The sequence below is a fragment of the Spermophilus citellus genome, assembly GCF_964194105.1.
Source record: "Spermophilus citellus genome assembly, chromosome: 1".
Classification (NCBI taxonomy): Eukaryota; Metazoa; Chordata; class Mammalia; order Rodentia; family Sciuridae; genus Spermophilus; species Spermophilus citellus.
The window spans coordinates 215289352-215433530 of NC_138182.1; the positions used below are offsets into that span (position 1 = coordinate 215289352).

General features: G+C 34.7%; 1 protein-coding gene across 6 annotated transcripts; it reads left to right on the forward strand.

Annotated features, from left to right (window-relative positions):
• Positions 1–4775: 4775 nt before the first annotated feature.
• TMEM161B (transmembrane protein 161B) lies at positions 4776–111076 on the forward strand. 6 transcript variants are annotated; one of them, XM_081310620.1, is made up of 14 exons: positions 4777–4914; positions 24502–24605; positions 37230–37313; positions 39691–39788; positions 44634–44790; positions 66460–66611; positions 67387–67447; positions 67935–68075; positions 70490–70603; positions 73975–74149; positions 75006–75102; positions 76327–76439; positions 108577–108628; positions 111042–111076. In XM_081310620.1, exons 1-14 carry the CDS (start codon positions 4912–4914, stop codon positions 111059–111061), a joined length of 1371 nt encoding a protein of 456 aa, XP_081166746.1. In that variant the 5' UTR covers positions 4777–4911; the 3' UTR covers positions 111062–111076. The 6 variants fall into 6 exon arrangements, with proteins under 6 accessions (XP_081166744.1, XP_081166746.1, XP_081166747.1 ...); XM_081310618.1 differs by lacking the exons at positions 108577–108628; positions 111042–111076 and adding an exon at positions 78149–79200 and having other exon boundaries at positions 4776–4914; XM_081310621.1 differs by lacking the exons at positions 108577–108628; positions 111042–111076 and adding an exon at positions 78092–78225.
• The last annotated feature ends 33103 nt before the right edge of the window (positions 111077–144179 follow it).

Consider the following 144179-nt stretch of genomic DNA (forward strand, 5'->3'; position numbering starts at 1 on the left):
AGTTGATGTGTGCTAAGGTCCTTATATTATCTAGGAAGAGGTATACTAAATTATCTTAGAAGTTAATCAACTAAGAGTTCATGTTGTGATCTCAGGTCAACACTAAAAAGAATACTAAAAGATAAATAATTGTTATAGGCCAGAAGAGTTAAAAATAATTAATCAATTTAAAAGAAGGTAAAAAAGAAAATGAACACAGGATGCCTGTAATCCCAGCATCTTGGGAGGCTGAGACAGGAGAACTCCAAGTTCAAAGCCAGCCTCAGCAAAAGTGAGGCGCTAAGCAACTCAGTGAGACCCTATCTCTAAATAAAAACAAAATAGGGCTGGGGATGTGGCTCAGTGGTCGAATGCTCTGAGTTCAATCTCCAGTAAACAACCACCCCCCTGGGAAAAGAAAAAGAAAATGAACACAGGAGAGGTAGTACAAATAAAGAAGTAAATATCATTGATTTAAATATAAACATATTAGTAATTCTCACATGTAAGCAGACGGAATACTCCGATTAAAAATATTACCACAGATTAAAAAATTTATTATTTTATATTATTCCTCAGTTTAAAAACCACCCCTCCACCCCACTCACCCCACCACTGCACTTGGAATAAAACCCAAACCCCTTCCTGGCTTTCAATGTTAACATGATCTAGCCTTTCCAATCCCGTCAGCATTATTCTTCCTTTAGGCGCTATGTTCCAACTATGCAGACTTTCTTTTGACTCCTGAAATATTCCAAGGTAGATCATTCCTTTGTTTTGCATTGTCACCCTTTCTGTAAACAATGGTTCCTCAATTTCTGCAAAACAGGGCTCTCTTATCATTGAAACAGAAGCATAAACGGCATCTTCTTAGAAGCTGTTCTTAATCATATAATCTAAAATAGTCATCAATTTAGTCATGAAGTACTATTGTTATAATACTCATCTAGTACTTACTATCTTACATTTTCCTTATTTATTCATGTATGGTCGGTTACTACTGAAACGTAAATTACCTGATAGGGACTATGTCTACTTTATTTACCATGGTTTTCTCAGAGTACAAAACAGTGACTGGTGATAAATATTTAATGAATGAATAAAAGTAATTTCAGTTTCCAACAGATATGGTTTTGTCTGTTTACTGCCTTTGGTGATGGTGACTGTTTTAGATTTTCCTCACAAGAAAAGGTATCAAATGGTATCAAGATCCCATTTCATATGTTAATGGTTTTTGAAAATGTGCACCTTACCACTTGTGTAAAATTTTCAGAGTTTATGCAACCAATTGATCAGCTATGTGGTACAGTCATAAAAACAACTGTGGTGTCATGGAAATAAAGGAGATTCAGGGAGGCTATTCAATCATTAAAAGGTTGCAATATGCTTCTGAAAAAAATTTTTCCCCAAACTAGAAAGATGAGAGCAATATAGATGAATGTTAAAAAGCAAAATTTTAGAAACAAAAGCCAAACTGATCTATTCTTTACCTAAATTAAAACAAAAAACAAAACAAAACAAAACCATCTGAGCTGGGGCTATAGCTCAGCAGCAGAGTGCTTGCCTCACATGCTGGGTTCGATCATCAGCACCACATAAACAAATAAAATAAAGGCATTCTGTCCATTTACAAAAAAAGAAAAAATTAAACAAACAAACAAAAACCCACCCTGAGCACTATTTTGCATAAACTGGGTAAGTCAAACAACAGAATACATTTCTAATAGTTTGGATGCTAGGAAGTTAGAGATTAGGGTGCCAGCATGGATGGGCTCTGGACAGGGCCCTCTTCTTGAACTGCAGATAGCTGTGTACTTACTTTGTCCTCACATGATGGAGAGAAGAGGGAAAACATGATCACTTGTATCTCTTCTTATAAAGTCATTATTGTATCATAAGGGCTCCACCCTCATGACAAACACCTTCCAAAGTTCCTATCTATTTATGTTGTGTCATTGTGGGTTAGGGTTTCTATATGAATTTTGGGGGAAAACACAGTCCATAAAATGCTCTTTTAACTTAGAAATTTAAACATTTTCCATTAGAAACTCTAGTCTAATGGCTTTTAAAAACAGAGAATTACCCTACTAAGCATATATAACAGAATGTGACTAATCTTATTGTTATAAGTAAGACTGCAACTACTTTTTATCATTTAAAGTATTATGACAATTAACATCTTGTCCACAAAGAATTTTAAGTGCAATTTAATTGAAATGATCTTTGTCCACAGCATTAAGATATTTCTTATAGAGGAAGATGGCAAAACAGAACAAAAACAAGATCCCAGTTCTCTAGGTGGTTATTGGAAAACAATATAAATGACAGGAGGGCTGGGGATGAGGCTCAAGCGGTAGCGCACTCTCCTGGCATGCGTGTGGCCCAGGTTCGATCCTTAGCACCACATACAAACAAAGATGTTGTGTCCGTCGAAAACTAAAAAATAAATATTAAAAAATTCTCTCTCTCTAAAAAAATATACATAAATGACAGAAAAAAAGAAAGCATGTAATAATCACACTTATTAAACGAGAGTAAGAACAGTGAAAGGTTTCTTAGAGGAGAAACTAAGCAGTACATTTTGCAAAAACTATGGACTGAATTTTGAAAAAAGTAATGTTTTAAAGGTTGTAAGAGTTCCAGGTCAATGTGAGTATTAAGAGAGGAGGCAACTTCCTGTTGGCACTTCTAAATATTTGGGAAGATTTCTCTCAGGACATTTCAACTTTTTAAATTAAGTCCTAATAGTAAGCAACCAAGACGTTTCTCGATGATTATGCTCCCAACCCCTTGTCAAAACTACTGAGTTTCTTTTTAATCTTCATCATTCACACCTTTTTCCCCCTTTCATAACTCTTCCCTTTCTTTGAATCTTTGTCAAAGACTTCTATTTTAAGAAATGGAAACAGGAAAATTCCTTTAAGACAGGTAAAGAATAGAAAATACTGTTTTTCTATAGGATAAAAAAGGGATTGCGTGACACTGCATTAAAATATATTATATGCATTTAAATCATTAAAATACTACTTGTATAAGATTTATCATGATGTAATAAAGATAACTGTGAAACATGAATATTAAAGGATATTAACCAAGGAGTATTTATCAATGTGCTTTATACTTAATAACGAATATAGAACCCCATGGCATATAAAAAATGATAAGCAGATAACAAAAAGTGATTTATTTTCTTGGTTTACCCTAGCAAGAAGAGAATCTATCCTGATAATAATTTCAACGTTACTGTCACATAGAAAGAGATGCTTTGTGAACCTCAATGAGGCTGCCAGGTTGAGGACAGATATAAGAAGAACCACACTGTCAGAAATGAAAGAAGTCTTAACTTCACAGGATGTGTTGTCACTGACAGGCTGATAGCCACTTTCCTTCTCCACCTTTTCTTCCTCAAGGATAGCACCTGCTTCCCACAGATTCACTAGCAGACAACTAACACACTTAACCATCTGTAGATGCCCTGGGGCTTGTCTATTTACAACCTAGTCCCTACACAGCAGAAGTTGAACCCTCAGGGAAGTTCTGGATTGATCCTCAGCAGAATTTGTTTCACAAACTATTCCTCAGCCCCCTCCTGCTTCCAGCTGTTTCTGTCAGTATTTAGGATTTCTGTATCTTCCCACCTTATAATGCTATGTATCCCCTCAACACACACAAAATTTAAAGTAAAAGACAACATAACTCACACAACCAGTCTCTGAACCCCCTTTCTAATAGAAAGCAACTGCTCCATGCCTGCTTCTTTTGGATGGTTCAGACCTCTAATTCCCAAGGTCTTTGGGCCATTTACGACATTCATATCATTCCCTCCAGATACTCTGGTAAGAAGGGTGAAACTGAAAATCCATAACCATTTCGAACTTCTTCTGAAGCTTCTTAGCTTCCGGTCTCAGTTCCAACTTCATGACAAAACTTGACTCTACAGCAAAAAGAAATGGATGAGATTACAGATAGCCACAACTTAAGTAAAGATCCCCATGCACTTCTGGGTTGATGGTGCTCTGCATACCCATTTCAAGCCTGCCTCCAGGACTATATCTCATTATAATAAAAAGGCATAAAGGGTTGACTGGGGGTAATTTCCTTTCTTTTTCCACTTGGTAATTTCGCTTCCTTTTTTTTTTTTTTTAATAGCCAAAAAGAAAACGTCCATATTGGAATATAATGAACAGGTAGAATTCTCTTCCTGGTTACTCCGTTCTTCGTAGATGTCCTTCTGGCTCCAGCTGGTGTCTGAATAATGAAGAAACTTCTCACTGTCAGATTCCATTGACCTGAGGGAGTAGAACTGGACACACTAAGACAGGAAATGAAAACCACAGAAGGACAACAGGTCTACCGAGAAGGCGAGATTCCCCAAAGGGACGAAATCAGAAAAACGAAAGGGTACCATGAGACAGGGCACTGGCTACAAGCCGAGGCAATTACGGCGTTGTATCAGGAAGAACAAGACCCAATATGGTCTTTATCCTCACTAAATCCGCTGGGTAAAGGGGTCGACTCTCACCCGAGCCACCTACTTGTGCTTCCGTCAACTCGCAGAGGGAGAATGCGGTCTTTCCGAAACCACCCAACCTACCTCAGAATCGTCTTAGGCGCGGCAAGGGCGCTCCGCCCGCCCACCTACCTGTGCTGCGCCTGCGCCTTCCCCGCACCTCTCAAGGTCAGCACCACCCCTAGCCCCTAACCTAGCACCACGGAAGTTGCTTTAGAGGACGTCCTACGTATTTTCACCTCTGCGTAGCGTGGGGTTGCCGGCGTTCAGGAGGAGGAGGAACTTCCTGTCCCGCGCAGGCAAACTTCCGGCAGAGCCGGAAGACCTTCTTCCTCGCGGTTTCTTGAGGTTCTCCTCTGCAACACCGGCAGGGGAGATCCGGCGGCTCCGGGGTGTCTGGTCCACTACCCGTCTTTGGCGCCATGGTGAGTTCTTCTGTGAAGGCAGGAGTAACAACTGTGGGAGAGAAATGGCCAGGAAGTCTCCTGTGAGGGGAGGCGGTTGAGTACCCTGCTTAGAATGGAACTGGCTGGAGCACCCGGTGAACCTCTGTGCAGGACCCACTACCCGCCCCAAGTGTCAGAGCTCCTGAGGAATCAGCATCCGTCCTGACCAGCCGCGAGACTAGGAGGGCGGAGGGTGGGAGTGGATCTGGCAGGAAGTACCGAGTGGGTAGCCTGCCTCTTCGTGGCCCATCAGTGTGTATGGCCCGTGGCGCCAAGTGTACCTAGAGTTGACCTTGCCCAGCTCATCACCTCCTCCCCGCCTTCTTTTTCAGCCGCAGGACAGAGACCTAGAATTAGAAATACCTTTAGTGTCTCCAAGTGAACACAAAATCAGGTTATCTTTCAAACTCAGCCATTTCAGAATTGGAAAGGATGTGAAATTTAAAAATCCCAATTAGTAAGAACAGATTTTATTCGAAAGGAAAAATCACAAAGGTATGGAGGAAAGATCTATCATAGTAGAGAGAATGCCTTGATCATGGGATCAGCAAGGGTCTCAAAGGTTAGACAAAAAAAGTTCTCTTTTATAGGGCAGGGTAATAATGCTAGAAAGAACTACATATGGAGAAGTAAGATGAAAGACTGGTGTTGTTATGGACACTAACCAGAGAATGTTTTTCTCTGAGGCAGCCTATTTTGAGGAGTTGTTAACAGTGGTTTGTATGCTGTTTCAGACTGAGTGCAAGCCAACGTCCAGGGACTTCTAGGAAGAGACTGTTAATCAAAGTCTGATTAATAAGCACTTGTTTTCCATTGATTGGTTGTGACAAGCAGTTCAGGACGTCATTTATGAAACATACAGGGAATTTGGAGGGTCTAGATCCTGGCTTTGTCATAGGTAAATTCGCAGGAGCTGGGTGGAAGACTAGACTGTGAACCTTATTTAAGTTCTATGGGGAATGGTGATTCTATTGCAGTAAGTCATTTTCTAGAACACAAAACGATGGTTTTTATTTTTATTTTTTAAGTCTTTGTTGTTTCCAAGATCACAGGGCTCTAGCTAGCATACTTCCAAACTGTCAAGTTACTTCATGGTGTGAAAGCTTTTAAATCCTCATCTGCAGGGCTTATGTCTTGGAATTTGGCTCTAGTCAGCCATGATTTTTTTCAGGGCCAAATATTGTCAAGTTTCATTTTGGTTATTGTGTGATGATTAACTTTTTAATGACTTAGAAAATGAAATGAATGTAAAACAAAGATCTTCAAAATAATATAGTTCCTGTGCACTCTACCAGATAACATATATCACTTTAAGCATTGTTTATGTATTTTATTTTTTTAATGTTTATTTTTTAGTTATAGCTGGACACAATACTTTATTTTATTTATTGATTTTTAGGTGGTGTTGAGAATCAAATTGAGAGCCTCACATGTTGGAGGCCATCACTCTACTGCTGAGCCACAATCCCAGCCCTCTGTTTATGTATTTTAAACCTCAGTGTATAGTATGGTTTGTGTGTCTTAAGAGAGGTTTTTTTTTTCTTTGCATCAATGAAATTAGACAAAGAGAGGGAACTGGTAGGAACCAAATCTTGATCAACCATTCTATCCTCTTGAATATTACAGACAAATATGGGGTTCAGAAATAGGAAATTATTTACTTGAGGTAGTAGTCTGAACTCAAACTCTGATCTCAGTTTCTTAAATTTAAGATCAACTTTTTACTTCTTGGTCTAAAAAGTTGAAGATGGTGTAATTTAAAATCCTTAAATTCATCGTAGTCACAAAGAAGCTGAATATGAACTTGTTTCTTGTGTTCTGGAATAGTAGCAATAGAACCTTTCTCCTGCCAATTCAAAAGAGGTAATTATATCTTAAACAAATGTATTCTTATGCTTATTCTCAGAATGTTTCAGACTGGGGATCAGATATTTGGCTGTGTTCATTCTGGCATTGCTTATACTTCAGAGCTAATTACTTGACTCTATCTTTCCTAGATATGAAATTGATAATGTCAGTATATGCAAGTGTAGTCAGAGCCTGGAATTCTTCAAAACAAAAGGTTTGACCACTTAATAAAGTGAACATATTGAATTTATTTAGGATTCAGCTTGGTTGAAGTGACAACAATTTTTACATTGTTTAGGCCTAACAATGAATAAAAAGGACACACTAGACATGAACTCAGGAGATCCAGATTCTGCCCATTATTATGTGAATTTGGTAAAATCACTTTGATAAGGAGTCCAAATTTCTCCTAGATAAAAGAAGTAAAAATTGATGGGGGTTAAAGCACCATCTAACATTTTTTTTTGCTGTGCTAGAGATTGAACTCAGGGCTTTGCACACAATAGTCGAGTGTTCTATCACTGAATTAAATCCAGATCTTTTTTATTTTTTCCAATTTTTTAGTTGTAGATAGATAGAATCCGTTATTTATTTATTTTTATGCAGTGCTGAGGATCAGCTCTAGTGCCTTACATGTTTTAGGCAAGCACTCTGCCACTGAGCTACAGCCACAGCCTTCTCCTAAGCTTTTTTAATTTCATATTTTGAGACAAGGTCTCCCTAAGTTTCCCAGGCTATCCTTGAACTTGTGACGCTCCTCACAGTAACTGGGATTAAAGGACCATGCCTTTGTGCCTAGCCTAATCCTTACATTCATGATTGTGGAGCTTCACTTTGAACTTTTTTTTTTTTTTTTTCAGAATAAAAGCATATTTCAAATTAAATGAAGTTTAGTCTTGGTTTCTACTGTTTTTTTTCCTTGCCCTTTTGTTTTCTTTAGTTTGATTCCCTTTGTCATTTCTCTTTTTTATTTTTTACATATCATGTAGGTAATATTTGGAAATTTTTTGTTAGGTTTGGCTGAGTACTTCAGTGTTGTCTTAAATACTACTCCAGAATGTAAAGAAACTCTTGGGACATTTTTATTTTATAATTTAATCAATTATAAATTCATTCTGCTCTCTGATACAGATGCAGAACAAAACTCTATAGATGCCTGTGCATAGAGTAAAGTCCTCATGTTCTGAGCAAATAGCAATAGGATTTTAATCTAGACTAAAAATACTGATCTCACTCTTAGTTTTTATGCTTTCAAATTGTGAAAATACTCTAGAAAATTTATTAAAGGAATAAAACCATTTGTTGTATTCTTTTAGAAGATTACAGACCACTTTTTAATAAAAATCATCATTCATCATAATCTGTGGGAGAACATTAGGTAGATTAGAGCTAGCTCCTGGAATTGTAGGTATTTCAGCTTGTTTTATCTATGTAGCATCCTGTAGTAACTGGCGGAATTAAGCAATGATCTATTGGAGGAAAAACAAGTAGTAATCTTCTGCCATAGTTAATCAGAATTAATGAGAAAGTTTTCCTTCAGAGAGAAGGTAAGGAGGAGTATTGGGAAGTGATACGGTAGTAAACGTTATAAGAGAACTACACATAATTTCAAACAGTACAGAAGAAATAAATTAATTCTAATTTGGGGAGATCATGTAGTGGTAACTTCTACTGAGTTTTGCAGAGTGGATTAAGATTCTAGCTTTTTAAAATATATATTTTTAGTTGTAAATGGACACAATACCTTTATTTTATTTATTTTGTATGTGGTGCTGAGGATTGAACCCAGTGCCTCACACATGCTAGGCAAGAGCTCTACCACTGAGCAACAACCCCAGTCCCAAGAGTCTAGCTGTTAAACACAAGTTTACATCATGAATTACTCATGATATTTGATAAAAATGCTTGCTGGAGCCTCATTATTGTGGGGTGAAGTTTCAGAATCTTTAAGTCTGAAGCTAGCAGTCCTTAGACCATCCTTACAAGAAAATATAGACATAAGAAACATTGAGAAATTAGAGGTGTTTTTTGTAGCTGAGTGATACTCAGATGTGAAGTGCTGTGCAGACTTTAGCATTTGCCATAATAGTGGCAGAGATTTGGTTTTCTTACCAGACCTCTGCCTTTGACTTCTCTCTGCTACTTTCCTAAAGAGGTTTAGGTAACAGAATATTAGAGACTGTTCCTTGGTATTTGATTGAAGGTTGGTTCTTTTTTGAAAAGTTTAAATTTGTTCTTTTTAATTGTACCTGACAGTAGAATGTATTTTGACATATGTACATGGAGTATAATTTCCCATTCTTGTGGTTGTATACAATGTGGAGTTACACTGGTCATGTATGCATATATGAACATAGGAAAATTATGTCCAATTCATTCTACCGTCTTTCCTATTCCCATTATTTCCCCCTTCCCTTCATTCCTGTTTGGCTAATCCCATTCCTTCCCCCTTCCCTTCATTCCTGTTTGGCTAATCCAATGAATTTAGCTGCTCTAAACATTGTTGTAGCTACATCACTATGGTATGCTAATTTTAAGACCTTTGGGTATAGGCCGAGGAGTGGGATAACTGGATCAAATGGTGGTTCCATTCCAAGTTTTTTAGGGAATTTCCATACTGCTTTCCAGAGTGGTTGCACTGGCAGTGTATGAGTGTACCTTTCCCCCCTACAACCTTGCCAGCATTTATTGTTACTTGTATTCTTTTTTTTTTTAAGTTTAAGTGAATATTTATCTCAAGACATGGAAGGATTTCTAAAAATCAATAGTATGAAGGAAATCACAAAGTGATGATTCATAGACTTATACACTGACCACAGATTTATATACCTTGTATTCTTAATTGCCATTCTGACTAGAGTGAGATGAAATCTCAATGTAGTTTTAATTTGCATTTCTCTAATTGCTAGTGATGTTGAATATTTTTCATGTGTTTATTGACCAATTGTGTTTCTTCTTCGGTGAAGTGTCTGTTCAGTTTCTTTGCCCATTTATTAATTGGGTTATTTGTGGTTTTGGTGTTAAGTTTTTTGGGTTCTTTATATATCCTGGAGATTGATGCTCTGAGGTGCAGGTGGCAAAGATTTTCTCATTTTGGGAAACGGTCTTTATCTGATGTTTTTTGTAAATATTTACTTCTGATCTGTGCGTTGTTTTCTCATTTTCTTGATATTATCTTTCAAAGAATAGAAATTTTACTTGTAATTAAGTCTAGCATATCAACTATTTTTTTGAGAGCATGCCTTTGGTGTTATATATAAAAAGTCAGTGCCATATCAAAGGTCATCTAAGTTTTCTCATATGTAGCCTTTTATGACATAGTTTTATCTTTTACATTTAAGTCTATGATCCATTTGATTCTGTTTTTGTGAAGAGTGTAAAATCTATGTCAGGATTCATTTTTTTTTTTTTTTTTTGCATACGAATGTCCAATTCTAGCACCATTTGTTGAAAAAATATCCTTTTTAAAAATCTTCTGAATTTTTTGTTGTTGATGGACCTTTATTTTATTTATTTATATGTTGTGCTGAGAATCAAACCCAGTGCCTCACACATGCTAGGCAAGTGCTATACCACTGAGCCACAACCCCAGCCCAAAAAGACCTTCTTTTATTAATTGAATTTCCTTTGCTCCTTTGTCAAAGACAGAGTAACTATATTTATGTGGGTCTATTTATGGACTCTGTATTCTGTTTTATTGAACTATTTTTTTTTTCTTTCACCAATACTTAGTTACTGTCAGTTGTATAATTTTGTTCTTCAATATTGTATTGTCTATTATGGGTCTTTTGCCTTTCCTTATTTTATTTTGTTTTATCTTCATTTCTTTGTGATAGGAGCTTTTTGCTTAACAGAGGGTATTGCACAGAACAAATACTAAACACATGTACGTGAAATTCTTGACATGCAGAGATAACTTATGTTGAGGGGTGGGATGGCTGGAGCTAGCAAAGGAGGCAGCTGGTGCAGGGCAGCTGAATTTTTGTGGCTTCTCCACTGCCTAGCTAGCTTCTGTTCTGTGGAATCACTTTTCAGGGAGGCACTCAAACATGCTATAATGCTGAGGACCCTCACATCTGTATGACCTGCCTAAGCTGGTCAGGGCCCTGGCCTTTCTCCCACATCAGGGTGGTCACACTGTAATGTTGAACAAATCTATGCCCATTCACATTGGGCTGTCTCTCTTGGGAGCCTGTGGACACCTGGTAGGGCCTTATTTAAGATATGCTTTCTCCCCAGGGGGTACTCCAATGGTGGGCCATGATCACATCATCAGCTCTTTGGTGATGCTACATGAGGGGAGTTTTATTTGAGCTATTATGCCCCCTATACATATACCAGAGGACCTGGCCCTCTTTCCTGAATGACATTCAGCTTTTGGCTAATTGAAAAACTCAGATCTTTCCTTTATTCTAAAACCTTCCATATGTCCCCTTTCTTGCCAAGTTAATCCAGATTTTTCACCCAGGCAGTTAAAGCAACCTATGACCCAAATTTTATCTATCCATGGAACGGACTTTTGCCTCTCCTTATAAACTTTGGAATCAGTTTTTTTTTTTTTTTAATTCACAAAATAACTTCCCACAATGTACAACCACAAGAATGAGATCCTAATTAGAATAAGTTATACTCCACATATGTATAATATGACAAAATATACTCTACTGTCATGTATACCTAAAAAGAAAAAAATAAAAAGACACTGGAAAACAAGATAATGTACTAGGATTTAGATTGAGATTGCATTGAGTATGTAGATCAAGTTGAGAAGGACTGACATCTTAACAATATTGTGTCTTCCTATTGTTTTTTTAAAATTTATTTATTTATTTATTTATTAATTAAGTCATACATGACAGTAGAATGCATTTTGATATATAATACATACATGGAATGTACATACATCAATCATATTGTCTATTCTATACTGCTGCCCTTCCTATCCTCCCTACTCCGTCTTCCTATTCTTGAACGTGGAATAGCTCTCCATTTTTTTTTCTTTAGTTCTTTAATTTTGGTCATCACTTCTTGTGTCTATTTTGTTAGATTTATATCTAAGTATTTTTTTAATATGTTGATGTAAATAGCATGATTGGTTGTTTTGGTACTAGGAATTGAACTGAAGGGCACTTGTCCACTGAACCACATCCCCAGCCCTATTTTGTATTTTATTTAAAGATAGGGTCTGAGTTGCTTAGCACCTCGCTTTTGCTGAGGCTGGCTTTGAACTTGCAATCCTTCTGCCTCAGTCTCTGGAGCCACTGGTATTACAGGTATGCACTGCCATGCTCAGAAAATAGCATGTTTTTAATTTATTCTTTTTTATTGCTGATGCATAGGAAAGTCACTGGACTTAATATTAATTTGTGTCTTACAAGCCTGCTATAATCACTTATTAGATTCAGAATTTTTAGTCTTTTATATTACAATTCTTAAAGAATACACCTCATTCACTGAAAATATCCTAATTTTATATCTATATGTTTTTATTTATATGAAACAATCGTAATTCTATTGTTATAGTAGATTAAGTACTTTGGCTCTAAATTTATGATTTAATAAAGTATGGAGCAGTTTTTTTTTTTTTTAAATATACTTTATAGTTGTAGATGGACACCATACCTCTATTTTATTTTTCTATTTCTGTGTGGTGCTGAGGATTGAACCCAGTGCCTCACACACACTAAGGGCTCTACCACTGAGCTACAACTCCAAGCCCCTGAAGCAGTTTTAAGTATTGTTAAAACTGTTAGCTATTCTTATATTGAGACTCAAAAAGTTAATCTTAATATCTGATTGTAATTTTTAAAAATCTTTAATTAAGATATGAAAATCAGTGGTTTGTATTTCTAAAAATGACCTTATGAAAAGTAAACACATTGCATCAAAAGTGCTTGAATTGGAATCAGGTGACCTTTATAGTTTGGCTCAAGATTGTATGATTCTGAGTATATAATTTGTGCATGTTGTTGGTGTGCATTTAGTTGAATGTACATTGTGGATTCAAAAGAATGGATATTTAATTTGTATAGAACTCAAGGATATCACAAAGAAGGATTGGTTGGACTAGTTATTTTAAGGGTAAGTAGAAGCACTACAGGCAAGTAAAAAATTCACTTTTCCTAAATTTTCAAGGAAAACTGAATTTTCCTTGAAATTTACTTTTCCTCAATAATAATAGCTACATTTATTTAGCAGTTACTATTTATCATATATTGTTTTAACTGATTTAAATCCTTATGAAGTCGTTAAGTCCTGTTTTTTGTTTTTAACCTAAGTAGTTAAACCTTTTTTGTTGTTTTTGGATGTAGAAATGGACGCCCAGCAAGATTAGAGTCACTTGTCCAAAATCACACAGTTAGTGGCATTGGATTTTGACTTCTTGCCTACTTCTTGGCCACTGTGTGGTCTGGCCAGCCTGATTATTGTTTAGCTTTGATAAGTTGCATACTTAAAAGGTTGCATTTCAAAGTTCAGTACCTTATAAAAATATTGTTGGTATTAATAAGTCTTTCTTGAAGGAAATTGCCACGAACCAGTAGTTGAAGTAAGAATGCTGGGTGATAAGTCCACTCTGTAATATTAATTGAAATTCTTGATTTTCCTTTATAAATATTATCTTATATAATCCTTATAAGGAAGGGATTATTATTCATTGTCACTAGTAATGAAATGTTAGATTTGTGAGTGCCAATGATTTAGTGTGTATTTAGTTAAAATATTGCATCATAGATGGTTAAGATCTGTTTGGGATTTTAGAGATATATGCCATGTCTTGTCATTTTGTAGATAAGGAATGAATCAATGAATGCTAGAACTTTCCTAATTACTGTGTAGCTAGTGACAGAACTACATTGATCCTAGTGTTTAATAATTCAGTGCATTTAAATATTCACAATGAATGCATTTACCTAACAGTTAATATTAAGAGTACACATTATATTTTCTTGGCTATTTAAATTTTAGAGTTAAGATAAAATTTTTATTTAAAATGTGTTTAATGAAGCTTTATTAGTGTACTAACCAAAGTTATAATATTTAGTTTGTTTAAAAGAAAGTATTTGTAAGTAGGTTGCATTAAGTTGATGGGATGATTATCTCAAAAAAGATAATCTTGTCCTTTGAGAGATGTAGGAAGCACAATATATTCTCTTTTGCTCTTAACACAAGTGGTTTTCTTCAGGCTGAAGTTGAATGTTTAACAGTGATACAGTCATGAATGTAATGAAAAATCGGGGGCATATTTATGCTTTATCCTTTTATTTTATCAAAAAGTAAATATTTATTCAACTTACGTTGAAAACCTGCCACATTAGGAACTGTCCTGGGAGTGGGGATGGAATGTAAGAAATGAACTGAATACAGTTTTAGTGGGAAAAGGTGCCTTAAACTTTGAGTCACAGTTGAGTATAACAATGGCTAGTCTGGAGGTTTACTTATGATTTTTTAGTAGAAAAAAATTTTAGTACAAAGTGGAAAGTCAAGGATTTTTTTTTTTTTTTTAAGGGGAAGTGAACGTTGAAGACAAATAGAAATTGGTCTCAACAAGATGATTTGTTTCATTTGGCTAATAGCTCCTTCAACTATAGACCTGTAGGGATATCTTCTACAATGTCAGAAAAATACTCTTACAAGCAAAGGAAGAGTGGCAGAATTTAGGATGCCTTCTACTGAACCTTTTGCTTGTTACTTTCCAGTAGTATAATGAAACATTTGTGTGTCCTGGCTAGAGATGAAGTGACTTGTTAAAATCTTTTAAAATATTTCATTCTTTCTTAATGTTTTAATGGCTGTGTTTTAGATGAGATACTGCATAATTTATTCACCCAAAGTAATTGTGGAAAATTATCTTTTAAAATAAGTGTATATTAATTTTAACAAATATCTTAAAATGGTTTATGAATTATATTTAATTAGAATGCTCTCTATCCTTGTAAAAAAGTATCTATCTTTGCATTGTATTTGTTAGTCTTCATTTGCCTTATCAACTTACATTGAGGAAAATGTTTCTCTTATTTCTAAATTTAATCAAGTTCTGGTAAATGACTCTACATGGTCATCTTCATCAGAAATTCTGGAGCTGCTGTTTTTGAATATAGTTATGTCAAATTCATGAATTCTGTTATATTGTAGGTGTAATTCTTAAGAAATTTAAAAGAAATTTAAAATATTTAGGCATTTTATGAAGGATTGTGTTTTTTTTTTAACTAAGTTTTAAAATAAATACATTGAACTTTTTTTTCCTGAGTTAGAAACCACAAAAAAATTATGCTTGTACTTTTTTGCTTCAAGAAAATGTAAAACCTTTTTTTCTATGAAACATTGCTGGCATATTAATTCTATAAATAATTGAAAAACCCATGTGCTTGAACTTAAATCCTAGTTGTTGAGGTTTTATGAGTAATTCTATTTTTCTGTTTCTAAAATAGGTTAAACTATATGGAATTGATACTTTATATGTCAGGAAAGTTAATATCAGCACTTTCATGTGATCCAGTCAATAACTATATTAAATATCAATAGGTGATTTTCTTCTTATTTTTTTGTTGCTTTAGCAGTAAGATATTTCTGTTTTCTGTTATTTCATAATTAGCACAGACTTTTTTTTTTCTTCCTTTTTCGGTCCAGTCTACTGTATCTGTAAGGACATGAGCTATGTTATAGAAAAGGTCAGGTTAGCCCATATAATTATATTAGAAGTGGTCTATGGGAAAAACTTCTTGTATGTTCATGATTATTTTTATACTACTTTTACCACCATTGGCATTATACGGAAGGACTTCTTTTGATTAAATCTAAATAGTTCTTAATCCTGTTAAATAATCTACTGCAGTTACTGTCTTTAAAAACTCACCTTGAGTCTGTTGATCATTCAGGTATATGCTCTTACCAGACTGTTCATCTTATTTCTATGCCTCCTTTTTAGTCACATAGATAATATTGGTAATTGTTATTTTATGACATTTTTCTCTGTCTTCAAATATGTGGTTATTCTTCAAGGTCATCTCTTGTTCTTTGTCCACTTGGGTGCTTTGTTTGACTCTTTTGATTAGTCATATAACTATCTTGGATTTTCCTATTTCCATGACCTTTACAAGGTCCTACCTAACTCCAGATTGCTCATTTCTTATGTTGTGCCTGATCTACTGAATCATGCAGGCTTGTCGTTGCTTGGCAGTTATTCATTGAATTCCTATGTCCCCCCCCCACACACAAAAAAAAATCTCATGGCTTTCAGCTGCTCTTCCCTTTCTTTATAGCTCAACTCCCCGGCCCATTATGGTTATTAGGAGATGATCTGAGAACTCTGAAATGCTTTATGAGGTGTTTTGCAAAATAACTGTCTTTACTAGGATATAAGATATCTGGAATCTTGACCTGTTTTTTTCTACCCTTGCCAAGTTTATATAACCATGAAGAGTTTAGTTTCAAATTTAATACCTCTCTGTAGATACTTGTGCTTCCATGTAGTGGGACTGACAAGGTCTCATAAATGGTTTTGGTCTGATCTCTTCATGATCCTAAGTGGTAGTATTGGTTCCTTCTGTTTTGCTTTACACACACACATATGTTCAGATCTATACATGTGTGTGTGTCTGTGTACACACATATTTTAGCAACTGTCAGATTTTCCTCTTATTGCTTACTTTCTCCAAGAAATAATTATGCCCATTATTTCTATTGTATCTTTATAAGATCACCTGAGTTTTATCCTTATCTACTGAAATTTTCCTTGCATCGATAATTACTATCTTCATTATCTTCATACCTATTTTCCTTTAAAAAATTTAATTCTTTTTGATTTTGCACTTCTGCAGCTGTTCAGCTCATGTTTTTAATAGCGTTGCTTGGACTATTTTAGTGGATTTCTAATTAAGCTACTTACTTTCTATTACTTTTACCCTTCCTTTATTTTTTGGCAGTGCTGAGGACTGAATGCAGGGCCTGTGTCTGCTAGGCATTCACTTGACCACTAAGCTACACTACCACCCAGCTCTTTTTCCCCCACCATAGTGGCAGAATTACCCTTCCAAAATTTATTTGATTTGGTTACTTCTAGAATAAGGTCCAGGAATTATTTCCCAATACTTGCGGGAAAGTCTATTGTGTATGACTTATACCAGCCATGTAGAATGTTTCCTTATTTATGGTTCATGACAGTTTTTCTCATTTTATACAATTGGGTATATCTGCCTAAACTTTTTTTCTTCCTATTCTGACAATGGGATATATTTTTGAACCAAGTCAGAATAGTTTAGATGTTATCTCTGAGTCAGTCTTTTCCACACCTTCTGTGAAGATTTGATCACTGTCTTTAACCTGGAGTGTTCCCATAACACTGGGCACTGACCTCTACCATATCACTTAGCACATGTGGCTAAGTGATATGGTAGAGGTGGCAGTAAGAGGTTGTTAACACTAAGAATCTGATAAAATCATCACGTGATGAAAGAAATCAGTTATGTCCTTTTGCTTTGAACTTAGATGTGAATTGGTTCCAAGACCAGCTATAGATTACATTGTAGCCAAATCAACTGTATTTATATATTGAAAGACAATGATTTTCCATTTAGGGAACACAGCCCAGTAAAGGGGTGGGAATCACAGGGTGAGCCTAAAGAATTGGAAACATTAAAACATTAACATTAAAATTTTAAAAATGCAGTGATTTTTATTTAGATATCTGAAGAGTCAGTCTAGAAAAAGTTGAAATAGCAGAATTGAACATATTTATCCAAAGCTTTCTGACATTTGGAATATTTTGCATTCTAGAGAGGTATTCTTTTTTTTTTTTAAACACTTTTTTTTATTGGTTGTTCACAACATTACAAAGCTCTTGACATATCATATTTCATACATTAGATTGAAGTGGGTTATGAACTCCCAATCTTACGCCAAATGCAGATTGCCAGGTCTGCTGCTCCCGGGAGCCCTGTTTTCATGAACAACTGGGCACACTCTCCCAGTTTGCCATTCCCTCAGACCCTAAGTTTGTAGAGCTTGGGGCTGAGAATCCTCAGCGAATTTTACTTGCCCTCCGGTAGCCACGCCCCCGGTAGCTGGTGCAAGAGACCTCAGTTGTCAGCACTGGTGGGAGCAGTAGCCGGGAGTTCTGCGCCGCGGATCCCGCGCCACGTCTGATTTCCTCTGGCTGGCTATCGCGCTCACGGGAGAGCTGCGGGGGGCCCTTACGGGATAGCTGGGAGGGGCCCTTAAGGTTTCCCTGATGTGTGGAGAGGGACGGCTAGGGAATTACACACCTGTAGCCGCAGGTTTCAATGAAGTTATCTCCTCCGCCGCAGTCTGGTGACGTCAGTTCTCTGCCATGGTGGTATCTCTTGCAAATGGCGACAGTTCGTTTCCCTTTGCCGGGTGACCAATGCAACGGGTGGGTCCTTACTGTCTCTCCCAAACCCCGTTTCAAACCTGTGGCCACTACCTATGAAGGCTCGGTTGGCATTTACCTCCGTAGGAACAGAAGGGCCGACCAGTTGTTTCAGCCAGATGGATTAGTGCTGAGTCACAGTTGTTTGTCTGCGGGAAGCAGGTGAACGGGAGCTTGAATTCAGCCGATTCGGGCTCAGTGTGTATTCTGAGAGGCCCAGACTGTTCGTCCCAGATCCACGTCAGTTTAGCATTGCCTAGTGATCCTGAGCAAACAGAATTTAGATTGTTTACGACTCCCTATGCCCGCACTGCTGAACAGGTCAGAGACTTGATCTCTCCGTGCCCGCCGCCATGTTGGAATCCGAGAGGTATTCTATATACAGTGTTTTTCATCATACTTCAGCACTAACTAAATGAAATATGCTTCAGTGGTATTTGATGCTTTCTGCTGTAAATCTACTCACCAGACAGCTTGGTTGGCTCCGGTATGTTATTAAGACACTAATTAAATAGAAAAATTAACTCAACTTGAATATCTGAACTACTAGTCTATATTTTACTGTAAATTAATTGATAACACTCTTAGAAATCTTGAGTATTTCTGATTGTTCTCATACTGATTGGTCATCCTTAGCATGCCAACACAAGCATGTTTTCTATATGTGGTGAAGCTGAGGATGCAAGCCAAATCCCCTTAGAAAGCCTGAGTCTTGTCAGTCCTCTTTCTTGAGTTTTGTTTAGGCTACAACTTTCCTATCAGTTGCTCTACAGTGCCGCAGTCTGGGGCTCCCACTCCTGCTGTATCAATGTACATAAGTTGCTCCTCACCCCCCCCCCCCCATTAGTTTGCTGCAGCTGGACTGCGGCACTAGAGTTCTACCAATCTTTTGAAGTAGACTTTGTCTTTGTTCATTTCTCCTAGTTTCAACCTCTTTTATCTTAGTCTTAAGTATTCTCTTGAATCAATCAATATATTGTTATGTCTAATTTCTTTATATGTTACTGGCATTATTTTATCCCCTTACCCTGCCTATTTAGAAGACTTCCAAAGTGATGAGACATGTAAGCTAAATACCTCTTTTTGGTTTTAAAGATTTTCAGTGATCTAAAATTTTGTCTTCATCTTATTTCTCACAGTTACTTGCCATTTTGTTGAGCTAGGCTTTTTGTTGTGTATGCTATTTAATGTTCACATTTATCTTTTATCTGAAATTTCCTTCATTTTACTTTTCTATGATTTCAGTTTCCATCTTAAGACTCATCAAATAAATGAAACTGTTATACCCAATTGTTAAATTTCTGTAACACTTCTTGTATGGAATTTGGTGCTTCGATATTGTCTTGATATATTTGTTGTTAACTAATGTTACTCTTGGATTTTAAATTTTATTAAGACAGTTGCATCCATTCAACACACATGTGCCCTAATTACTATGTGTTCTGAATGCAAAATGATATTCTTCCAGCTGTTTGGGATAATACAGTCAGTGAAAATCAAAAATTTTTTGTGCCAGCTCCCCGATAACAGCCAGCAAGATACTAGGTTCATATTAGGTAGATGGCATATTTCTAAATTTTAATTTTCATTGTTTTTCTATTTATACATGCAAGTTCTATGGTGGTATAGTTTGGATTTACAGTGATTATTAATATTATTTGAGATATTAAATAAGTTATCACTATGTGAAGGTAGGTATAGTTCTTACATATAGTTTTACCACCAAAGTAAGAGAGACTGTACCTCTATTTCTTTAGTTCAGGTCCTCCTCTTATACTTGGACAGTTGTCCTAGTACTGCTACTGGGCTCTCACTCATTCATTCTTGACTTGGGAATCCACAACTATTTTTCTTAACTTACCTCAGATCATATTGCTTTTCATGGGATTCCTCTTACCTTCAGGTTAAATTCTAAGCCTGATAGTTTTTGCCCTTCAGTGTCTGGTTTTTGTCCTAACATCTTTCTATGTGAAGCTGATAGTAGTAATTATTCACTAAACTGAGAATGCTGTCTTGACTCATACTTTACCTTCCAAACAAAAAAAAACTTTCACATTTTTTTGCCCGCAATAATTTTTCTCTTTTTGCTGTGTTATCATAGACTTCCTATCTTCTCATAACTTGGCTATATAATATTCTATTTACTATCCCAGTGGACTGGCTACTCATTGATGGCAAGGACCATGCACTTTCTCCATGTTGCTAGTGATCTATGGCCCATGCATGTAGTTTGTTCCTCAATGGTGATCATTAAATGCACTAGATTAGACTTTAGTGGGAAAAGCATTAAGCTGGACATTAAGTGTTTGGGTTCCAGATTACCCTAACTGGGTAGTTTTATGATCTTGGTTGTTTGAATCCCCTTTACCTCATTTGTAAATTGTTCAGGGATTATTTGTTTAAATATTTAAAGTATGCACTCTTAAGATTTATGTGAACCTAGATTGAAATGACAAAGTTTACATCTTCTTTTGTAGTAAAAATTATTTGAGCATGTCTAAGAAGTCTGTCTCAACATATCTAGCTGTCACTAAAACATGTAAAAAATCAAGAAAACAAAAAGTAGGAAGGACATTAGATAACATTCTTTTTCTTTTATCTCCCTTCCAACTTATTCAGAGAGATGATAATTGAAACCATTTGGGTTGGTCTGAGTCCCAAATTTACATGCAAATATGCTTTCTAATGGTAAACAATGCTTTATTTCAATCTGTTTGTCAACAGGAGAGCTAGTTTAATGAAACATAACAAAATGTCAACTCCACTGAGGTTGACACATTCAAAGCGTGAAATTTAAAATTGCACCATTTATATTTAAGTTTTGAGGTTTTATTTTAAGTTTTGACAAACCAGGAAAAAACTGTTATTTGGTATATTTCATTTCTTGGAGAAATGTTTAATTTTTATTGGGAAGAATTTTTTAAACTTACTCAGAAACTATTACTGACAAAAATTGAAATGATCATTCTTCTAGACACTAAGGGCAAATAACTTTCTTGCTCTTCATGGCCTCAGGTTAATAGATGTGGAAAGGTTGAAACCTAAGTTACCCCAGTGTTTCACCCTTCTTGGGTCCTTATGGGCTATTTCATAAATGACTTTTCCCAGTCCCAGTTATCAAGAGTCAGAACCTAGGGGCAATGAATCCAGACAGAAACCATCTCTTTGGTCAAGTTATTGTTTTCAAGCCTTAATAAAACCATTAAGGCTACTTGAGTCAATGACCCATATGGTTGTGTGCTTTGAGACTTCAAATTTGATGGACTTTGTAGCGTCACAGAATCTCAGTTTAGCAATTTTCTATTATTAAATTTATGTTTTAAGTTTATGGTAAAATTGACTTAAGCATTTTCCTTTATTTTAAAGTAACAAAAATACTCAGGAAATTTGATCTTTAAACATTTCAGATTCTGCTTTTTTGTAAACTCAAATGTACATGAATGGCAAAGGCAACCTTGGGCAGTTAAGACAGGTCATTAGAATTCTTTTTGAATTTTAAATGGCCTTTTAACTAATTAGAGACTGTACTTTAGTATGTTAATCCTTGATGTGTATACTGTGTGTATTTCATGTTAATGTCTTAAATGTTGATTCAGGTTCAATATTAATAATATATTGGCCACTGTGGTGATGCATGCCTATAATCCCAACTACTTATGAGGCTGAGGCAGGAGGATTGCAAGTTTGAGGCAAGCCTGAGTAACATAACGATATGTAGAAGTTTGGAATATTTCTATTATATAATAATATATTTATTTATTAGCATAGTACACAGGTGAAGTTTTGGTAAGTTACTTTCAGCTTCACTTAAAATTCAGCTTCACTTAAAAAGCTTCACTTAAAAATGGCATATAAAATAAAGCAACAGAGCAAGGTTACATTTTGGCATTGCATACTTTTTAGTTACATGTTAATTACAACACTAAAAATGTACCAGCTATACTGTGGTGCCTACCTTTCTTTGTGATAAGTCTCTTTAATTCATCCTTTGTCTCCATATTTGGTCAGTCTCTTGAATTCTTTAACCATATCTCTAGAATGTATTTCCTTTCTGGATACCAAAGATATGGATACAGTTTAAAGCATCATTGTTTCTGGTCTGGATTATTAGAAACATAATAGATATTGCTAATTTTCGTCATTTCAGTTTTCTGATTTTTGTTAGTTTTTGCCTTAATATGGTTTACATCTTTAATAGTGGGTCTATTAGTATCATCTCACTATGTTTCGTGATTTGAAGGAAGGGAAAAGAGTGGGTAAGATATTCCCCTTTAGTTTATCACTTGCCATAATATATATCTTCTAGATCAGACTTTCTGAAATGTCATTTAATAGCTGTGATATTTAGTGAATGTGACTAAGATATGCTTTCTGCTATTTAATAGCAGAAATACCTACTCTCTAATAAAATATTATATGTCTGTAAGAGATTGCACTAGATGACCTTAAAGAGTCTTTTCTGATAAGTGATTGGCCTTTTACTAGTAATTTACCAGAAATCTATAATAGCTAATATGTTATCCCCCATGATAGAGCCACCTCTATTTTTTCCCTGTTAGTCTTCTGATTTTGTGTATATTATTTCTTTATGTAGAAATTAGATTTTTTAAAAAAAAATTTTTGGTATAAAATCTTTTATAACTTGGAAGATTAGTTATGTTCTTTGAAAGACTTTTTTATTGACATTTTTCTTCTAGTATAGTAGTGGTAACAACTACAATAAACAATGACAGATAGTACTAACATGTATTTATTACTTGTATTTATTACTTAGTTTGTACAAGGCACAGTTTATATCATACTTTGATTAGGTAGTTTGATTTATTAATTCTGCCTTATAGAAGCGGAAACAGATGCAGAATATTTGAATAACATACCCCAAATCACACAACTAATAGATAATGAAGGGATTGATGGGAGAAAAGTAAAAGAATTGTTGAACATTATTAAAAGAGCTACTCACTGTAAGTAGGTAAAGACAGTATGAGTTCAGCTTTCTTTTTTAGTAATTTTCAGGCCAGGGTTGCCATCATACTTAATATAGTGGGTACTCTTAATCATCTGCTACCAATGTAGAGTTAAAAAATTTAAAAAAATATATAATACTTTTACTTTTTTTTTTTTTTTTGTACCAGAGGTTGAACCCAGTGGTGCTTAACCACTGAGCCCCATCTTTTTAAATATTTTGAGACAGTCTTGTTCAGTTGCTTAGGGCCTTACTAAGTTGCTGAGGCTGGCTTTGAATTTTTAATCCTCTTGCCTCAGCTACCAGAGCTACTGGATTACAGGTGTGCTACTATGTCAGGCACATATTTAAAGTTTGCCAAATTAATATTTTAAGTATGTTGAGTAAATTAGAGAAAAATGGAGAAATCACTATTTTCACTTCAATTTGATACCTTTAATTTTTTTTTAGTTTTATTGATTTTATTTTTTTAAATACATGAAAGTGGAATGCATTACAATTCTTATTAAACATATAGAGTACAATTTTTCATATCTTTGTGTAGAGTATTTATGCTTTTATACATGTACTTTGTTTTGGGGGGGTTTTTTTGCATTACAATTCTTATTACATATACCACAAATTTTTCATATCTCTGTTTATATATAAAGTATGTTGACACACAATTAGAGTCTTCATACATGTACTTTGGATAATGTTATCCATCACATTCTACTGCCCTTGCTAATCCCCTGCCCCCTCCCTTTTACTTCCATGCCTCTTCTCTATCTAGAATTCATCTAATCCTCCCATGCTCCCCCTCCCTACACCACTATGAGTCAGCCTCCTTATATCAGAAAACATTCGGCATTTGTTTTTTTGGGATTGGCTGACTTCACTTAGCATTATCTTCTCCAGTGCCATCCATTTACCTACAAATGCCATGATTTTATTCCCTTAATCTTTTTTCTTTTAATATGTGTTTTTTGTTGTTGTTGTTGTTGTTGTTTTAATGTGGTGCTGAGAATCAAACCCAGGGCCTCACACATGCTAGGCAGGCACTCTACCACTGAGCCATAACCCCAGTCCTGATACCCTTAATTTATATAGAACATTTCCTGGGAATAGATTTTGAATATGCTTCTTCATTTGACTTATTCACATGGATGTGACACTCTGGGAAACTCGTAGAGGACTGAGATGAGACCACATACTGTATTTTAAGTTTAAGTACTAGTCTTGAATACCTAAATGCCAGAATAATGATGTATTTCAATAGTTAACTCATTTTTCTTAAAATGTACTTTTCAAAATGTACAACAAATTTTCCAGCAGCATTCCCAAATCTAAATTCATTCATTGTTAAATGTGTTTGTTTTTTACACAGGGTGTGATAGGTATACAGCTGGTTGTTACCATGGTGATGGCCAGTGTCATGCAGAAGATTATACCTCACTATTCTCTTGCTCGATGGCTACTCTGTAATGGCAGGTAAGGCAAGGGTAGGCTGATTGTGACTGGCACTTTTGATTTCTAGTTTACAAGATTTCTAGAAGTACTAATTCCTTTTTCTAAAAGTATAACAAAGGAAGGTCATGAGAAAATTTAGCAGTTACTCTTATTTCATATATTAGTTGTTATATATCACAAAGGTAATAGGGTCATGGATAAGAGTTCAGTAATCCATCCCACTCCCCTTTTCTTTTGTCTGCTGAATGGCTGGCCACTAAGAATACCATGCATATTTTCTAGTTAACTTTTTAAAAGTTGGTAACAAGAAGATGAGAAATTAGAAATCAAAATGTTTAAATATTTTTACCATCTATTGGGAAAAAATATTCAAAAGTATGTGTCCTGTTGTTGTTTACTCAATTGAGAGTTTATTATGAGAGTTAGTTTGTTTTACTGCAAAGAATTTTAAACTAATTCATCAAGGAAAGTAAGAAGTTGCATTGTGGGAGTTTAATTTTATCTACTGAACTGAAAGCTGTCTACTGTCTCTATTCTTTCCACAAAAGAACTAAGTTGCTTTGCTAAAATATGTACAATAAAATAATAAGATTAAAAGAAAAGGAGTTAACTAAGAGTGATACAGTTTAGACAAAAGCAAAATGTCTGAAAACAGAAATGCATGCCAAAATCCCATGTAATTGTGAGAGGTAAGTGATAAATTTGATCCTGTGTCTACTTTAATTAATCATTTCTAATGAATAGTCAAATTCTGTTACTACCTTGAGTGTCCATTTTCTTTTGTTCAGACCCTTTAAAGTTAGAAAATAATGGATAACTCTCCTACTAATGATTTCATATACTGCAAGAGGAATATGCCTTTATTTAATTCAGAGCCTTTCCATTAACAAACCTTAATTTCCTTCATAGAATTTATTTTTGATTTTTAATTATTTACGTTCTTTATTTTTGTATTTGTCTCATTGATGTTCAAATATGGAAAAATACTTAAACTGCTATAAATTTTTTTGGAACATTGTAACCTGTGTATGTATGATTAATGTATGAAATAACAGGTGTTTCCTAGTGTATATTAGGAAAATAAATATTAACTAAAGTTTGGGTAAAGTTGAATGCCTCTGTTTGACCTACTTTATAAGTGAAAATCATCTAACTAGATATTTACTATGTATTTTTAATATGCCTATGTCATCATGTTTACTTTGCTTATCAAAATGATTTTCAGTAGAACTATCAGTAATATCAGCTGTGCAAATTATCATTAATTCTAAGTAAATAGAATCTGAGTTTGTAAAGGATATAAAACTACATTAAGTTAGCTTTTCTTCTGAGAATTGCACATTTCTAAACTATATTCTTGTGGTCCAGTGAGGCTTCTAGATCTCTTTTAGCTATAAAGAACTTAGCAGTTTTGTTCTTACGTGTTCTGCTTTCCATTTGTTTCTGTAAAACTTACTAGGAAAAACTAAAACTTAGAGATCAAAATCTGATTATTTTGTTAATATTGGAATAATGTATTATATTTAAAAGCTTTGCTTTTAACAATAATGTGTCATAAGATTATATACATAACTTGATGGGTAATTCAGTCTTCAAAGGTAAACATGAAGTTGATTTTCTTCATGATCTTAAGATACTTTTATAAACAGATTACCTTTTGTATTAATGCCATCTTTAATGCCAAATCAGCTTTCATGGATATCAAGATATTCTAATAATGGTGACTTTTCTGTTATTGTTAGTTTCATTTCTTCACAGTTTTGTGTTTTTAAGGTCATCTACCCTTTTTCTTCAGTGTTAGTACTGAAATTTTGAAGTAATGAAAACTAACTTGCTTAGTGTTATCAACTGACTCAGTTGAATAAAATTGTGGGTTTTACTATTTGATAAGTTTATATAAAAGAGGTTTTTACAACCTTTTATAATATGAAATTATAATGTTTTAATTGTATTGAAAAAAATCTAAAAATCTCTCAGTTTGGTTGCCCATGTAAGAAGACTGTTAACCAGAAATGAGAATTTCCATTTTAAACCTTCTGAGCAGTTGAGTTGAGAAAAGAGAAATTTAAGGATAGTCTTTAAGATCTGTAAAATGCTTAAAGGGAGAGACTTGTGAGGACTTTTTAAAAACTGAATAGTGTAGAATGGTTTGGGAGTGACTATATTGAATAGAACTACTTAAGTTCTCAACTAATAACAAATAAATTTGTTATTAGTTTCTGTATATATTGTTTTGATACTTACTTATAACACAGGTAACAAACTCAAATTGTAAATAAATAGTTCATAATTTTCTTAAAAGTTATAACTTCTCTTTGGTATCATATTAATTTCTGTCCCTTTAAAATGGAGAGTTTAAAGGTACACATGTTCAGTATATTAACTTTATGAGTAGCCTATTTCCTGAATTAGTCAATACCTTGAAGGAGTAAGCGATTACACTGAAAGAAATAAGCAGTTTTTGTATAAATTAGCAATCTAAATAATTTATTTTCTAGCTTGTGTTAAATAACATTTATATATTGCTTTTAAACTAAATTTTAACTTTTATTAAAAATACTGTGTAGTCTTTAGCCTAGTTTAATTTCATTATATCACCTTTATATTTGTATAAAATTATATTGATGAAATTTTAAAAAATCTTTTATCTCACTTAAATCTGTATACTCTTAGCTAAGTAGGGGGGGAATGCATTGGGGTATGTCATGACCTCCAAAATCTCTGTATGAAATTAACATCAGTTATTATCTGTTAATATCAATTTCTTACTTATTTTCTTTAGAAAGGGATCAGGGTCAAATGGGGATTCAAAGGGGTTGAGCATCTCTCCAGGTAGATCTTTTACAGAAGAATTATTTAAGGATTCAGTTATCCTTCCAGGGGTGACTTAGGGATTCTAGCTTTCTCTATCTTGGGGCTCTTCTGTTCCTCCTGTGACCTTGGAGTCCTCTATTAGATGCTATGCCAGTTGGCAAGTAAACAGAGAGGGCTATGGATCTTTCAGGAGATTCTGCAGTATTGAGCTTAGAAATATATTCAGCATTTCTGCCCACATTCAGTAGGCTGAGATTCTTTGACTAGTTTTAACTAAAGGGCAGGGGAACAGGGAAATGTTGTCTTTATTGTACCCAGAAGTAAAAAAAAGTTGATGAGTGTCTTCTTTTTTGCAATGGGTGATATTATCTCTGTTTTTTTACAAATGAGGAAACAATTTTAAATGATTTACTCAAGTCTCTTTACTGAGAAATGAAACAAATCCAGATCTCTTCCCCAAGAAGTTTGATTCATAGTCTAATGTAGTAGTTCCCCTTACCTGCCATTTGACTTTCTACTATTTCAGTTACCTGCAGTTAACTGTGGTCTGATAATATTAAATGGAAAATTCAGAAATAAATAATTTATAATTTAAAATTGTGCACCATTCTGACTAGTGTGATGAAATCTCATGTTCTTCCTACCTGGGATGTAAATCATCCCTTTGTCTAGCATCTCTACAAGCTCTCTGCTTGTTAGTCAGTTAGTAGCCATCTCGAAATCAGATCTACTCTCGTGGTATTGAAGTGCCATATTCAAGTCACCCTTGCATCATATGTTACAATGCCTATGACATTCACTCCATCTCATCATGTAGGCATTGTGTTATTTTACACATGTCATCACAAGAAGGTAAGTACAGTACAATAAGACATTTTGACAGACCACATTAACATAAATTTTATTACAATATTTTGTTATAACTGTTCTATTATTAGTTATTGTTGGTCTTTTATTATGCCTAATTTATAAGTTATCAATAAGTATATATGTACAGGAAAAAGTTAGCATATATAGGGTTTGGCACTATCTCTGGTTTCAAGCATCTACAAGGTATGAGGGTTTGTCTTTGAATATATCCCCTGAGGGTAAATGAGAGACTACTGTATTTATTTGATTTATGGCTGTTATCCACTCCACATCTTATCCTGGAATTGTCATACAAACTAAGTTTTAAATTTCAGGAAATAAGTCTTAACAGAGTAATTTATTTAAGATTATAATCTTCTTTTTACATTTTCTCCTATGTCTACTTTACCTTTTAGAATATATCCTTCAGGTTATAGGTGTTATGAGAATTCTCTTTACTTACTGTATTCTTATGGTCATTCTTTGGCTACTTAGCTTTTATTTTAACTAAATTCAAAAACACATCAACATTGATTTTGATTACTAAAAACCTATTAAATATGAAGTAGAGCTTAAGAAATATTACGTGTTGCTCAATCTGTACCCCTCACCTCATCATTTGGCATTAAATTTATCCCATGTTACTAAATTAAAAATATTTTGTATTTCATCCTTTCAGGTTTTTTAAAATAGGAAAACACAGATTGAGTATGCCTAACTTAAAAATCCCAAATCCCCTGCAGCAATCTAAAATTTGAAACTATTTTGACTGATGAAATGGAAAATTCAACACCTGTGATGTCATGTACAATCAAAATGCAGGTGCACTAAAAATATTATATAAAATTACTTTCAGGCTTTGTGTATATGGAAACAAATGAATTTCATGCTTAGACTTGGGTCCTGTCCCCAAGATATCTCATTGTGTGTAATGCATATACTCCCCAAATCTGAACTCTGAATACTTTCAGATAAGAGATACTCAACCTGTATTGGAAAATATTATTAGTTCTCCTTTTCTTACATGTCTTTTTATAATTGTCAGACTTTGTTGAAGGGTTTCCTACTTGAGCAAGAACTGTGTAGTTAGATCTCTTTGGCCAATAACCCACGGTATGTGTTATTACCTGGAAAAACTCACGTACCTGTAATGCCAGTGATTCAGAGGACTCAGGTAAGAGGGCCACAAGTTCAAGGCCAGCCTCAAAAACTTAGTGAGACCCTATCTCAAAAAATAAAAAGGGCTGTGGATGTAGCTCAGTGGTAAAGCGTCCTTGGTTCAATCCCCAAGTACCAAAACAAACAAACAAAAACCCACTCAGTCTGAAGAGTCTAATGCTTTTAGAGTGTTTCTCCTTTCTTCCCATAGGGAAGAAAATCTTAAGTTGCTTTCTCTGTATCTTTAATATGAACAACTTTTCCTCACATAAGTAACACATTTTGCCTAAGTGTTCTTCATGGTGGCTACTGATTTGTAGCCAAAGTATTCTTAACTTTCTATTGTAATTAAAAGTTACTTTTTGTTTTGAAGTTTGCTTGGCTCCTCATTTCATGGAGAGGTAAGTGATAGGTTACATTCTTTGTACATTTGAATAGTGGGTTTTGCATGAGGAGTAGGATTTGCTTTTTCTTCATAATAGCCTCCTTGCTGAACTTGCTTTCCATTTTCCTAATTGTTTATCTCAAAAATTCATGTATTTTTCTCCACTCCTTTATTTCCCTAATCTCTCACTTTGGTCTGCTACTTCCCTTCATATGTCCTTCATCAAAAACATATTTTAGTCAAATTTACTCTGATTTTTGGCTCATCCCATATTGGAGAAAGAGGGTGTTATAACACCTTCATATTCAATCATTCTAATTCTTTTTGCCTGTTCTGTGTTGCATGTTGCCTGATCTAACAGTCTGCAAGTTCCCTTTGGTGACAGAAACCTACTATTCAAATGCACAGTAGGTGGGACCTATGACCTAAGGGAAAGATTGAATTTTCAGCTATCACCCTATGGAATGCTTGAGTCCTTGCTCTTCTGCCTTAGTGGTCTTAACTTCCAATTTCAAAATGATCATGATACTCTATTAAAATTTCCAGTGAAAAAGAGGAATGTTTCTGTATAACAAATGTCTCAAAATAGAAAATAAAATACCTACTTATGCTGAAAGATTGTCTAGGTTTTAAGTTGTATTTGTTCTTGTTCAGTTTTTCCCCCTCATTTGTCAAATTATGGCAATTTAAAACAGAAATGGAAATTGTCTTTAGTTACTGCCTTCTTATTTCAAGCTACTGTAACAAAGTACCATAGGCTGAGTGCCTATTAAAAACAGACATTTGTTTCTCAAATTCTGGAAGCTGGATCTCTAAGATCAGGACTACCATGGTCTATTTTTGTGAGGTCTCTCTTCTGAGTTGCATACTACTGACTTTTATATCCTCACATGGTTGAAAGAGAGCAAGCCTTTTTTTTTTTTTTTAAAGGGCTAATATCATTTATGAAGATTCAACCTTTATGATCTAACATTGCCTTCCAAATATCATCACATTGGGAATTGGATTTCAAAAAGAAATTTGAGAAGACCCAAACATTCAACTCATAACAGTGAACTATACCCTGGCATACAATTTTGTATGACTGTTTGTATATTAAAATTCTTTAGCTTACACTATTAATAGTATGTTTTTATATATTTGTTCAAATGTAGGTTTTCCATTTTAAATTTCTAAAGTAGTTTACTGTAAATGACATTGTTGCTTAACTTTTACAAATAAAGTCTAGGTCTGTACATTCTATATTTCCACCACCTATTTTTTTCAGTGCTATTGAACACAGCTATAATGGTCTGGTAATATTTTATGTAAGTCGTTTATATAAGAATGATTATTGAAAAATTAATAATTTAGTAATGTGCAATACCAGATTATCATTATTATTGGAGATACTGGCTGACAGTCTGAACTAAAAACTTAAGTGAAAAAAATCACTGAATAGCCAAGGTCAATGTCATAAAATATGCTGAAATTAAAATATTTAACTTAAATGCAAGAGTCTCAGTGTTTTAATGAGATCTCTTTATTTTTTAAAAGTTTTTTTTAATATATCTACAGTGTAGGAAAAGATGGCAATTTGGTTAAAAAAAAATAAAAATAAGAGGTGATATATAGTCCCATCACCGAAAGACAATGACTGCTAATTTTGTTGAATTTCCTTCTCACTTTTCTCTCATAATTTCCCCTATGGTTATGATAAAATGTATGTACAATTTTTACATGGTGTTTTTTTTTGCTTAACATATTAAAACATTTTTCTTTAATTGTATTTTTGTGGCTGTTATTAACTGCTGCATGAACTCTAAATCTGATAAACTGTTGCATTTGTCTTCAAGCCAATATTTGAAAGGCATAGTGCAACAAACAGTTGCTGGTAGGCTGTCATTTGCTAAGGATAGGCCTATTGAGTAACAGCAAGGAAAAGACTAAAAACTGAGACAGGAATACAAAATACAGTAAATGGGAACTATATGATATAAAATCAAACTATGTACAAAGCATTGACTGTTTTAAAGTCAGGCAAACTTACTTTTAGGTTTTACCTCGAAATCATGACCTCTGGTCTTATGGCCACTGCATGCTACTTGGTAGTGTGTGTATGTTCTACTTCTCAGACAGCTTTTTCAACTAGAATTCTTTTCTCAAACCTTACGTGTGTGTAATTGCCTCAACCTGAAACCAGAGCCTATCACGTTCACACTAAAAATTCTATAACTCTAGTTACATGTACAACCCCTCATCTTTATTTGTATTTTTAAAGTTTTTATATATTTTAGTTTTTGCCTGCAGAAGAAGTGTCCTATCAGAGACCCATTCATGCATTTAAGCTCTAGGCCTCTTTCCCTATAACTTTCACTCAGATTTTGATGCTTTGGCCATTCCATCTATTCCAAGGTCATCAGTTGTTCCATTTTACATTGGATCATTCCTGTTTGCAAAGATACTGTTTTGTTTTTTAAAGATCTATCATTGAACGACAACAAAAAAAGAAGAGCTACAACCCTGCCTGCCTCCTTTCTTCAAAAACTTAAGGCCCTTTATATTTATTCTTAGTTTCTGGTCTACTTCTGTTTCTCTTCGTAATCATTTGTTACAAAAGTTATCTATACTTCCTCATTAACTGTTTAGCCTTTTACCATATTTCACTTTCTCTTTAGTTCATTTTTATTAATTTTCTTGTATTTAAATACTAAAATTAAGTAATGATCCCAGCTCTCTGAGCTCTAGATTCCTGTATACAGTTGCCTTCCTGATATTTTCACTTGATGTCTCATTGGCACTTAAACTCAAGTTCCTGGTTTCTTCCTCCTCTATTCCATATCACAGAATGTATCACCATCTTATTCAAATCAGAAATATAGAGAACATTCTGGATTCCTTTCTTTTTTTACTCACTACCTTAAGTCCTTCATCAGGACCTATTGATTTGGGTGTCTAAAATACATCTTCCTGCTATTCTTCATTGCCTCCCTCCATTTTACTGAGCAGCAAAGGGGCTTAAAATATAAATTTAATTATTTCTTTCCCCCACTTTGAGACTATTATTTTAGCAAAAAATCTAAACTTCATACAATGACTGTGACCTATAAGGCTTTGCATGATCTATTTCCTTTCCTATCTCTTTGGCTTCCCTTTTGTGTTTCTTCCTGAAGCTATTGCCTCATTGGCTTTTTAGTTATAGTAGTATTGTGTCTTATCACAACTGTGCTTTTGGACATGCGATTCCATGCCTGCAATGTGTGCTTCCCTTCATTTTTCTTATCCTTTTAAGTTACTAGTTGCCATTTATTTGGTTCTTTCACTGATATTACAGTTTGTAATTAATTTTTATTATTTAAAATTAGTTAAATTCTACCTTGATTGAAGAGAAGCATCAAAAAGGCATGGACTTTGGCATTATTAGGCATGATTATATCTCCATTGCCTAGCAGAGTGCCTGCTGCATAGTGGGTGTTCCATAAATGGCCAATGAATGAATGAATGAATAGATAAGTAAACAAATTAGAACTAAGTAGTCCTAAAAGTATCTGAAATCCATATATTTCACCTTTGAAAAATTGTTAGTAGTGAGAATGACCCTAAATTATCCCGTAAAAACTATAACAAGCATAATATGTTTTAGAAAAATGGGTTTATAAAAATAAGATGAAAGAAGCTTGAGTATGTCTTAAAAGAAAATGGTTCTTACAAAATGTAAGGGTCTTAAAAATATTTCATCATTCTAAATATAACATTGGGCTATAGATGGTTCAATCCCCAGCACTGTAAAAATAAATAAATTAATAAACCGACCGACAAACAAAACCTAAATTTTTCTATACTAAGAATTTTTCACAGATTATTAATTTATAGTTCCCAAAGCTGAACAACTATTTTTAGTCTTTGTAAATAGAGTTTTCTTCTGCTTATGTGTGCCTCTTTTTTCCCCCCTGTGGATTCCATATTTGTAATTTTGTCCACTTGCTAAAATTTATTTGTAACCCTCAAATTAATACTTGGATGTAGTTTTCCTGGTCATCCATGGATATATAGAGTGGTGCACAATTTGGCCCTAACCTATGTTCCCAGTTGGAATCTAATAAGGCAACTTTGCCTTCTTGTTTCATATCTCATATTGTAAACAGGTGTTTTTTTAGTGGTCTATTTGGGGCTTCGTTTTTCAAATATTTACTTTTTGTTGGTGATTTCATTGTTCAAAATGTTCCTCAACCTTTTATTGTCAGTTATTCCTAGGCACAAGAAAACTGTGATGTGCCTTATGGAGCAAATATGCTGTATTCACAGAACTCAGTACAATGCTATTCTTGTGATTACAGAGATTAGATAAGCTTTGTTCAGACATGAGGGATAGTGCTATTAGCCATGAATTCAATATTAATGAATCAACAATATATACTATATAAGGCATCTTTACCAGAAACACATAAAACAAGGTTATGTCTTGATCAATTGATGAATATGTTGTGACAAGAGGCTCGCAGGAACCTAACCCTGTATTTCCCCTAGGAACAATGGTTCAGTGTTCGCGGCGACTTTATAGAACATAACTACCGCGAATAACGAGAATCGACTGTAAGTTAAAATTCTGGACTTCAGTGGAAATTTCAGGAGTCTAACAAATGGCCTCCTCATCTGTTAATTGTAATTTAGGGACTTTTTTGTTGGGATATGTTTTACTTTAAAACTATTAAATTAGGAGGAGAATAGAATTATTTTGGTTCAGTGATTCTTTTTGAGCACTTACTATATGCCAGTAACTATACTAGCTTTGAAGTATCAGAAACAACCAAGTCACAGTCTTCACTTTGAGAGTCTTTCAGTTAGAATCTTCATTTTTAATTTAACTGATTTGGTGTCAGCTGGGTGTAATAATGTAGTTCAGTTTTTGACACTTAAGGGTTAGCATATACCTTACATGTTAAGTCAAAAGTCCTCCATAAGTCTGCTTGTGTCTGTGTATTACTTCAAACACCAGCTTTGAGTTCTTGTGGTTACCCAAGCCACTTCTGATTGGCTGGCTACAAATCCAAAGGTTGCCATGATCTCCTTGGTTCACTAATTTGCTAGAATGACTGGTACAACTCAGGAAACTACTGTGTACTCATGATTGCAGTTTTATTATAAAGGGTGCTTGTAGGGTGCAGTCTGGGGAGGAGCATAGAATTTCCATGTCCTCTCCGTTCAGAGTCAAAAGATGTCACTCTCTGGGCACAACTCTGTGTTAATCAATTACACAGTTCCTCTGAGCTTCAATATCCAGCGTTTTTATGGAATTTTATTTATAGATATGATTTTATATTGCTGATTTATCAGTTTTTCTAAATTATTGAACTCAATGTCCAGCCTCCTTTCTATCACTACAACCCTCTCAAAATGGGTTTAGATGTTTCTGGTGACCAGACCTCATTCTGGAGCTTTTTAGGGACCTATAGCATGCTACCTCGTCAGCATAACAAAAACACCTCTTTCACTTAGGATAATCCAGGGACTTTTGAAGCTTTGTGACAGGATCTGAGGGCAAAGAACATATATATATTCTTTTTTTTTTTTTAAGAGAGAGAGGAGAGAGAGAATTTTTTAAATATTTATTTTTCAGTTTTCGGTGGACACAACATCTTTATTTTATTTTTATGAAGTGCTGAGGATCGAATCCAGTGCCCTGTGCATGCCAGGCGAGCGCGTTATTGCTTGAGCCACATCCTCAGCTCCAAGAACATATATTCTTTATTATACTATAGGGAGGCTGACTTAGAAGACAAATTAGGAGTTTGCTAGGAAGGGGCATAGATGTTTATAAGCAGAGAGAAGAATATATGCAAAAGCAAGAGATCAAAGAATTTGTGAATAATAAAATGTCATTTAGTCAAGTTTGAATATTTTACTTTCAAGTGGGGAATGGTTGAAGATGAACCTGTGGAAGTAGGCTATGGTCAGATTATAAAAGGCTATGGAGACAGGAAGTCACAAGCTCTGTACACATTTGGTCCTTGTCATATGTGTTTTATTGGAAAGTTTTAAACATAAAATAGAATAGTGTAGTTATCAGAATTAATAGCTGGTGACGAAACTTGTTTCATTTCTACTCTCCTTCATCTCTCCTCCCCCAACATGTTATTTATAGCAAATTTCACCACATTTTATTATTTTAGTCATGAATATTTCAGTGTATATTTCTGAAATATTTAAGCTTTAAAAATTTATCACAGTCCCATTATCATAGCTCAAAATTTTTTAACCATCCAGTCAGTATTCACATTGCCTATTCTGTAGTGTTTTTAGAATGGCAGATCAGTTGATAATTATTTGTAAAAATTGTGATACTTAGTATTAAAAATCTAGATTTTTGTGATTAAAAAATTGGGGCATCTAACAATTCTATGTGTATCTTTCTTTATAACCACAGGACCTTGGTCAGAGTCCTTGCTTAGTTGCCCTACTCATTGCTTTTACCCTGTAAAGAGCCTTTGGAAAATATTTAAACAGGCATATTTCATGAGTTTTTAATTATGGAAAAGTAACAAAGTAGGCCAGTGGATCTGATGAGAAGTATATCCAAGAAAGCAGGTAGGCCAGTTAATAAGAGTTTTATGATAGAGTTGGAGAGGATAACATGCTGAGGAAAAGTTTGAACACAAGTCTTTTATAATAGAGTTGGTGGAGTTTAGAATTGTAAGGTTTGAGGAACAGAAATGATAATGTGGAATGGATACATTGAAAATAAAATCTGAATATCAAATTAGGTGAAATGTAGATAGTGGGACAACTAGGTAGAACAAATTTTTAAAAAAATATTTAATTGATTTTATTTTTTAAATACATGACAGTGGAGATAGAACAAAATTATAAGGAACTGGTTGGTGTTTGGGAGGGGATAAATATATTTGTTTGGGTATTTTGACTGTGTGGTAGAGGTGAATGTGCCCAGTTGTTGTTGGAACACATACTAAAGGAGATTACAGCCAGAAAAATAAAGGGTTTTCGAATACAACAGTTTTCTCGAATTCTTTTATACATAATATTTGAGAATTCTCAAATGAAATTAAAGGGAAGGGAAAAGGAAAAGTCTACCTGTAAATGTGAGAGATAACCACCCTCTTTTTTAGGAAACTGATGTTCTTTTATGTGAAAGATGGGTGGAGCATTAATGGATTCTTGCCCACTGGCCTAAGAGTTTACTGTGTGTTACTTTTAATAATACTTGTAGCTTATAAGAAATAGATACATATGTTACAGGGCCTGGCATCTAGTAAGTGCTTGGTAAGTGCATTTGAATCTAAGCCCTCTTAAGGCTTAAGCAGTAGTACCTATATTGGATTAGTTTTCACATGATACTTCCCTGCAGAGTCTTCACAAATAGGAAACTCAGTAAATATTTGTAGAATAAATGAATAATTTTGGTGATTTTAAGTGATTTATTTAAAAGGATTTTCCCCCTTTAGTTTAAGGTGGTATCAGCATCCTACAGAAGAAGAATTAAGAATTCTTGCAGGGAAGCAACAAAAAGGGAAAAGCAGAAAAGACAGGTAAGTTATATTGAAGAGCTTGAAAGCATTAAATATTTAATAAAATTTATGCAAATATATTCTTATGCTTTAATTAAAGGAACATTGATTACACTTATGTAATTGATAAATTTGAGATAAGAATCTACAAATCTAATACTGGAAATTAATATATAAGCAGAAAACAACTATTTTACTTAAAAAAGTGTAACTTTTTTTGTTTAAATGATAAAAACAACAGAGTTATTATATTTAAAAAATTTTAGTTGAGGGTTGATGGGGAAAGAGACCAGTGACCTATGCATTCACTCTACAACTCATTTAATGATACACATGCTAGGCAAGTGCTCTACCACTGAACAATATCTCCAGCTCCTAGCTCTTGAATGTTTTGTCCATGTTTAAAATCTATTCAGAGAACTAATAAACCACACTGCATGGACTACAGTAGCTTCATCTATAAAATAGATTGAACATAGTAATTTTGAAGAATTCTTCCATGTTTAAAACTGTGTATTTCTTTCTGTAAAGTTAAATTTTCATGCAACTACATATTAATTATTCTCTCTGAACAGGCTTTAATTTCCTTGGTCTTCTCCAAAATTATAATTCTGATATATTATAAAAGTCACTGAAATTAAATTGTCATTAAATACTTATCATAAAATTTATGTTTACCTGGCCTAATAGATTTGTAAGTACTAAAAAAAAATTTTAAATGTTAATTATTTGACAGTAATTGGAAATTTTCTCACCTTGCTACTATTCCTCTTTTTTTTTTTTTTTATCATTACAAGTACACCTTGAAGTTCATTAGAATATTAATCATCATCCTTCCTTTTTTATTCCAATAGTTAAGTTTTTTAACAGAATATTCTTTTCTAACATAGTTTCCAAAACACTTTCCATAGTTGTACTTAGTCCATAGTTCTACTTAATTTCTGATAATTACCTAATGATTTATACTTGACTAATGGGAAGCTGTTGATTAAAGATATTAAATGTGCTGCCCAAGTTCATATAATTTAAAACTTTATTCCTAGTAGCACTAGTTTGATTTGTCTCTTTGAGATAATTTTTACTGAGATTCTCCCAGTTTATATTTTTATTTATTCCCAAGAATAAATACAAAATTTCTAGTTTGAAATTAATTTTATCAAAAGTTAATTTATTATTTTGCCTGTCTTTAAACATTGGATATGGCCTCAAAAGACTAGAAATGGAACCACCATATAACACTACTATACCATTCCTTGGTATTTGTCGTAAAGAATGAAAGTCATCATATTATAGTAATACCTTTGTACCCATGTTTATAGTACGACTCATAATAGCCAAATTATGGAACCAACCTTGGTGTGTGTCAATAGATAAATGGGAGATATGTATGTATGTATATGCATATGTGTGTATAAATGTGTATATATATATATAATTTGTGTTTATATTCACATATATACACATACATACATACAATGGAGTTTTCATTCAGCCATAAAGAAGAATGAAATATGTTATTTGCAAAGAAAATGGATGGAACTTCAGAGTATTATGTTAAACAAAATAAGCCAAACTCGGGAAAACATGGGTCGTATGTTTTTTCTCATATAGGGAAACTTGAGGCAAAAGGAAAAGAAGGGCGGGGGTGAAGGGCTCATGGAAGTAAAAGGGAGACCAGTAGATTAGAGGAAAGTGACCAAAGGGAGAAAGGATAGGAAGGAAGGGGGAAATACTGGGGAATGATATTGACCGAATTATATTATTATATCGTGTGTGTACATATATGTAACAACAAATCCCACTATTAATGTATAATTATAATATACCAATAAAAATGTGAGAATTAAAATTAAAAACAATTTGGGAGTGATATGAATGCACATAACATCATTATTTTCCTCCATTTGTGATTTTTAGTAGATACAATTCCAAGGTAGCCTTCATATTTCTGATTTTCTTAAACACATTAATTTTAATATTTCTTCAGCTCTGACATATTTTTTTTGTGTGTGATTCAAAGACAAGTATACTTGTCTTCATTTGCTTTTATTCTTGTGCCTAAAGAAGGAGATATTAGGTGGTCTTTAAAACTACAAAAGAGAAAATAGAAGAAATGGGTGTGAAATACTAAACTAGAAACCACAGTTTTGTTGCTGTCTAATTTAGGTAATTCTTTTCCTGCCAATTTATATATATCCACATGGTAATTTACATTCACATTTTGTAGTCCCCTTTCAAAAACTAATTTCGAGTATCTTACCTTCTGATGAAATATTTTAAAATTTGCTCTTTTACACTGCAAAATTTTAAATCTCATTTGTATTTAGTAGTTTGATACAAGCACTTACATAATAGTGTAGGTAACTTGTTTTTTGTGTCACCTGTCTGATTTTTATAGGAAATATAATGGTCACATTGAAAATAAACCACTAACCATTCCAAAGGATATTGACCTTCATCTAGAAACAAAGTCAGTTACAGAAGTGGATACTTTAGGTAAGGGAATTTTGGTAAAATGTTATGTAAATCTCAGTTTTATATTATGGTAGTGAAAGTACTTTCATTTTATCTGTTGTGGCTAGTTGGTGTGTGTGTGTGTGTGTGTGTGTGTGTGTGTGTGTGTGTGTGTACACACGTGCTTTTCTGATCATTCAGTACATGAGGCACAATCTAAAAACTTAGAAGCTCCAGGTGACTTCAGTTGAGTTGAATTTCCTTTTCTGTTCACCAAATTTGTAGTAATGTTTTGATCATTTTTCAAAAGAGGCTAACTTACACAGGTTTGTCACACAGTCTCTGTTTATTAAGTTGAGGTCACAGTTTTTATAATCTTGAATTCTAAACTTACTTTGCTTCCTGTACTTGCCTACTTCTTATATAATGTGACTTGCAAAGCCGCATTTGTATATTTGTATTGAATTAACTATATTTTCAGTAATTCAGTTTTATTCTGACATTTAGTAGAAACAAAAGTGGTTTTAGAACAATAAATAGAATTAAGAATTAGGAAATTTTACTTATACAAGATTCATAGATACATTGAATATCTGAGTAAGTAATTTACTTTTCTGTAATTGTATATTGACTATAAAAGTTTAATATAATTTATAAGAAATTATTTGAATCTAGAAGAGAAAGGTGATATTATTTTTTAAAACTAGTTTTCTCAGGGTGCAGTGGCATACACTTGTAATCTCAGATACTTGGGAGGCCAATGTAGAAGGATCACCCAAGTTTGAGGTCATCCTGGACAATTTAAGCAAGACCTTATTTCATATTTAAAATAAATAAATAAATAAATAAATAAATAAATAAAAGGTCTGGAGATGTAGCTCAGTGGTAGAACAAGCACCCTTGGGTTCAGTCCCCAGTATCACACAAACATGTATACCTCTCCTGCAAAAAAAAAGCACTGGTTTTCAAACCTCAACTATTTATTAAAATCACTTGAGAAGCTCTTAAAAAAAAAATCCCCTACTCCCACCCTTGAATATTCAGTGAATCTAGAATAGGTTCTGGGAATTTGTGTTTTTAAAAGTATTCTAAGTTTGGGGTTTTTGGTTTTGTTTTTGTTTGACCAGGTTTGAGAGCCACTTTTGATAATGTATAAAGTATCATGCAATTCTGAGTTAAATCATACCATCTTCAAAAACCCATAACAAATTTATCTAGTTTTCATATAGAATTTTTTAATGATCTGAAGTACCTTCAGAATATTTGAAAGTTGAGTATTACACCTATAGAAATTATGTGTATGGAAAATAAACTGTTCTGGAACCCAAAAATGTCAATGAAGAACAATATAAATCAATTATCTAGTATCATTTAGACTTTTAAGACCTGTTATGTGCTATATGCTCTTTTTCTTTTTTCTTTTTTTTTTTTTTTTTTAGTTATAGGTGGACACAATGTCTTTGTTTTATTTATTTATTTTTGTATGTGGTGCTGAGGATCAAACCCAGTGCCTCACACATGCAAGGCAAGCACTCAACCACTCAGCTACAACTCCAGCCCCTCTGTTTCTTTTTCTATATAAAAATATTTAAAACATTTTAATTTTTTCTTTTTTTGATACTGATGATTGAACCCTGGGCTCTTAACCACTGAGCCACACCTCAGCCTTTTTTATTTTTTTATTTTTTATTTTGAGACAGTGTCTCACAAATTACTTAGCGCCTTGCTAAGTTGCTGAGGCTGGCTTTGAACTTGTAAAATGTATTATATAAAATTATGTAAAAATACAAGAATATAAATATATTCTCCCTGATTGCTAGTATAATTTTTATCATTTTTACTAATAGCTACTATTTATTGAATAATTATTTGCTACTGAACTTCAATAATATCTTTAAGTTTTTGAGCATCAAGCACCTTGAATACTTTTATCAACTCATCCTCACAGTTCTGTGAGGTAGGTAAATTCTGTGTGTGTGTGTGTGTGTGTGTTTATGTGTGCAGGCTCATTAGGACAAGAATTAAAAAATTTATAGGCAGGATTATATACTGCATGTAATAGAGCACACAAATCTAGGCTATTATAATGAACTTTAACAATTGAAATCGAGGTAATGTGACTACAACACATAACATGTTGAGTATTTGAGTTTTGAGAACTATTTGCAAATGATCTTGCTCAACAACTGATCATTTAATATCAAGAGTATTTGAATTAGGAGGCCAATTAGTAGCCATGGTTGCTGCCAACCTTTGGGACCTAGCTTCCATGCCAAACTCCAGAGCTACTGTTGGGCCACTTTGTGGCTTCAGGGTTGGTCACTGAAGAGATGATAAACATCCATGAAAATTGTTATTGCTTTGAGAAATTCTCCAGACTACAACAGATCACAGATATCAAGCTGAAATGTATTAGTCAAGCCTGGAAATTGAACTTCTGAAACTAAAAAAAGACAGCAGATGTTGTTCATCTTTTCCATTTGTCTCAGAAGTGTCATGCACTACAAAGCATGAATAATCCTCTGGAAGATGTGCTAAAAGAAAAGAGGTCCTATAGGCAGACTATTGAAACCCTCGTGCCAGGAAAACTTACCTATGGAAGCTGTTTATCACAGGTTAAACTGAGAAGAAACGAACAGATGTATATGTTTTCTGAGGGTAGTTCTTGTTTACCAGTTAACTTTATAGCATAATTCATGAAACAATGTATTATTGGTGTGTTTGTTAATATTATTAATATTGATACATTAAATAGAAAATTCATTACTTTAAAAGAAATATTACTATGGTGGAAAGAAAACTTCCTTTTGCACATTGTGTTTTGGGAATTACAAATTAGGACTCTAATGGGAAAAAATCAGATCTTTAACATGTAGCATGGTGGGTAAAAATTGGTTTTATTATATATAGATTATTATATTTTCTGTTTTCTGTGAAGTAAATGTATTATTCACTTAATGTTACCTATATGTAAAAATTCTGTTGAAGATATTTAACATAGAAGAAAACAATGTCAATTAAGAAAGGAAAAACTGGATTGTGGTCTCATCTCTACTACTTGTATGCCTCAAAGTCTTGGGCAGAATGATAGCAGTTTTTGCTCATGATATAGTTTTTGCTTCAGTTTCCCAGTCTGCAAAATGAAGATAATTTCTGTTGCTGTCTGTCTTGTGAAAATAGTATAAGTATCAACTTAAAGTTCTTGGTTATGATTAATAAATGATAATACAATAGAAAAAAATATTCCAGTTAACTAGAATAGAAGGGAGATCTTTTTAGATTTACATTTATGTAATCATTTGTGAATGTATGCTGCATATGTATATTTAAGTAAAAATGGGGTTTTCTGTCTGAACTTTTGATTCCAATATTAAAAGGCAAATATGTAATTGCATTATTGAGTACAAAAAGAATATAATTGTAACACTGGGTTAAATATACTTCAGTTGAATGTGTTATCAATATCTCAGTAACTATTTTGAAAGCCCATCTCAGTTTGTACTAGCTGTCTATTATAAGAACCTTAAAGAACATTAGAACTTGTGAATGTCACCTGGCTGTTTGCTATAAGTGAGTTCCATGGAAGAAGCCTGTGTGCTTGTGAGCAGGCATGGAGAATTAGAAAACTTCTTGAACAACAGACATTTGTTTATCTTTTCATTTACTTCACTGTCTTCCTTTCAGAAAGTTATTCAAAAGACTGAATGTTGGTAATTTTCTTTTTTAACTCACTAGGGGCAGGGGCGGTGGGAAGCGATTGAGGGAGGAATCCTAACAACCATTTAGGATAAATCTTGAAGTCTAATGTTCAAAACCAAGATCAGTCAAAACAGAAATCCTAAAGCAGTTAAAATAACTTGAAGCAAATTGAGAGTGTTAAAATAACAAATTTGTGATTTGTAAAAGGACTTGGGATTTTTTAAATTTACTATCATCACTTAGAAATGATATTAGTTTTGGTTAGTTTGTTTTGATACTTTTAAGAACTATCACTTTGAGTGGTATTTTATTTTTAAAATATTTTTTCTGTAAGGACATCGTATCTTTATGTATAATTAGATTACATTTTGCAACCAAGAAGTTTGTTCCAAAATAAAGTTGATTATTTTATTATGTGCCAGTAAAAACACATTAATTGATGTTTATATATGTGATTTACTTCCACATTTTAGGAGGCCTTTTAAAAAATAACGTTGGTATTTTGAAGTATACTCTGATGAAAGTAAACCAGAATAAAATAAGCAAACAAACTTCCTTATAAAAGGTTTAAATTAAGTTAGATGCAAAGCAACAGAATTATATTTACTTTTATAGAATGTTAATTTTAACAATAAGCTTTGAAGAATGAAATTGTTGAGGGATATGGTTTTTTTTATAAAATCAACAAACGTTTCAGTTTATTTTAATTTGCAGTAGCAACAATTACTAGTCATTAGTCATTAGTTCGATTAATCATCATAAAAATTTTAACTCTTACATTACAAAAGTGAACATACATGTAAATCTTTGTATACTGTGACACCCAGTATTATTCATTGAAGTTAAGATATTATCTACATCCTCAAAAAGAAAATTTTTGACTTATGATACCTGAAAAAAAAAAGTTATTTCAGCTAAGAAAATGCCAACACATTTGTAATCATATTTTAATGACAATTGAGGTAATTTTGATAATCATTTCAGGTTTATTCCAATTATTTAATTTCTAAGCTATTATATTTTAACTTTGGATGCTAACATTTTGAATTTGATTCCATTTTTATATTCTTACGTTTGCAAAACTTATATTGCAAGTCAATAAATAGACATACTTTAAATTAATTATGGATAAATTCTCATAATCTCTGTAATTTTAAATGAAAATCTTTTTTAACCTTTATTTTTCAGCATTGCATTACTTTCCAGAATACCAGTGGTTGGTGGATTTCACAGTGGCTGCTACAGTTGTATATCTAGTAACTGAAGTCTACTACAGTTTTATGAAGCCTACACAGGAAATGAATATCAGCTTAGTATGGTGCCTGCTGGTTTTATCTTTTGCAATGTATCCTTCAAAACATCATTAATATTAATTTATAAACTTCTTTTGCAATTAATATCATTAGATACTGTGTCTTATTTAAAAAAAAAAGAAATTGCAGATTAGAGGACTTTCCTTTGTTGAATTCTTCATGTAATTGAAAAAATTTCAGAGAAATAGAGGTAAATAGTTTTAGAAAGTTAAATATGAGGAAAGATGCCAGTTCACTGATTCCTTGCTTATCAAAGTCGTAATTTTACAGAAACAGCTTTTTTTAGGGATTTTCTTCCAGATGTTTTAACTATTATATGGTACTATTTTAATTTTAGATATTAGCTTACCTTTCTCCTTTCTTCCATTCTTCCCAGGCATTTATTAAATTTGTTATCAGTTTTTACTGTGTTCATTTTTATAGCTAAGCATTCTGAAATACTATTTCCTTCCTTGAATACTTCATTGGAAAAAAATTTTGAGATAGGGTTTTGCTAATTTGCTGAGGCTGCCCTCGAACTTGGAATTCTCCTGCCTCAGCCTCCCATGGAATATAAGTTCTCTACTTATAGGTCAACTGAGACTTCATTTCAAGGTCTTCCTAAGAATTCCTGTACTCTTTCTGAATCCCATGCTTGCCTCTTCCTTAGTTTGGGCAGAGGCCATTCTTATACTATCTTTAGAAAAAGTGGTAAGTTGTTTTTTAAGTGTTGTATGCCTGAAATTATTTTTCTTATACTTGACTGATAGTTGGCTCAATAGAAAATGCAAAGAAGGAAATAATTTTTTCTCAGATGTTTTTGAGGTCGTGAGAAATTGGATGTTCTCTTGCTCTTTTTGTTTACTTTTTCTTTCCCACTAATGTACTCTTCCTGAACTTTTTCTCTTTATGCTTTTGGTATTTTGAAGTTTTATCATTAATTATGTTAAGTTATGGATTTTCCCTTTAGGTCTAGAAATTCATATCTTTGACTGTTAAGAGATAATTTTGTGCCATATTGAATGTCTGTTTTCATCCTTATGCTAGGAGTTTAACTATTTGGAAACTCAGGCTCTTGAGTTCTGGAAAATTGTCTTGAATTGTTGGTGATTTCTTCTTTATTATTATTTTTTTTATCTTGGTAGAATGCTTATTGTTTAGATATTATCCCTCTAAGACTGGTATTCTAAGGCTGTCATCATATTTCCCATGGATGTATGTATGCATGTGTATGTTTGTATGTGTATATATGAATGTGTGTACACATACATATGTGTATATATACACACACGTGTGTGTAATATTTTTATATTTTTTATTTTCTGGGAGATTTTCTTAACCTGAATTCTTCTATTCATTTTGAATTTCTGACATATTTTAAATTTTAAGCTTACTTTAATTTCTCTTCCTCCTTTATGAAACCCTTCTCATTTTATGATTATGTTATCTTCTTGTGTTTGTTTATGATAGTGATAGATTCTGGTAAAGTTTCCTTCCTACCAAATATTTTTCTACTCTAATTTACTTTTGTTTATTTAATTTGGTTATTGTCTTTCTTGTTAAAGGCTGTTTTCAGAGAACTTTAATTGACTTATGCTTATAGTTCTATATTTAAATACGAGACAAAAAGTAGAATAGAAACTGAGTGTATGGTGAACTAAGTTGTTTACCTTTCCTTAGTCTTCAGACTTGTTTCAGATAATAGAGGTGGATTAAACTGGTTACTTTTTAAGGTACTTTTTCTGCCTTAGTACTGGGGATTGAACCCAGGGCCCTGTACATGTTAGTCAAGCACTTCACCACTCAGCCCAGTGGTACTTATTTTTAATACCTACTGTTACCTCCAACACACACATTCAACAACTGGCACTTTCATCCCAGTACAGAGAATTACAAACATCACATCAGTTCCTTCACCTTTCTGGGAGTTCTGCAATAAGATCAGAAACTTCCCTTAACTTTTTGACTCAGGTTCCTCATTGTGTTTAAGTCATTTACTACTACCTGTTTGCTTTCTAGTATCCACATTTTACTGTTTTTTAAGTACTTGAAAACAAATTCCTTGTCATTTTGGTGCGGTTTAAGAACAGACTAAAAGTAAATGTTATGCTTGCTCTGATATTTTTATCATGTGTTTTTTTTTATTTGTTCTAGTTGATTATACATGACAGCAGAATGCATTTCAGTTTACTGTATACAAATAGAGCACAGCTTTTCAGTTCTTTGGTAGTATAAGATGTACAGTTGCACCACACATGCAATCAGTCATACATGTATCTAGGGTAATGATGTCCATGTCATTCCACCATCTTCTACCCCCATGTCCCCTCCCTTCCCTTTGCCCAATCAAAGTTCTTCCATTCTCACCCCCATCCCCACTCCTACCCTACCCCCGCTGCCCATTATGGAACAGCATCCACTTATCAGCTAGAACATTCAGCATTTGTTTTGGGGGGATTGACTTACTACAGCATGATATTCTCCAGCTCCATTCATTTATCTGCAAAAGTCATAATTTTATTCTCTTTTAAAGCTGAGTAATATTTCATTGTGTGTATATACCAGAGTTTCTTTATCCGTTCATCTATTGAAGGGCATCTAGGTTGATTCCACAGTTTATCTATTGTGAATTGAGCTGCTATAAACATTGAAGTAGCTATGTCACTATAGTATGCTGATTTTTAAGTCCTTTGGGTATATACTGAGGTGTGGGACAGCTAGGTCAAATGGTGGTTCCATTCCAAGTTTTTTGAGGAATCTCCATACTGCTTTCCAGAGTGGTTGCACCAATTTGCATTCCCACCACAATGTATGAGTGTACCTTTTCCCCCACATCTTGTCAACACTTATTGTTGCTTGTATTCTTTTTTTTTTTTTTAAGAGAGAGAGAGAGAATTGTAATATTTATTTTTTAGTTTTCGGCGGACACGACATCTTTATTTGTATGTGGTGCTGAGGATCGAACCCAGGCTCCACGCATGTCAGGCGAGCATGCTACTGCTTGAGCTACGTCCCCAGCCCATGCTTGTATTCTTGATAATTGCCATTCTGATTGGAGTGAGATGGACTCTTAGAGTATTTTTGATTTGCACTTCTGTAATTATTAGTGAAGTTGAAAATTTTTTCATATATTTGTTGATTGTTTATATATCATCTTCTGTTCATTTCCTTAGCCCATTTATTGATTGGCTTATTTATTCTTTTGGTGTTGAATTTTCTGAGGTCTTTATATATCTTAGAAATTAGTGCTGTGATATGCATGTAGTAAAGATGTTCTCCCACTCTGAGGGCTCACTCTTCACATTATTGTTTTTTTTTTTAATATTTTGTTTTAGTTGTACTTAGACACAATACCTGTTTTTTTATTTTATTTTTTATTTTTATGTGGTACTGAGGATCCAACCCAGTGCCCCGCACGTGCTAGGAGAGCTCTGCCACTGAGTCACAACTCCAGCCCCTTGATTGTTTCCTTTACCATGTGGTTTAAAAAAAAAATTTTTTTTTAAGTTGTAGATGGACACAATACCTTTATTTATTTTTATTTGGTGCTGAGGATTGAACCTAGTGCCTCACACATGCTAGACGAGTACTCTGCCACTGAGTCACAACCCTAGCCCTGCTATATAGTTTTTATTGTTTGTAAGATCCTGCTTTCTGTCTTTCTTCAGGAATTCTTATTAGTAAGTTATTTATCTTATTTGAATGGTTCTTTAATTTTTATCTTTATTTTATATTTTCTCAATTTTTTTTTATAATTCAATCCCTCTGTTGATTTTGATTTTTTTTTTTTTTAAGGTACTGTGGATTGAACCCAGGGCCTTTCATATCCTAGGCAAGTGCTATCTCACTGAACTATATTTCCAGCCTTTTAATTAATTTATTTATTTTTTAGACAGGGTCTTGCTGAATTTAATTTCCCAGGCTTGCCTCAAACTTGGGATCCTCCTTTTTCAGCCTCCTCAGAAACTGAGATTACAGTTGTATTGTCCTTGTACCTACCTAGCTGTTGAATTGTTTACTGTGAACTTTAAAGAATAATAATTAATTAAAATTAAGTCTTTTATTTAATTAATTTATTTATTTTTGGTAGGGGCTACTGATACTAAACTCAGGCCCTTCCTACATTCCAACCCTAAGTCTTTTGGTTTTTTGTTTTGTTTTGTTTTTTGAGTGTTTTTCTTTTTATAGCATTCTCATGTTGTGAATGTATAATATCTTTTTACTTCCAATGTATTAATCTTTTTTAAGTTCTCATTTACACCTTACATTGCATTTTCCCCCCTTTTTGTTTTAATCATGGAGATTGTTCTCAGATGTCTGTGAGCTTTGAATATCTGTTGATATTCATTCAAGAAGGCACTACAAAATTGAAAGTTTTGTGCAACTGACTGGAGTTTATTGGTTAATGAAGCTTTTTGTGGATGATTAAGGGAGACCTTTGGGGGGGGATTTCTAACTGTCAGTATTTGAAGATTTGGGGCTCTCATTTTCTCCAGAGAGAATTTGTCTATTCTCCCACCTGTGAAATAAAACCAATGGCTAATATTATGGGAACTGATAGATCAACTTCTCAACGTTCACTATGTATGTAACTTATTAGCTCTTCATTGTCAGCCTAACTTTTACATAGTAATCCCAAGCCAATCTTCTCTGATTTACTATCTTCAAAAAGTAATCCTTATACATTCTACCAGAGTTGGTGAAGAGCAACCATGTAATTTATGTGATTAGGCAAGACAGAAAATCTGGAAAGTCTTAATTACTATGAATACAGGCTTTCAAACTATCTTCCTGTTTTCAAACACTCTACAACTCTACATTTGGAAGTACCTGGTGTCTCTAATTCCTGGCTTTTCTAGGGCCTCTGATGAATGAATTTGCTTTCTTTCTTAATGGGTTCCTCTCTTTGCAGACCCAGTATACCAGAAAATGCTGAAACCTAAATTAGTTGTTGCTTTTTCAACCATTTCCTGTCTTTTAAAACTTTATTGACATTTTTTTTTTTTCCTGTGTCACATATTTTTAATTCTTGAGGATTTTTACTTTCCTATGTGGTTTCTTCAGTCAGATTTTGGGAATAAGCAGAGGAATGTGTGTCTTATGTCTTTTATATTCAACCAGAGACTGTTAACACTATATAAGTAGATACTATTTTAAATATATGACATGATTTGACATTTTAATTCATTGTGTTAGTTCTTTCTTGACTCTTTTGGATTGATTTAGTTATAATGTAGAGTAGAAGGACCAGAGCACAGCCTTGAGAGGCAGTATCTTCACAGGTATATAGTATACTAAGTAGAAATATGATCATGTTTTTCAGTTGAGAAACATCCTCAGATATGTATTTTGAAAGATTATGTTCACTTAAATATTCCTGTTTAATTTTGTAGCATTAAAAATGTGATAATACCACTCAGAGTACTCATTTTTCATATCAAGTCATATAAAACCCACTAAAACATTTCAGTTTGATAATTAGCATACTGACTAATCTTACTTTTTTCATACTTTGAGCTCTCATGTTCTTTGAAATGTTATTTATTATGGAATATCCTTTTCTTGATTGCCTTCATTGTTTATACATATCAAGAAATATATATTTTTATATGTGATTTAATTTTAGTGTGATATAGTCCTAATACTTACCTAACCGAAATTTAAAAAATATACTTGTAAATAGCTATTCATGTTGTTTCTGTTTATAAATTTCAGCTTTCTGTTTCATTCAATAATGCCCAATAGTGTGAGAGCAAATGTCATTAAACAGTCTTCAGCACTGAACTGACTCTGCTTAGTTTTAAGTATTGCACTCACAAAAAGTGCCAAACGGTCTCATCCTTGCTGGAGTCTCTTAGCTTGGTGACTCCTCATCCCAGAAGGGAAAGAAAGTGCTGAAGAGCTTATAGTTCAAGCTATTTTCTGCCAACTTTAAATCTCCATAGAATGGGTAGGGAAGAAGAAGGAAGTAGAATTCTGTATATGTATAGGTATGTGATTTTCCATTCAAACCTGTAGCATGTGAGAAAACAACCTGCTCCCTTTTACACCATAGAAAAGACCAAAATTAAGTGCCAGTTATCCATATTAACACCAAAGAGGGGTCTGTTTATAATCTCTTTTATCTTAGTCATCTTGTTTTCACCCTATGCACTAAGTCCAGGAGAAATGACCTCTGAGTGGCTTCTCTTCGTTTTTTTATTTTATGTGTCTACTTATTAGTCTAACACATGTTGCCATTGATGACATAGAACAGTAGCTCTACTGAATTCCAAAGTCACACATTCTTCAATTGATTCAGAAATTCTCTGCAGTTGTTACTAATTAATTATCTTTTGTTAAGGTGGTACCCAGGTCAGTCACATAAAATTTATCAATTCATTCAAAAGTTGGGAAGAAAATTGCTTTATTTCCATGGTCATTTTGTTTTTTCCCGTCGGTTATATTATACATACTTATGTAGGACAGCAGTGATAATTTCTATAGAATCTTGAAGGTTCTAAAAAGTGAGAATTGACTTTTTTAATGTGTGACTCTAATCCCTGAATCCTGGAACCTAAAACTGCATCATCTCTTATGATCAGCTCTACTTTGTGCTTCAACTGGAGTTGTACCTTCATCTCAGCTATCACATTTTCACTCTCACTCCTAAATCCAAACTAAGTCTAGTTCTCTTCATTCTCATTTGTAATTCTAAGAACCTTTTTTGAAGAAGCCTGTGCGTTTCCATTCTATTTATTCCCAGTTGCTAGGTAGGAGGAAGATACAGGATGAAGAAAGCCTTGCAGTAAGGATGGGACAGTTCTAGTAATTGTCTTTCCTGTCTGATGGCCCATGAGGTGTCAAGAGTCACTGGAAAAAAATATCTTCCAGTTTTATGAGTATGAAGCATGTTTCATTTATGAATAAATGAAAAGTAAAAGGGGTCTAGGGTTGTGGCTCAGTGCTAGAATGTTCGCCTAGTATATATGAGATACAGGGTTCAATTCTCAGCACCACATAAAATACACTACTAAAATAAAGTCATTGTGTCCTTCTACAACTAAAACAATATTAAAAAAATAAATAAAAAGGTAAAAATGATGATGGCAAAAAGCCAAAGATCCCGTGGTAGGCATAAAACTTTTAAAAATAAAAATGCTCTAAAATGTATGAATCTTTTTTTTTTTTTTTTAAGAAACTTTCTTAGGAATGAACTGTAGCACAGAAAGTAATGAGTCAATTACTTGAATTTGAGAAGAAAGCTATAAAGAATGATAAAGCTTCTCAGTAGTCCTATTATATTTGGCTAAAGAACTGGATCATTAGTCACATTTCCACAGCACTTGTATTTTACAATGTGGTTGATTTTAAGGTACAAAACCCTATTATGTATGTTTTTATGGCTGTGTTTTAAATTTTTAATTTGCTTTGGATGTCAGACATACAAATTTTACATAAAGATAAAAACTGTGAATTATTTAAAATAAATTGTAGGGTTTTCTGATAATATTCAGTTCTATATATGTAAATTTGCAAATTAATCATCTGTAAGTTAAATGCTACCTTTTTTGCTATTGAAAATAGACAACTGCAGCAAGCTATCACAACTTAGTCACCATTTTCAAATTCCATAAAGGTTCTAAATTACTATATTCTTACTCTCTAAAAATGTGCTGCTTTAAATTAATGAGGAAAATGAAACTCTAAACCCGAAGTAAACTGGATAAGATGTCAAGAAGGACAGGGTCAAAGTTATTGAATCTGAGCTAAGGTACTTATTTTTCTTGAGAAGTTGTACATAGCATGTTATCTAAAAGATTGTTTCTTTTATAAACTTTTAGAGATCTTATGTGATTTCTAGATTATACAGACTTATGATTAGAAACTTAGAGTTAAATAGAAATGATAGGACTTTATTTCTATTTTTTAATTTATAATTCTTTTTTTCTCTTAAAGTGATAATTTTTCTTCTGAAATAAATGTTAAAGATATCTTTATTTTGTTTCAGTTTAATGCAAAAGCTTAATTAATAGGGCTTTATTTTTATATATTTGGTTTTGTTTTCAAAATAAAGCTTTATGCTTTCAAATATCTGTATTTTCCTGCCATAATCTAGTTACGTTGAGGTTAGTGATTATGGGATGAAATTTTAGACAAGCATGACATTTTTTTTTCTTCTTTCTAATTGGTAATTGAACCTACCTAAGAAAATATGAAAAAATAATTTTAGTTAAAGAGTATCAATGCTTTATTTATTTTTAACATTGGAATATAGGATCAGAATTTTTTTTTAAGAGAGAGTGAGAGAGGAGAGAGAGAGAGAGAGAATTTTTAATATTTATTTCTTAGTTCTCGGCGGTCACAACATCTTTGTTGGTATGTGGTGCTGAGGATCGAACCCGGGCCGCACGCATGCCAGACGAGCGTGCTACCGCTTGAGCCACATTCCCAGCCCCAGGATCAGAATTTTTTTTTTTTAAGGATTTTACTTACTCAGTCATAAGGGCCTATCAAGTACTTATTGTTTAGTTTTATTGTGTATCAGTAAGTATACATCTATAATAGATTTTTGGTACAGTTTCTAGGTTGTTTTGCCGTGTAGAATGCAAAGTGTTACTGGTATTGAGTATTTTGGTTGCCTTTTCTGCAGGAACAGTAAATGTGAAAGGCTTAACCATTTGATAGGGAAAAAAATCATACTTTATTTTTATTGGTAATGCTCATAAAAGTAAGAATATAATCTTTCTTCTTAGAGTTGAAAAACTTACATGAAATTTCTTGGCTAAGTGGAAACATTACCAATTATAAAAACATACTCAAAAATTTGTAAAAAATATTAGAGAATACCCATCATATTTGTGTATTGACAACAATACATTTCTTGTTGAATTTTCCTTGTCAGAAAAGCATTGATAAATATCTTGGAATGATTTGGGCATTTTTTGGTATAGAGGCATATTTTCTTAATGAGAATTGAGGCTTTAAAGCAATGTGAGTATAAACTAAGTTGAATCATAATAGTACCTTGATAAATGTTATTAACTGTTATTCTAGATCTGAGAAAAAAATTGCCATTTTAGAACTAAACATTAAGCCTGCTCACCATTTTAAAGCTCTTCAGCTCAAACTTAATCATATTTAAAATATTTCCTCCTAAGTAAGTTTTTCTACCTGCCCTTGATTTTTTTTTCCATTTGAATTATTGCATTGGCATCTATAAAATGTGAACTATTTCCAACTGCAAAAAGAATGTTAATACTAAATTAGAACTTTAAAAACGTCAGCCTTGTGGCAAGAAAAAAAAAATATCTTTCCTCTAATGTTCTTGGTTTCAAGGGTTGAGATTTTGCAACAGAAAGTAAACTAATTTAGCATGTAAAGTTGGTGGTCTTTCAGCTAAGAATAAGGGGTAAAACTGGTGAAAAAAAAAACAAACCGAGTTTCTTAAAAGAAAATGACTATTTGCATCCATAGTCTTCCATATATAGCCTTGAATATTCTTTAAACAATAATCTGTAAATAGTGAGAGGATAGAAGTAAGAAGTTCATTCAAAGGGAAGATACTTGACCACTATTATTTTCATTGCTTAACCATAAATAAATAAATAAAATGCCATGTTTTTAACTAGTGTTTTTTGGTTGTACATGTCTGTAAGTATAAAAGCTTAATTTTGGCATCATCATATTATTATTTACATCAAATATTTGTACATAAAAAGGCAAAAATGTGTACCTAATTTACTTTGCTACCTAATTTACTTTGCTAAACAGCCCAGTAAGAAACTTTGTTACAGCCTTATGTAATATAGATATTTCCTATTAAATGATCTTAAAGTTATTACCACAGTTACCAGTGAAAAACTCAAATGGAGCACCATACTCTAGTTATTTCTCCTGACTCATAAAAACAAAAAGCCAAATTTATATTCTAAGTCTAACAATAGTTTTTTTAGGAAGTTTTTGTTTGGCCTTCTATTATATACTTAAAGAGATTTAAATGCAACTGAGACTTGTATCATTATTTGATCTGTCTGTCCTTATTTTTACTCCAATATTCTCTGGTATTAGAATTTCAGTATTTAATTCATTTATCTTGTTGCTGAGAACTACAAAGAACTCTTTAATTTTTAACTAGCCCTCTCAGGTGGTGGATATAGTGGCTGCATTTTACTAATAAAGAAATGAAAACATGGAGAGGTTAATAAATTTTCATGTGAAAGATCACATAGTAAGAGTAGAACCAGGATTCAGCCAGGCACTCTAGATCTAGAAAATGCTTTATTTATAGATTGGTCACACTACAGTTTAAGGTACTATATGATTATATGGCAAGTGAATTTTAGTAGTAAATGCTATAATAAATTCTGAAGAGTAAGAGACTGGTCTTGACTGGTGAGATAATGCTAAGCTTTGAAAGGTGTGGAGTTCAGTTGAGTCTATGATTAGGTAGATGGGAGAGAAGAGGACCATTCAGATGAGAGAGAAATTATTATCCAAGACAGTGTAGCAGTTACATTCTGGAGATGGTAAATACACTATCCTGACAAGTGGAGGTTTGGGGAATATTGAATGAAAAGTTGAAAGCATGGATGTGGCCAGATCATAGCATTTCATTTCAGAATACCGTATGTGTATTTTACACTGAGTTTTGGGGAGGTTTTGTTCTAATATGGAACTCAATAAATACTTAGTTTAAGATTTAACTAGCCAATATGAATTGAGGATGCAGGGATTGTGAAATTTTAGACATTTATGGTGTGGGGTGATGTTGAAGGATTAGTGATCAGGGCAAGATCATGTTTCATGCCTGGGTCAGGTTGCTTCTTATTTTGTTTTCTTTTCCTTTACTGTTGACATATTTTGTGATTTATTTAATTACTCTAGGGTTTAACAGTAAATATAATCTTTGGTCATTCTGGTCATTTGATGTCACTTTTGGCCAAAGGTGTAATTTTATTTTTCAGTGTAAGTGGAAGAGTTGGAAATTGTCTTTTTAGAGATTCTAGTTTCCATTTTCAATAAAAATGAAGCACTGTTTTTTCAAACCTGGGCTTAGGCCCTCAGGCAGTACACATAATCGTAGTGATATCTCAAAAGCTGTTCAGTAGTGGTTTTGGACTTCTTTATTCTGTGTTTTAACCTTATTTCCCTTTTCTTGTCTTCCAATACATAAGTTCTTTATAATGCCAACAAAGAGATGGACTATAGTGTTTGATGCTGTGAGTTAAACTGGTTTTGTTTATTTTGGAAAAGAGGTAAATAAGTAAGGAATATGGAATTCAGAGTAACGTAGAGGGAAAAGTGTGTGTATCCTAATTCTAAAATCTTATCACCACTTGTAAACAGTATTTTGTGCTTCCTAGATTCTGTCTTAAATGTTGTTAAATAAAACTTTAGACTGCTAAAATTGTTGCTAACTTGTTTTTCAGAAAATTTGCTACTCACATTCTACACTTTAAATATATATTATTTGTATGAATGAAAGCTTTAATAGTCCTATTTATTTAAAATCACATCTTTTATTTTGTGTTATTTGCCTTTACTTTTTTCTCTTTTTTATTTTATTTTTTTTATTGGTTGTTCACAACATTACAAAGCTCTTGACATATCATATTTCATACATTAGATTGAAGTGGGTTATGAACCCCCAATTTTACCCCAAATGCAGATTGCAGAATCACGTCGGTTACACATCCACAATTTTACATAATGCCCTATTAGCAATTGTTGTATTCTGCTACCTTTCCTAACCCCTACTATCCCCCCTCCCCTCCCCTCCCATCTTCTGTCTCTACCCCATCTACTGTAATTCATTTCTCTCCTTGTTTATTTTCCCATTCCCCTCACAACCTCTTATATGTAATTTTGTATAGCAATGAGGGTCTCCCTTCATTTCCATGCAATTTCCCTTTTCTCTCCCTTTCCCTCCCATCTCATGTCTCTGTTTAATGTTAATCTTTTCTTCCTGCTCTTCCTCCCTACTCTGTTCACAGTTGCTCTCATTATATCAAAGAAGACATTTGGTATTCGTTTTTTAGGGATTGGCTAGCTTCACTAAGCATAATCTGCTCTAGTGCCATCCATTTCCCTGCAAATTCCATCATTTTGTCATTTTTTAGTGCTGCGTAATATTCCATGGTGTATAAATGCCACATTTTTTTATCCATTCATCTATTGAAGGGCATCTGGGTTGGTTCCACAGTCTAGCTATTGTGAATTGTGCTGCTATGAACAACGATGTGGCAGTATCCCTGTAGCATGCTCTTTTAAGGTCTTCAGGGAATAGTCCGAGAAGGGCAATAGCAGGGTCAAATGGTAGTTCCATTCCCATCTTTCCCAGGAATCTCCAAACTGCTTTCCAAATTGGCCGCACCAATTTGCAGTCCCACCAGCAATGTACAAGTGTACCCTTTTCTCCACATCCTCGCCAGCACTTGTTGTTGTTTGACTTCATAGTGGCTGCCAATCTTACTGGAGTGAGATGGTATCTTAGGGTGGTTTTGATTTGCATTTCTCTGACTGCTAGCGATGGTGAGCATTTTTTCTTGTACTTATTGATTGATTGTATATCCTCCTCTGAGAAGTGTCTGTTCAGGTCCTTGGCCCATTTGTTGATTGGGTTATTTGTTATCTTATTGTCTAATTTTTTGAGTTCTTTGTATACTCTGGATATTAGGGCTCTATCTGAAGTGTGAGGAGTAAAAATTTGTTCCCAGGATGTAGGCTCCCTATTTACCTCTCTCATTGTTTCTCTTGCTGAGAAAAAACTTTTTAGTTTAAGTAAGTCCCATTTGTTGATTCTTGTTATTAGCTCTTGTGCTATGGGTGTCCTATTAAGGAATTTGGAGCCCGACCCCACAATATGTAGATCGGAGCCAACTTTTTCTTCTATCAGACGCAGAGTCTCTGATTTGATATCAAGCTCCTTGATCCATTTTGAGTTAACTTTTGTGCATGGTGAGAGAAAGGGATTCAGTTTCATTTTGTTGCATATGGATTTCCAGTTTTCCCAACACCATTTGTTGAAGATGCTATCCTTCCTCCATTGCATGCTTTTAGCCCCTTTATCAAATATAAGATAGTTGTAACTTTGTGGATTAGTCTCTGTGTCCTCTATTCTATACCATTGGTCCACCCGCCTGTTTTGGTACCAGTACCATGCTGTTCTTGTCACTATTGCTCTGTAATATAGTTTGAAATCTGGTATCGCTATACCGCCTGATTCACACTTCCTGCTTAGAATTGCGTTTGCTATTCTGGGTCTTTTATTTTTCCATATGAATTTCATGATTGCTTTATCTATTTCTACAAGAAATGCCGTTGGGATTTTGATTGGCATTGCATTAAACCTATAGAGAACTTTTGGTACTATCGCCATTTTGATGATGTTAGTTCTGCCTATCCATGAACAGGGTATATTTTTCCATCTTCTAAGATCTTCTTCTACTTCTCTCTTTAGGGTTCTGTAGTTTTCATTGTATAAATCTTTCACCTCTTTTGTTAGGTTGATTCCCAAGTATTTTATTTTTTTTGAGGATATTGTGAATGGAGTGTTTTTCCTCATTTCCGTTTCAGAAGTTTTGTCGCTGATATACAGAAATGCCTTTGATTTATGCGTGTTGATTTTATATCCTGACACTTTGCTGAATTCATTTATTAGTTCTAGTAGTTTCTTTGTAGACCCTTTGGGTCTTCTAGGTATAGAATCATGTCATCTGCAAATAGTGATAATTTAAGTTCTTCTTTTCCTATTTTTATGCCTTTAATTTCTTTCGTCTGTCTAATTGCTCTGGCCAGTGTTTCGAGAACTATATTGAATAGAAGTGGTGATAGAGGGCATCCCTGTCTTGTTCCAGATTTTAGAGGGAATGCCTTTAACTTTTGTCCATTCAGAATGATGCTAGCCTGAGGCTTAGCATAGATAGCTTTTACAATGTCAAGGTAAGTTCCTGTTATCCCTAGTTTTTCTAATGTTTTGAACATAAAGGGATGCTGTACTTTGTCAAATGCTTTCTCTGCGTCAATAGAGATGATCATACGGTTCTTATCTTTAAGTCTATTGATGTGGTGAATAACATTTATTGATTTCCGTATATTGAACCATGCTTGCATCCCAGGGATGCACAATTTTTTTGATGTGTTTTTGTATTCGATTCGCCAGAATTTTCTTGAGGATTTTTGCATCTACGTTCATCAGAGATATTGGTCTGTAGTTTTCTTTCTTTGAGGTGTCTTTGTCTGGTTTCGGAATCAGGGTGATGTTGGCCTCATAGAATGAATTTGGAAGAGCTCCCTCTTTTTCTATTTCCTGAAATAACTTGAAAAGTATTGGTATTAATTCTTCTTTAAAGGTTTTGTAAAACTCCGCTATATACCCATCCGGTCCTGGGCTTTTATTGGTTGGTAGTCTTTTGATGGCTTCTTCAGTTTCATCCATTGATATTGGTCTGTTCAAATTGTGTGTATCCTCCTGACTCAGTCTGGGCAAATCATATGACTTAAGAAATTTATCGATGTCTTCACTATCTTCTATTTTATTGGAATATAGGTTTTCAAAATAATTTCTAATTGTCTTCTGTATTTCTGTAGCATCTGTTGTGATATTGCCTTTTTCATCCCGTATGTTAGTAATTTGAGTTCTCTCTCTTCTTCTCTTCGTTAGCATGGCTAAAGGTCTGTCGATCTTATTTATTTTTTCAAAGAACCAACTTTTAGTTTTGTTAATTTTTTCAATAGTTTCTTTTGTTTCAAATTCATTGATTTCCGCTCTGATTTTAATTATTTCTTGCCTTCTGCTACATTTGCTGTTGTTTTGCTCTTCCTTTTCTAGGGCTTTGAGATGAAGTGTGAGCTCATTTATTTGTTGGTTTTTTTTTTTTTTTTTTGAGGAATGACCACTGGGCAATGAATTTTCCTCTTAAAACTGGTTTCATTGTGTCCCATAGATTTCGATATGTTGTGTCTGTATTTTCATTTGTCTCTAAGAATTTTTTGATTTCCTCCTTTATGTCTTCTATAACCCATTGATCATTCAGTAACATATTATTCATTTTCCATGTGATGTAGGATTTTTCCTTCCTTCTTTTATCATTGATTTCCAATTTCATTCCATTATGATCAGATAAAGTGCAAGGTATTATCTCCACCCCTTTATATTTACTGAGGGTTGCCCTATGGCATAATATATGGTCTATTTTTGAGAAGGATCCATGTGCTGCTGAGAAAAAATTATATCCATTTGATGATGGTTGATATATTCTATATATGTCAGTTAAGTCTAGGTTATTAATTGTGATATTGAGTTCTATAGTTTCTTTATTCAACTTTTGTTTGGAGGATGTGTTCAATGGTGAGAGAGGTGTGTTGAAGTCACCCATAATTATTGTGTTGTGGTCTATTTGATTCTTGAACTTGAGGAGAATTTGTTTATGAATGTCGCAGCACCATTGTTTTGGTGCATAAATATTGATAATTGTTATGTCTTGTTGGTGAATGGTTCCTTTTAACAGTATATAATGTCCTTCTTTATCCCTTTTGATTAACTTAGTCTTGAAGTCAATTTTATTCGATATGAGGATGGCCACCCCTGCTTGCTTACGAGGACCGTGTGCATGGTATATTTTTTCCCATCCTTTCACCTTCAGCCTGTGTATGTATTTTCCAATCAGATGTGTCTCCTGGAGGCAGCATATTGTTGGATTTGTTTTTTTAATCCATGATACCAGCCTATGTCGCTTTATTGGAGAGTTTAAGCCATTAACATTCAGAGTTACTATTGATATATGGTTTGTACTTCCAGCCATGTTTGATTATTTATCCTTTTTTAAAAATATTTAGTTTGTTTCTCCATGATTATCCTTCCCCTCGCCCTCTGTCTTTACTGAGGCACTTCCTATGGATGGTTTTGGTTATTGTTTTTCATTTCTTCCTCGTGTAGTATTTTGCTCAAAATGCTTTGCAATGCTGGTTTTCTGGCTGCAAATTCTTTTAACTTTTGTTTATCATGAAAGATTTTTATTTCGTTGTCATACCTGAAGCTTAATTTTGCTGGATACAGAATTCTTGGTTGGCATCCATTGTCTTTCAGTGTTTGAAATATATTGTTCCATGACCTTCTTGCTTTCAGTATCTGTGATAAAAAATCCATTGTTAACCTTATTGGTTTACCCCTGAATGTAATCTGTCTCCTTTTCTTGTAGCTTTTAATATTTTCTCTTTGTTCTGTATATTGGATATCTTCATAACAATGTGTCTCGGCATTGGTCTACTGTGATTTTGTGTGCTCGGTGTCCTGTATGCATCTTCAATTTGTATATCTGTTTCCTTTTTATTTTTCTGGAAAGTTTTCTGTAATTATTTCATTCAGCAGGTTACTCATTCCCTTGGTTTGAATCTCTGTACCTTCTTCTATCCCGATGACTCGTAACTTTGGTTTTTTTATGTTATCCCATAACTCTTGGATGTTTTTCTCGTGAGTTTTTACCAGCCTTTCTGAGTTGGCTAGACTCTTTTCAAGATGATATATTTTGTCTTCATTATCTGACGTTCTGGCTTCTACTTGCTCCACTCTGTTAGTGATAGTCTCAATTGAGTTTTTAATTTGGTTTATCGTTTCCTTCATTTCTAGAATTATTGTTTGATTATTTTTTATAATCTCTATCTCCTGATAAAGATGCTTAACTTCTTCTTTTATCTGTTTATGTAATTTATTCTCAATGTGTTCTTTCGCTGCTTGAATTTGCTGTCTTGTATCCTCTTTAAGGTTCCATTCCATCTGTCTAAGGTGTTTCTTGAGTTCTTTATATGACCATTTTTCTGATGACTCTAGGTCCTCCTGAATATTTAGGCTGTCCTGCATTGTTTGTACTCCTTTTCTTCCCTTGCTTTTTCAAGTTGTTCATGTTACTTCTTGTTCTGTTTGACTGATGAGTTACTGTTTACTCCTATACATTTATTTGATGCTTGGGAGGAAAGGTATTAGAAGGGAAGGGAAGAAGTCACTAAAGAGAATGAGAGTAAGCAGATAGAATTCAAGGAAGGGGGGATAAGATAATTGAAAAGAAATGATAAGACAAAAGAAGAAAAAAAAGGAAATAAAAAAAGAAAAAATTTTTTTTTAAAATGATAAAAAAATTAAAATTAGAAGAAAAAAATTTTTTTTAAATTGTTAAAAAAAATTTTAAAAAGCAACAAGAAAGAAAAATGAAAATGAAAGAAAGGGCTGGGGATGTGGCTCAAGCGGTAGCGCGCTCGCCTGGCATGCGTGCGGCCCGGGTTCGATCCTCAGCACCACATACCAACAAAGATGTTGTGTCTGCCGAGAACTAGAAATAAATATTGAAAATTCTCTCTCTCTCTCTCTCTCTCTCTCTCTCTCTCTCTCTCTCTCTCTCTCTCCTCTCTCACTCTCTCTTTAAAAAAAAAAAAAGAAGAAAATGAAAGAAAAACCCAAATCAAAAAAAAAAGAGAGAAAAGAAAAAAAAAACTAATAAATACAGTCTTAGAGTTTGATTAACTTCTCTTCCAGTAGGTGGCGCTGTGCCCACCAGGCCAAGTTTCTCCTCTCAATACGCGGGAACCAATCACTGTGCAGCAGCTCCTCCCAGACTGGGCGAGTCTACAATCCTGAGTGCTTAGGGCCTCCTCTTGTGTCTAGTCACTTCCCACTTTTCCTCTAGCCAGGCCCCTCTCACAGGTGCCGCTCACCACAATACTGGCTACACGCCAGGTCTGCTGCTCCCGGGAGCCCTGTTTTCATGAACGACTGGGCACATTCTTCCAGTTTGCCATTCCCTCAGACCCTAAGTTTGTAGAGCTTGGGGCTGAGAATCCTCAGCGAATTTTACTTGCCCTCCGATAGCCACGCCCCCGGTAGCTGGTGCAAGATACCTCAGCTGTCAGCACTGGTGGGAGCGGTAGTTCGGCGTCGCGGGTCCCGCGCCACCTCTGATTCCCTGGGTCTGGCTATCGTGCTCACGGGAGAGCTGGGAGGGGCCCTTAAGGTTTCCCCATGTGTGGAGAGGGAAGGCTAGGGAATTACACAACTGTAGTCGCAGGTTTCAATGAAGTTATCTCCTCTTCCGCAGTCTGATGACGTCAGTTCTCTGCCATGGTGGTATCTCTTGCAAATGGCGACAGTTCGTTTCCCTTTGCCCAGTGACCAATGCAACGGGTGGGTCCTTACTGTCTCTCCCAAGCCCCGTTTCAAACCTGTGGCCACTACCTATGAAGGCTCGGTAGGCATTTACCTCCGTAGGATGAGAAGGGCTGACCAGTTGTTTCATCTGGATGGATTAGTGCTGAGTCACAGCTGTTTGTCTGCGAACGGGAGCTTGAATTCAGCCGATCCGGGCTCAGTGTGTGTTCTGAGAGGCCCAGACTGTTCGCCCCAGCTCAACGTCAGCTCAGCATTGCCTAGTGATCCCCGAGGCGCCTGCTCTGGATCCTCATGTACCCTTGCTTCACTATGTCATTAAAATTGGAAGCCATCCCAGACAGCCGCTGACCCCCCTTAGCCAAGAGCACGCACCCCAAGCGGCTCCTTGGCGGGCTTAGGGCAGGGTGGAGAGAAAGAGCTGGGGGAGAAAGTTGAAGAGGCGAGCTGCTCGGGCTGTGGCTTGGCCAGGCGTCAGGAGGCGTGCATCACTTTCCGTGTCCCCCAACCCTGAAAGTGGGCGGCCGGCTCGCAGCGGGAAGGCCTGTTCTGTTATCTTGAAGTGATAGAATGTAGGTGGGGAGATCCAAAAGGTGAGGGGCAGATGGGCCAGAGCAGTAATCTGGGCAGGAAGGGCCTTGCTTTTACTTTTTTCATGTTGTTACCTAACCTTCTATTCTTACTAAGTAACTAAGATCATTTATTCATCACAAATAGCCTAAGATTTAAAAGTTGCATAATTTAAAAACTACTTGTATACTAGACTCTTCTCTGCATACTTTGTTTTCTCCTGTAAGAAGTGAGAAATCTGGTTTAGGGAAATCTTAATTTTGTAGTTTTTCTTTATTAATTAAATTACTAAAATAAATCATAATGCAAATTTAAACTATGATATGTTTATTACTTTGATAAAGTAAAGCTATTCCAAGAGCTTAGATTTTGCATGGTTTGGATAAATACTTTTTAATCTTTTTTTTTTTTCCTAGCATACTCATCTGGCTATCGGAAGCATTTTTATTACAAACTGTGTTTATTTTTAAGTGTAATGCTCGGGATTGATCCATGGATCTTGCACATCCTAGACCACCGAGCTATCCCCCTGGGCCTCAGAAATATGTGTGAGGCAGGGTAATGGGATGATTTTTTATTGATGGTGGAACAGGACTTACCTGTACAGGTATCTCTCCTAGCTAGAGACCCTGGATTATGATCAGGGTCCTAGTCCCTCAATATGTATGACCTTCTGAACTTTTTTCTTTAGGAAATCTTTTTACTGCAACTGTAGACTACCAGCGTTTGCCTTTAAGGTGAGACTGTAAATGCAAAAACTGAGAAACTAAGGTAGAAATGTAGACAAAAATAGATTGTATGCATTGATTCCATGAAGAATAGTTTTTTAAAGTCACATTCTTTTGGTAACTTGGAAGTTAATTGTGCTTCTTTTAAGCCTCTGTTAATCATTTTAATTGAAATTGACTTTGTATAAATTCATCAATTAAGGTTAAAATTAATATCGTAGAATCAGGACAACTTCTGCGGTGTTTATTGCTTATACATGATTTAACTGTTAACTAAAATAGAGGGATTGACAAATATGTTTAGGGAAAACTTGTACAATATTAGTGATTTTAGAAGGAATTTGGTGGGAATAACATGGAAGTATCCCTAAATACTGCATTGAAAAATAAAAACCAGAGTGTAAGTATTACTCTTACTATAGTTTGCTGCATATTCTTATTTATTTTAAATTCTTATTATACTTTGCTGAGGTTGCTGGTTTTACTGATTTAGAAGACTTAAAAATTTATCCCTTTTTATAAAAACAAGTTAGCCTCCTCTTACCTAATGCTCAATACCTTGAAAAAACTGATACTGAGAATTTTTGAGCTGCTTACTCTGTCTAGGGCAGTTCTATTTTGAGAAGACTTCATGGTTCTGAACTATTGTTAAGTGCTGTGACAGTTTGTAGAGACAGTATAATCAATTGTTAAGTGCACAGATGAGATTCAGACCGCCTAGTTTAAATCTCAACTGCCTCTAATCTAGTTTTGACTTTGAAGTTTTTACTTAACCTCTGTGCCACAGGTTTTTATTTTAAAGGGGTTTTTGATGATGTTGTTTTTGGTTTGTGTATTTGTTTGTTTGTGTCTGTAAAGCAAGGATAATAGCATGGCTAATGTGTGGAATAAATGAGTTAATTAGTAATGCCTGGCACATGGCAAATACTAGGTGTTTTAGTCAGCTTTTTCACTGCTATGATTAAAAGACCCTACCAGAACAATTGTAGAGAAGGAAGAGTTTGTTTGAGGGCTCATGGTTTCAGAGGTCTTAGTCTGTAGAAGGCAGGCTCCATTCCTCCTGGTTCCAGGCGAGGCAGAACATCATGGTAGAAGAGTGTGGCAGAGGAAAGCAGCTCACATGTTGACCAGAAAGCAGAGAGAAAGGGTCTCCACTTGCCAAATAAAAATATATACCCCAGTGCCATGTCCCAATTTCCACCTCCTTCAGCCATATCCTAACACTTCAGTTACCATTCAGTTAATCTTTATCAGGGGATTAATTCACTGATTGGGTTAAGACTCTCACAACTCAATCATTTCTCCTCTGAATCTTTTTGCATTGTCTCATACATGAGCTTTTGGGGGACACCTTACAGCCAAGCATTCCAGTGCTTGACATAATGTTAATGTAAGAAGTTGCTTCTTTTTTTATAGATTTGTTTGTCAAATGCCTTATTTTGTTTGCTTGGTTTATGCTTTCATGGAGAACAATGTGGTATAAGGGAGATACTAGTTCTAGCTTGGACTCATGTTTTTATTTGATACTGACTGAGTGAATTGTTGTGGGTGGGGTTCAGATGTCTTCAGTAGTTTTAATAGATGCATGTTGATACTTGGGCTGTTTTTGAGTATTCAGTTGGAACTTGCTTTCTCTAGAGACAGTTGTTTCTTTTAAACTTATGTTTTCATATGATAGATCTTCAGTAGCTATTGGTAATTCTCAAATTATAAATTGTTGGGTCGTTACAGATAATTTCTGTAAGGTGTGTTGTGTGTTTCATTATAAAGGTAAATTGTTCAGTAGACAAGCCCAATAAAGACAGTGCCCTAATATAATGTCTACCCTGGCTTTTCATGTCACTGAGAACCTATTATAAAACATTCCTATAATAACTTCTTAGTGAAATTTGAGTCAATTAAATGAGAAATGCATTCCCTAATTGCAACTTAATTGTAGTATACTTTCCCTTAATTTAAAAGTGTTGTAGTGCTGGGGATATAGCTTAGTACTGGCCTCTCATGCACAAGGACCTGGGTTAAATCCCCAGCACCACACCAAAAAAAAAAAAAAAAAAGTTGTAAACTTCATTTCATTTAGATTTGCCCTGTTTTTATATTCAATTTCCTGGAAAACCATTCAGATTTTCATTGTTTTTAAAATTTTCTTCCAAAGGGCATCTTTTATATAAGCATATCAAATCTAAATGTTGTAGTCAAATTCTGTTGGGGTCCACATCCTGTAAAGATGGTTGTGTATAGCTCCTGCAACGTTATTTGTGGTTTTTCCTGAACTTTTCCTTCTGCAGCAAAGTTCTATTTTCATTAACTACACACTATTTTAAAGTAGAAGATGGTGGTGAAAGATCAGTTTGTGTCACCTTTGGATTTTTTTTCTTCGTCAAAGCAATGGCAGTTTTGATTGTAACAGAGAATTATCTGGAATTTGGACTTGAAACAGGTAATAGTTTCATACAACTTCAAAGATAAGTTTTGATTTGTCCAGCATTAGTATTTTTTACTTCAATATTTAAGTAAGTTTTAGAACTGATAAATGCTTAAAATTAGGGTTGAGGTATATACTGCACTGTTTTAAATAATTTGCCTGTATTATTTTAAATGAATTCTTCCTGTGTTCTTTTTTTTTTTTTTATTTGTGCGTGTTTGCAGTACCAAGTATTGACCCTCAGCCCCCCCCCCCCCCCAATATGCTAGGCAAGCATTCTACCACTGAGCTACATCCTAGCCCTCTTTTTATTCTGAGACAGGGTCTCAACTAAGTTGTCCAGGCTGGCCTTTAACTTGCAGTTCTTCTGCCTCAGCCTCTTGAGTATCTGGGATTACAGGCATGCAACATTATGCTTGCCTTCCTTTTGCAATTTTTTTGGTTTCAGTTAGTTGTTTGTTTTTAAACCTTTCCCCCAAATACTATCCCCTTATTTTTCCATTTGTAGTTAACTAAGTTTCTGTATTGCTAAAGTTTACTCACATAAAGAATTAATGCAAATTTTATGCACACTCATGGAATGTACAAATATCAAAGGGATGTTTTCAAAGACTATTCCCTGCTAATAACCAAATTTTATTGCGTTATGGCATACTAATTAACACATGAAAGAGCTAAGCTAGTCATTTCAAAATTTAAGATACTGTGTTTCCTAGCATTTTTATTTCCAAGGAAAGAGTCTGTATTTCACCACTATGATAAGAGTAATCTTTTTTTTTCCCCCCTGCAGGGTTTACAAATTTTTCAGACAGTGCCATGCAATTTCTTGAAAAGCAAGGTTTAGAATCTCAGTAAGTTTTTGAAAAATTAAGCATTGTTTAAATTTAAAATTTTCCATTTTTAATGAAGCAGTATTTACTTTAAATGATTGTTTTTAAATCATGAAAATAATTCTTAAGTTGGATATAACTTCTAGAAACATCCTTACTCATTTTTTCCAGCTGTTTAAAGTCTGAATCTTTCATAAAATTCTTGTGTTGATTTGTTCTTTAATTTCTTGCTTCTGGAGATTAAATTAAAAGTTATGTCTAAGTCATATAGCAATTCTGTACTGAATATGTAGGTTGGATTGTTAGAAATGCCCCTAAGAGGTGCCTGGTTTAGCTTACAATTTACTTTACAGTTCACCAACATCCATTATAAGCACTTGAATAAGAACAGTCTTTTTGTAGACATTTACTTTCCTTATCTTACTGTTATTGTGTTTATAGTGTGTTTGATTCTTAGAGAGCTAACTATAAAAATTTATCAGCTTCTTTTTTAAAACTTTATTTTTAGGGGTCCTGTTTCAAAACTTACTTTCAAATTTTTCCTGGCTATTTTCTGTTCACTCATTGGGGCTTTTTTGACATTTCCTGGATTACGGCTGGCTCAAATGCATCTGGATGCCCTGAATTTGGCAACAGAAAAAATTACACAGTAAGCGGAAAATGTACATAAGCACATGCAGATAAATATATGTTTTCCATCTTAATGAAGGTATATTATTGTAATAAATCATAAATTTCTATATTGAAACTTAATAACCATTTGATGTCACACCACTTCCTCTCTCAACTATAAGTAATTTCTCTTATTTATTTCTAAATTTTAAGCCTTGTGTTAAAAAAATAAAACAACCATCGATTACTACATTTCTCTTTACTCATTAAAATAGAAAGACCACAATTATATTAGTTCTCTGGTATTCATAAGCTTATGATATTTTAGTCTCTATACCTGAACTGAGGATCTATGGAAATTTCCTTCTGAAAAATCAGATCATTTTACCTAAAAATATTATTATAAATTTTATGTATTAAATAATTAACCATTTTTATTTAAACATTTTATTTAAGATTTTTTCAAAACTAAATTATATATGTAAGAAATGTTGGTTTTCTTTATTGATCTACTTGTTAGAATCTTGATAAAATGTAAACATTATTTTGTTAGAGGTTGCTAATATTATAGTTATAGTAGTAACGCAGTGCTCTTTAATATAGATTACTTTTAACTACCAAATTCTATTTTAGTTCTGAAATGAAAAAATCATATTAAATCTCTACATATAATTTAAAGAACTTTATTATATTCCTTGCATTGTCAGTGTTTTTGTTGTTGTTGCTGTAGATGCCTTGGCAAAAGGGCAGGCTGATAATGTGCTTCAACTCAAATCCAGATCCAAATTCCTGTCTCATAATTTTGTTTGCATTCATTGGAAGCCTAACTTGAGAATATTCCACTTTTATATACATATTTCTAGTCATTAAGTTTCAAAGGCAATCATAGTCCCAAACATTACTGCTCTTTTTAAATCCTGTATTTAATGATGCTGATTCTCTGGTCTTTTCTTACTCTGTGTTTTCTTTTTAATTTAGTTGTAGTTATCTTTTTCCCATTTTTCTACATATTCCTTGAACATGTGTTTACTTATTCTCATCTCCTGCCACACACTTCTTCATCCCTCTTTTTTTTCCTCCTTTTACTCAGCATGCTCTTAGCTGCATCCTGCTTTTCTCCCACTACCAGTTCCTCTAATAGCTTCTTTAAGACAAAACCTGGTTCTCCCCCTCTTCTTTACACACACACTTCAGTCCACTAACCCCAGTGTTATGATTTAAATAAGCTGAAAAGGGTGGGTGGAGGGGAGCCCTTCACAAGCTACTGAAACCGCTGTGGGCTGCTCCTTGATACTAGAGTGTTCCCTAGCAACACTGCATACCTAATACTGCTTCTTTCTTCCCCAGCACCCAACGGTTTACCAAGGCTGTTGGATGAAAGAATCACTTTATAAAAAACATTTAAAGCAGCCAGTGGTTTGGGAGAGGGGTTGCACAGTGCACATTTTAGTGTCCTTTTCAGTAAAATGTAGCTTCTTTTTAAGCTTTTTTCCTTTCGGGATATATAGGGGGTTTATTTTACTTTCAATTTATTGCAGTCCCTCATTGTATTAGCACCCTGCCCAGATCATAAGGGTGGGCAAGCTAGTTCTGTTGTGATAAACATGACTGGCACAAAGAATAGGATTGCCTTCATCCCATGGCTAGGCACTATGACTTATGTTAATAGCGAGGGTTAAAACCACATGTTTCCTTGCCAGGCATTCTTGGCTTTCTGACCCAGCCCTTTTTCCTTACACAGATCACTATCATTTTGCTTTGTAGTGATATTTTAAAATATGTGTTTGTATACATTTCAAACTCTCCAGTTTAGACCTTCTGTTAGCTGATAGTTAAAAGAATGAAGAATTTGCCTTATCTCTAAGATAAGAAAAATTCTTACCAGCCACCTGTTTGTATATAGGACACAAACATAGTGATTAATAATGAAATTACAGCTCAGACCTAAAACCGTTTGCTATATTAGGTGTATTACTTTATCAAGAGTAAAGTAAAATTTGTTGATTTATATAGGCTAGGAGAATATTCATAATAGTCCAAAAAGAAATGTGTGAATTACTTGTGATTTTTGCAGTATAGGTAAACATTATACATGATCATTACACACTGAAAGGTTCCTCTATATCCATTAGATTTGTTCACTATATAAAATTAGATCATTAAAGTACCTGTTTATTGAATCACGGATCTAATATGGAATTGTTAAAGAATATTAGAATAGAAGTGAACAAATCTAGATTTTGGTCCTAGATTTGCCTGTAACATCTGCTAAATTGCCATGAACAATCACTAAACTTTCCTGAGTCTCAATGTTCTTATGTGAAAAATTAAGATAATAAAGTTTTTTAAGGACTGAAATATATTGGTAATGATCAATGAAATAGTCAAGTTTCTGTACTTTTTGTATATTTTGTTTCTGGATTTTTATGTTTATTTCTTGCATGCTTTCAGAACATTACTTCATATCAACTTCTTGGCACCTTTATTTATGGTTCTGCTCTGGGTAAAACCAATCACCAAAGACTACATTATGAACCCACCATTGGGTAAAGAAAGTGTCCCTTTGTAAGTATGGTTATTTGAGGCCTAATTTTTGTTTCATTAGAATTCAGAACTGCTTTTCTGAATGTTATTTATTGTATTTAAGTTTCTTTTTTTTATTAGTTGCTCATGACAATACAATGATCTTGACATATCATACATTTGAATTAAATGGGGTTTCATTTTTCCAAGTGTACAGGTTGCAGAATCACATAGGACACTATACTTTTAAAACATTGCTTGAAATGCTAAAAGATAGTAATAAACTTGAAGCTATAGTTCATCATTTAACCTTTTTGTGAACTTCCTAATGAATATTAAGGATTATTATCCTATTCTAATATTGGCTTTTATACTTACAGGCTTTTCCTTAATGCTCAGTTGTCACCTGGCATTTTTCTACTGTCATTGTGCCAGTGGCTTTGATGCCCTCTTTTTTTTTTTTTTTTTTTTTTGGTGGTGCTATTATTTGAACCCAGGACTTTGCACATGCTTGGTAGGTCCTCTACCTCAAAACTCCTATTTAAATACCTTCTGTAGTTATTTCAATATTATGTTTTTACTTGTGAAAATTGCAGAAGAGAAGGATAGTATACATGGAATTACATATACTTATTTCCGTGTGTATGGAAATGTTAACATTTTCCATATTTGCTTCATCTGTTTTTTGATAAAATATTTGTCAAGCTAGAGATATAACATTTTTATTGCTAATTACTATAGTTTGATAGTTTGCATCTCTAAGAAAATACTAATGTTTTCCTGTAACTATAATATCACACTTAAGAAAACTAAAAATTATCCCTTAACATTATTTTCTAATACCAATTCATGTTTCTCCAATTAGACAACTGTATTTTAACAGAAGATGATGACAAGGAAACAGATATATTTCATTAAAAGGCATTATAATCGTATTTGGTATGATAGATATGTTCTTATGAAACTTAGAGTATTAGAGAGGTTCTGGCAAAGCTGGTTCAAACTCCAGTTTTGCTCCTCACTAAAACCATCACTTGAGGATGATTACTTAATTTTCACCGAGCCTCTATTTCCCCATAATAGTACCTACCTCACAGAGTTATCATTGGAATTGAATGAAAGAACACGTGTAATGCAACTGGCTGGAAGTGTTTAATAAATGTTCCTTTCACTGTTTTGTCTTATCAAAATTGAAATAGAAATTTTGACTAGCCATTGACTCCAGTGTACATTTTATATTATGTACTGCTCTTAGATCCTGGTACAACTTTGTCTTAGAGTATGTAGTCAGTGATGACCATGAGACATTTTCTTTTTAGATTTAATTGTTATCAAACTAAAGAAATATTCACCAAAGAAGTAATGTTTTCCCCACACACACCAACTAAACCTTAATAGTAATTTTAACTTGACAGTTTCCTGAAGTATTTAAAAGTAATTCTAAGGATCCTAGGCTTCTAGGTAAAATCTCAAAAAAAAAAAAAACAACAACAACAACAAAAAAAAAAAACTGCTGTCATGTCTTGGATGCTGAAAGCATTCCTCAATCCTTCCTTGAAGTTTGGTCATAGAAATTGGATTTTATACTCTTGAAATTATGTTTTCTGATTTTAAATGTAGTAAATTTAGGAAAACAAGGAAATTAACATTTATGATATCCCTGTTATATGCCAGTTATTATGCTAAGTACTGATATTTCATGTATTTTATCTCTTTAATTCATATAGTAATTATCCATTTGTGGTTGCTGTCTTTATCCCATTTTCTAGGTGAATTATCAGGCTCAGAAGTTAAATAATTTGGCTAAGGTTACTCAGTCAGATATGGCATACATAAAACATTTGGTTTTATACAACTTTCTTTCTTCACTATTTATACACAAAGACCTTGGGTCATTTTCTCATAGCTTTTTCTCCCATTTTTTACATCCCAATACTGATCTGTTTCAAAAACAGTTCAAACAAAATTGTAGTCTTAATCTGTTTCATCCTATTCTTCAATTGTGAATTAACAGTTAAATGATTAGACAGGTGGTTTTATATTTTTGTTTAAAATCTAAAGTCTATGCAGTAGATGAAAGAATAGCTGCCCATTCATCAAAGAGAGTAGAACGAAGAGAAAAGCAAGTGACAGATTCTTTATCACACAAATTAGTTTGCAGATAAATCTTTATTTGTAGTCAGAAGCAAAAATGGTATTTCAACTTCTAAATGTATTTAAATCCAACCATGTGTTCTGACAGAACATGAAAACAATAGAATGAAGAAAACAGTACAGGGGTGCTCATAACCTCATGAAAAGAAAGCCAAAATGGCATATGCAGTAAAACCCAGAATGATTTCAAGATCGCTGGGGAATGTCTTCTTCCTTCCTTTACCCATGTGTTTTGTCCTAGCTCAGGATCCTTGAGATACTTGATTAGATCAACTTATCAAATGTTTATGGTATTACTTGAATCTAAATTAGAAGATACTTTTAATGACTATTTTCCCAAATCCTGAACTCATAATCTAAGCAAGTAATTTTCTCACTCACTACTTTATTCTATTGTCTTCATTTTCATTATTTGTTATCCTCAAAGGCTGTAAAGTAGCTGTCTTAAGAATGCTGCCTGTCAATTCTCCTTGTTGCACAACTCTAGGGAGCACAGTATCATTTATAGGTCCAATGGAAAACTTCAAGGCTGTGGAATGCCTTGTATCTTGTTTTACTGTTATTTTTACATGATTGGCTCCTTCATTACATTAGTCATTATAGTGGACAAAAATGTATGCCTTTATCTTTCCTGGCCATCAGTATTTTTCCATTGAAATTCTGTGACCATGTGCACTCATAACCTTGTGAAAGGAAACAGGCATACATTATCAAGCTATTATCAAGCTATCCCATCCCCATTTCTGACCTCTAGTTCATAAATTGTTCAGACAAAAATCATATACTTTTTTATCTTCTCTACCTTTTCTGTTTTCCGTCCTGTTCAACAACATAATTTCTGCAGGCGACTTTTCCTGTATTGGGTATTTAGTTTCTTTCCTAGGTCCTTGCCATTGCACAGAATGACTGTAATTAACTAATGTGAGAGGGCTAAATATGTAAATCATTGGTTTACAGAAACCAAGAGCAATCAGTAATTGGAGTCATAAAAGAAGTTTGAAAGACTGCTGGAGGTTTCTGTAAAAGAAGAGAATCCCATTCTGCCATAGATGTATCAATATAATATTTTCACTTTTATAGCACAATTACACAGATAAATGTATCACAGAAAGTAACCATTAATACCAAGGGCTCTTCTAGGTCTCTAACTCAGTATAGCTAAGTATAGATTTCTTATCTTATATGGTAAATAGTAACATAACTAGCATGCTAGCATACTGTGGTCTTTGAGAGAACTATATCAACTTTTTGATCTGTAGAATGACAGAAGCTACATTTGATACTCTACGACTCTGGTTAATAATCCTGCTGTGTGTTTTGAGATTGGCCATGATGCGTAGTCACCTGCAAGCATATTTAAACTTAGCCCAGAAGTGTGTGGATCAGATGAAGAAAGAAGCAGGCCGAATAAGTACAGTTGAACTACAGAAAATGGTTAGTTTTATATCATTGTTCAAATGAAAATTGGCAAAACTGTTGTGTAAAAAGAAAGGATTTTGTTTTTTTAAATATTATTGTAGATAAGTGGGACAATCTTAGGCCAATGTATATCAGCAACCTTGATCTGATTTTGGTGCTAAGAAAGGATCTCAGTTTTTCTTCTGTGTTTTAAGTGTCATATAGTTGGGTGATGCAAAGCTGTGATATGCCTACTGTTGCTAAAGGGGATCCCTCTAGTTTCAATATATTGTCCAGATTTGGTGACTTAAAGGGTAGGAAATACACGTTTTAGTGACTAAAATTACCAGTTTATTGGCTAAATATATTTATTTTCTCATTATTATATGTACTTGAACATGAAATGTAAGTATTCAGAGGAGATTCCAGAGAAGGAGAAAGCTAGGAATCCCATCCCCCACTGTAGTATTCGTGTAGAATGAGGATTGATATTTTTATTAATGAGGTATTTATGTTCATATAGATTACCTGCTATTGGTATTTAGTTTTATGTTCAAGGTGGCTGTCCTTAGAGATTTTGACATTATGTTTTATCTTTGAAATATAAATGAATTTATACCATTGAAATTTATTAACTTTTCTCCATTTTAAATACATTGTTACGGAACTTTTAAAAGGAATTTATTGTAATATTTTTACATTCTAAAAATCTTCAAATTGCCTAAATCAGTTTAAAATTATTTATAATTAAGTGCAAACTTAATAATATATAGCTTTCTTCCCATGTAAGGATCACTTATCTCAAGCATTTCACTTTGATAATTATATGAAAGTTTAATTCACTTACAACATGTGAGCTGTATCAGATACTTAAGAATGTTGTTGGTTACAGGTGGCTCGAGTCTTTTATTACCTTTGTGTCATTGCCCTGCAGTATGTGGCACCTCTGGTAATGCTGCTTCATACAACTCTGCTTTTGAAAACACTAGGTAGGAATACCCTGGAGACTGGGAAACATCTTTTACTATCTACCCATAATTAATAATGCTTCCTCTCACTTGCAGAGAAATATGCCATATAAACTGTTTCTTCCTTAAAAGTTTTAAGAGGAAGCATGGGAAAGTTTGAGCCATGGAAGTTGATTAATCATCTTGATTTTGAGAACTCAAGGTTCATGGGGTTTTATAATGTACACTTATAAGAATTGTTCTACTGAAGGTTAATTCCTAGATTTACTTAATGAACTTACTTAAGTTCATAAGTAACTTACCACTAATGATCTTCATTACTTTTGTGTTACATAAGAGGGTGGTTTAAGAGTTTGTTAGTGCCTAATATTTGAATTATTACAAGTTGTTTTAAACTTACATAAATTATGGAATCCTCTGGTAAGTTCAATTTTAGGTAACTAGGTTGAAGGGACAAAGATTTTTCAGTGAAAGAGCAAAGTTGTCTAACAGGTCAAGTCCCTGTTGGTACTATTCAAGAATAATCCATTATTGCACTGATCATTTCCCTTTGCTTTGATCAGGCAACTTGCCACTATGTGGGTTTAGGAAGCCCAAAGAGACTAGAAGTATTACTTGGTGGATTTAGTAGATTCCATAAACTGATGATAGTTGTAAATGCCCTTTAGGAATCTGTGGAACTTAAAGGGGTAGGTAGCTTAGTTTTGTAAATTATGTGACTCATATCCTAAGCAGCGTAGGATAGTATATGATAAAAAAATTTCTGGAAGCTATTAATAGTTGCTCACATTGAAATCATAGTTTCTGAGAAATAAATTTATTCTGATGTTGTTGAGTTAGAAAAGATTTCCAAGAAGTTATTGAATCTGTCCCTATTGCTCCTGTAGAGGCAGTTGATTCATGTCTTATACAAGGAAAAAATTGTTTTTATTATATTACCAGGTTTTAATGTAGTTAATTAAACGTATATCAGTCTTTTTGCTTTACTAATGAGAACAAATTATATATAGTCTGGTCAAAATAAGTATATTCTTTTAATATGTAGAAAAATTATTATTATTATTTTTCAATCTAAAATGATTTGCTCTACCAGTAAACTTATTGATCTTAATTTCAAATGTAGGTTAAGAGGTTGTTTTGTTTTGTTTTGTTTTGTTTTGTTTTGCTTTGCTTTGCTTTGTTTTTGTTTTTAGTAAAAGCTTTGGAATTAGTTAGTCTTCAAGTTTTGTGTTTTGAATTTTCTAGGTAATCATTCCTGGGGGATTTATCCAGAATCTGTCTCTACCTTGCCAGTGGATAATAGTCTACACTCCAATTCTGTTTACTCTGAATTACCATCTGCTGATGGGAAGATGAAGGTAACTGTTACGCAAATAACAGTGGCACTGAGCAGCTTAAAAAACATTTTTACTCCTCTCCTTTTTCGAGGACTTCTGTCATTTTTGACATGGTGGATTGCTGCTTGCCTTTTTTCTACAAGCCTTTTTGGGCTCTTCTATCATCAGTATCTGACTGTGGCATGAATCTCAGTTAACAAAAAAGGTTATCCAAGTCATACTTTGAATTCAAATATCTGTGCCCTTAAAGGGCTAGCAAAAACCAGAAGAAAGCAAATACAAAGGAAAAAAGAAACAAACCATATCAAAGTATGTTGTTTTAAATGCTTCCTCTGTATTCTCAGGGTGAATTAATGTTGTAATATTTAAAATCACAAGATGGATTGTTAACTATTACACTGTGTCATTGGAATTTTAACTTACTGTATTAACTAATGTGAGAGGGCTATCTGCAGGGGTAATACTTGTGATTACCTTGGTTTACAGAAACCTCCAGCAGTCTTTCAAACTTATTATGACTCTAGTTACTGATTGCTCTTAATGGTATTAAGGTACTGTTAGTAGTCCTAGTGGCTGCCTATAGAACAATCTTCAAACTGAGCCATGCTTTAGGGGAGAGAACAGAACTAAAGTCATTTCTGTTGGTAATATATTAGTTACTCTTCAAACAACAACAAAAATCCAACAGAAAGGAAGAAAAGCTACTGTATATTACAGTAAGGAAAGCTGCATAGTTACTTTAAATTTAATGGAGTTGTATGTGCTTGATATCTGCAAGTACTGCTGCTTGAGAGTAGCAAAAGTGTTGTTTTAAATTGTATTCTACCTAAGTTGAAAGTTCTTTTAAAACTGTTGGCCATATGAACATTTGCAGTCTTGCTGTTAGGTTTGGGCCTACCATATTTTATTTTATTCTGTGATCCTAGATAGTTTCTTTTAATTGTCTAAAAATATTTATCAGTACTGATCAGACTTTTAAAAAATTACTTTGTAATCCTGCTGACTACATGTATGTATTGTATATATATTATATATTAAATATATAATATATTGAGATTATAAAAGATGAAAATATTGGGATCCTTATAATATTTTAAGTTGCTGAATGTATGTTTAAAAGTGATTTGAATGAGATGTATTTGTATCTAGAAATTTTATTTCTGTTTGGAATGAGATTAAAATACATTTTGAAAGTTCAGCAGAGCATGCAGTTTATTTGTTGTGCATATGTGAAAGTACTTAAAATTTTACGAATGCTTTTCATGATTTCTCCCAAATTGCATTGTTTTTCTTTTAAAAATCACAATCTACTGATATTATTAAATCTAACCAAATCTACAAGTATCATTAAAGCCCTTGTTAAATAGAACTTATTTTAAATTTGTAGTGTCTACAATTAGAAATATTAAATTTTATTTTACAGGCCAGAAATTGAGGTCATTTGAATGAAAATAATCAAATGAAATGAAAAAAATTATAAAATTTCTTTTAATGCTTTTTATATCTAAAATCCAAAAATCACTATAGAGTTTTTATTTAAATAAATAAATGTTCTCCCATTTAATTGTCTTGGGAGACTTTATATTAATGTTTTGATGCTATTACACTATTGAAAGCAAGTTTGAAATGGAATTATTTTTCTTTCTTTTTTTTTTTTTTTTTTTTTTTTTCAGGTGCTGGGGATTGAATCCATTAAGCCATATCCCCAACTCTTTTTGTATTTTATTTAGATACAGTATCTCTCTAAGTTGCTGAGATTGGCTTTGAACTCACCATTCTTCTGCCTTAGCCCCCCAGGCGTGCGCCACCATGCCCGGCTGGAATTACTTTCGTGGCTTAAGGTTTATGTTCATTTGAATAATCTCAGTGCAGCAAATTCTTGTCTTTTGGTATATATTTAAATATTTTTGTAATAGCAGATATTTTAAAAGACTGAGCAATAAGTGCTTAAATTGGATAAAACTCTTTAGTTGAAATTAATTGTGAATATAGCCTAATAATACTTCATTTGTATTTCTAGAAGAGCCATTTCATATATATCTTGAGATACAACAACATCACTAAAATAGTATAACAAGATTATACGAAAGTTTGCCATTTATTTTGTATATGAAGAAGGTTCTTACACTGCAGACTCAAAGACTCATTACCTGGTATTTATAACTGTTCTTGCTAAAGAGCTACAATTTTTAAACTATTATTAAAGCACATTAAATTAACTAATGAGTTTGGTTACTTTTTAAAGCAAATTTGAACTAACTGGTTTATTTAAGCATTGTAGGATGGGAGGGCTGCTGGGAACCATATCCCAGGCCTGTAAATGCTGGACAAACATACCCTACCATTGATTCCCCCAGCTTGCTATCTTGTCTTTGTACCAGAAATTACATTCTTTAATTGCTTAAGGGTTTGTACTTTATGGAAACAAAATATTTTAGTATCCCAAAATTTGACTAGTTGAGTTCTTTTACTTGTTATATTAGACCCTATTCAATAGAATATGCTTTGAAGGGTCAGTTATTTTTATTATGTTTGCCACATAAGTGGGAACCCTTAGGTAAATTTTTCATGTGATTTGTAGAATTTTATTCAAGAGTTTGTTGATTTTCTTCTTCCCTACCCTTGCCCATTGCTTCACAAAAATCAGAACTGTATTCTCCCTCAACTCCCACTGATTTGTCTGAAATGAAAAGCATATAATTTTATCTTAATATTTGTGTGCATTTTGATTATCTTAGGTATTTCCCTCAGAATTCCAGGTGCTGTGTATAAAATGACCAATGCATGCAAGCATAATGGGCTCATTGTGTAATTGTTTCTGATATAAGTATCATTGATAAAATAGTGTCATTTCTGTTTGAGTTATGATTTAGGAGAGATAATCATCCATTAATGGAATTGATTGGTCCAGGAAGCAATAAGTAGAATTCATTCTGAAAACTATAATTGGAACTTCACTAGATATATTTTATTCTTTCAAATAAAAGATTAAATTCTCAGTATTGTGAAGCATAAGGTCTCAACATTCTCTGAATTCATACACACTTTCTGAGCCATCATAATTGAAAATACTCTATCAAGATATATGGCTTTATCCAGCAAAATAAAACTAAGTGATTTTTTTAATGCGGCTTATCCTGTGTCTTTACAGAATTTTCAGTGGCTTAAGGAATCAAATTTAAACACACTTATGGTCCTAGAGCTTGAACCCCATGACTCAAAATAGTTGTAAAGTCTCATTTTTCAGCTCCTCCTCAGCTCATTATGTCCATACCCTGGTTTTAGAGCTGATTATATGCCATGAAGATTCTGATAGGAACACTAAAAATGGTCAAGCCTCTTTAAAGTGATAAACATTTTTACATTTTTTTCCAAAGGAAAAACAAAATCCAGGTATAGTTTTCTTATATGTTTATCTTCTGTTACTATGTTACTATTGAACTTATTAGCTACAAAATTGTTATTTCAGAGAGTCTGTGTTTTTCCATCCTATTGTTTTTTTGGGTTTTGTGGGTATTTTTGTCTGTCTGTTGTTGTTTCTATATAACTTCCTACGTGTTATTCCTCTGGCATTTGGTAAGACAGATCATTTTCTTAAACACAGTAGCAGCATACTTAAGTAGAACTGAATTTTCACCCATCTTTGTTGACTTCATCTGTAAAATTAAGAGTTTGTATTAAATATCAGGATATGTTTTTCTAAATCTGATATCAATTTCTATTTGTGTTAACATGAAAACTATAATTTTTGGCATTAGCAGTATTTACTGAATCTTTTCTCTTGATATTTAGTCATTATTAGAGAACATTCATTTATTTTTAGTTGAGAATTATTTCCCAAAGAGTATCCAGGACTGTTTTGGTTTTACTTATTTAATTATATATTCTGTAAATATTTATTGAGTGAGTGTATTGTGGCAGGGATTGTACCATGTACGCTTAGACATATCAGTGAACAGAACAGAAAATCCCTTCTCTTTAAAAGGGAATTTGGTGAGGGATGCAGACAATAAATATGAAAAGGAGTCTACTCTAGGACATGTTGGGGATGAGATCTAATCAATGAAGGGGGAATATGGAGTTGAAGGACACAGATTAGGTTACATTTTGAAATAGGGTGTCCAGGGAAAGCCTGAGAAGGTGGTTTCTGAGCAAGGACTTAAAGAATAAGAAAACCATCATAGGATTTTTCTTATTTTTTTTTTTTTTTGGATTGCCATGGCTCCTTGGTATACAGAACAACCTGATTGGTGGGCACAGTGGGCTTGCCTGTTATCCCAGCAACTTGGGAAGCTGAGGCAGGAGGATCTCAAATAAAGGCCAGCCTGGGTAAATTAGGGAGACCCTCTCAAAATAAAAAAGGCTAGGGATGTATAGTTCAGTGGTAAAATACCCCTGGATTTAATCCCCAGTGCTGGGAAAAAAGAAAAGGAAAAACAAAAACACTCCAATTGCTGGGATTTTGCTTGCTAAGTTCACTAAGTAAAAAAAAAAAAAAAAAAAATTAACTGATAGTATCAGGCTGGGGATGTAACTCAATGGTAGGACACTTGCCTAGCACCTGCAAGACGGTGAGTTGATTCCTAGTGCCACCAAAAATTTTTTTAAATTGAAAAAGTTGAAATGGATAATATTATTTATTCGTCTATTCAGTTGGTATGTTTTACTAGAAGTAGTATAGTTGTCGAGTTAAACGTTGAATGTTTACTAATAAACAGTAAAGCACACAACGAATATAACTCCTTAATCTATGTTTTATAATTTATCTGGGAAGTACTTTTTAACTTATGTGGTCATATTTATATAATGTGACTAATGGCAAATTTACATTAGCATGTTTTATCACAACTTTCAGTGGTACGAAATATTAAATGTCTTATACAGTTTAGGTAATTAAGTCCCCTTTGCTAAAGTATTAAACATGAGTGAGGTAGGTATTGTTTTTAGAGGAATGCTTTACAAAAATTAACTTCAACACATCTTTTTAAATTTTCATTTGAAATGCTCTTTTGTTCTCTAATTCTGCAGTGAAACAGTTTATACTTATGAATAAAATTTCCAAAAGACTAAAATATGAAAGCATAAATTAGATAGCAATGAAAAGATATAAAAATTACTATAAATGTGTTTGTGTATTTTTACTTGTTTTTAAATCTCTATTTTTAACAATTCCTTCAATCATGAAATGTAAGCTTTCCTCTACATATTTAAATTTGTATCATTATAGGAAGTCCTTATTTACACCTATTTTGGATAGGTTACTGATATTTAAGTTAATATTCTGTTGAGGCTGAATATCAGAGAAAGAACTGAATTATCAAAATAAACCCCCAAAAAATTATTTTTAAAAATTTTATCACTGCTTTTGGTAAAATACCATAGTGCAGGAAAAAGGAAAAAATAATTTTTTGAACATTTTTTCTTATTTCCTTGTTTGTATTTTCAAATTACTCAAATTCCTGATGTGGGGACTGTGCCTGCTATTTGTTTCAATTGTGTATTCCAAAACTGAAGAAATAACTACAGGATGGGCTCAGGGAACCACTGGGCTGACTATGACAGACCTGAGCTAAAATTCCTTTGAATATCTGACCTCCATAAATCCCTACTCTGACTGGTATACATTTGAGTTCCCTAAAATTACTGGCAGTTCAGACCCAGTTTTCAGTATTCCCTGAAGATTTGATTATTTCCTTTTCCTAGTTTGGTTAATCTGGTGAAAGGATGTAGGTAAGTCCCTTTGGGGAATGCTGGGAGAAAGATTAACAGTATAAATACTTGGTAGTGTTCTAGGAACTAATTGAAGAGGCTGTGACCCTTTGTTTCAAGGTGAATGATCAAAACATTTTTTATCCTGAGTGCTTTACATGGTTTTGAATTTTTTTTATTCAGAATTTTGAGGTCATCAAGGTAACATTTTAAAATTCAATCTCATATGTGTAATTCCTAAATAAGACTCTTAGCCTACGTGGAATTACATAATTGAAATTGGTTTCATCAAAGCATGAATGCTAGTATACCAAATGATTCCACATGGATTGGAATCACAGTCTAACATCTTATATTCATTGATATAAATACTGTCTGATATAAAAATCACATACTGTCATTCTTTAGTATCTTCCAGAGTGAGTCTCTTAATATGATTAAACATTTATTTCACCATTTATTCAAGAATCATTAAGTCTTTTGTGTCTCTGTGTATATACACATAAAATGTGTGTGTGTGTGTGTGTGTGTGTGTGTGTGTGTGTGTATATATATATATATATATATATATATATAAATGAAAGTTTTCATCATCAGAACTTATTGTAGCATCCCAATTTTATGAATTTTGACATGTAAAGCATATAAGGAAAGTTTTACTCTCAAATTGCATCAGAGATACCCCACTTTCAATAAATGTCATAATTAACTGCAAATATGAAGGGAGTAACTTTTTTTTAAAATTATTAGCTATATACTCAGCCTCATTAGCAAATTTTTTAAAAATCACTTGCCTCTACATGCCCAGCCATTGTTTTTTCATTATTTTAATAAGATATTTAAAAATATAAATCCTGGTGTGCATGTTCTTTATAAATAAAGCTAAAATATCCAAACTTCAAATGAAATTAAAAAAAAAACCTAAAAATCAGAGCAAAAAAAAATTATTACCTAATCAAAAAACTGATCAAGTACAAGTTTGGGGCACTTTTAAGTGTCATTGAAGGAGGTGTTCAGCTACTAGATCTTCCAAAGAACTTTAAAAGGCCAGCACCAAAAAACCATGTTTGCAAAATGTGGTCATAGTCAGTGATGCATTCCTGTGATCTAATTCCATCTCAAATACAAAGTAAACAGAGATGTTTGAAATTGTATTTTTAGAAGAAGTTTTAAATGCATTTATTCTTTTTAATAAAAATGAAACAATTATTTAACATCAATAGTAGGAAAATAGGGGCTGGGGATGTGGCTCAAGCGGTAGCGCGCTTACCTGGCATGCGTGCGGCCCGGGTTCGGTCCTCAGCACCACATACCAACAAAGATGTTGTGTCCGCCGAGAACTAAAAAATAATAAATATTAAAAAAAAATTCTCTCTCTCTCTCTCTCTCTCTCTCTCCTCTTTAAAAAAAAAAAATAGTAGGAAAATAGGAACCTCCAAAATCTTATAAAAGCTTATAATATTCATGGATATATATAATTATAAACATTTTTACCTTTGTCCCCCAAAGGTGACATTTCTACCTGGTATTTGAACTAGAAAAGTGTTACTTGGGAAGATGTTATTTTGTAGATTTGTGCTACAAGATGGCATTATTATTTTCATTATAAGTTATGCTGTGCATTCATTTTTATGCTTTTTATAAACAATGTTACAGTTTTTTTTTCCTGCATGGATTTTTACATTCTTCCAAACTGAGAAAGTTTTCTTTTACAAATCTCTATTCAACCATACACATGTAGACTAGATACAAATGAAATATGTAACATGATTCAAAAGTCAAGGTTATACAAAATACAGTAAAGACTGAGGGAATATTCTTTAAAGAATTTTTCAAGGTATTATAATTGCTTTATTATACATATGTGTAATGATGCACTAGTAATAGGACGGTGGAAATATCGTTAATTCACTGCTTCTTATTACCCTTAAGTTTATTTAGCTAAAAGAAAATTAATGATGAGTCTTCCAGATAGAATGTATTTTGGTTATGGCAGATCAGTGATCTCATTGCAAAAACAAATAGTCATTTTAGTTACAAAAAAAGAAGCATAAGAGAAGCAAAAAGGACTAAATGAACAAGAGTATGTCAGGTCCTATCATTGCTCCAGTCTTTTAGACAGCCCCTGAAAAGTCTGAACATTGGACACAGGCTCATTTCTTCTCTTACTAGTTCCCTTCCTCCAGGGAGAGGCCTCTGAGTTATATTGATCCATTGGCTATGCTGTAGGTCCTCTGGAGCAGCAGCAAACCACTAGCTTTTGTTTTCAGCAGACTCTGGACTTCTAGAATATGCCAGGTCCTGTCAACTCTCCAAGATTGTGAGACAGAAACCAGTCCTCTATCATCCTTCAGAAAAGCTAGCACACTGGATGCACACTTTAACTCCCTATTGAGAAGTTGGGCATTAGGGGGTTTTCTCCATATCATTCTGGGTGAGCAAGGGAGAGGAACAACAGCAAGTGCTCCAAACCATTGATTTATTTTGTGTCCCTGCTATTTTTTCTTAAGACATCACATCATTTATTCTGTGTCTTCTTTTCCCCTGGTCCTTCTACTAGCCAAAACTATATGTTCTTGTGGCAAAATAGGATTTCACAAATTAACACAAAAACTTCTTCAGGAGGTAGGAAGAGCTCTTGATGACTAAATAATTAGGATGGAAAGTGAAGTGTACTTATGTAAATACAAGAATACACAACCAGTGAAACTCCACATCATGTACAATCACAAAAATGGGATCCTAATTAGACTAAGTTATACTCCATGTACATACAATATATCAAGATACACTCTACTGTCATGTATATCTAAAAAGAACAAAAATAAGTGAAGTCACATGCAGACAATAAAAACAAAATTATTTGTGGATTGGTCTGTAATTATCTCTTAGAGTCAACATTTGGAACATATTTCTACTTTGCTAAATTTAGAAATCAGACCAAATTTGGCTATTTGCCTACTAATTTAACCCCTACATAGAGCACCTCCAAAAAGGAGAAAGGCAGATCATGTATGTGTTAAAACCCAGTTCTATGCAGTGCTCAGAAAATGTAGGCCAGCTACTGCTGGGTAGTAGAATCCTTTACTCTATAAACACTTATACAGAAACCAGCCCCTCGTGATCACAATCCTCTATCCCCAAAGTCTGCACAGTGGTTGGATGTTCAGCCTTGTCTTTTCCTCCCCAGAGAGAACCTGGGAGTTAGTTTTCTCCTAGCCACTCCTGAATGAGCAGTAGGAAGGGATGTGGTGAGTGCATGCCACACATTTCCCTGCCTTTTTCAGTTCAGCTGATTTCCTGCTCACATAGGTTGCAAAAGCCTCAACTGATTTCTGTTATTTCTTGTGGGAGAGCAGTGACTTGGATCATGATCTCTGACTATCTCATGGCTGCATTTGCTCTGGGAGCTTCCAGTGCAAAAGTGCAGATCAAGATTACCCAGTTGCTATGGTGATGCAAAAAAATACTGACCATACAAAAAGTTATAATTAAAGGTCGTGTGATTTTAAAATTCAACAGGTCTAAAGTTCACTTTAACAATGGAAAAGGAAAATGGGCAAATAATGTTAAAAATATTTTTAGCAGTATCATGTAATCAGTGAAAGTAATTTGTATTTGTGATAATAAAGGATATACATTATAATGTCTAAGATGATCAGTGAAAGAATGTAAAACAAATAGAAGCTGGAAATGGAATTATGTTAATTCAAAAGATATAAAAATAAACATGAACCAGATCAGACAGTATGGAATCAAATTAAGAATGTACTCATCAGTAAACATAAATGGACTAAATACCTCAAAGAAAAATCTGTTTAGATTACTTAATGAGCTATATGGTGCTTTTAAGAGGCAAACTGAAAGTAAAAAAAGGCATGAAAGTTTGCAAGTAAAAAGGTGAAAAAAAAATCAAAAGGGTGAAACACTGTTAGAACAAAGTTACAGTAAGCCTAGAAAAAGAGATTTCATCATGAAGAAATGTCATCCAATAGGAGAATATCACAATCCTAAATCCATTTGTACCCAAATTATCCTCAAAGAATTGTGATAGAGTCTTAATAAATTAGAGAAAGCCATAATCATACTCAATAGCTTTAGCGCAACTCAGTAGTAGAAAGAACAGAGAGTTGTAAGACCAGAAATTCTGAATAATAATTTGACATGTACAGATCACTGCATCGAAATAATGACATTCTCATTGCTTTCAAAACTAATTGAAACTTTATCAACATGACCATATTCTGAGCCATTAAAGAAAAAGCTCGGCTGAATGTCTCAGCACACAGGCAGCCTATAATTTCAGTGAATCCAGAGGCTGAGGCAGGAGGAGAGCAAGTTCAAGGTCAGCCTTAGCAACTTAGCATGACCCTGTCTCAAAATAAAAAATAAAGGGGTTGTGGTTGTGGCTTAGTGGTAGAGCACTTGCCTAGCATGTGTGAGGCACTGGGTTTGGTCCTCAGCACCACACAAAAATGAACAAAATTAAGATACTGTGTCCATCTACAACTAATAAATTATAAAAATAAAGGATATAGCTCAGTGGTGAAGTGTCCATGTTCAATCCTCAGTACTGCAATAAATTAATAATTTTTAAAAACTCAAGAAATAAAAATATTGGAATTATTCATGTTTTCTGAAAACAGTAGAATTAAGCTAGAGATTAGCAAAAAGACAACCAAACAAAAATGTTTTCAACTGCTTTGAATTTAGATATTATGTTTCTACATAATTCATAGGTTAAAGAAACTGGGAAGTATTTTGTATTGAAAGATAAAGAATATATGACATCAAATTTTGGTACTGCTCAACCCATGATTAGCAAAAGCCTATAGTCTCAAATTAATATATTAGAAAAGGTTATGATGACTAATAATTTAATTTCCACTGAAGAAACAAAAAAGATCCAATCAAACCTAAGGAAAGTACAATAAAAGGACTAATAAAGCAGAAACCAATGAAATACCACTCAAATGTATAATACATATTGTTAATAAAGCTGCAAATGATTCTTCCAGAAGATTAATGCAATTGATTAAATCCTTTCCAAAGCTGATTCAGGAAAAAAAATAAAAACCAATATCAGGCTTAAAAAATATTAAATGACTATAGGCCTATCTATAGACCTATAAAAGATGTTAAGAATACCATTAATGGATGCATGAAAATCCAGTTACAAATTCCAGTTACAGGCATGCTCAGGCCTGTGGTCCCAGCTACTTGGGGGGCTGAGACAGGAGAATTTACAAGTTCAAGTTCATACTGGTCAACTCATCAATACTCTGGCTCAAAATTATTTTTCAAAAAGGACTGGAGATGTAGCTCAGTGATAGAGTGCTGGCCCCACAGGCATGAGTCTATTGAAATGCACCAAAAATTAAGACAGTTTGCTAGAACTGTAAGTGATAGGTTGATGGATATAAACAAAATAACACCGATAATGGAATCTAGTGAAAGATACGTGTGTGTGTGTGTGTGTGTGTGTGTGTGTGTTTAAAATTCAACCTTAGAAGATTATTTTTGATGCAATATCTTCATTTATTTATTTTTATGTGGTTCTGGGGATCAAACCCGGTGCCCCACACTTGCTAGACAAATGCTCCACCACTGAGCCACAACCCTAGCCCTCAACCTTAGAAGAATTTTTATTGCTTGAAGTATTTATAATAAAATGTCAAAAAATAAGAATATATGTGAACAACCCTACATCAGTAACTTTGCAATTTGGATAAAATGAACAAATTTATTGAAAAAGGAACCTAGCTGGGCTCAGCAATATACACCTATAATCGCAGTCACTTGGGAGGCTGAGGCAGGAGAATCTCAAGTTTGAGGCCAGCCTCAGCAACTTAGCAAGGCCCTGTTTCAGGATAAATAAAAAGGGCTGGAGATGTAGTTCAGTGGTGAAGTACCCCTAGGTACTACTAAAAAAATTTCCTCAGAAAGAAAACTTCTATCCCTGTTGGCTTCAACAGTAAATTTTGACTAATAATTGAAGAAGGAACAGTGCCAGTACCACTTACACAAACTATCAAATAAGAGTGACTCTTGCATTATTCTTTTTATAAGGCAAAATGATATTGCCTTGAACCTGATAAAGATATTACAAGAAAGAAATCCTGAAAATCAATCACTAATATGATTATACATGTAAATATCTTTAGTAAAAATAGTAGCAAATCAAATTCAGTGATAGATAAGATAATGTATCACAGCCCAGTGCAATTTTTTTTTCAGAACATTAAAATTTGTTTTTATTTTTTTTTTGTTGTTGTTTTTTTTGTTTTTTTTTTTGGTTTTTTTTATTGGATGTTCACAACATTACAAAGCTCATGACAAATCATATTTCATAGATTAGAATCAATTGGGTTATGAACTCCCATTTTTACCCCAAATACAGATTGCAGAATCACATCGGTTACACATCACATTTTTACATACTGCCATATTAGTGACTGTTGTATTCTGCTACCTTTCCTATCCTCTACTATCCCCCCTCCCCTCCCCTCCCATCTTCTAGCCCAGTGCAATTTACTCCAGGCTTCCAAAGGGAATTCGACATTTGAAAGCCAATTAACATAATTTATCAAATTAAGAGAAAAAATATGGAGGGCTAAAATCTTATGATTCAGGAAACATTTGACAAAATGTTTAATAGAAATAGAGTTTAATAGAAAATTAGGAATTGAGAGAATTCCTCCTGAATTAAAGGAGGAATATCTGTCAAAATCTAACAGCATACATCAATTGTAAAGTGTGTTATTGAAGACTTCTCACTTGTGTTAAGAAATGAGAGAAGGTTTCTGCTATGACTGCTTCCATTCAAACTTATACTAGAAGTTCTGATCGGTAGAGTAAGGCAAGACTCCCCCCAAAGCATTAAGATTGGATAAATTTTACTATATGAAAATTAAAAATCTCTATTCAGACACACACAAAAAAATCAAGAGGGTAAAATTAGCCACCCTTAGAATGAGATATATATATATGTATCCGAAAAGGATTCATGCCCAGAATCTGTGAAGTATTTTACAATTTTACAATTGTGGTTTCTATATTTTAGAAAAACACCAGAAAGCAGAAAAATGGCACTCTGCAAAGGAGGATATCCAAATGAAAGCATGTATGACTTGATTAATCATCAAGACAATTAAAATTTAAAGTACAATGTGATAGAACCAAAAAAAGGCTAATATTTCAAGTGGAAAATGTCAAGCACTGGCAAGAAAGTATTAAGACTCTCATGTAAATGCAAATGAGAATGTAAGTTGGTACAACCATTTTGAAAAATATCTCCTGAGCACAAATGAAAAGCCTTCAATAACATGCTTTGTGATTGATGTATGCTGTTATATTGTGACAGATATTCCTCCTTCAACTGAGGATGCTTCTTTTTATTTCTAATTTTCCATTAGACTCTGATAAGGTTTAGCAAATAGTTCCTTATGATAACAATTTCACTAGTAGGTAAATAACCTACAAAATTCCATGCATGTGTTTATTGAAAGACATGCACTACACCATACATAGAGCAAGTGAGTACCAAGGTAAGAAATATGCAAATGTTATTCAGCCCTAAAATGAATAAATAAATTGTGGCACACTCACAACAAATACCATGCATGCAACAGTAGGTATGAGTGACACTAAATGGATAAACCGTGGTAGAAATCACAATGGAACATTGAATAGTGTATGTAGTGTTTGGCGATGGGAATGAGTAGTCTACACCTACATGCCACAAGGTGGATGAATCTCTCAGTCATTAAAACTAACAAGGCAGTGGGTTTTTTGTAATCACATTTATACATAGTACTGAAGCAGGCAAAGCAAACATACTGTTGAGAGTCTGCTTGAAACAATGACTGCAAAGTAGCTTGAAGGGGACGTCTGAGGTGCTTCTGCTTTATCTAGATGCGGACTAGAGGATTGTGTTCTATTTGTGTAAACTGGAGCTATAAAATTACATGTTTTCTATACAAATATTATTCTTCAGAAAAAAGCTTAAAATTATGATTCTACTGAAAAATCTCTGATAAACTGTTAACATAGTCAGGTCCACCCCAGCTCTCATGTCAGTACTATGAAATATTACACAAAAATATTTTACTGCCAATAAATCTTAAAATCTTAATTTTACCTCTACCCACTTCTAAAAGAAAAATCAAGGCTAATCTAATTGTTGAATGTGAGTCTTCATAGTGGTTACAACTGAGTTTTTCATATTTGAACTCTTAATCACACTAATTGGGATTACCAAACAGGTACCATGGAATGGAGTTGCCCATGTACAAAATGATGTTTCAATGAGGAGTAAGAATTCTTTCTGTTTTCAGCATTGTTAATCCGTTTAAGCTTTAAAATTTATGCTGCTTACTCTTGAATGCAGTAGATAATAACTTTGATTTTAAGAGATGCCATCTACACCAAAAAATAAATATTAAAAAAAGAGATGCCAACTAAGTAATTAAGCAACTATAGACTCAAAAATCAATAATCATTTATAACCTTTCAATTGGGTGGTTGCTTATATCTCTCCTCTAAAATATTATATAACTTGGTTCTTTTTAATTCCTTGTATATCATGGACCTAAATCAACACCTTATAATCTTTCAAAGCATGGCATTCAATCCTTGATTGATTACTTGAATTAGGGGAATGTATAAGTTATTTTTAATAATAAAGAAGATATTGGGGCTGGGATTATGGCTCAGTGGCAGAGCGCTTGCTTTGCATGTATAAGGTCAGTGGTTTGATCCTCAGCACCACATAAAAATAAATAAATAAATAAAGGGATTCTGTCCATCTACAACTAAAAAAAAAATTAAAAAAAATAAAGAAGATAAATAGTTCCTTTTATTACCAATTCATTACATCCTAAACAACGTTTTTTACTAGGCTACCATCTACACCAATATCTAATTATTGAATTGGTTATTATTTGCCCTACATTTTTGAATCAAATATTTAATAATTTTCAGTTCATGTATCTGTTGCGACTATAAATAATATATGTATAAATGTGAAATGTTCAGATCTATTATATTGCTCTTGGAAAATTAAGAAATTTTAGTTGCTGTGTTTGGCAGTATAAAAGTGGACTGTTACTCTGTGTCATGTTACTATCTCTTAACCCTGAAACTTTCCTAATGAATCAAGAATTGGGAATGGCATGTAGGCTACTGCTGCCTGTTATGTACCATGATCTTATTACATGTAATGACTCATTCATTCCATGGTCATATATCTGTCTATGAAATATATTTACTGAATATATATAGCATGGCAATGAGCCACCCTTACATACCTATTAGAAGGGCTAAAATCCCCAAATCCAACCATATCATTCACTGGTAAGGATGTGAAGCAGGAACAATCATTCGCTACTGGTGGGAATGGAGAAAGGTAAAATCACTTTGGAAGACAGTCCGGCACTTCCTTCATTTTTATTTTTTTTAATGTGGTGATAGGATTGAACCTGGGATACTCTACCACTGAGTTACATCCCCAGCTTTTTAAATTTTTTTGAGACAGGGTTTCACTAAATTGCTGAGGCTGGCCTCAAACTTTTGATCCTCCTGCCTCAACTTCAGGTGTCACTGGGATTACAGGAGTACACCACCACAACCTGGCATAATTCTTAAGATTCTTTGACTTGAGACCCAAACTACAGCTAGTTTCAAATTGTTTATATGGATATTCCAACATAAAGGAGGAAGGAGCATATCTCCCCAATCTTCAAATGTGGAAATGTATAGACACTTCCTTACAAAAAGAACAATCTAGAAAGGGGGGTGGGGGTAAACTTTATGGTGGTGATAATACCATCTTAGCCAAGTGATCAAGATTAACATCAATGATAAGTCATGATAATGATGAGCATTTGACACACAGTGATGAGAGTGGCACTCACTTCTGTGGCTCACCTCCCAATTCCCATCATGCTAGTTTTCATGAGAAAAACATCAGAAAAACCCAACTGAGGGCCATTTTAGAAAATACCTTACCAGTATGTCTCAGAACTAGATGTTACCTTGGAACAGAAACAGAATCATCCTAGATGTTACCTTGGAACAGAAACAGAAGATATTAGGCAAAAATTAAGGAAACCTGAATGAAATACAGACTTTAAGTAGTAAAAATGTATCAGGGCAATCGTTAGTTGAAATAAATATACTATCCTAAAAGATGTTAATAAAATAGGGGTAACTGGATTTGGGCAAATGGAATTCTCTAATATTTTTACAATTTCTCTGCAATTCTGAAATAAAGTTTATTTTTAAATATATATGGAGTTTATCTAAATGTTTAGTAAAGTTTTATGTAAATATTAGACTCCAGAAATGCAGAGTTAAGAGCAGAGTTAACAGATTTCTAAATGTAAGGGAATGTTTGCTCTTCTATAAACAAACAAGGAGAATAAAATAATTTAGTATGTTTTTCCATGAAGTTAAATTGATATAGTTTAAAGTATCATTCCTTGTTCTGAGATTGTTTCTAAAGTCTGTGATGTTAAGATTCCTTTTGCAATAAAATAATCTACTAGTAAATTTGGTGTATAACTATACTACTGCTATAAAAAGTGAATTATTGGTCCCTGAAAACAGAGTCAGACTCACATCCTTTGGCAATATAGTTTTTGAAAACTTTCAGAAATTAGCTACTCCTGCCAGGTAGAACCAAAATACTATTGCTTTGTGGGGGTTTTTTTCCTATACACAACTGCACCTATATTAAAAAATCTGGATTAATAGCCTTTACTTCTGGCATCTTGAGCAGAAGAAAAACAAGTAAAAGTAAAGATTTCCACAGTTTCACTAGGCATCTAGTTATAGGAAGAAGTGCTAGAAAAAAAATCTCCTTTATAAACTCTTACTCAAAAAAAGAATAAAGACTCATTGAGAAAGGCACCCCAGGGTAAGGGTGATGGATTCACTAAGTGAGGGATAGAAATATGTCCAGAATGGAAGTCAAGAAGGTAGTATTTTTCAGCATATCGTGAGCTGCAGACTTTTCTTCCTAAATTACAAGAGTTGGCTGACTAACCTCCTGAGAAAATATTTTATGAAAATAATTAAAGACTCCATCCGTTTCTACAACTGCTATTGCTTTGCATGGACACTTAAATTTAAAAAGCAAGGCAAAGTTCCAAGTGTTGTCATTGATAGTCATACCTCTATAAAGTACCTGTATGTTTTAATAATGTCTATTCTTCATTCGAATGTTCATTAGTTTGGCCAGCAAACATTTAGTAGTTACCATTTGCCAGTATAATTGGTGCTGCTCATGTGAATGGGAGCAAGAGCCTTTGCCCCAAGTTCTTATTCTCTAGTTGAGAGACTTGGTTGCCATACAGTAAGGTAACTTATGCTTCATTAAGGATAATACAAATTTGATTTTTAGGGAAAACTTCATGAGGGACAAAGGTTATCTTGAAAGTTGAAATTTGTGTTGTGTATGGCTGAGTGTTAAGAAAACACAGAAGGGCTGGGGATGTGGCTCAAGCGGTAGCGCGCTCGCCTGGCATGCGTGCGGCCCGGGTTCGATCCTCAGCACCACATACCAACAAAGATGTTGTGTCTGCCGAGAACTAGAAATAAATATTGAAAATTCTCCCTCTCTCTCTCTCCTCTCTCTCTCTCTCCCCTCTCTCACTCTCTCTTTAAAAAAAAAAAAAGAAAAGAAAACACAGAATATACAGACAGAAACTGCAAACTTAATAGTTGGAATAATAGTGGAAGAATAAATACATTCTAGAGTCACAGATACAGAGTGCCAGTATGAAACATAGTTTAAAATTTTATTTCAGAAGTCTGGGATCCTGGATTATATGCTTTTGGCAGTATTTCTTATCCATAAAATGAGGGAAAAAATAGTGTATCTCCAATTTACTTTCCTAAAATTTTTATCCTTGTAGCTGTTCATGAAACACAACATGCAGCAGAAAACACTGTGCACATAGAGCGCATATTTATTTGGATATAAATTTAGAGAAACTTTGAGATGAGGTTCAGATTAGAGAAAGTGCAGAATTGATAGGAGTATCAGAAATATTATAGGATTCTTGACCGTTGATTATATTAATTAGTGTGTGTGCTGGATAAAAGACTATAAGCAATGTGCCCATGATATAATGTAAACTGCAGGATTTAGATAAACTGCAGAACTTAGATTTAAGTTAGTGATGTAAGAGTCTACACCTGGGGTGTACACCCCAGATCTCACCGAGTTATCAGCTGCAAGCACAACTAAATTAGGACTTAAAAACCCAGACTTCTGGGGGGCAACAGGACTAACAGAACTCAGAGAGACATCTGTCATTGTTGTCCCCACTACACCAGACTCCTCTGGCCTGGTTCAGGTTCCAGTGACCCGGACTTAAGACACGGTCACAGGTGAGTGTTTGGGACCCTTGGAATGTGTATTAGGATGTGTATCTGAAGTGTGATGGGCATCAATAAAATAGGTTTGATTGAATCTAACTGCACCTCAGACTAAGCCAATAATAACCGCTCGTGACAAGAATGTTTGAGTGGAGTCAGACATCTTAAACAACGACAAAGAAGGAAAAGAAAAGCCTACAGTGGTGTCTTTCCATATTTAGTGCTATGGCAAAGACCATATGTCAGCCTCAGAAGAAGACAACATTCACTGCAAGGCAAAATGAATAAAAGGTTGTACCAGCTATTTCCCTGGGTCTCTTTCAGTTTTAATGTTATCTTCACTTATAGTTGTTTAGGTTGGCTGTCTTCACTCAGACATTTCCCCTGGTTAGTGTGCACCTCCGTTTGGGTCATGTTGGAATCTCTGATCATCCATCTACAGGGGAGTTGAGTTGTGGTTACATGTCATTCAGGCTTAATGGAATAAGTTTATGTGGGGGCTCTACTGGCCATCTAAATATACTGATTCATTTAGTACTAATTTCTAGAATATTCCTAACTTCCTATAGATCGACTGATCCAATAATACATCATTAGATTCTGAGGTCAGATGTGGTTTAAGTAAAAACAGCATTATATTATCTTCCCAGATTTTGTGACATTTATTTTATTTTTAATGTTAAATAATTGTGATTTGCTGTGATTTAAAAAAAATTTTGTATTGGGGATTGAACCCAGGGGCACTTAATCCAAGCACTTATCCAAGCACTTTTTAAATATTTTATTTAGAAATAGGGTGACCCTGAGTTGTTTAGTGCCTTGCTAAGTTGCTGAGGCTAGCTTTGAACTTGAGACCCGCCTGCCTCAGCCTCTTGAGTGGTTGGGATTACAGGCATGCACTATGGTCCCCAACTCTGCTAAGATCTTTAATTTTTGGTACATATTCAATTTTTTTTACCTAATTTTTTTTGTATACATTATTATGTTTTTCTCACAGACAGTCCTCCAAATTTTTTATTCTTTAGGTTCCACAAAACCTCAATCGGCTCATGCTTAATGCATCTTCTGGATTTAAACTCTTTCTCCCGCTTGTTTCAATAATCAGCCAAATAAGCAAATAGCAACAATAAACTTGTCCATCTGCCTTCTAATGCATAGACGTACAAGAAAGTGAAAATTTTAACTTCACATTTAGACATACAAATCTAAAAGAAAAAAAAGGTAGATTTAGTGTTTTTGCCTTCCTGAATTTCAGTTATTTATAACAAGTTATTCCAAAACTCTATGTGACTACAATATAAATTTCTTTAATAATGAGGAAGGATGAAAGTCACAGAAATGGTCTAGAGAGGAGGATACATTGCTACCAAAGAGGTAAACAAGAAGGAAGGACATTGAGAACTTAAAAGCCAAGTCCAACAAGTCTTAGTTTATCTTCAGCCTAATAGGTACAAACAGAAACTCTGGACAAAGGAACCACTCTTCCTTCCAGTGACTTTAGAAGCTACATTGGTTCTGTTGTTGTATGTGTTTGTTTGTTTGTTTTAGGAAACTGACTCCAGAGAATATCTAGCAATACAGTAGCTATTAAAATAACAATTCTGTGAGCATTCTGAGGGGGTTAGCAGCTTTCCTAGACTTTTTTTTTTTTTTAATCAGATGGGTGGAAAATGGTAGATAATGTAGCACATGGAGGAAGCTGATTGGAGGGATGAAACCAAAGTCATAATAAGACTCTAGGTTTAGGTAAAAGAACTTTGAGAGCAACTTTGTTTATAAGAATGTGTGGACAAAAGAATTTATGGAAGACATGACACATGGACGCAAGTCCTAGCTATGCTATTTGGTATGGCCTGTTTTCCTCTGTTGTATCATGTGGATGCCAGCACCTTCTATACAGGGTTTTCATGAAAATAAAATTAAAGAATTTGTGGTTGGTACACATATCAGGGGGGTTGTAATCTAGGGTACATTGAGAAGAGAGGTTGCTCACCAAACTCCTTGAAATTCTAAGTAGATGTTTTTATATGTAAAAACCTGTGGAGTAAAAGGTTCACATCTTTTACAAAATTCTTAAAGGGATATGTGACTAAAAATAAGAGGCACTGAAGTAGGAGCTCATTTATGTATAAGAATGAATGGGAAAGGTCTGAAATTGCTTAGACTAGTCATTAAAAAATAAAACAGCTAAGACAGAAGAGAAATAATGTGAAGTTACAGTGGGAAAATATTTAAGTTGACATTGATCAGATGAAGTAATAATATATATGTTCTGAGTACTCACTAATGTTCTTGAATTCTATTTTTGTATTTATACTGAAAGAAGTACAGAATATTTTCCTTTTTTTCATGTCATGAGTCTATGAACATGGCTGATATATTTTCAGTTCATGTAATTTTTAAAAACAGTACAATGGGAGTCTAGAAATTATGCATGTAATCCAAGATCTGCATCTAAAAAATTATGCAAATTTGTGCAAATCATTACTTCTGTTTCTCCAGGTGTAAAATAGTAGCAATGCTTCTCCTTTGTGTGTGTGTGTGTGGTGCTGGGGATGAAACCCAGGACTTTTCACATGTTAAGCAAGAACTCTATCACTGATCCACACCTCCAACTCTCTGCCCACTTTTCCTTATTAATAATGTTTGAAAAATTCAACATCAAAATATGTTGGATTTCTTTTAGTTGAAGGAGTTATTTAAAATCAAGAAGTCATTACAGGGCTAAAGTTGTAGCTCAGTTGTAGAGCACTTGCCTGGCACAGGTAAGGCTCTGGGTTCAATCCTCAATACCACATAAAAGTAAATAAACAAAATAAAGATATTGTGTCCATCTACAATTAAAACTATTTTTAAAAGTCATAACATATTTTTTTCTTTCAAACTTTAATTTACTTTTTATCCCAAAATAATTCATTCTAATTACTTATCCAGAAGATTAAACTCTACTGAAATCTGTACTTTAATGTCCTTTGGGATTGATGATGGATATCCTAGGCAATTCAGTTTATTTGTGTATCTACTTATTTTTACACAGTTATCTCATTTCCATCATTACCAGTGATTTTTTATTGCCAAAATCTCCCTGCCCCACTACACGTACACCCACACACTCATTCACCCTCCCCCAACTGAGCCTGTGCATCTTTGCATCTTACTATAAAGATGACCTTCTCAGGCTGGCTTTCTTTTCTTTCCTTTTTAATTTGTTTTTAGTTGTAATTGGACACAATACCTTTATTTTATCTATTTATTTTTATGTGATGTTGAGGAGGAAACCCAGTACCTCGCACATACTAGGCAAGGGCTCTACTGGATGAGCCACAACCCTAGGCCCCTCAGGGTGGATTTCTTGAACTCTACAGTTAAACAACTACCTCTCTTGCACATATAATTACTTTTTCAGTTTTTGTTTACCCTGCAGACTATAAGAACCATGTGGTGAAAACTAAGGTTTTTTTCTCTATTACTAGAGTCCTAAGTTCAGTAAACAACCTGATTTATAACAAGGCAAGAAAAAGAAAGATTATCATTATCAGTTATTCTGAAACTATCTTAAACATACAGCAGAGTTAGTAAAAACAGTATTTTTAAAGTTTGCTAAACCATGTGACATGTTGTCTACAAGCTGTCTCTTTAACCATTAATATATTTGTATGTTTCCTGATAAAGAAGAGTATCTTCCTATTTAATTACAATGCAGTCTTCAGAATCAGGGATTTATATTGATACCTGACTTTTATATCAACTTTAGGTCACAGCCAATTAATGTTATGGTGATTGGGTGCAGAATTGAATTTCGTTGTCATGTCTCTTTAGTTTGGAATAACTCCTTAATCTTTTCTGGCTTTCATGGCTTTTATCATTTTGAACACAGTATGCTTGTTATTTTGTAGGATGATCCTTAGTTTGGAACTGCTTGATGTTTTCTTATGTGTAATTCCAGCTATTTGACTTTGGCAGGCTTATTACACAATAACAGTGTGCTTTTCTAATTGTATCCTATTAACAGGCTGATGGTGTTCACATTAATCCCTTGATGAAGGCAATGTTGCTTCTGTAAAGATGTGCTTTATCCCTTTGTAACTAATAAGTATTTTGTAAAGAGGTAACTTGAAAAAATACAAGTACCCTTGGTTCTTTAGATAAAGAAATAAGTTGTTACATCACGTGGACTCATGTTGATAATATGAGTTATTCTCTATTATTATCATTATTTATTTTGATGCTCAAATTATCCCAGATTTTAGTGGAAGACTTTTCAGGCTGACTTCTATGACCTTTGACTTGTCCAACTTCCTGTGGTGCATCATGGAGGTGCAGCGCCCACCTGATGCTTTTAGGACTGATTGCATCATTCAGAAAAAGGAAGAGGTCTAAGAATTCTGTTTAAAACTCTGAAGAAAAACTAACATGTCTCTGATTTGTTTCAAGTTTCTTCTACCTCTAAATGTGACACACACACACACACACACACACACGCACACACACACACACACACATATATATATATATATATATATATATATGCAGGCTAGTCTATATTTTTCTTGGTTATATGATGGGGAGAATTCTGCTTCATCAGAGGAAAAATGTAGAGAATAATCAGCACTTTCTTACTTTTATTGTAAGCATTTGAATTTGTATTTGTTCAGCTTTGTACTTCTCAATTGGAACACTGTTGGCATTTTTGGCAGAGATTCTTTATTGTAGGATTATCCCAATATTAACAGATATTTTGTACCTCAGACTCCCCACTCACTATTGCTGTTATAGATCCTTCTGCTCTCAATTAAAAAAAAAAAAACTGGCATAACTGAAAAACAAAGACAACAATACTCTGCACTCCTGCACATTTCCAGCTGCCTCTGAGGAAGGCAACTCTCCCTGAGTTGAGAACCCCTAGGGCTTTCAGCAGTTTGTGTAACAGTGGTTTCCTAATACGTTCTTGGGTTCACACCAATTCACGGGGGACCACACGGAGCAGTTTACTACCTGTCTTTCTTCTGTATCAAGCTTTTAAACCTGGTAAAATCAATGCACTCTCTCTCTCTCTTTTTATTTTTATTTTTTTGTAGTTGTAGATGGACAGAACGCCTTTATTTTATTTGTTTATGTTTATGTGGTGCTGAGGATCAAACCCATACTTCTAGGCAAGTGCCCTGCCACCAAGCCACAGCCCCAGCCCAATATTCTCTTTTTTGATCAAGAAATGTAACATCCTTCTTGGCTTGGTGAATGTTCCCTGTTGATTTTATTTTGGGTTCTGAGGTTCAAAACTAAATACTACTTTGTCAAGGGATTTTCTTCTATTAGTAAAATGTCCCTTAAATTATTTGAAGCATGCAGGCCTTAAATACAAAGCTATCTGAAGCAACTGGATTATAAATACTTAAATTAAGGTCCTAATGCCATATATGAAATATAAGGTTCTATTGGTTGCTTAGCTATATATTTTCATAGGAATGGTTAAGTTGTATGTGTTTGGGCAAGGCAGATTCTAGTTCAGAATCAGGTTACATTCAGCATCCTCTTACATGAACAAGCTGAGCCTGTTGCACCTGCTCACAATGCCACTCCTCCCTGCTGGACAAGGAAGGCCAGGTTCTCTCCGGGACCCACAGATTGTAGGAGAAGTCTCATTCCCCTTCTTAGCAGTGGGTGTACACAACAGTCTCCCTGCAGTGTGAAGAAGCCATAACCCTTCTGCTAGGACTTAAAAGAATGAGAGCTTAACCTACTAGCACTTAAAAGAATGAGAACTGGCTTGTATTTTGCTCTTATCATATGAATACGCGTCCTCCTTTAGAGGAAAAAAATTGTTTTCCTTATTCCACAACTGAATACAGAGAGGAGGATTAAGGTTCAACCATGCTATGTTTGGGGCAGGGGGATATGTATATGTGTATACACACACACACACACACACACACACACACACACACATCCTTAGATCTTAAAGGAAGCTCTCTATGAACACATGGCATGATTTTTAAAAATCACTGTGGTGCATCTGCTGATTAGGGAAGAACCTGTGGCAGAGATATTTATTGCTTCTCAAATATTCAAGAGCTCTCTTACGCTTTCCAGCCATCTTGCAGGTTGGGAACCATGTGAATGGTAGAGCCAATTAGTATGAGCTAGAGCTATGGACTGAAGTGATGTCTACATATCCTCAAATTTGTAAAGGTATGCTCATTTTTATGCATGCTTTCAAGTAAACTTGAGTTATGCTAAAATTGGAATAGAATATTGGACATATTTCTATTAAGATAATTTCAGGTGGGACATGGTGGTGCAGGCCTGTAATCCCAGCTACTTGGGAGGTTGAGTAGGAGAATCACAAATTTGAGGTCTGCCTAGGCAACTTAAGTGATACTCTGTCTCAAAATAAAAAAAAATAAAAAGGACTGGGGATGTATCTCAGTGGTAGAGCACTTGCCTGGCATGCATGAGGCCTTGGATTCAATCCCCAATATCAGAAAAGAAAGAAGGAAGGAAGGAAGGAAAGAAAGATAGATCATTTCAGTCAGCCTAGGAAATGGAAGGCATTATTGGATGAATCTGGTGTGACACCTTCATGGAGAAACCAGTGTTTGGTTTTATTTGGTTTGGCTGTGAAGAAGTTTAACTAGAATTGATATGATCCATTAGCTAGAAGGACCTTATCTGAATGGAATCCATTCAACAGTTTGAAGACTATAGGAAACTCTGTCAACATGACAATGTTTCAATGCTCATTGGTCAGTGATGTAAGCCATAGGAAATTTATTTAAACTCACAAGGAAACTTGGGTTCCTTTAACTGCATAATCTGGTTCCTTCTTTTACTTCCTCTGACAACATGACACATATTATTTCAAGGACATTCCCAAAGACTTGCCTTAGCAGAGTCTTATATCTTTAAATATCAGTTCATTTAGGATCCTGGACAGATGTTTTACAAACACACACACACACACACACACACTCAAATCTGTCTTAGGATATCTTATCTAAAATAAAATATTTATTCATCTAAGAAGTTTTTAGAATTTGATTGCTTGGCACTGTTGAAAATGGAGATTTTGTACACTGTGTCCTTATGACCATTTTTTTTTTTTTTTTACAGTTGGTGAACAACAAAAACAAGGAAATAAAAAAAAAACATAGAACAATTTCATACCTAAAATTGAAGGAGTTGATTACTGTCATTTTGATGATGTGCCTTTTATACATTTGCAGTGGTTAAGAAAGACTTTATGGTTTGGAGCATGAGCACTTTAAAGTGATTCAAAATTATTGAAGAGCTACAAATTTTATAAAGTGCTTCAATTTATTACTGACTAGAGCAGCAGTGGAACGATTCGGAAGAGCTTTTAGTACTATGTACAGCCTGCAAATGCTCTCATAATCTTCCCAGGTGTCTCTCCTTTACAAGTGGGGGCTCAGAATGTTCCTGCCCAGAGACTCTCCATCACTGACAACAGCAGAGCTGTTCTGGAGGCCTGCATGCCACCAAAGCAGTGCTCATACACCAGCATGGTTTTTGGTAGTGCTGTAAATTTCAAAACAAACTTCTATTGTTATTTGACTTTGCCAAAAGGAAAAAAAAAACTATTGGTCTAAAACAAACAAACAAAAAATAACTATTGGTCTAAAACAGGCTATTAGATAATCAATTTGGTGTTGGATGGACATAGGCATGTGGGGAGTGAAAAATAAGTGGGATAAGAATGGGAAAGGCTGGGTAGGCTCTGCAAAATGAGCAATTATCTTTTCAGTGATGTTAAAGAAACACTGCAGAATCACATTTAAAAAGTTGATGCTTTTGAGAGAAGTTGAAACTTTATAAAGCAGGTTTTTGTTGTTGTTGTTTGGAGATTTTTTTTTCTTTTTTTTGGACAGAAGATTGAACCCAGGGACAGTTAACCACTGAGCCATATCCCCAGCCCCTTTTTAAATTTATATTTTGAAACAAGGTCTTGTTAAGTTGTTGAGGGTCTCAGTCAGTTGCTGAGGTTGGCTTTGAACTTGCAATCCTCCTGCCTCAGCCTGCTGAATGACTGGGATTGCAGGCGCCTGCCCTCGCCTGCCCAGCTTACAAGCAGCTATTAATGATTTCTTTCTGCTTTACCATTGGTTTGCATTATCTTTCTGAACTTTGATTTACATGTTTTAGAGCAATAATAAGCCCTGATTCTGACAAGAAAAATAAGGCATAATCTTTGATATTTAAAATGACTAGGCAGTTTAGATATTGCCTTGTAATAGGGGGTTCCACTATAGCATTTATATAATTTTGCTTTTTAATAAGGATTTACATAGCTGATATGCATCCTGAATGGCACGTGGTTTCTCCATGTGACAGCTGTAAATGACACATTTTATATCTTTACGATTAGAGCTGTAGAACTAAGCTAGGTCATTAAAGGAGAGGACAATATTAAATCAGAACAAAGCTAAAAGGCATAAAAACTCAAAAGCATAACCAATTATGAGAGGGATTTACCAAGTTCTACTATGTATCTGGCAACATGAAAGCTGTCTGGAAAACTCTGGTCTGTGTGGTTCCTCACACAGATGATTCTTGCCAGACCACATTTCCAATGTGCTTTTTGCTACCAAGATGTTGATGTTTCATTCCATTAAAGGGCATGATGTATCATTTTAGGAGATGACTTAACATGTTATAACTTACAAATCATTTGAAAAACAACATATCATCCTAGTTTTATGCGTTAGAAATATAGCATGTGAGGGGCTGGAGTTGTGGCTCAGCGGTAGAGCGCTCACCTAGCACGAGCGAGGCCCTGGGTTCAATCTTCAGCACCACATTAAAAAAAATAAATAAATAACATAAAGGTATTGTGTCCAACTACAACTAAAAAAAAAAATTTAAAAAAAAGAAATATAGCATGTGCAGGTTGGGTTTGTGGCTCAGTGGTAGAGCACTTTCCTGTCATATGTGAGGCACTGTGTTTGATTCTCAGCAACATATATAAATGAATAAGTTGCCAACTAAAAAAAAAGAAAGAAAGAAATATACCACTTGCATTAGGTAATATTTTGAGTATTCAACACCCAAACATTTAAAGCCTCTAAGCTTTTCTCCTCATCTGACTGTCTTTGTGGAACTTCCACTGCATACCTCAGTGTACTCCTCTTCGATCCCTAAGCTGAAGCAAGGCTGACTTCAGACTTCAGAGCCACATGATAGAAGGCAGAGAGCCCTGTTCATCACACTTCCTCTTGAACAATAGAGGGCAAGGTGGTAGGTCATGTTAAGATCAGAACTTTCTAAGAAAATAAAATTTCCCCCTCTCTGCTTTCATTCATCTGTTTTTGTTCTTGTGAGTGTATTAATGCCTGTGAATAACCTAGAGTGCTTGACTATTATTACCATTTCTAATTGTTAATATTATTTACTCCCTGTCTTTGCCTGCTTACATTTCCTCTTCCAATAGCTGTGGATATCTCTGACTTTTTTGAGATGCTGCTTTCTCTTGTCAGAATGATTGGAATTAATGGTGACTTCCAAATCTCTGCTCTGAAGGAGGTCAAGGATAATACCATCACAAGTGCCCACCCACCCGAGTGTCACAATCTGTCCCAGACAGCTCAGTTGGGGAATTTTAGCCCAGTTCACTTACCTTTGTCTCATCTACTTTGTCATTCATTTGATCTAAATGCAAACACTTGGATGTTTGTAAACAATACAAAATATCCAGATACTTTGTTTTCATTAAGAAAATCTAAGACCCATGAGTCAAAATTGCCAAAACAGTAAAATAATCAAGAATGAGAGGTTTGTCCTGACTTCCAACAAAGACAATCAGCCACAAATAAGGGATTTTTGCATATTGAATTAATGTTAAATTTTAATTCTGTTTCAAAGCCAAGCAGATATGATAAGAAACTCTTTTTACCTTGCCACAAGAATATAGTTATAAAACCACCAGATGTCTGTTTAGCATGCCTTATATAGAGTTGATCTAAGAAAGCAAAATCCGATCTGCCTTTGGAGGTTCCTTAGGAAACTAATATTTTTAAAACCTGTAATTTGGATTCTTGTTTTTAAGTTAAATATATTGACTTAAGTCAAAATAAGATCCAGCTTATAAAATATTTGCACTAAGTCCTTTATGCCATGTAAAGCTCTTCCCTTCTCATTCCCACCTATCAAAATCTTATCCCTTATTTTCTGCTGGATATTCCAATCATCTTGGCTTAAAGCAATCTTTCCCTCCTTTGAATGCCTATTATTGCACTCGCTTAGGGGACCCATATGACACTTATCACATACTGCAGACCCTTATTCCTAATACATCCAAATACATCTAATTTCCCAAACCTGATTACCAGGTTCAAAACTCTGTCGGGACACATATGCACTCAACATTTACTAGACATATGTTTATCAACTGACCCACAATATTCAAAAGTTATGCCAGGCACAGGAGATGCAACATTGAAAAACAGATGTGACCGCTGGCCCTGTGGAGCTGATCTGTAATGTGAATCCATGAGTTAGGGTCAAAGAACATGTGTCATTTGTCATATTAGGTATAATTCTTTGATCATTGTGAGGGCATTGAAAATAGTTTTGAGGAAGGATCTAAGATTCCATTTTTTTTTTTTTTGGTAAACAAACTTATATCTAATAATGGAGCACTAATTGTTGGTGTATATGCTTTTACTACAAGTAATATTTTCTAGTTTCTTCAAGATATTTTTTTAAAGATATGTGGATAAATTAATTTCAATAAAATAAAAGTTGTATTTGCTAGGCTTTTAACATTAAACATAGGACCTCAGAAATAAATGTTTCACATTTTCATATTCAATTTACATTATGAAACATAAATTTTAAAAAAAGTTATATTAGGTCATCCATAAAATCAAAGACTATTTTAGAATGAAAGGAAACTTATACTTTATCTTATAATAAAACTCAGGTTCATGACTGATTAAAAATTACAACAACAACAAAAAAGCAATTAATCGGGTATTGCAGGTAAACTTCCCCTTCAAGCCATGCCTGAGATCCCACATAGCACCTGACAAAGGGTAACCTGCCAAAATGTCAATCAGCCTGCTGACTGCAAGACACCAGGAAGCAAAACTCCACTCTCGAAACCTAATCCCTGCCTTTGATGTCCTCCAATATAAATAAAGCAAGTCCTGGCTCCATTTTGCTTTTTCAGTGTAGAAGCTTGATCCCTAAGATCGGCTAGGCGTCTCACCCCCACTTTCTAAAAATATTTTCTGTGCCCTGTGGTTTTCTCCTTGTTCCATTTTTCTTAGCTTTTATTTCTCAGCCAGCCCACTTAACCTAGGGGAACCCCATTTCTGTCTCCTGCAAGGGTCATGGGCGAGACGGTATAATGTTAAGTAAGTAAAGTAAAAGCAATATTAAAAGGTTTTTAAATTTTTGGAACATAAGCTGTTAGTTAAAAACAGCAGTCTGACACTTCCAAAACATCAATAAATTATAGTAAACCACATATAAAGGTATAAGACAAGAAATTCAGAAATAATAATAACAAAAGAGAAATTTTGACAAGTTCTATAAGTTGGAAAATGGACGGAGGAGTGGTAACTGATAAACAAGGGGTGAAATTGGCCACTACTTAGAACATGCCAGAGATGAATGCAGCCAGAAGGCAACAATGTGCTTTATGGAACCCTGGAGGACTCAGAAGTCATCAGGGATGAGGGAGTGTAGAACTAACAAGTGTAACCAAAGTCAGGTGTTCATTAGTTGCTTATGAAATTATCAATGCCTCCATGACAGTATATAGTGTTTAGGCAACTGTACCACTTCCTATGCAAATATAATGAAAGGTCTTCTCTAGATTGTCAGAATGGGTCCAGGGAAGCTTGCATTGATGCTCCAGAGTGATTACCTCTGATTCTTAATACATAACTAGCATCCCAATCACATTTCATTAATTGAACTGTCAGTAAATAAGACTTTATCCATATTCAGAGAGTCACTAGTTAGCCATTTTACTATTTTCCAATTATAAACAGAAATCAATTATCTCTATTCATTTGATGAATGTCAGAAATATGAATAGGAAAGGCCAAGAGAACAATCCATATAAAAAGAGAGATAGAAAGATAGCAACACTCTCTAGGAAACAGATAACTCAGGAATAACAATAACTACTGCTACAAAATTAAAATATATATATATATATATATATATATATATATATATATATGGTTCATGCTACAAAGACATTAGACAACAAAATGTGTCAATAAAACAAGGGCAGGATGCAAATACATATGTATTTATATGAATATCTATATTATCAAAATTATAGATCAAGAAAATGCTCTTGGTATTTAAAAATGTGATTATCAGACGTAAAAAACATTAATTGAAAGGATGAGCAACAAGGTCAGATAAATTTCAAAGAAGGTAAAAAAAATTAAAAAGGAAATCATGGAAATGCAAGAAAGAACATTAATTTTATAGTCCAACTTCAATTAATTGGAATTTCAGAAAGAGAGAAAGAAAAGATAGCTAACAAGAAAAACTAGACAAAATACCAGGGTTTTTCTTAGAGCTGAAGGACACGTGTAATTAGATTGAAATTATCTACTGAATTTTCACAGCAACAAAAAGATACAGAAGCACATTAGGTATATTATTTGAAATTACAGAAAGCTATGGATAATGAGAAGGACATATAAACTTCCAGAGGGAATGAAAGCCTGAACTTTCAGAAAGGAATGAGAATCAGAATGGATCAGTCTTCTCATCTGGTATTACAAAATATAGGGAGGTCAATACCCAGAGGAAAATTATTTTAAACCTAGAATTCTATACCCAGCCAAATTGTCCATAAAGTTGAAAATTGAATAAAGAATATATTTAGGCAATTAAAAAAACCTGAAAAATTGCCTCCCATGTGCTCAATCTTTGGAACAAAATAGGGGAAGAAAAAAAGAGGTAATCCAAGAAAGATTGACATGATCCCATAAAGAAAATATTGGCTAGAACCCAAGAAAGTAATGAAAGCATGCTGTGGACTCAAGAAAGTAAGGAAAGCATGCTGTGGCCTATCTGTTGTATGGAAAGTTTGGAGACAAGTATGTTAAGACTGGAGAATAAAAGAAGACCCATAAAGTGAGGTATTTAGATAATAATAGATTTAAAACATTTGATGTTATCCCTAAGAATCTGAAGAAATGTATGGAGGCAAAAATAGCACAAATCAAGAAAGAAAGAAAGTAATAGGAAACTCCAGGAAAAACAAAAATCTTGCACAAAAGGAAATATAATCATGATTATATAAAATTTGCTTTGTCACCACAATTTTAAAACTATATTTATTTTCAGTTTCATATAAAACTTATGAAAAGTACAGAAAAATAAAATTATGAATTAAAAAAACAATGAGATGTCACTGATTTTTATAAGACAAATACAAAAAATACTATTTGTGTTTCAAATGGAAGGATGTAAAGTATGAAATCAACAGATATTACCTGGCTAGTCTGGACAACATAGTAGGACCACATTGGAGAGAGACAGAGAGATTACCTGTGCTTGATGGATCAAGAAATACAAATGAAAATGTATTATTTACAATTAAATTCTGGATATGGTGGGGCAAACCTATAATACCAGCTACTCTGGAGGCTGAGGCAAGAGGGTTAAAAGTTTGAGATCAGCCTTGGCCTTAGTGAGACCTTGTTCCAAAATAAGAATTTAAAAGATCTGGGGATATAGATCAGTGGTAGAGTGCTTTCCTCACATATATGGAGACCTGGTTTAAATTCCTAGCACCTAAATATATTCAAAAATATAAAAAAATGCAAACAATATATGAAGTAAATATAATGGTGTAACTATATTTGGTAAAGGATACAAAAGTGGTACAGGTAAGCTATACACCCGCATTTTTCATTGCTAAACATTATTTAGCAATATGGTGCCAATCATCAGAAGAAAAAAAAGATTAAAACAAAGTAATTTTTTAATAAAAAGTGAGAGAAAGTTGGGACAAGAGACTTTATTTTTCTTCCCTTCCCTCACCCTTATCCTCTTTGTTTTATGTTTGAGACAGGTTCTTGACCTCATCGGCTCAAGTGATCTTCCTGCCTCAGCTGGAACTATAGGTAAGTACCACCACATCTGCTAAGAGACTTTAGCTTTTTATTGTAAGTCATTCCATACTGTTTTAAAAGCCATTTATATATACTTGATAAAAGAGTAAATATTAAATGTTTAACAAATGGAAAACATTATGGACAGAGAGAATTCCTCTTATAGAAAAATTAATGACTTGGTGAGTCTTTCTACCTTCACTTCAAAATCCCTCCTGTGATTAGTGTTCTCTTTTACCAAGCCTGCTCCAGATGAGACTTTTTTAATTCCTCCAAGATAGTACTTTCTGTGAAATCAGGAAGACTGTTCCTAAATTTACCTCTGAAATACAAAAGAATGTAACTGGTTTCATATTAAATAAAAGTAATAGAAAATTCTCTGAAAATATCAGATTGGGAAAATCTGAAGTGGGGGTGTTATGGAAGCAGCTAAGGACAGCCTAACCTAACTGAATATTGGACTTTCAATTTTCAAAATAGAACCAATTTTGTCTTAGGTAGCAATTAGGCTGCAATTTAGTGCTATAACCTATATTCCATATAATTATTCTCATATTTTGATTTACTTATATGTCTATTACTTTACTTTGTATTCATTATATTTAAGAGTTATAATTCCATAGAATATTTACCACCAATGTGCAGTTGAAAAATTGGGGGGTCAGAGAGGCTAGGTAACTTGCTTGAGTTCTCCCAGTCAATAATTTTGCAGAGTTAAGGAGGTGAACCCAGCTCAACTAACTCCACATCCCATGCCATGTTACCCCCTCACTTTTTTTTCCCTGTAGCTATTTGCAATACAAGTATACACTTTGGATTCTTGGAAGCACTTGATAATTTCCTGAATTATTCTTTTTTATTAGTCTAGTTTATTAAAGTATAATTTATATACAATAAAATCTAACCTTTTAGTGTACAGATGAATTAATGTAGTACTTCTAATTTTGTTTTTTTCCTACACTCTTCCTTTAAAGTCAGATAATTTATTTTTGCAGTTTTCCTTAGTAATTTGCTACAATTTAAAAAATTTTGACTTTCCTTTTAACTTAGCACTGCTTTGGAAGTTCTGAATGCTACCAACATTGTTCTTATTAATTCTCTGAATCTTCTTTATGAAGTGGGGTTTCTTCGCAGAGTGAGAAGCTAAGACTGTAGTTATATTCAGAACTCATAGATTTTTCTCCCATTAGATCTTTTCCATTAGTGTCCTAAACCAAATGAAATGTATTTTAAGAGTTATTTTCTTCACCTTTATCTAATTAACTTGTAGAATGTTTAATATTTATTTTGTTACACAGACATAAAGAAAATACATCTTCTCAAATGCTAGCTGAATGCAATTCCAAATGTGATTGCAGGGGAAAAAGACAGGCAAGCAATTCATTTTTCCATCAGATACCTTTATCTTAGATTTATGTAAATAATTTGTTCATTTCTTAATTGGACAAACATTTATTGAACACCTACTATTATGAAAATTTCCATTAAGCATTTCCATCTAACAGATATTCTGATTAATTTTACATGTAATAGGTTAAAAAAAATAGTCCTAGGGTTGATATTCACTTTAATGAGAGTTAATGGCCAAGTTAATTAAATGTTGAAGTCATCAAAAGAGTAGAGAAGACTTTATGTTTTTTGTTAACTTTCAGCAATAACTAACAAGATAATATCCTGCATATTTTTGAAGCTCAGTAAGATGAAATAACAATAATTAGGCGGACAAGACTTGAAGCCAAAAGTGGTTTTAAAGCTTTACTAGTACTAGGTCAATCAGTGCATTGGAATTTAGAGGACTAGTTTTCATCTGAATTATTCTTTAATTTCATATTCTTATACTTGTAACAAATTATGTTAGCATAGATTTAACACCGTTTTGTGTGAAATACTACCTAATGGCTAAGAGCTCTGTTTCTGGAACCAGGCTGCCTCCATTTGAATCTTGCCTCTACCATATACCAGTCATCAATATCACATGATATTGAGAAAGGAGTTGACCTTCTGGGCATTGGTGTCTTCACCTGTAAACTGGTCATTATAGCCTATGCTTCAGGGGACTCTCCTGGGGTATTGAATAAATAATCTATACAAAGCAATAAAACAGCACATGACACTGTAACCTCCTGGCCTGCAAAGTAAGTTGGTTTTTATTTCCTCCACTTCCCTAAGTCAGAAGACTTTGAAAAAAATTATAATAATGAGTTGCTTAGGAATTTTATTCTAGATTTGTTGCATGTTTTTAGTATTTTACTAAAAAATGAATTGTGCTTATTTTGTATTTTGTATTTAAGAGCATGTATCATAGGGTACTCATGCTAATAATTATTAAAAAGCTACCATTTCTCCCACAGGTCCAAATAGTCAAATAGACATTGAATACGTTGCATGTTTATTCATTCATTTGTTAATTTACTCCTTTTATTAGCCATGTGCCAGGTGTGCTGATTGGATAAGATAATAACCCACCAGTCTTCTACTACATTTGCAAAAAAGTAAGCAAGATATGGTGCCCAAATTGGTGTTTGATCTTCTGTCTTGTGTGACTGTTAACTGTAGTAGATATTAAGATAATGGCATCTGGAATTCTGAATGTGCCTCTGTTAAGTCACTTGTAATTTGCTAACATTCAATAATTAAATTGTTGTGGACTAGTAAAGCAGAGTGGACCCCAAATCCTGTCAATGAATGCAAGAGGATCTTAAGCAGCTTACTGAAATAATAATAATAATAATAATAATAATAATAATAATAATAATAAGTGAAGTTTTGAAACTGGGATTCAGCTTTCATTCTGTGATGGGAAGACAAATACTAGTGCTTTAATTGCAAACATGATTTCCTAAAGCATTCCAAGTTCTCCTTAGAGACTTTCAGGGGGCAGGGATTGACTATCCTTGTGCCTACTTGGATAGAAAAGGTCTTCACAAAAGTGCTATGTCTGCTGGCACAGTTTAATCACTTAATACCTTGTTCCAATTGAAAACATAACCCTACCCCATTCAGATGATGGAGCACCTACACTTGATCTGTCTATGGCTTGTGCAGTCAATGATATTTCCAAGGGAAGTCTTGTGATTATTGAAATGGAAATTAATTTCATAGAGTTGGGCCTGAACTGAAAAAAGAAAATGTTCATTGTAATCTGCTGCTGATGACTCCTGAAACTGTTGCTCAGTGTAAATAAGCTCAGGGTCAATCTGAAAGAATGGACCCTATGTGGGGCCTGGGTATTGGGAATATAGTAGGTTGGTGGGTGTGAGGAAGTAAGATAAGGTTCTTTGTTATTGGAGAAAAGACAACTTCAAGGACACTATCTGACAGAGTATTTTCTGCATAGTTCTTAAGTCTTAAAATTGCTGAAATGAACCAGCTGTCTTCAGAAAAAGTTATAAAATTACCAGAGGTATGAATTTACCAACTTCAGTAACTGCAGGAAAAATTTAAACTCTTTATAGGGGCATAAAATTCTTACAGATAACACCATTCCTGAGAAACCCATTTCTTAGAACTAAAACCAGTGCTATGCTTTCAGCACTGGAGAAGTTCATGTAGGATTTGGTGCCCTTAAATAACTTGAAGAATCAACCTTTTTATCCATGTAAAGGAAAAGCTATAGTAAGGTGCAAAAAAAGATCACAAAGAAGTGAAGCTGAGGTTGAGGATTCTTGCCTGAATTATGGGCTTATGATGTTTGCCCATCAAACATGACACTGCACGGTATGCAAAACTTCATGAACTCCTAGGATCAGAGGGACTTCTGGAGCTCATCTGATTCAATTTCTTTATTGTAAGAGTGAATTGAGGACTGGAGAAATAAGGTGTCTTTCTTAAGGTCACTAATTATTTAGAGGAAAACTCAGGATAAGAGTCTCTTTCCTTTTAGCTTAGTGATTTTCAAATATTGTGCATTCCAAGGTATCTAGAAAAATCATTACTTCTATACAAAGTGCAAGTGCATTGATGGTGGCTAAGTTCTTTCTTGTGAATTTTTCAAATATAAAACAATGGTTCTTAAATGTTTTTAGTTGAGAATCTCACTGAGATTCTAGTGAAAGACAGGAGCACCTTTATATAAAACGATATATATACACAGAGACACAATATTCTTTTTAATATATAATGTATATTTATGAACTCAAAATCTGTTAGGGATGATGGATCTGATTAGGGAATCATTGTAGAAGGCTAAAGCATAGAATATTATTGATGCTAATTACATAAAATAATAAGAAAGTCTTTATATTAGTATTGCCTTTTAATTTTATGTAACTGCAAAATACACTGAAATAAAATGTTCCAAAAAGTCTACAACTTTTGAACTGTAGAATACTTTGTTCAAGTTCTTAAACTTACAAAACTGAGATCTATGAAAGATAAAAAAAACCCTTAAGATTCCCTGGACAACTTTAGTAACAGAGTAAGAACATATTATGTTTAGTTTATACTAAACTTTGGAACTTCTGCATGACAAATAGAAATTTAAAGGACAAATTTAACTTTCAGAAGGGTACATAGCTTGTCAATATCTATTCTGATTTGTATCCCATTATACTAGGACATTATGAAATAAATAGATTGAATTCAGAAATGCTTATCTATATTAATCATCAAACCAGAAAAACCTCTTTAGCATATTCTTAACATATATATTTTAAAATGTCACCTATTTCTAACTCAGTTGTGTAAAAATACATATTTATTTTTTCAAAATATTTTGGAAGCCAGTTTTTATGAAGTGTTAAATGCAAGAAGATACTTCAACATTACAGGGAAGATTACTTTTAAAAATGGAAATGTTTTTGAATTGATAAATTTGTTAATAACCAAATGGTTTTAGTTCATAAATCAGATACAAACAAGCAGAATACATAGGTAATAAATTAGGTGCTATTACACAGGATTTGAATATTGCACTAGGAGAAACTTCGGTGAAGAATCACTTGGGGATGGAGTGGGCCCCCACACTCTCAGAAACTCAGACACAGGTCCTCACCTTGTCCCAACTGAGGCATTGCTGCCTCCTCTGGAACCTCTTTTGTTTTAAAGCATCAGTGGCACGTCTTAGATAAGTCCCCACTTTTGCACTCATCCTCGATCATTATAAGCTTTGGGAAGAGAATTTTGTTTTGACCTCAAACTCCATCAGGAAGACTGAGTTCGGGAAAAGGGTTACTGCCAAGAGATGACTTTCTACTCTGGTGGTTTCCAGCACCCCGGAGACTGCAGGATCGCTGGCGGAGCGCGGGGCGGCTTCCTGGCTGCCTGGGTGCACTCAGCCACTCGGGGTCCAGAACTCCGCTCAGCTTACAACTCCTCTCTGTCCTGCAATACCCCGCCAGGAATTTTTCAGGGTTCAGGGTCTAGGCATTTGACTTTGAGCAAAACTTACGTGCAGAGAACTTGGACCTATGGCTAGAGGGATCAAAGGCTCGGGACCAGACTCCCGCTCCCGCGCCAGCAGAAAGTGCAGGCACTGGCCCTGCACTTCCGGAAGTTCTGCCAACTTCACTCTCCTTAGTTTTCCGACCCGCACTCTACAGCACTCTTCGAGAGTTCGGGAGAATGAAATCGCCTCTCAAAACCTCAAGGCTGGGAGAGACAGGAGATGAAGGAGAAGAGGAGATGAAGTCGGCCACTTGGCCACAGGTCCGAATTTTGACACACCTGGAATTCACCCTGGGGAAGGAAGGAAATGGGTGACAAGTGACATGCCCGAGTTCTGCATCCTCACTTCTGCTATACTCTTTGAGTTTATTTTATTTTTTATTTTTTTGGTTTTAATTTGTACTTTTCCCATTACGTTTGGAAACTTGTTTCTGCTTTTATTTACCCCTTTCCCCTCATACATCCTTCTCGCTCTTTTTCTGCATTCCTAACCCTCCAAATGAACTCGAGTGCCCATAGTTATCCTGACTTGCACGGGGCCTCGGGGGTCGTATGACTGGATTCCGGTAATGGACTCCCTCCCATCGCTGGGCTCTACTCTTGGGACTTTCCTGGCTACCGCGGATGAAAGTCAGATAACCACTATCACCGACAGCGAGAAACCGGGGAAAGGCTGTCCCAAGCCTTACCCAAATCCTCTCCCCCCCCCCTTTATTTTGTCTCAGACTTCTTAACAACCTTAGTCTCTTTTTATGTGAACTTTACACTTCACTTCTGTTATGAATTCTCAAAAGGCAGACAGGCAGTGGGAGAGGAACCATGGAGGAAAAAAGAACGAACAGGAGACACTCATTATATATTTACTTTACATAAAGAAACGAAACATATGTAATTTTAGATGTTCTTCCGAATTAGAGTTCTGAGGCTATAGAAAACCTATTTTTAACATTCCCTTCTCTCATACAGTCTTGATTGCCTAAATTGCTTCTAATTGGGTGGCACACATTACTGGAAACGAAGGACGCATGACAAGCAGCCTTCATTCTTCCGCAGATTTAGATAATGTCTCTGGATGAATATCATTTCTGATCAGGAAAAACTAGAAAACTCATAAAGAGCCCGCAGTTTTCTTTGGAGGTTTGTGCAATGGTAGGTATGTGTGTGGGGTGTCCTGACAATCATTCAGTCATGCAAACGGATGGCATTTTATAGAATGCACCTCATAGTAATCCAGCGCCCATGTTTTTATCCCAGATCTACCAGGACACAAAAACTAAGCATACTTTTTTTTTTGGGGGGGTGGGGGTCATTGAAACTCACTTACCCTTCTTCCCTCTCATATCTGCCAATTGCAAAAGTTTTCAGTAAGCCTCCTTTAAAACATTACCTCTTTCGCCTTACCCCAAGATTCAAGATTCGGTTGTCCCTCAGCTTCCCTGGTGAGCGATGCCAGCCCCCAACAGCAGCAGTAAGCAAAGGTCATTACTACGCAAACTGGTGTGTTCAGGAACTCCGAAGAATCAGCAACTGGAGGACACCCCGGGGCCAGGGTTCTTGGAAAAGTGAAAGATGCAACCCCAAACTGAGTTTGCTGAGGCAAAGCATTTGAAGTGAACTGTTTTCTTCTAAGGTGCGTTCTGTGGGCTCCCGGGTGGGGTACCTCAGAAGCTAAGAGACACTTGAAAGTGAAGGCTGAAATAAATGAACGACTGAACTAATTGTCTTGTCAAACTACTGTTTAATTTTTTTCACTACCCAGAAATAAACCAACAAATACATAAATATTATTTTAGGCCAGAGGAAATCTGCCAAGAGTATGTTTCACTTTCTGCAGTCAACTTTAGAGTCATCAGGTTTTTCTTGTTAATTCTTTTCCTTACGAAAAAAAAAATCAAGAATGACATGGAAAGCCCCTTTAAGGCCACTTTAAGCTGTGTCAGAGCAGAATCCTGAGTGAGTTGGAAGTACTCAAACCCATCCAGAGTACCTGCCTTCAGGGTAGGTCATGGACAGTGCCTTTGGAGGTAGAGGGTCAACAGCAACTTTCTGCTGTGCCTAGGCACAACTTTTATTTCCCCCTTTATGAATCCAATAAAGACACCTCAAGTTTTGGGAAATCTAACACTTCTGCTTCATTAAAGGTCCACTGCTATCTAGCTTCATATCTTACACTGGCCCTCAGAATGACTTTTTTAGCCCCACAAAGATTCCCGCAGTAAGAAATTCACAGTGATTGCATTCCAATTTGGTCCCTGTAATAGACGTGTGCCTCACTGCTGGCCTTGGTTGGGTTGACAAACACTGCTGAAACTCTCTCTTTGGAAGGTTCACCCCTATAAATTTGTTCCTCTACTAGTCCCTTGAGGAGCAGGAGATTCAATGCAGAAGAAAACATCACTGATTGGGGGGGACTAGCAAGTTCTAAAGGAAAATCCCTCTGCTTCAGTGAATGCTTTGCCAAAGCAGTTTAAAAACTGAGGGGGCAACACCAAATCTTGTACTTTTAAAAAGTAACTCTGGTGATTCAAACTTGATTCTTTAGCTGGAAGGGGGGGGTGGGAAGGAATTGCCTGGAAACGAAATTGACATTCAAATAGAGTCAGGTAAAGCCCAATGCCCCTGGCCACATTTTGGATTCCAAAAAGGCACTTTCCATCCCTACTATTTTAGAAAGAGAAAGGAATAGGAGGGGGGAGAGGGCCAAAAGGGGGGAGAGGGGAGACTGCAAGAGAGAAAGAAAGAAGAGGGGGATATTTAGCAAGTTAAGAGGTTAAATATTTGAACAGATCTGTAAATATATAGACAGCCCTCCTTATTTGGGATGTGTAATAATGCCTTTTGTGGTGCTGTCTGGCTGGGAGGCTGCAAAGAGGTCTGCTCCCTAGCACCTTCTTCCCTGGGAAATCAACTGGAAAGCTGGGTTCGCAAAACAAAAACAGAGTTATCCTCCTTTGGAGAAAGAGGAATTCTCTCTCTATTCTGTCTTCAAATATGAGAAGGAAAGAAAAAAGAAAAAGAAAATAAAGAAAAAGCAGATTAAATGAAAAGGTTTTCATTTCCTAAGGTGTTTTTTTTTTTTAAATTTTTCCCCAGGAGGACCTCAGAAAGCTATCTTCAGACTGAAGTAATTTCAAAGTATTGTTTAAGCTGATGACATATTCTAGCACTGTTATCTATTGTGCATCTGTTATTTCCTTGAACCCAACTAACAGCGGTGTGTGTGTGCGTGTGTGTGTGTGTGTGTGTGTGTGTGTGTGTTTCCAAAACCTGGGTTCTATAGAGGTGCTTCCATTGCTGAGTAGGGTGTTCTCCCCCACCCCCAACACACACACACACAATACTGTTTTCTGGACAACTGTACTGAGCGCTGTTCTGAGCGCGTTGATGGCATCTGTCCTCAGCCTGTGCCCGTGGGCGGAGGACACAGGCTGTGGGTGTGTCTCGCTCACAGGCGCGCGTGCGTGTATCCTGTATACATGCATTCTCTGGTGTGCCTCAAATGGAGCCATTTTTTTTTTTTGCCCGTGCGGCGTCCTGCGCATATGAGTATTATGCAAATAGAATCAATTCCGCTTGAATATTTGTGGAGGGGGAGGGGATGAATCATTTTAATTCTGCTCTAATATTTTCTCGGCACCTTTTCATTGAGTGTGAATGCATTTGGATGCCTTTCTGAGGTCCTTGTGTATGTGTGTATGTGTGTGTTGGCAGAGAGTGTGTGTGTGCGGGTCAGTGGGTGTGTGCCTCGGTGTGTGGGAGACATGCACGGTCTATGAGGACCTTGAGTGATACGTGTTCTCTTCGGGTGTCCCGTCTGTCTGCCCTTCGTGTTTTGTGTTCTCTGGGTGATTATGTGCGTATTTACATATGTGTGCCTATACTCCTGCCTTCGTGTATTGTCTTTCTGCACAATCCACACATTTCATATATATTCTCTTATCTTTTGGCAAAGTGCCTTTTTTATTCCTCGAAGAATATTTATTGGTGTGATAATCTGAAATGAAAAGTGGTCTCCCATGAAGGAGATGGAAGAAAAAGGAGTGTTCATCTTTCTTAATAGACGGGGCAGTGCCAGTTGACTGGATCACAGGGTTTCTCTGCACTTTCTGCCTGTGTGTCTGTGGGAGGGGGTGTGGGGGCGGGGATTGACGGGGGGGGGGGGAAGGAGCTTTTAACCAGAACAAAGATAGGGTACTGCGCCTCCTGGCGGCCAGATTTCATATTGCACCGAACAGGCCCACCCCAGTTTTCTTAGGCCCAATGAATACTGTAATTTCCTTCGTTAAACCATTCAGGGACTGCCTCTCAGACCCAGCCTCCGGCCATCAGCCAATCACCAGGCTCCATGCAAATCACCTCTTCCGTTCTCCAAACCAGACTCGGCTTTAGATGCGGTTCTTGTTACCCCGCCCCCTCCTTATTTCCTCCCCTCCCCTCCTCCCTGCCTCCTCTGCCTCCACCCGAGCAGCTGCAGGGGAAGAGGGCAGTGCTGGGTGCCTCATGCATATGCAGACAGATCCTCCTCCTCCTTCCACCTTCTCCCGTCCGCTCCGGCAGCCTTTTCCCTTCCCCCCACCCGTCCTCTGCCCCAGCCACCGCCTCCGGTTTCCCTGGCGCGTCCGCGCGCCTCGACGTGCGGTTCCCCGAGCTCGGGTCCAGGGCAGCTATTTCCCAGAAGGAGGCCTACTAGTGCTCTAGGAGCAGGCGCGAGAAAGGGAGGAAGGCACTATCCTTGAAATCCTCTCGAAGGTCAAGTTTGAGGTTTGCTGTACAGAAGCGAAAGGCGTCGAAAATGCTGCTACAGGGTCTGAGGGAAGGTTCTGCACGCAGACTGATTTTGTAATGGCTTTCTCCATTAAACACCAGATTAATTTCTCTGAAACACACAATGTACTGGCCACGTCCAGAGGCAGGATGATGATAGATAGTTTTGTATGCCCAGAACTATGGTGTGTATTTGTCTTCTACATCAAGGCTACAATAGTTCCTTAAGCCATAAAGCATTGGGGAGGAGATCAGACAGCTTGAGATCTACTGAGAGAGAGAGAAGTGCCGACAAGTGGTCAGGGGAGAGTGGTGCGCAAGATCTGTTAAAGGTGGGCAGTTAAATGTCAGCCCCTCCAACTTACAGGTAAGCAGACTGAGAGCATGAAGGAGAACCCATGAAAAGAGAAACCGATTGAGAGAGAGAGAGAGAGAGAGAGAGAGAGAGAGAGAGATAATTTGCCACTGTTATTTACATTCAGAATATCGGTTCTTGGCCCTTTACAGACAATAGTAAAAGGTACACAAGCTTTGAATACTGCTCTGAACTGCCCTTGAAGCACACTGATGGGAAAAATGTCACAGGAGAAAATCGCGGTTTGTATAGTGCTTTGAGATCCTCTAATGGGAAAGCAGGAGAATTGCGAAGTGACCTTGTTTCATAGATCTCTACTGTGACACTGGAACACTTAAAGGATTTTCTACTCAGAATTGAGGAAATTCCCACTCAACACTTACACCATGAAGTGAGTAGAGAGCAGAAAAATTTAAATAATATTTTGCCAACATTTATTAATTGAGCACATTTTATGGAGTGCTTATTATGTACCTGGTAGACAGCATCATCTTCTATGCAAAGCATGGTATGGGCATAGTGTTTCTCAGGTGTGCTGGAAATTAGGAAAAGCAACAAGAATTCTAAATGGTTTCTATCTTCAACAGGAATTCTAAATGGTTTCTATCTTGGAGTTGCTCATCATCTTGCCAGACAAAAAGATACAGATAAATCTAATACAGTGTAACATGGAACATGAAAACAGCTTAAATATCTGTTAGGAGTGCATTCCAACAGTGAATATTCTACAGCAATTAAAAATGAATGGATTCTCTTGAAAGCAATATTGGATGAAAAAAGCAATTGCAAAAGAATACATGTGATATTAACATAATATTTTTATCTGTTATTATAACTACAAAAAATAAAAAAAATGTTGGGTATATATCCATGCACTAAAAATATAAGAACATGGTGAGGAAGGATGCATGCTAATTTCAGGATGGAGGTTATCCTTGGAAAAGAGGGCTCTTTCAGCCATATGAGTTTTAGCTATATAAGAAATGCTTGTTTCCTAAAAGATGAGAAAGTAAAAGAAAAATGAGGAAACAGAGAAGTTTGGGATGGCATTGTAGAAAAGCTGACATTGAAGCTAAGGTTAAGTTCTTGAAAATGATAAGCAGGAGTTTGATATGAGTATTGAGAAGAGAATTTTCCTGAGAAAGAAAAGTATGAACAGTGTGAAACTTTTACACTTTCTAATTTAATTTTTAATTTGTATATAGTAATATTCAATTTTTAAAGGGGTACACAATTCTTTGAGTTTTACAAATGCATGGAGTCAAGTAACCACTGTCACAAACAGGAAACAGAACCGCTCCCTTATCACTACAAATACTGCCCTTTGTAGTCAACCTTTTCCATACCCTTGAACCCTGAGACCACTGATCTATCACCCATCCTTGTACTTTTGCCTTTATCTGAAGTCATAAATGGAATCACACTGTAGGCTGTCACCCTGCTCATCTCTGGCTTCTTTCACTTAGCATAATAAATTCGACCTTCATATGTGTTGTTAGATGTTTTAGTAGTTTGCTCCTTTTGATTGCTGTGTAGTATTTCATTGTTCACATGTACCACAGATTATTTATCCTTCTACCAATTGAAGGCCATTTGAGTTGTTTCTGATATATAGCTTCTTGAATCCAGGGACTGGGTTAATTGTTTCCCAGAGTATTATCATGCATAATGTGAATCTTCTGTGAATGGCTGTTGTAGGATCAATATGTTCAGTTATTTCTCCTCAGAGTCTAAATCTATAATCTGTTGTGAAATACTATGTAGTGTTGAACTACAACTATATACAGCCAAACAAAAGAAGAACACAGGTTTATAGTTTTTTTGGAAGTTGTCCCTCACCTAACTCAGTTGCAGTGAGTTCAGTGGTTGATTTTGCCAACATTTATTAATTGAGCACATTTTATGGAGTATTTATTATGTACCTGGTAGACAGCATCATTTTCCATGCAAAGCATGATATGGGCATAGTGATTCTCAGGTGTACTGGAAATTAGGGAAAGCAACAGGAATTCTAAATGATTTCTAAATGGCTGTTTATGAACTATCTGCTACTTAGAGCCTTTACTTATTTTAAAATTGCTAGTACTCTCCTGGCAATTTGAAAGTTCTCTTTGTTAAAAGCAGCTGTCCCAGTAATAACATGCAAGATGGCCATGAAAGAAATAAACAAATGTTTACAGACAGACTACCTTCTGGGTGGTTCAGAGTGGAGAAGCTGTAAAGAGTGATAACACTGAGATCAAAGGAGTGTTGTTGTCTAATCCTAGTTCTTTCTGTAGAACAGGCTTTTTAAAAAATTTATTTAAAATTGTATCCACTTGCTGCTATACATGAGGTTCGAATGTCATCCCTAGTTTGAGTTCTAATAATCAAAATCACCCTCTAGCAAATGACTCTAGAAACAGAAGTTTCTTTTTTTTTTTTAAAGAGAGAGTGAGAGAGGGGAGAGAGAGAGAGAGAGAATTTTTAATATTTATTTTTTAGTTCTCGGCGGACACAACATCTTTGTTGGTATGTGGTGCTGAGGATCGAACCCGGGCCGCACGCATGCCAGTCGAGCGCGCTACCACTTGAGCCACATCCCCAGCCCTAGAAACAGAAGTTTCATCTAAATGTTCAACTAAAGGGAAAGTTAGTAAACGGAGCACTAGAAATTTACTTTGGATAAATTCTTAGGTAGAAGTTATAAAGGTTATAAATCAAGGGTTATAAATGCTACATTTTAATTTAGTTAAGATTCTGTGCCATCTTGGAAAAAAGTCTACCTAATGTGTACCACATAAGCATGTTGCTATTTATGATTTTAATATTCCCCCTACAGAAACACTCTGTGAAATGTGGGCTTTGCTGTTACAGATTTTATTCTTTAATAATGCCAAACTAAGTATTGATAGAAGCATCTACCATTTTCCCAGTTAATTACAACATATCCAAGCTTCTTGTTTCCTAGTGAACTTTGAAGATTTTGAGAAAGTGATAATTTCCCACAATAAACTAATTTGTAGCTCTATATTAAAATAACATAATATAGAATCATGCACTTTTAACTTTCATCACTGTGGCTGCAATTGTATTTAGTAAACATGTCCAAGCTAAGACATATCAGCCAGTCAGGTTCATCCATCCAGTAACTTATTGGTAGTTCTTCCATTAAGAGATGATCACTGGTGCATTTGTGTTACAAATAACTATCTTAGTTATTTGTAACACAAATATACAAATAGCTATCTTAGTACCAATCTGTGATTTCTAATGGAAATGAGAGTACTGATGGTAAAGAAAAGAAACATGTCTCAAAGGATCCAATTCCATGATTGTGGAGTAATCTAGTAAAGCCTTTTCTTTTCTAGGCACTGTCTTTTAAAATGAGATTCTGCTCCAGAGTGTTACAGTAGCATAATATAAATTGGTGGCTCTGGCTTTTTAAACTCTGGTTCTTTCCCTGTAAAGCAGTATAAGTGAGTGCCTTATCATAACTTTGGAATAATGACATCTCAAGGCCTGTGCATTGCATTCACAAGCAAGTTAAGTCCCAGAATGGGGTTGACTCAGCAGTACCTGACCAGGCTGCTTGATGCACTGAATACCATTGCCCCTAGGAATTAATATAGAGGTGCCTGGAGCTTGTGTAAAGTTCTCTGTGCCATTTGAAAAAGGAACTCGGAGGAAAGATAGGCTGATTTTTAATTTTAATGTTTTACTCATAGGTTTAAGTACATTTATGGTTTGCTTTGCAAAATGTCAACAGACATCCCAAGTGGATAACATTTAAAAAAGATTGAATTTCCTGTATTTACTCTAATATCATCTAAAAAATGTGGTCATCAATGCCCACAGGTTCATTGGCTAAGAAAACTCATTCAAATAATTATTAAAAACAACTAATAATACTTTTAGTTATTTCCCTCAATTAATTAGAACTCCAGCAAAACAGAACTAAAGGTTTCATTGTAGTTTTGGTGCCTTTAGGAAGGACTGTAAATTGAGTTCCCATCTACAAGATGACTAAAGGACACTTTGAGAAGAAATTGTCTGTTAGCTACTGGTATAAGTGTTCACTTATATATTATAAATAACATTACATTTTAGTATATTATATACTCAACAATTGACTTTCACGTAAATTATTTCATGTAGGATATCTCACAACAATTTTATAAAATAGATTGCTTATGACAATTACTATCCTCATTTTGTAGTGAAGGATACTGAGGTTCAGAAATATTTAAAATAGCTAACATTTTATGGACTGTATATTTTGTGCCAGACAGTGTTTTAAGCACTTGACATGTTCTGATTCATTTGATCTACATAGCACATGCAGGAAATGAATGCTATTATTATCATCTTCATTTTATAGATTAAATCTTGGAGAAACAGAGAAGTAAAGTAATCTGTCCAAAGCTAACAGTGAGCAAATGATGGAGTCAGGTGAGAAACCACTCATTTCAGTTCCAGATCAGTGCCTAACCTTTGCATGTTTCTGCCTAGCAAAGGTTCAGCAACTTGCCCAGGAAATTTGGTAAGTGTTGGGTTGTAAATTAGAGCCATTGAAGTGCTTGGTTGTAAGTTCTCTCACTGTATTTCACTTTATTCCATATCATATTTTACTATATTGTATACTTCTCATCTTTCTCCTAATGGAATGTGAATTTCTTTAATGCAGAGAAGATCACATGATTCCTTCTGTATGGAGATTACACCCTATTCTCTCTGGACATTCTCCTAATGTAAGAGGAAGCTATTAAAATATATTGAGTCAAAAATGAAGAACTCTGCAGTCTTTATAGGCCTGAAGAATTACAACTGGAATTTTGGTGATGTAGAAAGAGTTGGCAAAGGGAAGAAGACAATGATTAAACCAAAAGGGGGAAAATAATTGATAAAATAGGAAAGAACAAGATAACAAACAGTAGTGTTAATACTGCTCTTTCCATTTCCCAGACACTTTTCATGGGTCGTGCCATTGCGATCTTTATTTTATGAATGGGAAGACTGAGGGTCAGTTATATGACCTTCTCATATATACATATATTCTTAGATGCATGTATAAAAAACAGGAAGAACGACAGTGACCTGCTAATCTGAGGATCCTCTGTGGCTTTCTCAGGATATGTATTGCTTGATTTTCATTAGATATTTCCTGTTCTATACTCCTTGTACTACTGACTTGTCTTCTACCAGTCCAGTCATGGTACCAAAATGATCCTTCCAAAATCCTGCTCCTCTGCTATACTTTAGTGTCTCTTAAGAGCAAAGTGACATGATACATGAAAAGTGTCTGGCAAATAGAAAGGGCTATAGATTTCATGTGCTGAAATTGAATCCCCATTGGGAGGTGGAAACTTAATATGACTATGGTGTTTAGAAGTGTGCCCTCTGGGATCTGATTAGGATTAGATAAATTCATTACCATGGGGTCCCCATGACTGCATCTTGGTGACGTTATAAGAGAGACTGGAAGATATATGCACACACTCACACCCACACTGTTTCTTGCCATGCTATGTCTTGAGCCACCTAAGCACTCTTCCATAAAAAGTCCATTTACCAGATGCAGCCCACAACCTTGTACCTCTGGAACTGTAAGTAAACTCTTTTGTCTTCATAGAGTACATAAAGGTATTTCAACATAATAACAAAAAGGACTATTGCATCCTCTTTGGTTTAAAACATTTGATTGTTCCTTATTGTTTACAGGTTATGTAGCCTACTCTACCACAGCTCTGCTTTACATTTTTATCTTGATTTCAGCCACTTTCCTCAGATCTTTTAATATGATTGCTTTAAAATCCTTTTCATTCCAGGATGGACCACATACTAACTCTTTTGTGACTTTATCCATGTTGTTCTCTCTGCCTCGAATGTTCTTCTCTCTCTTTTTTTTCCCACTCATCCTGTAGGATAAAGTTCAAATGTATTACTTGCTGAAGGCTTTTTATGAATCTATGGGTGAAATTAACATATTGTCTCATTAATATTAACTATATTTTTTAAAACAGCAGCAGCTAACATCTACTGAATGCTTAAGTGCTCCAATTCTATTACTACTGATGAATAAAAAGAGATTCAGTGATGTTTTAGTCAACTTTTCTTGTTGCTGTGACCGAAAGACTTGAGAAGAACAATTTTAGAGGAGGAAAAGTTTATTTGGTGCTTACAGATTTAGAGGTCTCAGTCCATAGACAGCTAGCTCCGTTCTTCAGGGTTCGAAGTAAGGCAGAACATCGTGGTTGAAGAGTGTGGTGGAGGAAAGTAGCTCATGACTACCAGGAAAGGAGGGTGGGGAGAAAGTGGCCCTCTCACCATGGACAAAATATAAACCCCAAGGGCATGCCCTCATTGACTCACATCCTTCAGCTAAACCCTACCTGCCTACAGTTATCACACAATTAATCCCTACAGTAGATTAATGCATTGATTAGGTTAAAGCTTTCATAGCCCAATCATTTCACCTCTAAACTTTATTGCATCATCTCACACATGAGCTTTTGAGGGATACCTCATACTAAATCCTAATAAGAGATTTTGTATAACTACCCAAGAAGATTTGGGTGGTAAATTGTCAGATCCAACTACCCAAACCATTAACTTAATCACTTTCTTTGTTTCTGCCACTGATACCACATATTAGAGTGCATGTTTATTTATCTCTCTCTTCAATAACAAGAATTTCAGAAAGGCAGCTATTGGTTTGCTTTTGTGTTCTTTATGCAAAAGAGCAGAAATAGCTCTTTATGCATGATGAGAAGGAGCTCTAAACATAGTTAAAAGACTAATTGGATCTCACACATTACTCATTCTTTGGGCTACATTTTCCTCACTTGGACCACTTTATTCTAGGCCACAGATCAGCACTGTACTACTTCACTCTGTTCTCCCACTTTAATGGCTTCTAAAGTCACTATTCATAAAATTGACCAGTTTGACAACAGTTTACCTATGAGCATATTTATTTACCACCTTTAAAAGGCTTGAATTGAAAAACTATACCCTAGACATGATCTCTATAAAATTTAGGATGCAGGCACTCTCATTGCTGTTTTATATTTTGAGTTGAATCAGAACAGGATTTAATCTTATTTTTTTTTAATTTTTATTTTTTTGTAGTTGTTGATGGACAGAATGCTTTTATTTTATTTGTTTATTTTTATGTGGTGCTGAGGATCAAACCCAGTGTCTCATGCATGCTAGACAAGCGCTCTGCTGCTGAGCTACAGCCCCAGCCCCAAATCTTATATTTTTGATAGGCACAAACTTCAATATCACAATGTCAGAATGTTCCCTTCTCTTTCTTTGAATTATCCAAGAATTCTGCAGATTTTCAGAGTCCTTGAAGAAGTCACATGGCCACTGTTTGCCTTTAAGAACTTGGTGTCTTGGGTCTTCTGAGGTCTTGTGGCATTGTTTCCTATCACCATGTTCCACTGCACAGAACTCTAAGCCAGGAAGATCCTTTTGAATGAGAGTGATCTCACCATAACTCAGATCTTGGCACTCATCCTTTAATATCATATAGCACCCAAGAAACCCCTACATATGCCAGGCTGGAAGGTACCCTCCATCTCAGAATCTAGTCCTACATTTGACCTCTGAGAATTCACTCACAAGGGCCAGTAGTCTTCCTTTTCCCTGGCTACACACAAAGGACCCATTTTCTTCCTTCCTGTGACAATAGAGTTTGTTTGTTATTAAAGGGTTGAGACTATTGAAAAATGTAATGTCTGCTTACTTCCGTATTCTGGTGAGGGAAACATCTCCTTTCCTTCACGAAGATCCCATTTTTGAAGGACAGAATAGTAAACTTCATGCATTTCTTGCTAAGGCAGCAATAGCCAAGCACCACTTGTCTTTGGCAGGCTATCCTGCTAATTGGTGAAGTCTTTAGGGGACACCCTGTTTAAAAAAAATGCCAAAACTTACTTGTACATACAAGTGAGAGTTTTTCTCTCTAAAGGAGCCACTTTCTCTATTACAATTATTCAACCATTGTTCATTTTTTTAAATTCTTTTTTAGTATTTTTTTAGAGCCTACAGTCCAATTTTTTTTTATTACTCCCAAAGAGAGCAAATATTTATACTTGAAAATGGATTTGATTTTGGAAAGAACCCAATGTTATTTGGCTTAGTGTTCTAAGTAAAATCAGTGTAAAAAGCTGTTTTTGGTTCAAATGGAGGCAAAACTATAATGTAATGACACTGATTTGTGAGTCTTACCAAATCCAAAAGGGGATTTCCAAATATAGTGTCAGTGATGGAGTATTAGGATAGTAAGTATTATCACCTCCAAATTTGACTACACTAGCAATGTCACAAATTTGAATAGAAATATCATGGTGTATTTATGAACAACCAGTCCTGTTCCTATCTTAAAGGCACAGTTTGCAATTATGTCCCAAATTCTGGCTGAAAATCTCTAATAATGGGCTAATGCTTCTTAGATTCATTGTAAGGGTGAATCCCGGAGTTGGTGTTCAAATCAGATTTAGGAATACTGGCATAAGTCCTGAGAATCAGCATTTCCCACCTGCTCCCAGCTGATGGACCAGGGACATCTCTTAGCATATCAATGCCTTGGACTCCTTAGCCCTGTTAAGCAAGTTACATTGGTTTAAATTGAGTATTGCTACTCACATTAAGCTACACATGGGTTAGTTTGTTCCTTGGAAAAATATTTGTTTGTGCTCATGTACATATGAACTTTGCCTCAGAACAGAATTTTCTATGTACTTTATTGATGTAGAAACAGCAAAGACCCTGTGCCATTTTACTTACATTGGATATTTATTTATTCAGAATATAACAGATATTTCTATTGGAAAAATAGTAAAGCACTTTAAATATTTAGCCTAACTAATCATTACATGGCAGATATCATCACATATGAAAAATCAAAGTACATTTTGATATATTTAAAGCTGCTATTTTGGATATGACAATTTTTGAAACTGATGTAACAGAAGTTTTGCTAGCTAGCTAAAAACAAAACCCTATTTCACAACTAAAGTGTAAACAGCTAATATGTAATCAGAAGACCAAATTTCACAGCTACAAAAAACACAGCTGTGAAACATAACTTTGGAGTGTAAGAAAGCCAAATATCTTTGCATGCTAATAATGGATATTACAAATGAAAATAAGAAAGACTGTGCTAGAAATTTTTAGTGTTTAAATACCTTCACTCCTGTTATCTGTTTAATGGAGAATATCCTCAAGTACTTGCCATATATTTATTTTTTTTAATGTCTACTCTGTTAATCTTGCTAGGAACTAGAAAAACAGAGATGTGCCTGTTGTGTTTACTTTCTCAGTTTTGTGATAAAACTTTTGAATTGTGACACTTTTGGATTGGGGGAGTTAGTGGACCTGTTTATTTACTAAATTTTTCTGCACATTTTTATCATCTGTAAAAGAAGGTATGTGAACTACAGAACTACATATTTTAAATGTTTTCTTAAGTTTTGAAATTCTCTGTATATATTTTTTGATCAGACCAAAGGCATTTTTCAGGGAAATATACTGACAGGGTGTTGTAGTGATCCTTGCCACAGATGGTGAGAGAAAGATATTCTACTTTGGTATGTCTGACACAAGAGGTTTGGGTTATGAAGTTTATATAAGAGTTTAAGGAATTTGTCTCAGGTGAAGGGATAGTTTCAACACGTTTAGCAAAAGGGACAATCTCTTAGTGTTTTTTTGGGGGGAAAAGTCTAAACAGCTTTCTAAGTGCATAGGAATTTTCAAGGCTCAGTCTTGGGTTTCAGCCTTAATGGAGAAGACAAGTAATTGGGAGCTGTCAAGGCATTCTGTGTTTCTAAGTCAGATCACAGAAAGCAAGGAGGAAGGCCTTTGAGTAGTGGGGCGGAGGTAGATGTGGATGTCTGAAAGTCCTACAATGCTTGAAAAGAATGTGTGTTCCCTGATAATTGATCGCATAGTTTAGTGAAATTCATTAAACTAATTTCATTAAATTTATTTTGATAAATTTCTATATCTATTAATTTTATCTAATTAGCTCATTGGTATTTAAAAGAGGCAGGTAAGTCTCTCTTAATCATTTTGATTTCTCAATTGAAATTCTATTTTTTTTAACTTCACATTTTGTAAGTAGATAGATCTATCCTAGTAGCTACCTCCATATTCTTTGATTGTAGTATTTGAAAACCTAAGGTCTTTTAAAATTTAGAATCTAGAATAATTATTTAGAGCAAAGTTTAGCAAACTGTAGTCTGTAGGCTGAATTCAGCCCAATGTCAGTTTTTGTAAAAAACTTTTATTTGAACACAGCCACATTTATTCATTTATATATTGTTTATGCGTACTCTCAAGATACAATAGGAAGACTGAGTAGTTGTGACAGACTACATGTGTTAGTAAGCTTTTTGTTGCTGTAACCAAAATAACCTCCAAGAACAACTTACAGATGGAAAAGTTTATTTTGGTTTGTGACTTCAGAGATTCAGTTCATGCTTGGTTAACTCTATTGGTATGGAACCAAGGTAAGACTGAATATCATGGGAAGGAGAGTGGCAGTGGAAGAAAGTTGCTTACCTCATGGCAGCTGGGAAGGACAGAAAGAGAGAGAGAGGAGCCAAGGGGACAAGAGACAATCCCCCAGGGCAGACTTCTAGTGACCCACCTCCTCCAGCCATGCCCCACCTGCCCACAGTAATGGTACAACACAGTAGTTCTTTCAAATTAGATTACAGATCTCATCATCTAATTATGAGCTCTTGGGGGACACCTCATATCCTAACCATAACTATTTATTTTCTAAAACATTATATAAAAAATTTGTTGACCTCTGATCTAGCTAAATAATCTTTTGGATCAATAAACATGCTTTTCTTCAAGTACTTAGAGGATTATGAAGTTGGTTCATTATGTTAGCAGTGTAACAGGAGCTATGGTATGGAAGATATGCCTGGGTCATATAAACCAGCTTCTGTTTTTTGGTTTTGGGTTGTCCAAAAGAGAACTTACTTGGGTTTAATTTACAGAGGCCAGCAGGATCTGCATCAGATAAAAGTCACATCTGCTGTCATGGGAGAAACAAGAATGTGAGAGGGTCAGAGGGACACTCTTTGAGCCTGATAAGATTCATCCTCAGCGACTCAGACAGGAACATTTTCAACCAATATGAGGACCTCTGTAATAAAAGCCAGCTAAAAAAAGCCATGAACTTTTTTTGTTAAGTTGTTCTTTTTAAAAAAAATTTATATATGACAGTGGAATGCATTACAATTCATATTACACATATAGAGCACACATTTTTCATATCTGTGGTTCATGTCTTCATACATGTACTTTGGATAATGATGTCCATCACATTCCACTATCATTTCTAACCCTATGCCCCCTCCCTTTCCCTCCCACCCCTCTGCCCTATCTAGAGTTCATCTATTTCTCCTATGATCCCCCTCCCTACCCCACTATGAATCAGCCTCTTTAACCATATGCAACAAAATAAAATTAAACCCTTATCTCTCACCATGCACAAAACTCAACTCAAAATGGATCAAGGACCTAGGAATTAAACCTGAGACCCTGAGTCTAATAGAAGAAAAAGTAGGCTCTAATCTCCATCATGTGAGATTAGGCCCCAATTTTCTTAACAGGACTTCCATAGTGCAAGAATTAAAATCAATAATCAATAAATGGGATGAATTCAAACTAAAAAGTTTCTTCTCAGCAAAAGAAACAAACTATGAGGTAAACAGAGAGTCTACATCTTGGGAGCAAATTTTTACCCCTCACACATCAGATAGAGCACTAATCTCTAGGATATACAAATAACTCAAAAAGCTACACCAAAGCAACAAATAACCCAATCAATAAATGGGCTGAGGACCTGAACATACACTTCTCAGAAGGTGATATGCAATCAATCAACAAATATATGAAAAGATGTTCATCATTGCTAGCAATTAGAGAAATGTAAATCAAAACTACTCTAAGATTTCATCTCTTTCCAGTTGGAATGGCTGCTATTATGAATACAAACAACAATAAGTGTTGGCAAGAATGTGGGGAAAAAGGTACACTCATACACTGCTGGTGGGGCTGCAAATTGGTGTAGCCAATATGGAAAGCAGTATGAAGATTCCTTGGAAAATTAGGAGCAGAACCACCATTTGACCCAGCTATCCCTCTCCTTGGTCTATACCCAAAGGACTTAAAAATAACACACTACAGGGACACAGTCACATCAATGTTTAACAGCACAACTCACAATGGTTAAACTGTGGAACCAACATAGATGCCCTTCAGTAGATGAATGGATAAAAAAATGTGGCATATATACACAATGGAATTTTACTCAACAATAAAAGAGAATAAAATCATGGCATTTGCAGGTAAATGAATGGAATTAGAGAAAATAATGCTAAGTGAAGTTAGCCAATCCCAAAAAAGCCATGAGCTTTTTTAATGCCAGAATTTTTGAGGTATTATTTCACAAGAAACAGAGGTCAAAGTTTTACACACTCATGAAGATTAAATAGTCACTTGCTCTGAAGAACAAACTGTGTTGTATTTGAAAGAAAACAAACCCTCCCTGTGATAAGGCGTGCAAATCTTCAAGTATTTAGAAGGGTGGTGAGTTTTGACATTGCTGGAGAAAAGTGTCCTGATTGACCTACAATATCCACTCTTGGCATGGTCCGCTGGCTCAGAGGAAGGTTAAACAGAGATCATCTTATTTGAATTCCCAACCAAGTCTAAGGTGGTGGAGTTTGCAAAACAGAGGAGACCAGGTCTGCGACTCAGGACTTGTGACAGAAAGATAGGTGTATCTTGTGTGGAGAGTGGCCTAAAGAAAGGGTGACTGAAGGGAACCCAATGACAACTGGGAGAAAGACGAGGGAAAGGAGAGAGTATGAACAAAAAACACCTTTCTAAGGCCTGCATGGATAGATCTTTCTCCCCTCAGATACAACCAAAATATTAAATGTAGAATTTAATGATCACTACATTATATTTCATGCTGCTTTGGAACACCCCTTGAACATTTGGTAAAAGAAAACTGAAATGCACATGTGATCGCAGTTAGTATTGGTCTGGTAAAAAGGGTTCTGGAATGGTTATCAGTCTAAATCGACAAGAGTACCAAATAGGCTCTTTTGTAAACCATCAGGAAAGGGTTGTCCAGCCTGAAAGATTATGTGTTCTTGTTCTCTGTTTTATCTTGGGATGGAAGTTAGATGCCTCCTCTACTGGATGGAGAAGAGTCCTGCTCCCTATTCCATATTAACTAAAACTCTCAATTGGAGGAGACATTATCAGGCATTTGAGACTAGTAGAACTTAATTGAAATTTTCTTTCTGAAGTAAATAAAAGATTTAAAATTTTATAAAAATAATTTTGTTTTTGAGAGAAAACAAAATATCTTCTATCAACAACAAATTAACTTCTTTTTAAAATTTATTCCTCTCAAATTTTTTTTCTTTCTGTTATGGATACCAATAACTATGATGCTATCAAGAAGAATAAAAGTATACCAAATTCTTTTCACTTAGAAATATTTAAAAATTATTTTCTGAGTTTCAGATAGTTTTGGGAAAAGGTTAAATCTGATCCAGGCATCTGGGTTCCATTATTTTTTTGATCTTCTCCTCACCTGTTGGGTCAGTGTGACTAAGATGACAGCCTAACTACAGGCACTAATTACACACTAGTGGGATCAACACAGTAGGCAGAATATGTTGAAATGTCTATGAGAGTTATTCCACATGCTAATGGGTTCTGAGGACAGGTTGATAATTCATATGTTTTTGTATCTAGGTAGAGGTTGACCCTCAAGCAACAGATAATTTAAAAAATCAATTTAATAAAAATTAGCAAAATAAATTAGAATGTGTTACTAAGAAGAAAATATTATATAGATCTATATAGAATTGAAAATATTTAGATATCTGGAACTAAAAAATGCGATTTTGTATGCTTTAAGCTGATATATAACTGATACCTTGAACTTCTTTTTTTCCCCCTTTTTCTATTTATCCTATTGCAGATTTACCAAAGAAGAAAAAATAAAAACATTCCTTTCTCCACTTTTGAAAGAAGTATTCATATTAAAAGTACTCATAGTATTTCTAAAAATTTTAGCTATCTTTACTGGTTTTCTCTTACCAAGTTTTCTGTTTTTGTTTTCTAGATCCACTAATGACCAAGAGGAAAGACGGACACAAGCAGTTATTTTGAGCTGATTTTAAGATGGAAAGAGCAGATTTTCCTAGCCCTAGAGGGGCTTTTCTCAAAATACAGAGAAAGGTTATGGGTCGCATTAGGTAGAGGTGGGCAGACATGGGCTACCTTCTCATGCAGGATCCTGTGAAGGGTCAGGGCCTCTTGGGCACTGGTGAGTGAGTGCAGGTCCTTGAATCTTGTAGGAGAAAGACTCCATGCTCAAGCTTTGGAAGTTGTTTTAGAATGGATGATATGGAATTGGTGATCATCACCACACTCAAGGATAGTGGTTTTTCCTCAGATTTTCTGGCTAATACTATTATATGCTTATATGAGTTTGGGAAGGACTCCTAAACAGAATTTAACTTGAAATTTCTCCTTAACTTCATCAGGTGTGGGCAGAGCCAGCTTAATCTTATTATATGCACATGCACACACCTCTGAGTGTCATAGAGGAAATTTATGCTTTTTACCTGAATTTGGTACAACTCAGATCAGAAAATTGACTGGATTTTCTACTTTTCAAGGAGTTACTTTGCATCATAGAGACACAACTTATACTCATCCTTTCACATGCTTTTATTAGGTGAGTATCTCATAACATTTCATTTATGATATTCTTCCCATTCCTCTAATTTACCTTTAAAAAATCCAGAGTAAAAAAGAGGTGGCAATAAAACTTGAAACAATGCTGAGCATTCTGTAAGGTGTCAATAAAAAACTGAATGAGTGATAGAGAGGAAAGGATCTGGTTTAGCACATAAAGCTCACCCATTCTGCCATTTATTTTATTTATTTATTTATTTTTGGTACATGGTTGATCCTAGGAGCACATAGCCACTGAGCTGCATCCCCAGCTGTTTTTAATTTTTTTTAGTTTGAGACAGGGTTTTGCTAAGTTTCTTAGGGCCTCACTAAATTGCTGAGTATGGTTTTGAATTTGCAATCCTCCTGCCTCAGCCTACCAAGCCCCTGGGATTACAGGTTTGCACCACCATGCCTAGCTCATTCTGTCATTTAAAAATGCATTACTTTCTAGCTTTCTGTCTGTTTAGAATCATTTTAGAATACAATCTTTGGATGATTTTACTTTGCTCTTAAAAATTGATTTTTTCATTTTGGTTTAACTCTTTTGCTCCAGGTACCAACTTCTTTTAAACTCTTTACTATGTCTTTTAGTCAAGCTATATATATATATATATATATTTTTTTTTTTCTATCCGGCCATTAGTGAATGTTAAACTGGGTGTGCACTGAGTGTCATAGGGAATATGTTCCTAACACACAGTGCTTCCTTGTTTAGGTTCTTGGTTTGTGATTCTTCATTCAGTTTTGAATTTTTGTAGTTGAGCATGCATTTATTATAATTGATCTTAATAAATCAAGATAGACCTAGTAAAGATATGAAGTTTATGTGTGTTACATTGTATTGTAATTGTTATTCAGATGGAATATTCATGATTAGGCTGCATGTCCACCTTGAGTAAAATATAGGACCATAGCATGGCTGGTTGAGTTTTTTTCACTGGTTTTCTTAACTATAGTTTCTGTTGTGTGGCTCATATGTGGTGAGTTTTTCTTAAGTACTTACTGGAATACCTAAAATAGATAATATTTTTGGTCCAGATATAAGGAGTAGTCTAGGAAAATGACCACTGTACTTCCATTTCTTGGTCATTTTAACTTTTTTTTTATAACAACAATGGACTGAATATTTACTATTGGATGTTCTAAGAAATTCAAGAAAGATAGCAGTCATAATCACATTGACTCAATTTTTCTATCTGGTTCTCTCTGAATGTGTGGTATAGACACAGCTTGTGTTCATCCTATTTCATTTTTCAAACTTGTATATTTTTGCAGGAAGGAAGTTTTGTTTCTGGCACAAAAGGTGGTTACATATGTGGGTGATTTATGGGGTATCCTGAAGTGCCTTGACAAAGATGATTCTCCACTATTTCCTTAATCTCCACCATAAGTGATTCATTTCCTCATACTAAACATTTTTTCCAGTTGTTGTCCTCTCTTAACAATTTAGTGTGAATATTTTTTATCAGTTTTTTTTTTAATCGGGGATTGAACCCATGGGCACTTAACCACTATCAGATTTCTTTATTCCTACTTCAAATAGATTCAAGCAGTATTAATGATGTTCAAGTTAATGAAAGAGGACAGGAGAGGACACAGAAAGAGGAAGAGGGAGGGATATTTATCATGTTACTTTACTGTATAAATATTTCAAATATCTATTGTTAGAGTTATATGTTTTCTTTCTTCAAAAGAAACTAAAAATGAGCACTGGGAATGTAGCTAAATGGTAAAATGTTCAAAGCATGCATGAGACTTTGGGTTCCAGCATCATACAAACACACAATAATTATGGTAAAAATTATTTACAAATGAGGCATGAATTAATCATCAGACATTTTTTTTCCTGCTATATCATATGGACTCTATTACTGGATTTTAAAGAAAGATTTTCTTTGATAGTGCAGATGTGGGCCACATTTGGTGTGAAATTAACTATAGACTATCAATGAAGGTGCATAGGTACATCTTTCAATATTAGCATAATGAATATATTCAGAGAATTTTCCTCTTATATTATTCTTTTATTATCTAACTCTTCTAATATTTTATTGTTGTTTATTTAACTATTTTCTAATTTCACTGTTTGTTCTAGTTGGCTATGAGGGTAGTTTAGTGATAGAGAGCACCTGCTTAGCATGTACAAGGCCCCGAGGTTTGATCCCTAACACCACCAAAAAAAAAAAAAAGTCTCAATTCTTATTTTTAACTTTAAAAGTTGTAAATGGATGCATTCCAATAAGAAAACGTCACTATATTCACCAAGGATTAATTCAGAATATTGCATAAATATGCTTAGTATTTTTTAAATAAATGTTTTATATTCATCTGGTGGGAAATATACCAAAAGATTCTAATTTAGCATCTCATTATTGGTCCCAATCAAAAATCTCAAATTTCCCTGGATCAAATAGAATAATTCTCCTTGTCCTTCTTCTTCTTCCATGTTGAAATGTGTCAGTGGAAATGTACTTTTTGCTGTAAACTTTGGAGTATGTTTCCTGTGAGCACTGTAGTAATCAACAGTTTCCCTGTGATACTCTTTGCCACTCTGAAGGAAGAACAATGTTTCACCCATCTTTCTGACTCCAGAGCCAGGCAGCATGTCCAGTACACTTCAGGAGCATTCCCTGTGATGTGCTATATCAATAGCCTAGTGGAAGTAAATAAGCATGATTAGGTAGATACATACAGCATGGGTGACAGCAAGCGCTCCATGAAAACTTAGTGATGCTATCTGTATTTTAGACTATTCTTATGACAAAACTACACAAGAAAATAATAGGGATTTGAATAAGCTTGCTTAAAGAAGGTTTATATTAAAATAATTTGGCCTTTAGTGACTCATTTTTGGAGAACAATTTAAAAGCCAGAGTGATATGTTGGGAAGTTAATTGTTTAAAAAAATGTATCTAACTCAACTAGTTTTTCATCTACTATCTGGTATTGTTAGTTTCATATGTACATAAGTATTACTCTTTCAACTAGATTGTAAATTTGTTGAGTACATATGGGTTCTTAGAAGCTTTTGTTTCTCAGGTGTGGTAAAGGGTCAATAACATTAACTTATTTTGGGGTTTATGACTCACTGAGTGGTGTATAAGATCTTCTGCATGTTTGTATAAATGTAAAATTGGGAGAATAATACCTTTTCTATGCTATTCAAAAAGTTGTATTCACATTTTGAATCCTGTAAGAAGGATTTTGTAAGTTAAAATAAGCATGTGAATTTTTAGCAGTTTTACAACTATTTTAACAGGTGTACTTGAAGACTAAGTCTTCTGGTTTTTGACTGACATTCATATCCTCATTGTGCCATCCCTAGTATCTTGAGAATGATGTGTAAGATGTCTGAACTCCTATTTCTTCTCTTATAAATGGAATTTGCATTTTTTTTCTCATGGTATTGTTGTGAGGTTAAATGTGATGCCATGTGTAACCCAACACGTGGTAGATGTTAAACTAAGGTGAGCTTCTCCCCTATCTAGGATTTCTGTCTAGTTCTCATGATCTCTCTCTCTCTTTCTTCTGTAATACTGGGGATTAACCCAGGGGTGCTCTATACTGAGTTACAACCTCAACTCTTTTTAAAAAAAATTTTGAGACAGCTGCTTGTGGCCTTACTAAGTTACCCAGAATGGCCTCAAACTTGCAGTTCTCCTGCGTCAGGCTCCAGAGCTGCTGGGATTACAGGTGTGTTCAACCATGCTCAGCTCTCATGGAGGTCTGACCAATTTCACAGCCTCAAATAAAATGGATCTCTTTAGTCAGTATTTCTTAATGTGCTCCAGGCCTATTTCCATCTTCTGGAGATTCACACATTATATCCTCACTTGCCCCTAATTCTTGATATCACCGAAACTGAATTTGACTATTTAACCCATTCCTCCTTCCAGAATTCTTTACGTGCTACTGAAATCACCATTCTGTGACAATTAGGAGCACTTAGCTATGGTTTATGACTTTCTTTCTCTTATTCTCTGCATTTATGAACTGATTTATATATTAAAGTAAGACAGCTCTCTTCTCTAAACCTTGCAAAATGTCTTGCTAAGGTTGCTCAATGAAATCAATGTCTGTAAGTTTGGTCCTAGATTTTTCTTACCATCTCCAGGACCAGGGTCCTCTCCTTAGATTATGCTGGCAAACACTGACTCACTCTTCTCTGGCTTTTTCTTGTACGTTCCTGGTCACAGACTCCAATTTGAGAATACTTTTATAATTTGGACAGCATAATACCACTGATTAAATGATACTTACTTGGTAACAATAATTTTCCAGGCTTGCAGCCTGGATCAACATTCTGGGTGAAACTTGATTTCTCCTATGTCTCCTAATCCACATGATTGCATGCACATATTTCACTTGCCAAGATTAAAAATGAAATTCACCTCTTATGAGCTGATGATTCCTAGTTTACTTTGAGGGAACTTATACACAATAGAGCCAGTCTGTCCATGGTATTCTATTTATTTTAGCTCATGTATTTATCTTTCATACATCCCATTACTCCTTGATCCATTGTCATTCTCCTAGAAGTTGTTACCTCTCACTAGCATCATTGAGATAGCCTCTGGTAACAGGCTCCATTTGACTGAAACTGACAGAAAAACAAACAAAATAGCTGAAATTACAATGACTCAATCTTCCTTCTATATCACGATTGTAAGTAGGAGTTTCCATGACTACTTCTGTAGTTCTGCAGTGTCAAGGCTCAGAACTGGCTTCCTGTGACTTTTTTGATCTTCCCCTCATGATCATAAAATAACTGTGGTAACTCCAAGCATTAGGTCCTCACAGGACAGCATTTAATACTAGGAAGCAAGAGGATTCCTTCTCATTTTTTTTTTTTAAATCAAGTAGAAATGGCTTTCTCAGATTACCTTTAGGAGTGGGTCACCTACCTGTGGGTTTTATTATTATTATTATTTTTCTTTCTTTTTAAATTTATTTTTCTAACTAATTTTACAAGACAGCAGAATGCATTTCGAACCTGTGTCTTAGTGCAAGTGTAAATAGGATGTGAATATCTGCTATTACTGATCCCAATATTGTAAGAAAGAGAAGATCAAAAAAGCTCTCAGGTAGACATTTAAATCCATCTTGCTTTTCTGCTTTCCTTCAGTACATTTCTAAAAGAAATGTCATCACCATGGTCGGGTCTTAGACCAGTAACTTTTATTGCTAGTGAATGTGGTTAAATCCAGCTCACTTTTCTCTTTAGTTTATCTCCTACTCTACTTTCCCATGGGTGATTTAGTGGATCCAGAACTGTCCTGGCCCATACCTATATCCATGTTCATGAGACTTTCACCTCTGGAGTCTCTTCACCACCATTTCCCACTGAATGCTGACTTGGACACCAATGCTCACCCCAAGGCTGCCTTTTTCAAGAAGACTTCCTCTTACCCCCTATCACTCGTGATTCCTCTTTTCTTTCAGTTTCTGCTACACTTTCTGTGTACCATGGAACCTGATCACTCATGGAGTTAGCATCAAAAATTTGATTACTCATAAGACCCCACAAAAGTACAATTCAAAGGCATTTTGTACATTGCTGAGGTGTGATCCAAATATCCTCTGCTGCAAAGCTGTGTGGAGGAGTGAATTTTCTCACTGAACATTGAGTCATGCGCTGCCTAGGATATAGACCTTCACGAGGCTTCACTGTTTTTCCTTGTTGTAATATATAGGCAGTATGTGCTGTGACTCATTAAAAGCTGTGCTCCACCATGAAAACTGGTTGTTAATGGAGAGACAAAATTTCAGATGAATGCTGAAAAGGTAGTTAATTTCTGTCTGAAGAGAAGTATAGGAAAAGCGTCATTCACCAGGAAACAATGTATCTGGTAGCCAGGAACCTGGGAGGATACTTGTACATTCTTGATAAGATGATATATTATTTATTGCAATTATGTATTACAGTTATTTGTGCACAAGACCACTTGGAGACAATAAGCTTTCAGAAAGCAGGTAGAAATCATGTCATATTGGATGGTGGCTTTCAAGACAAAAGATTTGAGATTAAGTTATAACTCTGCCTGTTCTCCATAACTGTGTGACCTTGGGTAAGATACTTGATAATGTGGGCCTTTTGTTTTCCCTCCTGTACAGTGATGGTAAGAACATCCACCTCACAGAGTATATAGAGCTATTAAGTAGAATAATACCAGGGAAATTGACTTGTAAACTGTTAATACCATAGCTCATTAAGTGATTACCATTATTTATATTCCTGCAACATCTATCATGAGAGCAGATCCTCAAAAATTATTTATTTAGTGAATGATGCAATGAACGAATGAAGGAAAAGCTACATTAACAATCTGCTGGTAAGAAAAAAAATACTCTTCTTTCCATAAGACTGTCTCTGAGGTTCTGAGGCATTTATTTCTGTGCATTACTAAAATATGGAAATCAATAAAAATCATTACTAAGAATTAAATATAAGTAGATTATATCAACTTTGATATGAAGCTGAATTTCTTTTCTGAATATATTGACTATTCATAAACTGCTGGGCCTGCATTTTCAGTGTTTATGGTATTAGTGGAACCCTTCACATGCATCACAGCTTTGTAGTTCCTCTGGGACTATCTATTATTTCATGGATCCATTATCATCTATAATTCTCTTGAAAAACCTAGTAAAATTTACTGGAAGATGCCTGTGCTGTGTATTGTCTTCAAACATAAACTTTCACACATCTTTCTTGAGTGTTGGCTTTTCAGAGGGTGTGGTATTACTGAAATGTTAGCTCACTTGTGCTGCAGATTTACACCTCTCCAAGGTAAAGAACAAGGCACTGCTGTGCTGGTGAGACAGGGATTTGGGAACCACGAGAATCTGTGAATAACTTCACACTTCTGCTGGGTCAACCAAATCTAATATGCAACAATGCTATGAACCAGACTCAATGTGCATTGAATCATTTAGTTTCAACTATGTCCAACTATAGAAAAAGAATGATCTTCTTTCTGGAGAAAATGCATTGTTCCAGTTAAATAATTTGCAGATATTTAGATCAAACAAAAACTAGTATATCACTGAAATCCTGGAACTGCACATGCCAGGTTGTTTCTCATAATTTTCCTGCCACTCTTTGAGCATTGTTTCTATGTTGTTAGCTTTCTTTAGTTCAAGTTGACTATTTTTTTTTCAAGAGGTCAATGTTATAAATTGGTGGGGTCACTAACTATTGTTCCTGCTCAGGGGTCTTAAATTTGTCCTGTTCTGTGTTCTTTGCTCCCTGCCAAATACATGGAGATAGCATTCCCTCTACCACTCAGTAAGTGTCCCAGTTTTCTATATTTGGAGCTATGAGTATTCTAGAGCACTGTGTTTATTTTAAGGTAGCCACAGTGGGGTGGTGGATATTTGAGGAACCAAACAGGCTTTTGACACAAGCAGACATCACTTTAGCTGGGCTGTGGCTGGGTGAGGTAGTATGTAAGAAGCGAGTGTGTGGATTTTTTTCAGGTACCAGAGAATGGATCAAATACATATGCTAAATAATGCGTTCCAAAGATGTGAATGTCCTGACCCTTGCAACATGCAAATATTGCTGTATATGGCAAAAGAATTAAGATCTTGTGATAAGGAGATTATCCTGAATTATCCAGGTGGACCTTAAATGTAATCACAGGGATCTTCTTACCAGGGAGGGCAGAAGGTCAAAGGTGAATGGCAATGTGATGATAGAAGCAAGGAGAGAAAGATGGTGTGATTTGGGTCTTGAAGCAAGGAATGACAGCCTCTAGAAGATAAAGAAGGCAAGGAATGGATTCGCCTTAAAGCTTCACAGCCCAATAGGACTCATTTTAGACTCCTGACATCCAGAGAATCAATTTGTGTTATTTTAAGTTACAGTGTTGTTATTTTGTTATATTTGTTATAACAAATACAGATGGTTCTGGCTTACATGGACTGAGCTGTTCTGGGTGTTTGGTGGTAAGAACTTTTCTCCCTTCTCAATCACGCATCCTAGCAGGCCTGTAAGCAGAAGCTCCTCTTTCACTGGTTTCTCTTGGGCAGCAACTGGTCCTTTCCTTCAGGCTAATTTCTGAGATTAGGCCCCAGGTGTTAGGAGGCTCTCCAATGAACCTCACCCTCCAGAGTCTCTTCATTCTTGTCTCTATCCCTTCACTTTATGAAGAGATTATTATTTTCTTCATTTTCTATCTCAGCAGATTTTGATGGCCTGTAAACTTTAGAACCAGAATCAGCTGCAGGAGTTATCTCCTTTTCTCAAAATCATGGAAGGCTTAATTTTCAAATGTTCTTTGGCGAAGACTAGAAATGTTTATAGTTCAGCCATCCAATGCAACAAAAGGAGGAAGGTAAACCAAGCAGTTGCATTTCTGCATGAAAACAAATAGAACACTTGTGCCGTGCCAAGGGTGTTATGGAATCCCTGGGTGCCCTTGCTTACTTGTTGATATGGTACAGCTGGAATCACTGTTGGGTTGCAAACCCAACACACCCAACTCCTCCTGGTCTATTCTTTGAACTTATAATAAAGACAACTCTATACTATGGGCAGAGCTCTTATAAATAATTGTCCTCTGTAATTTCTTATCTTGGCAAAATTTAACCACCATCCAAATTTTATACTAAAAAATTGTGTAAAACAAGAGATTGCAAGTCAAAAGCAAGCATTATGTGAGAGTTGGAAAAAGTCTTATCTATCCAAAGCCATAATTTCCAAATAAAACTCCTTTCTGAGTTGGCAGCACATATGTCTAATTTAGGCCTATTTTGAATAAAAGTGGCTGAGTTATCAAAACTCCATTAACCTAATTTGTTTAAATGGAAGTAGTACCTTATGCTTGGCTTAAACAGAATTTGAATGAAAAGGGAGAAGAAATATCACTCTGTGTAATTAAGGTGGCAGACCCTACTCATTTATAAAAAGAGAAGATGTAAAGTCAACAAAAGATACTGTTTGGCTTTGAAAATGCTAAATAAATGGAAAATAGTCTAATGGTAACAATAATAGATATGTGATGCTTATTCATAATCTTTAAAATGCAAAAATGTCTCCCTATCTACCTCTTTTTTCCATCATTGATGCACATCTCACTAAAATGCATAAATGAGTTTATTTTATCTTCTAGACTGTGGCCTATAGTATTAACTTCTGAGAGCCTTACTGTCACCTAAAGAAAACTCTGTCAATAACAAACATACATCTAAATGCTGCCAATTTGAAGCTTTATTACTAGAAGGTATATGCTCTAGAATTATCCTTGTCAGATCTAAGAAAGCAGCCAACTTTCCCAGCAGTCTCTTTTGCATGTCTGAACTTCTGTATCATTGCATTTCTAGGGCTGATAGTAATGGGGTGACAATTGCATGGTGCTCCCTCCTCTCTTCAATTCTGTTTCTAAGGGTCAGGATGACCTACAGTGTGACAAAATAAGCTAGTCATTCAGTTAAGCCAGGTGTCCTTTGAGAAAGCTAAGAAAAGGAATAACGGTGTCACAAAGTTATTAGTGTCCTATATATTATAAGCCATAAATGACAGCTCTGAACGAGGCTACCCTGCTTGGGAGTCTGCCCCTTCCTGCCGGAATCACCCCAAAGCAGGCAGAAACTGACACATCATCAAATATCTGTGTTTGTAGATGAACAACGGTCCATTGGCATAGGAACTAGACTAGATCTAAGAAGGTTGATTAACAATGGAAAAAAAAAGAAGATTAAAAATGGAACAAAGAAAAAAATATATATATTTGGCGCTTCTTTGATTCAGGACACAAGATCCTTTATTCAGTATTATCACTGCCAGGCTATTTTTAAAAATTAAAATGTTTTGAATTGATGAAAATTTCTATGGATGTTGGCAAGTATAACTAGAACCATGATGGTTCATAAAATCCTGCTTACCATCTCCCAGTATGTGAAAAGCCAATAAGTGTAAAAAGAACCAAACAAAAACTCACAACAAATAGCAGATTACCCATCCCATGTTGGAGTTGGTTGACCTTAGCAGCTCTTAAAATTCTCTAGTAACTGGATTCTTCTAATGACTGCTGTATCAGCAAATATTTGTTAGATGAAGTACAGTTGATTATCTCAACCTGAGATTCTTTTTTTTTTTTTTTTGGAACAATCATCTCATTCATTCCTTTTATTCATTCATTGATTCTAACAAGACTTGGTGGTTACTGGGGGAAGCCCTGTTCTTTTTTTTTTTATTATTTCAAATGTCTTACTTTATTTTATTTTATTTTTTTTTACATTTGAATCAAATGGGGTATAATTTCTCATTTTTCCAAGTGT

What these genes read in the sequence shown, in the direction of transcription:
- TMEM161B (XM_081310618.1), top strand. An exon ending in GGTAAAGAAAGTGTCCCTTT is followed by an intron (nt 70,604 to 73,974) that starts GTAAGTATGGTT and finishes TTTGATCTGTAG; the next exon opens with AATGACAGAAGCTACATTTG. An exon ending in CTGCTGATGGGAAGATGAAG is followed by an intron (nt 76,440 to 78,148) that starts GTAACTGTTACG and finishes TATTTTATTTAG; the next exon opens with ATACAGTATCTCTCTAAGTT.